Genomic DNA, 144,179 nt, shown 5'->3' with positions numbered 1-144,179 from the left:
AAAATCCTTTATTTGAAATAAAATACAATGACCACCCACTGAGACTGCTGTCAGAAACTGACTGAGCCTCAGCTGTGAGAGGTGACATCGCTCAGTTTATCTGTGGTCACAGCTGGAGGCTTCCACGGTACCCCACCTGTGACCATAGGTAAACTGACCTCAGGTGACATAATTGAACTCAGTAACCTCACCTTAGGTGAACTGAGTTCACTAAAACCTGCATTTCCTAGCAGAAAACCATGTTTTTTGGCCAAGAGATGCAGATTTTGTGGTGAAATTTATACACCTAATTTCTGCACCAAATCTGCATTTTCTGGCAAAAAAATGCACCTCAACACAACTTGGTTTTCATGCAAAATTTATGTGATGTTTTGCCAAAAAATGCAAATTTGGTGCATGAAGTTGGTGTATAAATGTCAGCACCAAAATTACATCTCCTGGCAAAAAAAATCGCATCAAGACCGTACCACATTTTGAAACCTTTTTTTTGCCAGGAGATGCTGATTTGGTGCAGGAATTTGGTGTATAAATTTTAGCACCAAATCTGCATCTCTTGGCAAAAAAACCCGCACAAAAACGGCTTTGACACTGTTTCAGTGCGTTTTTCTGCCAAGATATGTCAATTTGGTACAGAAATCTGATGCAGATATTTCAGCACCAAAATTGCATCTCCATATATACATCCTAGGTTGGTAAGGGGTTAAAGGTAACCTGACAACTGAAAGATGCTCCCAGTCCATGGGTAGCATATATCAAACTGTGGCTGCATGATTTCAGGAACATATGTATATCTCCGAAACGCTGTGACGCTTGAGACCAAGTTGCATAAGAGACTAATCAGGCAGGCGGATTCACAGCAGCTTCTCCCTGCCCACTGCCAGTGGCTGACAGGTCTTTCCATGTGTACCCTTGTAGTGACAGACCTGTCAATCCTAGGCAGTGGGTGCGGAGAAATCACAAGGGATCTTCCTGGTTGACTAGTCTATTGTGTGGCTTGATCCCTGGCTGCTTTTCAACTATGGTTTTTGCTGAAATGTGGAAGAGTTTGAGAGTTCAGTATATGTGACTGAAATCAGGCAGCCATGGTCTGATAGATGTTGTCTGTGGATTGGGCAGCATGTATCAGCTGTCAAGTTCTCTTTTGGACTGAGCCCAGGACGCACAGCCTTGATGTGGAATCATTGCTAAAACTATAAAACTAGTCATCTCTCTTGATGTGGACATCTCATCAATGTTGTAGCAGATTAGAGATTGCTGTCAGTCACATGATATTCCTTGTTGGTGAAAAAAATGAGGAGACCAGACAATGTTGCCTACAACATGCCATAACCCTCAGTCTGATATAGCACCGCACAATTAGCTCTACCCTCACCTACTGTATCCTCACCCATCCCTTGTAGACTGTGAGCCCTCCCGGGCAGGGACCTCTCTCCTCCTGTACCAGTCTGTGCCTGGCATTGTTTATCATTGTACTTTTCCCTATTATGTACACCCCTTTCACATGTAAAGCGCCATGGAATTGATGGCGCTATAATAATAAATAATAACAATAATAATAAAAAAAAAGTATCTGTTCATTTTGGTTTTACGATTTTTCTGAGCACATTTTTAATGCAATAGAATGTAGTGGACAACCCCTTTTAGTATATGTTCTTTAACCCTTACTATTAATATACAGTATATAGGTTTATACTCCATGCATTGCGGCTTTACTTGTCTTAGAGGATCTGATAAATTAAGCTTGACATTTTACTACCAGTCCATCCATAAATTACCTGACATGTTTTAAACAGGTGGACGCCAAAATTAGAAATAGTTTGTCCTGTTGTTCTGTACCGGTCACAGTGAAAGACATTTGTGGACATTCAGGACACTGTTTGACAGGAATATTTTGATTTCAAAATGTTATAATTTAGGATTCTGTATTAAAAACTACTAAATGTAGCTGTTTTCACAATACACTTTGATTTGCTGCCAACATACTTCTCAATCTTAAAGGAAAACTGAAGAAGTGGGACGGCATGCCTGTTGTTATAAGTGCAAATTCACACTGTCACCATTACCAGACAAAGCCTAGAATAACAACAAATGAGCAAATACCCTGTCGTAAGTAAAAAATAAATATTAATAGTACATGTAAATAACATAGGGTATTTAGTTGACAATGAGTGCAGCACTGGCATTCTGCTTCTATCTCCGCTACATCTTCTAATTGTGAAACAAGATGTCGTCAGGGGGCAGAAATAGTAGCAGTGAGTGAAACCCCCGCCGTCCTCACAGGTTCTAGCATTGCCCACAGATGAACTGTCATCAGGGGGCGGGTCTGGTGTTACTCACTGCTTCTGTCTGACAAGGTCTTATTTAACAGTTTTAAAGCTGAGGCAGTGTGGACAGAAGCAGAGTGCTGGCGCTGCACTCACCGCTCCCAGAGCTGCTATTAGAGCTGTGGAACCAGGACATCTTCAGAGGGGGGTGATAAAAGAAACTGTAGTAATGATCTGCAGCACCACTTCTGATGACATCCTGTTCCTGGAGAGGCAATAGACAATGAGGGGAAGTGAGTGCAGCTTCTGGGTCCGATCATTAAACCTTATGAATATTCACTGCTTCCCCTGCCCATGGGCCAACAGGTGCACTTTCAAAATGAGACACAATGTAGCACAATGCAAATAGCGTCGGATCAATCATGTAAAATGTACAAACTCTTTTTTTTATTCCATAAAAAACACAAGACATTCTATATAAAAAATGTTTTCAGAAAGTAGAACCATAAATCTCACCGGAGATGCTATTGATTCATGCGTTTCGAAACGCTCTGCTTCTTACTCCCCATTCAGCACAATACAACACAATATATGCATAAAGTACATAACATATCAACAACACATCAAATAAGCTGAGCAGCAGTACTCAATGTCAAGCAGCAGCTGCTAAAGCAAACAAGATTTTAGGGTGTATAAAAAGAGAGATTAGATCCTGTGATCCCAACGTATTGTTACCCCTCTATAAATCCACATTTTATAAAGGACATTCAGAAGTCAGTTCAAAGACGGTTAACTAGACTACTACAAGGAATGGAAGGCCTCCCATATGATGAGAGGTTGAAAAAGTTGCATTTTTTTTGCTTAGAAAAAAGATGTCTCAGAGGAGATTTCATTTATGTGTAAAAATACATGTGTGGTTAATATAAAGGACTGGTACATGACTTATTCCTTCGAAAGATAAGAAAAGCGATTCCAGCAGCTAAATAGGGAAAAGGGTTCTTTACAGTTAGAGCAGACAGACTGTGGACTGCCCTACCACAAGAGGTAGTAATGGCAGATACTATAACAGCTTTTATAAAAGGGGCTGGATGATTTCCTCAGTACACACAACATTGTTGGTTATAAGTGACATGGTGACAAAATGTATAATTGGTGGAGGAAGGTTGAACTAGATCAACCTATGTCTTTTTTCAACCTATGTAACTATAAACATTTTCTTAAACTGAGAAAGATAGCATTTACATTTTTAAATGCTAATTACATTAGATGTGCAGCTGCTTACCCTACTTTATTAATATGCTTTAGGCTGAAACTTCAATTGTCTTTGTTCTAACTTTGATAGCTTATAATCATATTAAAAATACCAGAATGCCTTGTGGTCTGTCAGCTTAAAGAATTCATGAGGTCCCTTGTATTTTACTATACAGCCAAGATAAAGCACACAGCTGGGGACTGCAGCCTGTAGCTGTCTGCTTTATCCACACTGGGTATCGAAATATGGGGGATCCTGCAACCTTTGTTCCAATTATTTATTTATTTTTACACTCTGCTCCAGTGATCCAGGCAGCTATTGTGAGGGCAACCAATCACAGACGCTGGCACAGAGGGTGCATGGGGGAAGCAGGGCTGCAACAAATTACAGACACTGTTACAGAGGGTGGGCTGGGGAAGCAGTGCATATTCATGAACTTTAATGATTGAACCAGGAAGCAGTGTGACAGCCGCAGGGAAACCCTGTAGGCAGGGGTGGGATTCAAATTTTTAACAAAAGGTTCTCTGTAAACCCCGCCCATTTGAAAACCACACCCATTCTGTAACCACACCCATTTTGTTAGCCACACCCATTTTCACGCACTTTCCTCAACCAAAAAATCCAAGTAAGTATAATCTCTTTCCCCTTCTTCCCTTCCTCTACCTTCACTCTCCTGTCCAGTATCAGTTGTTCCAGTCACTGTCAGTCATATTGTATTAAACGGTTTTTCTACAATTTTTCAAAATTATCTAAAGGAGCCCTGCTAAAATTGGAACGGATGACCTTCCCTATACAGATCTCATCCCATGTGGCTGCTTTCCCCATACAGATCTCATCCCATGTGGCTGCTTTCCCCTACAGATCCCATCCCATGTGGTCTCTCCCCCCCTGCAGATCTCATCCCATTATGGCCTCTCTCCCCCTACAGATCCCATCCCATGTGGTCTCTTTCCCCTGCAGATCCCATCCCATTATGGCCTCTTTCCATCTGCAGATCCCATCCCATTATGGCCTCTTTCCCCCTGCAGATCCCATCCCATTATGGCCTCTTTCCCGCTGCAGATCCCATCCCATTATGGCCTCTTTCCCCCTGCAGATCCCATCCCATTATGGCCTCTTTCCCCCCTGCAGATCCCATCCCATTATGGCCTCTTTCCCCCTGCAGATCCCATCTCATTATGGCCTCTTTCCCCCTGCAGATCCCATCCCATTATGGCCTATTTCCCCCTGCAGATCCCATCCCATTATGGCCTCTTTCCCCCTGCAGATCCCATCTCATTATGGCCTATTTCCCCCTGCAGATCCCATCCCATTATGGCCTCTTTCCCCCTGCAGATCCCATCTCATTATGGCCTCTTTCCCCTGCAGATGCCATCCCATTATGGCCTCTTTCCCCAGCAGATCTCATCCCATGTGCTCCTTTTCCACTGCAGATCCTGTCCCATATGACTTCTTTCCCCATATAGCTCCCATCTTATGTGGTCTCCTTTCCCCATATAGCTCCCATCTTATGTGGTCTCCTTTCCCCATATAGCTCCCATCTTTATGTGGCCTCCCCTCCCCATTGAGCAGCCATCTTATGCGGCCCCTCTCACTGCATCTTCGACTCACTGAGTGCTTACCTGCTCCAAGCACCGGCGGCCTCTCCTCTGTCTTCCGTCATCCGCGGCACTCTCCATGCACACTGACGCTTATAGACGGCAGTAGGAGGAGCTACCTCCCCACACTGCCGTGACCTCTCTGCAGCGTCAGCACGTCGCTGCACGCCGGGTCAGGGAGCAGACAGGCTCCACTGAACGCGAAGTGCAGCGCGGAGGTACGGGGATTCATTTGTGTTAGAGTCTTAAAGACACTAACACAAATGAATACAGGGAATCGGAATGCCAGACCTGTTTTTTGCCGGTTCGGGGAACCGGCTACCATTTTAACAACCGGTTGTCCCGAACGGGACAGAACTGGCTGAATCCCACCCCTGTCTGTAAGTATACTTCTTTTGCTTTAATCCCCATAATACTCTGACAACATTATTCCCAGAAACCAGCTGGGAGTCAGAAATGCATCCAGGCATCTTCATCCATGCTGTTCCCTTTCAGTTTCAGCACTTTTCCATCCATTGCAGCATTTTTACAGTCCTCCCGGATCGACTTCCAAGGTCCTGCGTAAAATTATTTGATTTTCCCATTGCCTTATATTAGCTTGGTTATTCGGTATGAAACGCCCACGCCGGGGCTAGCAGGGCTCGCACGGTCACCGGGCCAGTGGTGTTCGGGGTCGAGCTGTGAGTGGCCGGACCTGGCTTCCGTGACCCTGGCGGGTTTCAGTAAAGAGTTTGACAGTCCACAAGAGGGGGTAATGGGAAGAGGGTAACGGGTTCCTGGGAGCACGTCAACAGTTGCAGCGGTGACTGGGGTCTCGGTCTCCTCTGCCGTGGACCCCCTCTCCCTGAAACCCTTCTCTACCCCAGGAACGGTATGGGACGGGAACGGGGGTTGCATGCAGCGCCACCCATGGTATGCGGCCAAATGTTTAGCCGCCGCTGCACAGTCTCTCTCTGGGGCAGGTGTTACGGGCAGCTAAGGTGGAATCGCCCCCCACAGGTGGAGCGGGGAAGCCCCGGGAGGTTGGTGAGAACCAAGGGTGGCAGTCCTCGGGAGCACCGGGGCACAGGGCATCGGCATTTACTCACAAGAGACACCGGGTGCGGGTTCCAGTTCCTCTTTATTCCCTAGTCTTTTCAACATCGCACCCGGGTGCTGGTCCTTGCCGTTGTAGCCTCTGGTCGTTCCCGGGCAGGTTGGAGGCAGGGTCCGGGAAGGTTATCTGAGGGTCCCTCTGTCGTGTGCGTTTGTTGCCGTCCCCATGGCATTAAGCGTCTTGGGGACTCACCGCCTCTCTGTTTTTCTTTCTCCCTACTCTGGTAGCGCCCCCTGATGGAATCAGGTGCCCTCCGGGTACCGCCAGGCACATTCTTCGCGATCCTCAGTACCTGACTCGTTCCCTTCTTACAGGTGTTACTAGCACTGGTCTGGTTGGTCCCTCTCCAGAGGAGCAGCTCCAGTATAGGTCTGTCTCCACTCACATTCCAGACGGTTCTGATTAAACTTCCTGTCTTCTCTGCAGCTCACCCCTAGCTCAGGCCCCCACCCTACCAGAACGTCATCATGGTGACCTTTCTGTGTGAAGCCACCTGCTTCCTGCTCATTAGGAGACAGGGAGGGTGAGTCATGCAACCTGAGCTACGTGCTGAAAACCTATTAACCCTTTCCTGGTGATGTGACGTATGTGTGTGTAAACTTACCTCCTCCTGCCCGGGAAAAGGATATTATACAATACCCTGTAACGACCATGCTACAAGGGCGTTACACTCCCCCAGAGGGAAACGCAACACTCCGGGGCTGCAACAACAAAGTACACCGTAAAAATTTTCATATATATCAACAAGGTAACGTCCACTTTTACAGGGACTCAATTTTCAAAAGGGGAAAGGAAGAAAAAGGGAGAAAAAAGAAGATGAGGCTGAAGAAGAAAAGAGAGGAAAATGAAACATTTGCATTGCAATAAACACTTTCAACCAGTAGCCTCCGACAGTCCATCCACGCTGGCTCTAGCTACTCCAAACAGCAGTCCTGGTCACACACTTCCAGTGGCCCAGAAATCTGTTCGGTTGAACAAAGAAAACAAAACAGGTCTGGAACAAGCCTCCCGTGATGCTCCAGGGCCCTCCAGACATCCAGGGTTCCGGACCATCACATCATCAGGTTCTTCCTGCTTTCTGGGGAGGCGGGGCTCCTGACTCCTAGCGGTTAATGTCATTTTAGGGGCGGGCACGGGTTTTCGCACCCGCTGTAGCTCCTCCCACGAAGGGCGGGCAAGTCCAGTCCATATTGGTACACATGGCTCCCATCCCATTCTCAATGGATGCCATTGGTACAGTCCCAGTCCAGTTTTACTGATGTTATTCACAAGGCACGCGTCACCCGGTGGTACCAGGTCTAGTCTGGACCCTGTTTGCAGCACCAAGTTGAAACGCCCACGCCAGGGTTTGCAGGGTTCGCACGGTCACCGGGCTGGTGGTGTTTGGGGTTGAGCTGTGAGTGGCCCGACCCGGCTTCCGTGACTCTGGCAGGTTTCATTAAAGAGTTCGACAGTCCACAAGAGGGGGGTAACGGGAAGAGGGTATCAGGGTTCCTGGGAGCACATCACCGGTTGCAGTGGTGACTGGGGTCTCGGTCTCCTCTGCCATGGACCCCCGCTCCCTGCAACCCTTCTCTCCCCCAGGAATGATATGGGACGGGAACGGGGGTTGCACGCAGCGCCACCCATGGTATGTGGCCAAGTGTTTAGCCGCTGCTGCACAGTCTCTCTACGGGGCAGGTGTGACAGGCAGCTAAGGTGGAATCACCCCCCACGGGTGGAGTGGGGAAGCCCCGGGAGGTTGGTGAGAACCAAGGGCGGCAGTCCACGGGAGCACCGGGGCACAGGGCGGCGGCATTTACTCAAAAGAGACACCGGGTGCGGGTTCCAGTTCCTCTTTATTCACCGGTCTTTTCCAACATTGCACCTGGATGCTGGTCCTCGCCGTTGTAGCCTCTGGACGGTCCCGGGCAGGTTGGAGGCAGGGTCCGGGAAGGTTATCTGAGGGTCCCTCTGTCGTGTGCGTTTGTTGCCGTTCCCGTGGCATGAAGCTTCTTGGGGACTCGCTGCCTCTCTGTCTTTCTTTCTCCCTACTCTGGTAGCGCCCCCTGATGGAATCAGGTGCCCTCCGGGCACCACCAAGCACATTCTCCGCGATCCTCAGTACCTGACCCGTTCCCTTCCTCTAGGTGTTACTAGCCCTGTTCTGGCTGGTCCCTCTCCACAGGAGCAGCTCCTGTGGAGGTCTGTCTCCACTCACATTCCAGATGGTTCTGATTAAACTTCCTGTCTTCTCTGCAGCTCACCCCTAGCTCAGGCCCCCACCCTACCAGAATGTCGTCATGGTGACCTATCTGTGTGAAGCCACCTGCTTCCTGCTCATTAGGAGACAGGGGGAGTCAAGCAAACCTGAGCTACTGCTGAAAATCTATTAACCCTTTCCTGGTGATGGGATGTGTGTGTGTAAACTTACCTCCTCCTGCCCGGGAAAAGGATATTATACAATACCCTGTAACGACCATGCTACAGGGGCGTTACAAACAGGTACAAAATACACGAATAATAGAAATTATTTAGCACAAAGAATCCAAACCCGAATATTTGACCAATCGCCCATCTCTACTAATGACAGGTCCTCTTTAATAGACTTCCTAATTATTACACATCAAACAAAAACATACCAGAGATATAATGCAGAAATTAAATTATCGACAAATTGATGAGGATTCAATTCCTGGGGCGTGGGTGAAAACAAATGATCGGTTTGTCAACCATTTAGACTACATTTAATTGCAGACTGATTTATATTAGAATAGACATGGATGCAGGGAATGTCTTTAGCTCTGGAGGATGTAGAGGAATTCTGCAATCAGGACGGCATATACTGTATGTCAGTGAGGATTGTGCAATGCTTTTCTTTCCCAGGAGAAAGGAAATTTAACACCTGCTACAAGGTATCTTATCGCGGATTAAAACTGATTTCTGGAAACGTTTGTAATCAGTTTAATATGAACTTCCCTTTTAAGTTACTCCTCTCGATTTTACAGTAACGTTACACAGCCGTAGTAGAAATTCAATAAAACGTAAAGAAATGGATTTTCAAAAACAGCGCAATACTTTGAGCTGAGACTTTTTTTTTTTCATTTAACAAAATACAAGTGGGTTTTCATGAAAAGTCATCCAAAAGTGGGAACAAAAATCCTTAGGAATGGAAACGATGAGCAAACTTTCAGGAAAAGGAGGCAGTGTGCATTTTATTTCTCTCAATGACTTTGCAAGGATTCATTGCTTAAAAGTTTCCAGTATCCCACATTGTCTATTATTTTCCAAGTGTAAGTGCCTGGATGGGGCGTTGTTGAGGCTCTCTAAGGCAAACAAAGGATTGCATTGATTCAGCCTGGTGTAGCGTTGGCAGTGTTAACAAAGTCTTGGTGGATATGGAAGCTATGGCCATTTTTTTCCCACCTAGATCAAATGAACTGGAAAAAGCCCAGACTCATAGAGGAAAATATGAACTCTGTAAGCTCACAGCCCACAAGGCATTCTGGTATTTATAATATGATTATAAGCTATCAAAATTAAAACTAAGACAATTGAAGTTACAGCCTAAAGCATATTAATAAAGCAGGGAAAGAACACCTAAAATTATCACTTTAAGAAAATGTTTATTGTTGATATTATTTAATGTAGTTTATACATATATTGTGTTGCATTGTGCTTCATTGTGAGTAAGAAGTAGTGCGCTTCGAAACGCGTCAACCAGTATCATCTATGGGACTTATGGTTCTCTTTTTTGGACATTTTTGATATGGAATGTCTTATGCTTTTTATGGAAGAAAAATAAAGTTTGTTCATTTTAAATGAGGGATCCAACGTTGTTTGCATTGTTCTACATTGCAACCCATTTTGAAAGTACAACTGTTGGCCCATGGCGTGGAGGGCAGCTCTACAAAATAGTATTTAAAAGATAGCGTTCAGAATTGCACACGAAATAGATAAGGTGTGACCAAATGAGGTGTGTGAGATCAGTATACGCCTGATCATTCAGAGAGAGAGGACTGTCACACTACGTATGAGGAAGTACCAAGCGACCGTCAAAAGAGAAGGGAAACCCTGTGTCTAGACAAGGGAAAAAAATCTACTGCTGGACCCTGGGATCTCTCCCCATCCTAGAAAGGTTCCGCACCTATGTGCCAAGCAGGATATCTGACTCTAGCTATCCCTAGTTCTGTGCTATAAATAGGGAACGGATGGGATAAGCTCTGGGTCAACCCCACTAAACATGATAGAAGACACAAGAAGGACACAGAAGGGGAAAACGCATGAACTACTTATCCACAGATGACTCAGGTAGAAGTTCAGCAGAGCTTTCAGTAATGACACCACCACAGAGTACAAACCACCTGCTTGCAACCAAGGCTTGAATGAACTACAAAAATATCACCAGTCCAAGAAAGGAAGGGACATTAAAGCACCAAAAGAATATTGATGATCAGCAGCTGGGAGGAAGGCGAGCTCCTGCTGGGTCCAAGAGGGGGAGAGATTAATCCAGCAGGAAAGCTACCTATACCAATGAATACTGACAGCAGGAACAATGGAAAGTCAGGGAGCTTTCTGTGCAGCCAGACCTTCCATGGCCAGAAACCACATGACTGTCTGTCACCCGTAACACACCCGTGACAAGGACATTGTACCACAGTTCTCATGATCAGTGGGGATTCTAATGGTAGGACTCCTAGGATCAGACCCTTATTACTTATCTTGTGTGTAGGTGATACATTATGATTCTGATAACCACTTTTTTGAGTTAAAGTCTGAAACCTTCAAGTGTCTAGTGCCCCCAAGTATGACTTTTACTAACCATCAACAGTAGTGCCACTATTGTGTATGGTTAATATACTGCATATGACAAAAATATTAAAAATGTGGCACTCACCAGACATATAATGTTGTTCATGCTTTATTCATATCTAAGCTTGATACTTATATGACATTAAGGCAGGAGGATATCTACGGGGTGAGTCTAGGGATCTCCAAGTAAGGTGGGCTTCACATCAGCGGAATTCTACCGCAATGCTGGATGCGGCACAAATGCGTTTCACTTCAATGCATTTCCTATGGACTCGTGGCAAGTTTTGGTCACATGTGGTTGCGTGCGTCATACACAAGCTGCAAATAGTAATTTGTAATACATTTGTAATGTGCGGGTCTGCTCCTGTAGCCATGCAGGCTGATTTCCTTTCTATTGGGTATATTATTTTATGCTAAAAAAGTGTTCTATATGCAGTATCAAATACTTCATATTCATTTGGGCTTTTATGACAATTTTTTTTAGTGTTACAGTGGGTAAGGAAAATATTCAGACCCCTTTAAATTTTTCACTCTTTGTTTCTTTGCAGCCATTTGGTAAATTGAAAAAAAGTTCATTTTTTTCTCATTAATGTACACTCCGCACCCCATCTTGACAGAAAACAACAGAAATGTAGAATTTTTTGCAAATTTATTAAACAAGAAAAACTGAAATATCACATGGTCATAAGTATTCAGACCCTTTGCTCAGATACTCATATTTAAGTCACAAGCTATCCATTTCCTTGTGATCCTCCTTGAGATTGTTCTACTCCTTCATTGGAGTCCAGCTGTGTTTAATTAAAGTAATAGGACTTGATTTGGAAAGGCACATACCTGTCTATATAAGACCTCACAGCTCACAGTGGATATCAGACCAAATGAGAATCATGAGGTCAAAGGAACTGCCCAAGGAGCTCAGAGACAGAATTGTGGCAAGGCACAGACCTGGCCAAGGTTACAAAAGAATTTCTGCAGTACTCAAGGTTTCTAAGAGCACAGTGACCTCCATAATCCTTAAATGGAAGAAGTTTGGAACCACCAGAACTTTTCCTAGACCTGACCATCCAGCCAAACTAAGCAATTGTGGGAAAAGAGCCTTGGTAAGAGAGGTAAAGAAGAACCCCAAAATCACTGTGGATGAGCTCCAGAGATGCAGTAGGGAGATGGGAGAATGTTACACAAAGTCAACTATCACTGCAGCCCTCTACCAGTTGGGCCTTTATGGCAGAGTGGCCCGACGGAAGCCTCTCAGTGCAAGACATTTGAAAGCCGCATAAAGTTTGCAAAAAAACACATGAAGGACTCCCAGACTATGAGAAATAAGTTTCTCTGGTCTGATGAGATAAAGATAGAACTTTTTGGTGATAATTCTAAGTGGTATGTGTGGAGAAAACCAGGCATTGCTCATTACCTGTCCAATACAATCCCAACAGTGAAACATGGTGGTGGCAGCATCAAGCTATGGGGGTGTTTTTCAGCTGCAGGGACAGGCCAACTGGTTGCAATTGAAGGAAAGATGAATGTGGCCAAGTACAGAGATATCCTGGAAGGAAACCTCTTCCAGAGTGCTCTGGACCTCAGACTTGGCCGAAGGTTCACCTTCCAACAAGACAATGACCCTAAGCACACAGCTAAAATAACAAAGGAGTGGCTTCAGAACAACTCTGTGACCATTCTTGACTGGCCCAGCCAGAACCCTGACCTAAACCCAATTGAACATTTCTAGAGAGACCTGAAAATGGCTGTCCACCAATGTTCACCATCCAACCTGACGGAACTGTAGAGGATCTGCAAGGAAGAATGGCAGAGGATCCCCAAATCCAGGTGTGAAAAACTTGTTGCATCATTCCCAAGAAGACTCATGGCTTTACTAGCTGAAAACGTGTTTCTACTCAATACTGAGCAAAGGGTCTGAATACTTATGACCATGTGATATTTCAGTTTTTATTGTTTGGAAAACTTGCAAAAATTTCTACATTTCTGTTTTTATTTCTGTCAAGATGGGGTGCAGAGAATTAATGAGAAAAAAATGAACTTTTCTGAATTTACCAAATGGCTGCAATGAAGCAAAGAGTAAAAAATGTAAAGGGGTCTGAATACCTTGCGTACCCACTGTAAAAAAAAATAAATAATAAATAAATATATATATATATATATATATATATATATATACACACACAGTATATATATATGTGTGTACTTGAAGGATGTTTGACTCTATATACTCATATTTGGTAATTACACAGTCTGTGTAATAGGACCGACACGATGTGAAGTGCATATTCTTTTTAGATGTTCTAACTGTATTTGTCCTTTTTCATGATCTTAGATGTATTAATAAACTTTGCTATGATTGTGATGATGATAGATGTTATCCCTCTTCTTTTTTGTTATATTAGCATCTTTTTTATCTTTGCATTGTCATTATTATTTATTATTATAGCGCCATTTATTCCATGTGAAAAGGAGTACACATAATAGGAACAAGTACAATAGTCATGAACATTACAGTTTAAAGGAGGAGAGAGGAAACTACCCGCGAGGGCTCACAGTCTACAGGGGATGGGTGAGGGTACAGTAGTGGAGGGGAGAGCTGGTCATGCATTGGATTGACTGTTTATGCTGAGCACACCTGAAAAAAAATGGAAATAGAAATATTGGAATATCGCTGTTGTTCCTTATTGATCACCTGAGGAGTTTTGGCGAATTTCATCTTTATATGTATTACACAAGAAGTAGTCATTTGATCTAGGATCTCTAAAATCATTCTTTCAATTGGGGAAACGCTCCTTTTTTACCCTTGATCTTTTCACATTATTAGTCTCCCTTCACAATATGTTTTAAATTTCTGGTAAGAATTTAAAAAAATCTCAGTATAGATATGCCAAGCTGCAGTACCCTTGCAATCTGTCCTCACTCTACAGGAAGCATGTTTTTGTGACTCTACCAAATGCTGTATGAGCCCAAGATTCTTCTGAATTCAGTTCAGTTAGGAATATTATAGACCTGTATTATATGTACACGTGATTTGAATTTTGTACAATTTAAAGCTTTAGAGAAATTTGAGGACACACAATGAGAATTGAGGGGGTGGATGGGTGCAGACTGAGTATGGAGAGTGAGACAGGGTGGTTACATAGTTACATAGTTACATAGTTACATAGTTACTTAGGTTGAAAAAAGACCTAGGTCCATCTAGTTCAACCTTCCTCCACCAGTTCTACATTTAGTCACTAAGTCATTTATAACCAACAATGTTTTGTGTACTGAGGAAATCATCCAGCCCTTTTTTAAAAGCTGTTATAGTATCTGCCATTACTACCTCTTGTGGTAGGGCATTCCACAGTCTGACTGCTCTAACTGTAAAGAACCCTTTCCTATTTAGCTGTTGGAATCGCTTTTCTTCCACTCGCAGTGAGTGCCCCCTGGTCCTTAGTACTGTCTTTGGAAGAAATAAGTCATGTGCCAGTCCTTTATATTGACCACACATGTATTTATACATATAAATGAGATCTCCTCTGAGACGTCTTTTTTCTAAGCTAAACATATCTAACTTTTTCAACCTGTCATCATATGGGAGGCCTTCCATTCCTTGTAGTAGTCTAGTTGCCCGCCTTTGAACTGACTCTAACTTCTGAATGTCCTTTTTAAAATGTGGAGCCCAAAACTGGATCCCGTATTCCAGATGTGGCCTTACAAGTGATTTATAGAGGGGTAACAATACGTTGGGATCACGGGATCTAATCTCTCTTTTTATACACCCTAAAATCTTGTTTGCTTTAGCAGCTGCTGCTTGACATTGAGTGCTGCTGTTCAGCTTATTTGTAATGAGAATACCCAAGTCCTTCTCCTGTTCTGTAGTCCCGAGTTTACTTCCATTTAATGTATACGCAGCTATAGGATTACTCCGTCCTAGGTGCATTACTTTACATTTATCAACATTAAATCTCATTTGCCAAGTATCTGCCCATTCTGACATCTTATCCAGATCTTTTTGTAATATTGTACTATCCAGGTCAGTTTTTAATATCCTACATAGTTTGGTGTCATCGGCAAAGACTGACACTGTACTATCAATCCCATCCACAAGGTCATTAATAAAGAGATTAAAAAAGAATCGGTCCAAGCACAGATCCCTGCGGCACCCCACTGCTGACTATAGCCCATTTAGAGAATGTACCATTTATGACTACTCTTTGTTTCCTATCTTTTAGCCAATTCCTTACCCAGTTGCATATTGTGTCCCCTAGTCCTTGCTTCTGGAGCTTTAGTATAAGGCTATTATGTGGTACAGTATCAAATGCCTTTGCAAAGTCCAAATAAATCACATCAGCTGCATTACCAATATCCAGGTTTGAACTTACCCCCTCATAGAACCCCAACAGGTTGGTTAGACACGACTTATCTTTCATGAATCCATGCTGTTTGTCAGTTATCATATTATTTTCTGCAATATATTTTTGCATGTCATTCCTTAAAAGGCCCTCAAAAACTTTGCATACTACTGATGTCAGGCTTACTGGACGGTAGTTGCCTGGATCTACCCTCTTACCTTTCTTAAATATCGGTACCACATCAGCAATCCTCCAATCCTGAGGCACCAACCCTGTTACAAGTGAGTCTAAAAAGATGAGATACAGCGGTCTGTCGATTACGGAGCTCAATTCCCTCAATATTCGTGGATGGTTGTATGAAAAAAGCAGAATGAGGAGTGAGGGGGGAATGTATGTGGGCACAGTATAGGGAGCGAAGAAGAAGATGGGTGCAGACCAATATGGGGAGCGAGGGGGGATTGGTGAGGACACAATATGGTGAGTGAGGGGTGATCTATGAGGAAACAGTATGAAGCGCTAGGACGGAAGGTAATGTATGCAACTACAGTATGGGGAACGAGGGGGTGGATGGGTGCAGACACAGTATGGAGAGCGAGGCTGGGTGGTTGTATGAGAAAGCAGAATGTGGACACAGTATAGGGAGCAAGGGAGAAGATAGGTGCAGACCAATATGGGGAGTGAGGAGGTATTGGTGCGGACACAGTATGGTTTGCGGGGGAGATGTATGAGGAGCGAGGGGGGAAGGGAATGTATGCACACACAGTTTGGGGAGCGAGGGGGATAGTATGGATGTGGACACAGAATGGTGAGCAAGGGGGGAGAAATTTGATGACACCGTTTGAGGAGCGAGGGGGTGTGTATAATGAAACAGTATGGGGATGCATGTGGACACAGTATGGGAAGCGAGGGAGGGGCATGTATGAAAAACCAGTATGTAGGAAGGGTATGAACGCTGTATGGGGAGAGAATTGGGAGGGAGAATTTTGAGTACAAAGTATGGAAAGCAAGGAAGGGGATGGGTGCAGAAACTGTATGGGGAGCTTGGGGAGGGGATGGGTGCAGAAACAGTATGGGGAGTTAAGATCGTGATGTGTGAGGAAACAGTATAAGGAGTGAGGGGAATGTATGCGTACGTTGTAGGCAGAGCGAGCAGAATGGGTGTTGACACAGTTAGAGGAATGGGACGATGTGAGAGGAGACAGTATGAGGGAGGGGGAATAGTGTGAGGAGACAGTATGGGTGGAGAAAAGTATGAAGGGGCACAGAATAGAGACTGGGTAGTGGGGACGGTATAGAGAGGGAGTAGCATCAGGGGACAGTGTGAGGGCACACCAAGAATAGTATAGTATACTGAGTAGGGGAAGTATGATGAGGGGGCACAGTATAGGGGGGGCACAATGAGAGAGAAGAGTGTGAAAACTAGGCCCAATATGGAAAGAAGAGGGCAGTGTGGAGGGCATTTACCATAAGAGGGACAGTGTGTTGGTCATATTTTGTAAAGGGAACACAGTAAGGGCAATTATTTATTTAGGAGCACAGCGTAGGGTATTTATATTTATTCAGTAGCATTATAACCATAATGCTATTTTTAAGGTCATCATGTCGGGATGTGCTGCAGAAAACTGGAGAAGATGGAAGTCTGCATAGCTGACCTGTGGATATGAAAAGTCATCATTGCATCTGGACAGGATGAAGTACAGAAAAAGAACAACTCCGATCAGAGACAACTTCACCTATAAGGTACGTGGATGTAAATGTATTTATAATACTGACTAATAGTGACGGGCAACCCAAACTGTAAAGTTCTGGACCTGTATCGAACACAGTGTTCGTGCACAAGGTCCCGGGAAACCCGTGTTACAGTTGGGGACCAGGGGCTGTAAAAAAACACATTATTAAACAACATGATTATACTTACCATTCCAGCGATGCATCCTGCAGACACGCTATCTCCCGACCACTTCTGCTTCTGATCATTAACTTCTGGCGGTATTCACTGCACTGCTCGTCACTCAGTAGTCTTCGGCTTTTTTTTCGTCTGTGTTTGCGGTATCGTCAGGGTTCATGTGAGTCCATGGCTTAGCCATAGACTCGATTGAACTTGACTATCACTGTCAGCCTGCTTCTCGCTCTGTATAGACGCTTGTTTGTACAGCGCGATGAAGCAGAGCTGGCATTGCTCTCCCTGTGGACTACGTCGGACTAAGGATTTTTTATAATAAAGATGAAGTCTCCAAATGTTTTTTTTTGTTTTATTTCTAATAAAAAAATGTTTTATGTGTTGTGGTTTTTTTTACTGTTTGCTAGAAACTTATGGTTGCCATGTCTAATTTGGCATGACACCAATGAATTTCGGGCTTAGTACCAGCTGATAATACAAAGCTGGCCATAAGCCCATTATTACCCAGAGTGCCACCACCATCAGGGCCGCTGACGAGCCGGGTAAAGCGCCAGAAAGTAGTTCTTCTATGAATGTGTCATTTTCTGAGGCGGCTAGGAGCTGCAATTTGCAGTGGGGGAGGCCCAAACAGCTTGGGCCACCCTGCTCTGAGGATTCAAGCCCCCCACTGCCTGGTTTTGCCTGGCTGGCCATCAAAATATGGCGGGAGCCCGCGCAATTTTTTTAAAATATATATTTCAATAATTAAAAAAAAAATATTGGGCTTCTCTGAATTTTGACTGTCAGCCAAGGTAAAACCAGGCAGCGGGGGTTGGCAGCCCATAGCCGTCCGCTTTATCTGTGCTAAGAATAAAAAATACTGCAGAGCACTATGTCATTTAATTTAGCGATTTATTTTATTTATTTTTACAGTACAGTGATGTCAGGCAATCACAGACAATGGCACAGAAAATGGGCGTTTTGATCGCCAGTCAAGTAAATCCAGGCAGCTGGGGGCTGGGATTCTCAGCGTGTTAAGGCCCAAGAGTTCTGGGCCCCCCAAACTAAAATCCGCAGCCTTCCCTGGAAATTGCGCAATGTTTCTTAGCGCCATTTCCAGGTGCTTTACCCGGCTCGTCAGCAGCCCTGATGGTGGTGGCACGCTGGGTAATAAAGGGGTTAATTCCAGCTTTGTATTCTCAGCTGGTACTAAGCCCGTAATTCATGGTGTCACGCCAAATTAGACATGGCCACCATGAATTTCTAATAAACAGTAAAAAGAAAAAAAAAGGAAAACATTTTTTCATTAGAAAGAAAACAAAAAAACATTTAAAGACTCCATCTTTATTATAAAAAAAAATCCTTAGTCCGACATAGTCCACAGGGAGAGAAATGTCAGCTCTGCTTCATTGCTCTGTACACACAAGCATCGCTGCAGAGCGAGAAGCAGGCTGACACTGACAGTGATAGTCACAGTTCTATCGAGTCCATGGCTAAGCCATGTGCTTGGGTGAACCCTGATGTCACCGCAAACACAGCCGAAAAAAGCCGAAGACTACCGAGTGACGAGCAGTGCAGTGAATACCGCCGGAAGTTAATGATCGTAAGTGGCCCAGGAGACATCGGGTCTGCAGGACGCATCGCGGGACTGATAAGTAAAATGACAATGTTTATTATTAACTATATTCTTTATTTTACAGCCCCCCCACGCCCCATCCTGTAAAGTCTAAGCTTGGGGTTCGGACGCAAGCAAAAAGCTCGGGTGAGTCTCCCGATCCCAAGCATCGGGGGGTTCGCCCATCACTACTGACTAAGTATCAAAAATAGTTGGCTGTCACTTTAACATGTACCACATATGGTACCTAAAGATTGTTACAGATCAATTATCTTCCTTCATGGCAGTGATACACCTAATATTAGTGACTTATTTCAGCAGGATAATGTGTTCTGTTACACTGCAAAAATGTTTGAAGAACATGAGAAGTTTAAGGCATTAGCTTCCAAATTTCCCCGGTCTTAAGTCAAGTAAGCATTCGTAGAATATGATAGAAACAACATGTAGGTACTGTGATGTTGCAGCCCCTGCAATGTGGGGGAGGGGGTACTCACTCAGCATGCGGGTTCAAGTAGACACGGGAGGCACTTTGTAAACCTCAGGCTGCTTTATTTGGATTGCATAAAGCATACCGCCAGTACCGACAACAAATGGCATTTACATGCAGGTAACAGGCACATTCCAAAACACCAGATCTCCAGGGTCAGTCCAGCACATAAGTCTCAGCAGAAACTCCTCAAAAGAGGTTTCCTCACCTCCACCGACAGACAAACCCGGAACTACTTCCTCCAGCACAGGATTATACAGAGCAGAACAACGAGTGTGTCCAGAGGCCTGGCTTTTACCTCTGGGACCACACCCAGAGGTGGAGATATGGTGGACAACCATCCCACCCATCTCTTTAGCTGTTCACAACAAACCCTGCCCAGGTAATACACATTAACCCTCTCAGCACCTAATATGCTGGAGTATTCCACCCAGGTTCACATCATTGATTTCAATAATCTCAGCGACACATATCTCCCCTCTTGCACCGTACCAGTGATCATATCACAGTACCAACTTTCAACCTATAGACGTTAAAGCATCTTCTGATAACATCTTGATGCCAGATACCAATAGACACCTTAGAAGCCTTGTAAAGCCCATTCCTCTATTAATGAAGGTGTATTTGTGGCACAATGTGTCTGTTACAACTAAACTCTTCCACTCACACGGGGACAAACAAACCAGAGGAGATGTTAACTACAGCTCCTTATGCAGATGAGGAGTACCCTAAATCTGACTTTGTTTTGTCCCTGCCTGACCGCGGAGGTTGACACCTTAAAGCTATGCAATGGTGCCCCCGCTCAACATCGGCTGACTGAGTGTCTTTAACTGCACTCTAAACTATCTAAACTATAAACCAAATGTAACACAAAACACCAATAAACAAAAGAAGTGTACACAGGTACACAGGCAAAGGGTGAGACACAGCGATAAAGAAATTTTCAAACAGTTGTACAGGGAAGATGGAGGAAACTGAAATAAACCCCAAAAGACTTACGGGATAAGTGACACAACTCCAAATCCTAAATGAAACCTAATGAGAGAATGCTGAAAAGGGAACCATGCAAACAAACCACAGTGAAAAGCGAAAGAAATAACTCAGCAAGCTTATCCTAAACTGAGAATCCATCAACCTTGGCATGTAGCCAGCACTGAAGGCATGTGCACGGCGAGTATAAATAGACCCTCCCAACATGTGATAGGGCAAACAAAACAAGGAAGTGCACACACTTGACTAGAAATAAAACAAAGAGGCTAGGTAAAGGAAAGGACAAGAGAACTAACAGCAATTTTACTGAGACAGAACAGGCTGTGGTCCCACAGAGAGGGAAACTGACCACACAACCAGAGGTCATTGGATCAAGCCCCAGAGTGGAGCCATGACAATATCGTTAATGAGATTAGATATGGACTCTTGTTATTCGGTTTAAATTACCATTAGTACAAAACCTATTTAAAGTTCCAGTTATATCTCCTTTGGGATTCAAGTTTATTTAATCCAAAAAATAAACATGAACATGACAACAAAAGGAAAGTCAGCTGACAGATCATTGATTATCCCCAGAGAGTTGTAAACCACTGTAATGTAAAGGCCCCGTCACACTAAGCAACATCGCTAGCAACATCGCTGCTAACGAACAACTTTTGTGACGTTGCTAGCGATGTTGCTGTGTGTGACATCCAGCAACAACCTGGCCCCTGCTATGAGGTCGTTGGTTGTTGCTGAATGTCCTGGGCCATTTTTTAGTTGTTGCTGTCCCGCTGTGAAGCACAGATCGCTGTGTGTGACAGCGAGACAGCAACAACTAAATGTGCAGGCAGCAGGAGCCGGCTTCTGTGGAGGCTGGTAACCAATGTAAACATCGGGTAACCAAGAAGCCCTGTCCTTGGTTACCCGATATTTACCTTCGTTACCAGCCTCCGCCGCTCTCACTGTCAGTGCCGGCTCCTGCTCTGTGCACATGTAGCTGCAGCACACATCGGGTTAATTAACCCGATGTGTGCTGTAACTAGGAGAGCAAGGAGCCAGCGCTAAGCATTGTGCGCTGCTCCCTGCTCTGTGCACATTTAGCTGCAGCACACATCGGGTAATTAACCCGATGTGTGCTGTAACTAGGAGAGCAAGGAGCCAGCGCTCAGTGTGCGCTGCTCCCTGCTCTCTGCACGTGTAGCTCCGTGCGGTGGTAACCAAGGTAAATATCGGGTTGGTTACCCGATATTTACCTTAGTTACCAAGCGCAGCATCTTCCACGCAGCGCTGGGGGCTGGTCACTGGTTGCTGGTGAGCTCACCAGCAACTTGTGTAGCGACGCTCCAGCGATCCCTGCCAGGTCAGGTTGCTGGTGGGATCGCTGGAGCGTCGCAGTGTGACATCTCACCAGCAACCTCCTAGCAACTTACCAGCGATCCCTATCGTTGTTGGGATCGCTGGTAAGTTGCTTAGTGTGACTGGACCTTAACTCAGACCATGAATACCAATTTGTAAAGAATCAGTGCATACATATAAATGTCTGCACGAATGGACTCTCATAATATGGCAATACGACCCCTTCTGCTGTTGTGTGTTTAGCCCTGTAGCTACCAGAAGGGAGATTCAAGTCAAAAATATAAAAAATAATAATATAATTGTAAAGAAAACATATTTTTTCTTCTGTTTTAGTGGGAAAAAAACTAAAAAAGGGATCAGCTGGAAGAGAATGGAAAACACTGTCTTTAGGACAGTACAAGATTTGGGCTGTCTGATGAAGCTCATTAAAGAGGACCAACCACCAGGATTTTGCTGTATGAGGTTATGGCAGTGCCATAAAAGCAGTAAGATTCTGATTGCAGGCATACCAGCTATAGAAAGATCTGATGATTGGTTGATTAATTATCTTTAATCAAAGTTGTAGAAAAGCACTGCACTTTGATTGATGTGTGCAACATGGGCGGCTCTTTGTGCATTGGGTCCTCGTGTTTATTCCTCCTCCGGCGTACTCCTGTCTTGCTCCCTTCTCTATATTTGAATATCACACTGTGCCGCTATTGCTGTTGTTGGCGCAGTGTGCGCATTGTCACAGTACTCAGGTCTTCATTAAAATGGTCTCGAAGTCCTCGCATGCATGTACCGGGATCTCCAGCGCCATTTTATCGAACACACAGCGGTGAAGACTATGAGAGGCATCGGCACAAGCACAGATTTTTTATTCGTTTTACATCTGCGTACGTGCCAATGCTTCTCATAGTCTTCACCGCAGAGTATTCAATAGCATCAGTGGTATGTGCATGCGCGGACTCCAGTGCCATTTTAATGAAGACCTGAGTAATGTGGCAATGCGCATGTGGCGCCAACAACAGCAATGACAGTGCGGCATAATATTCAAACAAAAAAAGAGGGCATGCCAGAAGACGCTGGAGGAGGCAGAATAAACGCAAGGACCCGACACACAAAGACCCTCCCATGTTGCACACATCAATCAAAGTGCAGTGCTTTTCTGCAACTTTGATTAAAGATATTTAAACAACCAAGTATCGAATCTTTCTACAACAGGTATGCCTGGATTCAGCATCTTAGTGCCTGTATGGCACTGCCTTTACCTCATATAGCAAATTTCTGATGGGTGGTTCTATTTATGTAAGGTGTGAACTACTCTTGAAAGTCTGATGAAAAGCAAGTGAAGAAATCCCATCTAGGAGCCATAAATGGTAAAATATGTATATAGTGTAGATAGCTAGGGAATAATTACTGTGCTTAGTGGCCATAGGATTTTTTTTCCATACTATGATGTAAATTGCTGTGCCATGTATGAATACAATAAAGCTTTCAGCAGCCAGTCTGAATATTATTAACTGTGTGAACTTTTTGAGTGTCCAATCTAGAAGATGGCAGTCTTGAGAGTAAAGTACCCCAGAATATCACATTATTTCTTTGTATCAGTATGTACTATGGGTTATAGATAAAGGATGGCATTATTTATCCCACACTAGTTCCGAATAACAGGTAGGCTCTATAAATCCCAATTTATCTTTTAATCATTAATCTCAACAGTTTAATGCCATTAGTTTGGCAATTGACAGGGTTAAGTACCAGGAAAGTAGAGTTACCTCCCCTCTATCAAAGCGTTTCTCAGTGTTACATCTAAGGCTCGAAGCATAGCAGAAGACATCAATGCAGCCATGAGAACCATGTTTGGTAGTTCTTACTTTCTCCTGATGCAGACTTTGGGCCCATTCCAAGATTTCCTTCACACTAAACACAAACGCACACAAACATACCCCCTCCGTTGAGTCTGTTCTGGAAGAACATCACAGTCACTGTGTGTCTAATAAGAGATATGCTCTAAAAGAATATGTCTAAATAAAATATATAGCTTCATTACTACAAGGATCCACAATGACTTTTCTTATACTTACACCATCAAGCCATGTACGACCAGGCATGTGTACACATCAGGACAGTTAAAAAATGGGCAATAATGCTTGGCAATGACTGATAACATATAGTGTTTGCATATTTTGAGGCCATTTTATCATTTTTGGTTTATGTCGTGGGGTATAATGTTTTTTGTGCCAAATTCTTCAAGATGTTGTATGTGGTTCATGAATTTTGAGCAAAATCAAACATTTTCTTTGGATCCGATTTATATTGCATTTGCACCTATTTTTGTTTATATTGTTGTGTGTTTTACGCCTGTATTTTTATTTGCTCCAATTTCTATATTTAATTTGAGCTTTTTTATGTCTATTTTATATCTTAGGTTTTTTGCTCACCATTTTGAACGTGTTTTTTGTTTTCTAGATGTTTGTGGACAATTCATCAATTGAGAAGCTTCAAAAAGTTGCAAAATGATGTACTACACTCAAAAAGGGAAGCCATCAAATGTCCCTTACAGAAACTGCTCTCAAAATGCTTCATAGAACATGCCATGTCCCGGCTTCACTCAAGCTTCTGTATCCACATGTCTCAGATCAGTGCTTCAGGGGTTGTATCGCGATTGGAGACATAAAACATATATGGTGGGACTGTCCGAGAGCATGCGACTTCTGGAACAATATTAAGTAGCTCATTCACAATATCTTAGGAAGTTGTATCTCCCCTGGCCCCTCCACCCTTTTGCTAGGGGATAAACAAGTGGGACTACCCAACAAGTCATTTCGTCACTTATGCTACATTACTATGGCAGCAAAAATTCACTTCACCTCAAAATGGAAAACCCCCTACCTATCGAGCCAGGTGGTAAAAGATAGATTTGATAAGATAATGCTCTATGAGCATATTGATGCTATGCCATGGAATAGTTTGGAAAACCTTTACGATATTTGGACCCCCTGGGTAGACTTTCATAATGCCCAGAGCAACGACCTATCTCGAGTATTGCGCTTATCACCATGAGCAATTCCTATATCAAGAAACAGAGAAACAGACTATCACCTGGAAGCAACCTCGGTGCAACGGAATAGGCACTTGCCAACCCCCCCTTTTTCCTATAGCCTTTATCCCTTTCTCTTCTTCTTCTATATCTCTAATTAATAAGTGTTCTAATTTATGATAATCCCCAAGTAGGGGAATGTATTTTTGTTTTCTTTGCATTACTTGTATGGTTGAAAATTAATAAAACTGTTTGAAACTAAGAAAGTTGCAACAGTTTTGTACAAATATACTCCAGTCCCTCCCTTGAGTGATTTTATAAATGCTTGATTTTTTTACATTTATTGTGACATTTCAAAAGAACATGCAACTTTCTGCTCTAAAGTCTCAAAAAAGGGAAAGGACTAATGAAAAGCATTATTAATTTTTAACAAATTTCATGAGCCACATTTATCTTTTTGAAGAATTTGATATAAATAATGTCAACAAATACCAAAAAACAATAAAATATAAATAATTAAATTGGGGCCTTTATTTTTTTCTTTAACCTTTTTTGAGGAATTTTAGAGCAAGTCAAATTTCACTAAAATGCCACAATAGTTGTGCAAAACATTTCAGAACTGCATAAAAATCACTCCAAAGGGTACTGCACTACATTTGTGGAAAGATTGGGCAACTTTATAAATAGTCCCAATTTATTAATAGACAAAAACATCTGTAAACCCCCAACCCCGTCCATAATGACAAACATCAGAAAAAAAACAGGTGAACAAATCTAAAATAGACTTTAAAAAAGGTGCAAATTAAAAGTAGCATAAGGGTGAAATGGAAAACATGCGAAAACAGCAAAAAATGGATAAAAAAAGCAGAAACTGCAGTAGAATTTTGCAAAGAATAGCAAATCTTAGAGAAGAGAAAAAGACAAAGCTTTCAAAAGAAAAGCTACAAATCCCTTATATGGTTCTAAAAAGAAAAGAAAAAAGAACAAACGGATCAGGAATGCTACCAGATGCGTACGGTCACGGTGAGTTTGGGATAGCGGGGAACTAGGGCTCCTAAGCTGTCCCTGAAGCTAGGGGAACCTATGCTATCCTTAATCTCAGGGATACTCCTGACGGTGGAGAGGCCCGAGTCTCCTTCATGGCCCTGCTCCTAACCAGTCCTGATCTGATTCCATCCCCCCTCCCACCATGGAGGGACGGGACATGAGTGTGTTGAAAACCACAGATAAAAACAGACATGGAACAACCAAAACTCTGTCACACAGCATGTATACATAAAGGTAAAGACAATAAGAGGGACAGGAGGAAAAACAAGAGCAGGAATGAAGTACAAAACAACAGGGGTCAACTCCACAACCGCTCCAAGCAATAGGCACAACTTAATCACAACTTTCACCACAGTCTGGGACTCCACACCTCACAGACCAAAATATAATAAACTATAGCTGGCATGGGTAGAAGAATTCCACCAGCATAAATAGGAAGGGAGCAAATGTAATAGTTCTTCACACAACATGTGATTTAAGGAGCAAGCAGACTAGCAAAGAATAACTGTTGCTAGCCTGCCTATGAATCAGCACACAGCAGGTCAACACCTGAGTGCCAGAATGGGCAATCTGAACAGATTCTAATGCCGCCATGACAGTTGGTGAAGTTTCTGCAAAACTTCATGTGAGACTTACTATAAAAAATTACTATAAGTCACCAAGTGGGCACAGTGGGACACTTGGAGGCAAAAGTCCCTACCCTGGATGCTCTACTATAGTATTAAGTAGGTAAGGTGTTCTAGCCTGGGTAGATGCCCCCCCCCAGACACTCTACCAAAAGCACCGGTGTCCCCCCAAAAAATAGGAAAAAAATAAATAAAATTATTTGTTTGTTTTTTCTTCCCCCCCACGCTTCCCCTTTTCAGTTAAATGTGCACACTGTACATCTATATACAGTATATTTTTGTGATATTATTTCTGGCAGAGTGAAGAGAAAATAAGTAAAGCAACACATTCTGATGATCCATGCATACATATAAATCTGTCAGTAGGTGTTTCCCATGTCATTGAAGGCAGCATGATAGCATGATGCAGGGTAAGAGACCCTGATTCTAGAAATATGTCACTTACTGGGCTGCTTGTTGTAGTTCCAATATAATCAATGTTTTTACGAGCAGGAGATTATCATTAGAGGACTAGTTGTCTCATGTCATGTTTTCCTCCTGCTTTGTGTAACACCCCCCCCCCACAGCTTTTTGTAAGTACACAGTGTACGGAGAAAGCTATTAATAATAGGTCTGGCTGGGATATGCAGAGCGCAGAATTCAAACTGCTAGATCTACAGCAAAGAAAACAGTGATTTAATCAAAACGGCATCAACCGACTCAGAAAGTGACACATCGCTTGAATCAGGGTCTCTGTCCCTACACTATGTTGCTCTCAGGCTACATAGCAAAAACCTGGTGACAGATTCCCTTTAATGTGTTGTTGTTAACATTTTCTTGCTATTTCCACTTTATGTAGTGCCATCATATATTGCTATGCTGTAGAAAATAGTATTGAAAATATAGATTTATTTGTTAATATGTTTTTTTTGTCTCCGATCATTTTCTTGTCTACTATCTTTCTAAGTTTCATGTACTACACTTTTTATAGCAATTTACAATTACATTTTTCTTAGTATTATAAATCTTAACAACCCTACATTAGAGTCTGTGTCAGTCAGTGCCAGTGATGCAGTTATAGCCACCGTTCACTATACACAGAGCAGTGATTGAACCCACACCATCATCACCCCTATGACTGGAAGCTGAATATTGCCGGGAGGAATAAAGTATATTTCTTCCTGGCAGCAGGGCTTTAAATGCTGGTGCTGGGCAGATTCAGTACAGCATCTGTAATATGGGATTTTCTTCCTCTATACTTACTATATCGATATTTATTGCCCTCTTGTTCTTTTTTACAAGGTCTTTTGGTCTTGTTGTTTGCTGTAATTATTTGATACCCCATTACTTTGTATTATATTGTATATCATACATTATTTGGAAACCTTTTTTCCTACAATTGGGCTATTAGTCCCCCCCTTTCCACTCTCCTGTGGTTGGTCGTAGATTTTTCTTTCCTGTGTCTGTGAATTTCCAATAAAATTATCTATTTTTTTGCACAAATTACTCTCTTCCTCCTGTTTCTAAAATGTAAGTGTGAGTAGTGCATACACCGGTCTAGCTATACCAAGGCTAGCCAGGTGATATTATGGTTAGCCCATTTACGAGAATTTTGTTTTTACTATATTACGTTTTGTCTATGCCGTGTTCCCACCACTTCTTAAATCCCCATCGGGTGTATCAGTGTCTATTTTTATCTGTGCCGATATTTTAATGTAGAATTAGATGTTAGTGTTATGCTTGGTGGAAAAACGTCTGGACTGCCTTACTCCCGGTGATTTAAATGCCCGGGTGCTACAATTTAAACAAGATCCGAAGCTGCTGCCTTTTAAAATAATCCTGACCTTTCGAGTTGTCAGAGGGAGCATTCCTCGCTGAAGAGCTATTCTCATGTGGTGTCCTGTGCTGCTGGGAAGATGTCATTTGTTACCATTTTTGAACTAGTTCACAACTTGAAGGGAATGCAGATGTAAAGTTTACAAGCAACAGTAAGCACATCATCTTGTCCCCACCAGACAAACTATAGGAGATGTTTATTAATCGCCAAATCATTATTTTGTTAAGAATGCGGCTCAGAGATTTGCACTGAAAACTATTATTAAAGGAGTTGTCCGACATAAACTCAAAAATTTTTGTTAAGCTAATCTGTGCTGTATTGTTATATAAAACACCCCTACATTGTTATTTTTTGTTTTCTAACTTTTGTTCCTCTTGAATTCACCCTTTATTCTCTGCAGCTCTTTGTTTACATTCAGCTCTAGCAAACTGACCACTTTCTGTGCAAAACCTCCCAGTCAGAGCTGGCACCACCCGACCTCAGTGTCCATCCCCACCCTCTGCCCGCCCCCTGCACACATTCCCTGTCAGTATTCAGCCTCAGCACTGACCTGTTATCACTACAGCATTGCAAATAGCAGCCCCACATCGGGCTCTGCACCGCACATGCACACATATGGCTCTGCACCGCACACATATGGCTCTGCACCGCACGCGCACACATATGGCTCTGCACCGCACACATATGGCTCTGCACCGCACGCGCATACATATAGCTCTGCACCGCACGCGCACACATATGGCTCTGCACCGCACGCGCACACATATGGCTCTGCACCGCACACATATGGCTCTGCACCGCTCGCGCACACATATGGCTCTGCACCGCACACGCATAGGGCTCTGCACCGCACACAGACAGGGCTCTGCACCGCACACAGACAGGGCTCTGCACCGCACACAGACAGGGCTCTGCACCGACCCCCCCATCCCCAATCCCCATAGGGAACACATGTAGGGACTGCATACTCACCCGTCCTCGGTCCCCGCCGCTCCTGCACGTTCGCACGCTGTCTGTGCTCTGGCCATATCAGCACACTAGTGACGTCACCGCTGTGCTGAGGAGAGCACAGACAGCCGGGCAGTGATGAGAAGCTGCACTCCTTCTCATCAGCACTTTCAAATGTACCGGCATCTGTGATCTGTGATCTGTGATGCCGGTACATTTGAATGTGCGATCCAGAGCAGGGGCCCGGTGCTGGCGCTGACACCACAACAGCCGCCGCCAGGCCCCTCCCCCAGGTCACAGACCCCACAGCAGTGCAGGGGGAGGTTGCGGGGAGAGTAAGGGGTGCGGGGGAATGTGTGGGAGGGTGCAGGGAAGAGGGCGGGGACTCCACACACTGTACAGCCCAGCAGGGAGGCGACATGCTGTTCCAGATTTGCATGTCAACATGGCCCTGCCCATGTTGACATGAAATGACCGGAAGCAGCAAAATCGCGGCAGGAGCGGTCACATGACCACTCTGAGCCGGGGGAGCGGGACTGACAGCAGGGCAGGTAAGTGGTCTCTATCTACTTACCTGCCCCAATGTAGCCCAATAGGGTAATAAAAAAAAAAGTCAAAAGAAGCCGGATAACCCCTTTAAGAGTACTTCTGGTGAAATGGGTTGTCTGATTGGATAATACAGTCCCCTGTTAAAGGGACCTGTCATTCAATTCATGCAGCCCAAAGTATGAATCCAGAGCCTAGTTGCATGATTACAGCCAAGTATGCTTTTCTCTGAAACATGTCGGAGAAAACATAATTTAAAAACCAGCCGGGAACTATAGGGTGCGGCTAGACTAGTCTGGTAAAATAGGACAATGTCAACTGAATAGGACTTCCCCATTGTGGAGCAAGGACAACACCCTGCTGGGTGTAGAACAATAGGATAAAAGGAAATCCAGCTCCAATGTGGCAAAAAATTGGACTTTATTACAGGTTATATGGCTAAAATCCGAATAGCAAAATGAGAAATAATTAAAAGGAATCCTAGGGGAAATAAAGTGGACCAACAAACCAAAGCTACGCATTTCAGACTTGGTGTCCTTTGTCAGCGCTTCTTACAAAGGACACTAAGTCCGAAACGCGTAGCTTTGGTTTGTTGGTCCACTTTGTTTCCCCTGGGACTCCTTTTAATCATTTCATATTGTATTTGGATTCTAGCCATATAACCTGTAACAAAGCCCAATTTTTTACCGCATTGGAGCTGGATTGCCTTTTTTCAGACCAGTCTGGTGCCACCACTGGCTGGCTTCCCCTCCCATAGCTTTAGTTGATTGAGAAGTCTCTAGCATGTGAGTGCATAGGGACCTGTGAATCAACCAGAGAAGTAAGAGAAGTATGGAAAACAAGCCAGCAGGAGCATTGCAGATTGTGGTACAACTGATGGGACGGATCCATTAAAAAATGGATCCAGTTCATGGCAAAGGGGAGAGAGAGACCACCCCCATCATCACCGCACACACACTGGCACTACCGCCCCCATCATCACCGCACACACACAGGCACTACCGCCTCCATCATCACCGCACACACACCGACATTACCGCCCCCATCATCACCACACACACACACCAGCACTACCGCCCCGCATCATCACCGCACACACAGGCACTACCGCCGCATCATCATTGCACACACACTGGCATTACCACCTCCAATCATCACCGCAAACACCGGCACTACCGCCCCCATCATGACAGCAAACACACCGGCACTACCTGAGTAACGTCACCACTGACAGCGCGACTCACTTCAGTTGCTCTGTGGAGCTCACAGCAAGCGGCGGTGTTCTATGGCCGCTCCTGTCAGCTTCCGATGTAGCAGAGCTGAAAGTGTCGTGGGACCTCGTGTGGATTACGCCGGACCTGGAGGGGTATTTGGGGATTAATAAAGTGGTGAAAGAGGGTGTTTTTTTGTCTTTTATTTCAAATTAAGGATTTTTCGGGTGTTTGTGTTTATTTAAGGCCACTTTACATACAGAGATAAATCTTTGGCAGATCTGTGGTTGCAGTGAAATCATGGACATATTGTTCCATTTGTACACAGCCACAAACCTGGCACTGATTGTCCACAATTTCACTGCAACCACAGATCTACCGTAGATTTATCTCTGTGTGTAAACTACCACTACAGTTTAGTAATGGAGGATGTCTCATAGACACCTGCCATCACTAAGCTAGGACTTAGTGGCAGCTATGGGCTGCCATTAATTCCTTATTACCCCGATTGCCACCGCATCAGGGCAATCGGGATGAGCCGGGTAGAGTCCCGCGACTGTCGTATCTAATGGATGCGGCATTTCCGGGCGGTTGCTGGTTGATATTTTTAGGCCGGGGGGCTCCCCATAACGTGGAGCTCCTCATCCTGAGAATACCAGCCCTCAGCCGTGTGGCTTTACCTTGGCTGGTATCAAAATTGGGGGGACCGCACGCTGTTTTTTTTTAATTATTTATTTATTTATTTTACTGCACAATATAGACCCACCCACCGGCGGCTGTGATTGGTTGCAGTGAGACAGCTGTCAGTGTGGGGGCTCGTCTAACTGCAACCAATCATAGGCACCGGTGGGGGGGAAGCAGTGAATTTGAGATGGAATTATGAGCGGTCGGCATTTTCAAAACCAGGACAAGCCACCGGAGCAATGTGACAGCTGTGCAGTGCCCCGCCGCGCTGGTGATCGGTGAGTATGAAGGAGGGAGAGAGAGGGAGAGACCGACCGACTGAGCGAGAGAGAGACTGACATCAACAGAGAGAGAGACCGACCGACCGACAGAGAGAGAGAGACCACATTGATAGAGAGAGAGAAAGACCGATCGACAGAGAGAGGGAGAATTTTGTACTAACCCAAAAGGAATTTCCACTTCTGAGCATGCTCTGTTGCTAAAAACGGATCTGTCGCCGGAATCAGTCATTTAACAGATTCCGACGGATTCCAAAGCCCATAGGCTTCCATTATAACCATGGCGGCTGCTGACGGAATCCTGCGCGGTGCGTTTTTGTTTTGACGCTACAAAAAACATTATATTCTACGTTGCTTCCACACGACTGTCAGTCATTTCACGACTGATCAGTCGCATAGCAGATGCAACGCAGGGCCATCAGTCGCAATCTGTCGTTAATACAAGTCTATGGGGGAAAAACTGAAGCTCTGCAGGATTTAGTTGTTTCTCAAAACGACGGATTGTGACTGATGCAAAACAACGAAAGTGTGAACTTAGCCTAATGCTGCCTCTGGTTTGGGCAGCATACATTCAGTGATAGCATCCCTTGTCTCAAGTTCTTAAATGGTTAAATTTGCTAAATTCTTGTAATAAAAGTAAATTGCAAAGGTGCCTGCTTTTACAAGTCCTCTCTATACACAAAGAACAATTGGAATTTTTTAATTCTATAGTTTACAGCTCATTTACTAGGTTAGCGGGCACCCTGCAGTCTCAGAGCGCCCAGTTACCTAGGCATGGAGCAAGTGTTCCTTGTAGGCTCTATGCTTTAGGCCTAAAACACACTTCCGCAAAAAAAACGTACGTGTCTTACGGTCCGTTTTTCGGGTCCGTGTTCCATTTTTTAGGGGCGTTTCTCCGGTACGTATGGCATCCGTGTGATGGCGTATGCGAGCCGTGTGTGCGTGTTGAATGTCCGTATTGACATAAAATACGTATGTGTGCTGTCCGTGTGCAGTCCGTTTTTAAAGGCCCGCATTCTTACCCAATTAACGGTTTTAATCATTCATCATGAGATCCTGGTTTGTTGTTTGCTTTCAATTGTCCTGATAGATTGGAAACAAGTGTTGCAGATTTTGTGATGAAAAACGGACACGGACGATACGTGCTGAACACGGACATACTCCGTGTGCGGTCCGTGCAGGCACGGACCCATAGACTAAAGCGGGTCCGTGCCTGCGTGTTGCCGGCCAAAAACGGACATGTCGTCCGTGTAGAAAAGACCACACACATACTTACCACACGGACACACGTTCCGTGTGATTTTACGTGTGTGTGCCATCTACCATTGAATAACATGGGTCTCCGTGTCTACGTGTCTCCGGTATGTGCAAATACGTACCGCACACGTACAAAAAAAACGGATGTGTGTTGCGGGTCTTAGATCCAGATAGCTTCAGTCCCCTCGTGCATCTCCCATGCTGCCGATGCATAGGTGCCTATGCAATCACGATCATGGGAGAGCTCTCAGTTTAAACCAGCAATGCAGCCATGCCACTGGACTGAACTGCCAATTTACAGGAGCGCAACTCATCCTACGGGAAGGTGGAATGAAGGAGAATGGTGTGCTACTGAAGACAGCACATTCCTTTATTAAACCATTGAAATATTGTCAAGCTTTTAAGCAGCACATATGCTGTTTTTGGGTAAAACAGCAAAAACATTCTTTTTCATACTCTCCCATCATCAACTTATCCTTAATATACTCAACTTTCTATCCAACCACCATACAAATTACTTAAAGGGAAACTGTCAGATGCAATATGCTCCCCGAGCCACAAGCAGTTCTGTGCACATGTCTATAATCCCTGCCTAACTGTCCCTGTATCTAATAGCTTAGATAAAGAGATCTTTAGAAAAAATATTTCTAAAGATCCTTTATAATATGCTAATGAGTCCAGCGACTAGTCGCAAGGGTGTTAGTTCTTGCGCTCATTCCGCCCTCTTAGCATGGCAGCACACCCACAGGGGTGTGCTAACATGCTAGTCAATGCAGCGTCATCAGTTGTGACGCGCGTACCTGTGTCTGCTGATCTAATTGTCCAGCACTTCCCGTCATGCGCAGTATGGAGCCGAGTGTACGAGACGCTGCTTCAGAGAGCTCTAGTGCACATGACCAGAAGTGGCGGGACTTCTGATCAGCAGACAGAGGTACACATGGCCCTGCTGGTGATGCTGCATTGAATAGCATGTTAAAAAAATCAAGTTTTTTTTATGACCGGAGTTAACGTGCCCTAATTTTACCGACTTTCCTGGAATTTCTGGACGTCATTACCCCACACCACTAAGAATGTGAAAAACCTTCATGAACTTAGACCACTAGGGACTTAGAATTCCTTTTTAATAAAATTGTTTCAGGGGTGTGAATACATGAACCTGCAGCAATAGGGGTTTATTTATTTCTGGCCCCCTCTGCTATATGTACCCAGATATCAGGACCTCACAATAGTATATAGCTTTTTAGGCCCATTAACTTTATTATTATGAGTGTACTGTATAAATAATGGTCATCAAATTAAAGGAAAGGACTCCAAAAATGATTTTAACATCTTTAATAGTCAAACAGAACAAAAAAGGTGCAAACAAAAGTAATTGATTCACATATGAAAATACCAGATAAAATCCAAACCTGTCAAATAGCAAGTGACACAGAAAAAAAAGCCATAGGAGTTGTATATGTTCAGGATATAAACTCTATATTACTTAACACTAAGAATGCTGACACTGCATCGAATATACAGTACAAGCTGTGAAAATTAGGTTTTTGATTATAACGATAACAATACATGGGACTGCATTATTATTACTACAGACACATATTCATATAGCAGATTCTAAAGACTTGCTGCATACAATCTGAGTGTCAGCACTTCTAGTTCTCAGGAAAACATACATCTCTTCCTGAATCCAGAGAACTCCTTAAAGGGCGGTGTCCACTACTAGGACAACTCTTTCTGATTCCACGTTTCCCCCAGGTAAAATAATAAAGTCTATACTCACCTCCCCTACCGGAGCCATTCCAGCGATGCCACAGTTCACATTCCAAGGGTTCACATGACTTTGTGACATCACTTGAGCCCCACGTCCAATCAGCACCAGATTCCTTCTCCCTGCCTTCGGACCAAACGAGTAATCAACAGGAAGTGAGCACTCTGCACTCACTTCCTGTTGATTGCTTGTTTGGACCAAAGGTGTGGAGAGAGAAGCCGGAGCTGATCGGACGCGAGGCTTGCATGACATCACAACATCACGTATGTAAGTCCTTGGAACGCGAACTGTGGCACCGCTGGAATGGCCTCGGTAGAGGAGGAGAGTATAGACTTTATTATTTTACCTGGGGGAAACATTAAATCAGAAAAAGTTGTGCTACTAGTGGACAACCCCTTGATTACTATTCATCATTATATAGCTTACCGATTCTCTGTCCATGTGATTATATGTTGGGGTACACGTTGCTTAAAAGTGTTGTACATCTTTGGGAACATTTTTTTTGTTACTTAAATTCATACATTTGGGGCTAAACATAATTTTGTAAGTTGGGTTTTTATTAACATTTTTGCACCAGTCAGCAGGTTGTACATTTAAGTTTCATGTGTTTGGTGGTCATAAATCAGCTCAGAAAAAAAGGAGCTCAGAAAAAAATGAATAAAATCTTTTTTTTACTAACTCTCCTGTCAACCCATCATAGTGGGCTGAGTGACGGATTCTTAGTTAACTCATTCTGCAGCCAGCAATTGACAGTATAAGGCTATGTTCGCACAGTGCGTTTTTCGCGGCGTTTTTGCGCGTTTTTCGGGTGCGTTTTTGGCCTCAAAACTGCAGGACTTTGCTTCCCCAGCAAAGTCTATGAGTTTTCAATTTTGCTGTCCGCACACATCTGTTTTTTTTACCTGCGTTTTTGAGTTAAAAAAACAAAATGGACATGTCAGTTCTTTCCTGCGTTTTTCTGCGTTTTCCCCCCATGCAATGCATTGGAAAAATGCAGCAAAACGCAGAGATCAAAAACGCAGCAAAACGCAGCCAAAAACGCACCAAATCGCGGCAAAAACGCATGCGTTTTTTGATGCGTTTTTTCGATGCAGGTGCGTTTTTGTGCGTTTTTAGCGGCCAAAAACGCACAAAAACGCAGCGTCAAAAAGACGCAGTGTGCGAACCTAGCCTTAGGCCAGGGTCACAAGAGTGTATACTATCTCATGAGAGAGAATCGGCCTGATTAACCTAACGACACTTGGCTCAAACGCTGATCCGAGTTTGAGCCAAGTGTCATTCACTGTGCTCTGATTCTCTCGCATGCAAGAATCAGAGCACAAGTGAGGAGAACATGGAGAACTTAATTTCTCCATCTTCTCCCTTGTCTGAGTTGGCGTGCATTGGACTGCACTCAGATGCCATCAGTGCTGTTGGATTTATACGCACCCATAGATAGCGCTGTCCGATATACAATGCTAATCGCAGCATGAAGTGATTTTTTCCTCATGTCAAATCAGCACGAGAAAAAAGCGCTGCCCCATAGTATGACATTGGAGCGAGTGCTATCCGATAAAACATCAGATTGCCCTCGTCCGATATATACCTATGTGAGCGAGCCCTTACCAAGAAACTGTAGAGTGCAAACAATGCAAAATTATTCATGAAAACCAATTACAATAATTAACTTTAGCCTCAATTACATTCAAGTAAAAAATAAATTAAAAAAAAAGTCCCAACAGGTGGAATGGACATACCCACCGAAGGACAGACTTTATATAGTCAGTTTCTGCTATATGTAAGCGTTGCATAAACATTAGGTGAATATATTCAATTGGTTATGTATGCGGCTTAGATAATATCATTGTGTGCTGCAAATTGATTCACATTACAAAAATAAAACTTTTTTTTCTTTACCAATGTATAACATTGGATTTTTTAGATAAAAATATTCAATATTATGGGCTACATTTATCAAAACTGTCCAAGAGTAAAATGCCCATAGCGACAAATCACAGCTCAGCTTTTATTTCAATAACTGCTCTGGAAAAATGAAAGCTGCGCTGCTATTGGTTGCTGTTGGCAACAAGGACAGCTTTACTCTGAAACAGTTTTGATAAGAGGTCCTACGCCACTGATGTGAAATTGTGGCATGCTCCATATGTACGAATGTGTTCTCCCCCAAAAGTATGGTTTCCATGGGACAGTATCTCCATAAATACTGAGCCAAATGAGACTGTACAGCAGGGCTCAATAGGCATATACAGCCTCCATGCACAAGGTTTTGAATTGAGCAGAGGACCTGTCACTTGCCATATATACAGTGTGTCCACCCATATCCTGTACACCGCCATTAACTTGAGAATGGCGGCAGCAAGGTGCAAGGTATGCAAGGTGTTGATTCGTATTGAATTGATGATGCCCAACAAATTTTTAATTCACTTTTTTTCTCTATCTCGTTCCGTTTTCAAGATAAAAATGTTAACTCCGTTGTTTTCCACCAGGTGGTGCTATAGGTGGTTTCATTGCGTAGCGCATGGCTACTTTACTATACCTAGACACCACTTCTATGCCTATAGCTGTCACTGTTCTCAAGTTAATGGTGGTGGACAGGATATGGGTGGACACACTGTATTTCATTTTTGTACCTGGTGTAAATGCCGCTGTTCTCAGGAATATAACATTGTTTGTTTTTTTATTCCTTACATATGGCCCCCTCTTCCCTGTATGTAAATCTCATCTTTTTAGCCAAGTCCTAAACTCTTCTCTATGTGAGTCTTCTAAGTGAGTTGGTTAAAAAAGACTAGATTTATATATAGGGAAGAGGCAGCTGCATTTATACCAGGTAAAAAAATCTATAACTTTATAGAAAGTTGCTGGTCTTTTGTAAAAACAATCTAGGTGAAAGGCGTCACTTTCCCTTACTTTCTGTAAGGGTAGGATTCCACTTGCGTATCTCGCATCGCATCACCCGGGACAGCCTGCCTCTTTCCCAACAGGAGCGTCTCAGCTGCATAGAAATACATGCAGCTGACCCGCTCCTGTTGGGAGAGAGGTAAGCTGTCCCGGGTGATGCAAAGCGAGATACGCGTGAGTCTCTTACAAGTGTTATCCTACCCTAATGAATAGTGTGCAAAAGACACATGTTCACACTGAGCTTTTTCAAGAGTTTTTGGAGGAGAAACTCTCCAAACAACAGGTGTTCAAAAACCACAACACTTCATTGGAGAGTTTCTGCTACAAAATCTCCTGAAAAAAAACTTTAGTTTGATTGTATCTTAAAGGGAATCTGTCACTAGGTTTTTGCCACCTAATCTGAGAGCAGCATAATGTAGGAAAAGAGACCCTGATTCCAGCGGTGTGTCACTTGCTGGGCTGCTTAGTGTAGATTTTATAAAATCACAGGTTAATCAACAGTAGATTAGCATTAGAGGACTAATTGATGTCCAACATATTCATGAGCTCTGTATGACTGCTAGATCCGCAGCAGAAAAAACATTGATTTTATCAAAATGACAGCAAACAGCTCAGTAAGTGACACATCGCTGGAATCAGGGTCTCTGTCTCTACATTATGCTGCTCTCAGATGGGGGAGCAAAAACCTGGTGACAGATTCTCTTTAAGGCTATGTGTACTATGGGTTTTTTTACAGGGCGGTCAAAAATTATGACTTTTCTAGTGGGAACAGCTCCAGCAAACTATCTTTCTTTGTTGAAGTTTGTTTCTGGAAGTGTTTCCTAAAGTGTTTTTTGCAGTTTTTCTCTTGAAGTGTTTTTTTTTACCGCTGTAGAAATTAATCAACGTTCAGGATGTATTTTCCAACCATTGTGCATGGGTTTACTCATCAGGGCCCCTCTTCCTATGAGGTCTAAGGTATTTTGTGAATGGTGAATGTGTGTGCAGGAAAATACGAGTCCCTATGGGGATAGGTGTTTTGTGCATTATTTTGAGCATTAAAAAATTATAAGCTTTCTCAAACATTACATAATGTGCAAAGCTCACCCGCCTGAAACAAGAGTCATACGTAGACATGTGGCCCAGAAGACTAAGAACTAAGGCAAAGCCACACTTCAAAATAACTGGAAAAAAAAAATCTGGATTATATAGTTATTAGCGAAGTGTCTTCATTGTTGGCTGTCAGCATGTTTTAGTTCTGCAAAGCAATGCATTGTTTAACAGCAAAATAAATGGTATCTGGAGGTGCTAAAGCCTGATCAGTCCTTTGTATTTGCATATTTAAGCGTACAGTTTGAAAACAGCAAGACCAAATATTAAGTATCTCATATTATATATTATATTATCTGTTGAAATATTTATGAGGCCCCTTCAGACGTCCATCTTTCCAGTACTAGTGGGTCCGTTTTCACACGTACTGGAGACACGTTCACACACATACTCTAGGTCAGTTTTTTACCATCAGGACTGATGAAAAGGGTCAATAGAAGTCTATAAGTCCATGAAAAACATGTACAGTTCATGAAAGGCATCTGTGTGACATCCGTTTGCTGTCCGTGTAACACAGACAATATCCAAATGTAATAAAGAAGTTAATATTTTCTATGTGTTAAAGATGTGCAAAGACAATAGATAGATAGATATATAGATATATAGATAGATAGATAGATAGATAGATAGATAGATATATGATAGCTAATAGATAGCTATATAGATTTTACAGCTATTAACCAAATACATAAATAATTACAAGAAAAAAATGACTTGGGGTCCCCCCTCATTTTTGATAACCGGCAATCGTAAGGTTTTGTTCACACAGGGCATCTTGTGTTATGTGCGTTTTGAGTGCATCTTGCTGTAGTAGGGGAGAGAAGAAGGCGCAATAGGGTCTTACCCGTCTTACCCGGTTTACAGGGCAAAAAGTAAAAGAGCAATGCACTCACCTGGCTGGGTTGTGCCAATCACAACCCCTTTGCAGACGTGGATGAGCGCTTAGGCGGTTCAGCAGCGGCCCCGTCACAAAGTGAAATATCAGAGTAAAAATAAACTGGAGAAAACGGATTTTATGCCGCGCTAGGAAACCACGAGCATGAGTGTAATAAACTGTTCTTTTATTTAAATCATTCCAACACATTTCGGAGACTCATCTGCCTCCTTCCTCAGGGAAAAAGAATCTCTTTTTCCCTGAGGAAGGAGGCAGATGAGTCTCCGAAACGCGTTGGAATGATCTAAATAAAAGAACAGTTCATTACATTCATGCTCGTGGTTTCCTAGCGCGGCATAAAACCCGTTTTCTCCAGTTTTTTTTACTCTGATATTGAGTGCATCTTGAAAGTGCATCTCATTTTCTGAAAACGCACCCGCGACAAAAACGCATGCGTTTTTGACACGTTTTTACCGTGTTCTTCCCAATGCATTTTGTAAGTGAAATCTATTGACTGGAGGGCTCAAAAACACGGTAAAAACGCAAAAAGAATTGACATGCTGCATCTTGAAAAATGCAGACAAGATGCAGCCAACAAAAGATGCCCAGTGTGGACAGCAAAATAGACATTTCATAGTCTTTGCTGGGAGAAGGAAATGCATGCATTTTGGTGCATCTTTGTGACCACAAAAATGTACCAAAAATGCAGTAAAAGATGCCCTGTGTGAACTTAGCCTAAAGCAGACAGCTGCGGGCTAAAATTACCGGGCTGAGAAGATCCATTGTTCCCTTCCCAGCCCAAAAATACCAGCCATCAGCTGCACCAGAAGTAGCACATCACAATCTATGTGTCAATTCTGGCGCTTTGGCTCTGCTCTTCCTAATTGCCCTGGTATAATAGTAATCGGGGTTATGGTTTTTGGGGTTGATGTCAGCAATAACCATAGACATTCCCATCCTGATAATATCAGCCCACAGTTGTCTGCTTCACCTTTGTTGGTTATCAAAATGGGGGGACCCCACGTCATTTTTTTTTCTTTTAATTATTTATTTATTTGGTAATAGCTGTAAAATCTATATAGCTATCTATCTATTGAGCTGTCTATCATCATCTCTCTCTATCTCGATCTATTATCTCTCTAGTCATCTATCTTTGCACATCTTTAACACATAAATAACATTAATTTCAGTGTCATGCTTTGTTCCTGGTACATGTCACAAGGATGTCTCACAGACACGTACACACGACTGGACAAACGGAATGTGGCACACGTGCGTTTTTTATGCGCATGTGTGAAGAGTACCTAAGATAGCAAGATATAATCTTAGATCCCCATGATGTTCTTTTCCTTTACTAGGAAAGAGAACCAACCACCATGATTTTCCTATATAAACTAAAGCCAATGCTATACTAGCTCTTTCATGCTGATTCTATACATACCTTTAGTTGTGAGATCGGATGTATACTTTCTGAAATATAGGCAAGTAAAGTTTGTGACATACACTGTTGATTGATGGTAATGGTGATGCAGAATATCTAATAGGTGGGTTGTGTTTTGCTAGTTATTCCCACCACTCTCTGCCTGCCTGTCCTTCCTCCCCCCTGTCCTTCCTGCCTCCTTCCTCCCCCTATAATAACAGAGACAGGGGAGGAAGGACAGGCAGGCACACAGGCAGGATTAACTAGCAAAACCCGACCAACCTATTAAATATTCTGCACAAGGCAATCCGACACACCCCCTCCTCTGATTGACACCTCACTGTCAATGTCTAATCTCTATTGAAAGCCTGGTATGGGCGGGGGGCAGCTCTCTGGACTCAGATTGTGTCAGAACGGCTGCAGCCAGTAATCTAAGTGATACAATGTTAGATTCAGGATCTATTTGCCCAAATCATGCTGCTCATAGATGAGATAGCAAAAACCTGCTGGCAGATTCCCTTTATCAAACCCAATGTGCAAAGCCAAATGTTCTAATCTAAGATTGACGGGATTTTGAAATCTACATATCGATCTCGGTCCTGCTACTTTGTTCTATTCATATCCACCATGATAAACAGTCTTAATGACATCTGACCTTAGCTTAAATATTACAGACATGTTATCTGCATGATCTGCATTACCAGACTGCTGTATCACCTTACAGCAGCAATACATTTACTGCTCTCTGACCTATATATAGAGTATTGCCTGTCAGTTTAAGTCAATGAGGATCCCAGTAGGACATACTGTATGTTAAAATATAGCAAATGTATTTGTGTACTTTTTTTTTAAATAATGCAGTACAACTATGAATGGATTTGCATAAAGCAATCATCGCGTCATTTGTGAGTGCATATCCATATTTTGGGCACAAAGTGAATCTGCTGAATGGGTGATAGTCCTGTTCTCAGGTTCCAATCTTATTTTCTTAAACATGAACATATTACCAAGCAGAAGACCTCATTTCACTTCTTAGGAAAATCCCTGTAATGATGAGAATAATATACAGGTAAAATATATCTTTGTACCGTGCACTTGCGATCTAGAATTTCACATCGCTAACGAGATCGCTAGCGATGTCGCAGCATGTAAAGTACCCTTTAGCCAGTAGAGATAAAAAATTGTTTAAAAGAACTGAAGTCCTCAGTGGTTGATACCTTTTAATGGCTAACTGAAAAGATGGTAATAGCAAGCTTTCCAGACTACTCAGGTCTCTTCATTAGGCATGCTATAGCACAAAATCTGAAGAGTCACATATTTATACACAACAAGACATAGAATAGTGCAGTTTTTTTTTTTTTAACTGCACTATTCTATGTCCTGTTGTGTATAAATATGTGACTCTTCAGATTTTGTGTTATATTGAGCCTGATGAAGAGACCTTCATCAGGTCTACTACCTGAGTAGTCTCGAAAGCTTGCTATTATCACCATCTTTTCAGTTAGCCATTAAAAGGTATCAACCACTGAGGACTTCAGTTCTTTTAAACAATTTTTTATTGAGAATAATATATAAATTCCACTTGTAGATCCTTTTGATTGTTATTTTATAAATCGCTGGTTTTCTCCTCTACATTCTGATTCATTAGAATACTAAGAAGATTTAAAATAGTGGCAAAACTTGTGACTGATCAAGCTATAGAATAACATAACAAAAGTGACTTATGTCAATGCTTTAAGACTGTCTAAATGTATAAATGGGCTCCAAAATACTCGTCAGTGGGTTTGCGATGCACATTGCATGACATATATATATTATGTTAAGAGTTCTTAGCAGTTATTATTGTTGCATAGAGTAATTTCAAAATGAACGTCGTAAATAATCCTGGTCAGGATCATCTTCTTCTTCTTCTTCCTCGTCATCAAGATAAACAACAGCCACTTTCTTATCATCAGACACCATGTGACCTTGGTGGACTATTCTTTGCAGCTGTACAGTTCTTTCAACCTCTGCCGTATCACCAATGACCTGGTGGGATGTGATACTATAAGGGAGATGAGAGACACCAGCAATTTCTTCCTCACCATATCCACTTTCTGCCACCTCGGAGTCATCTTTTAATTCACTGTGTGGCTGACTAAGTTCTTGTCCTTCAGTAATCATCATACTGGTTTCTTGGGCTCCATCTTGCCCTGTATGTTTTGTGGCAATTTTGGTTATATCCATTTGAAATGTGAACGACTTCTCTGTTGGACCCAGTTTAATGTGTTTGATTGACCTCTCACTCTCAGTGGAGTCTCCAGATGGAGATGAGACAATATACTCTGATGATTCAAAGGTTTGCTTAGTTGGTCCTTCAAAAGTAATACATTCTGATACATGACTATCCGGGGAACCCAGTTGTATATGTCTAATAGGTATGTTTTTATCTTCCGAACGGGAAATATCTTCTCCTCTAATTTGAAAATTTGGTGAGATGCGGCCTTCAAAAACAATTGGCTCTCTGCTTGGACTTAATTTAATATGGTGGATAGATGTGTTGATGCTAGACCGATCATTTGACGGAACAGCTGACTGTGAATCAGAAACATAACCTTGGTACTTAGTTTCTTTTCCTAGATGGACTTTCTGAGTTGCAAAGTTATATTCAATAGGAGCATGGTCATCGTTGGTATCTAAAGTAATACTAAGCTCATTGGGTCTTGGAATAGATCCTTCCAATAATATTCCCTTTCTCATTTCACCAGCATTAATGTTAAAATCTGAGATAGATTGATTCGTACCACCCATATAATCATCAACCTGAATTGTTTTCTCTTGTTCTCCACTCTTGTTTTCCTCATAAAGCGATGTTTCATAAACTTTGCTTACACTATCCACTGAGTCATCTCTAACTGATAAGCCTCCTGTGACATTTTGTCCAATGCCTACTGTTTTGAAAATAGGTCCATGAAATATAATCTGTTCTGCTTGGAAACTTTCTGTTGGACTAATTTTAATATGTCTAATAGATCTATTCTGGTCTGAGCTGTCTTCTGAATTTTTTACTATGTCCAGTTTCAGTTTTTCTGAAATAGGACCCTCAAAGATTATCTGCTTCTTAGAGAGCATTTCACAGGGACCAATTTTGATGTGATGTTCAGACCTGTTGTTTTCTGTTGGTGACAGTTCACCAATCGAGTCATGTTCGTATCTTGTGTCCCCATGTGAGATTTGCTCATGATTGATAAGTTCGATGTGCTTTATAAATTTAGTTACATCGGGGGAAATTTGCCCTATGGATAGTTCTCTCGTAGGACTGAAATGGATACTTGTGGTAGTTGGCCCTTTGACACTAATCTCTTCAGTATATTGCTCTTCATCACTATGTGCTCCCATGGAGTTATACGAGTCTTCGTACATATCGGATTCTTTTCTATATGTAAGATTTTCATTTTGTTTATGAAAGATAGATGTTAAGTCATCAGATGTTTTTAGATCTGATTTACGTATGGTTGTCACCTCACTCTCCTTAGCTAGCTCTAACATATCTAAATCATCAGCATCTACTGTTTGTGACACATTAATTTCTGCTACAATTGTAACCAAACCACCATCGTCCGTTTGTCCAACTTTTTTGATATCCACTGCCAAACTGCTGCTTTGTGTTAATTCTTCTCCAGTTAGTGCTGACAGTTCATCAACAAGGTCTTGTGGAAGTTTTCCTTGTAGACAATCCAAAGCCCCTTTCAGTTTTTCCTGTGGATCTTTAACATCTTTTGATAAAAGTTTGATTATTGATGTCTTCATTTCTTGTGGAACTTCAATTTTTTTCTCAATTACAATACTTTTGATGTGTGACTGTTCTTGGTCTTCATTGCTCAGTCTTTCTTCCTCTCCACCAGAAGTATCTTTACTAGCTGAGCTATGCTCAGTGACCATGGCATTTTTGAGAAGCTCGCTCAAGCTTTTGCGACCTTGGGATCCTTGTAGGAACTCATCTTGCCAAGAATACTTAAGTTGAGACTCTTCTTCAGTGTGAATCTGACCTTTTAAAGTATCTTCTTCCTCCTCCATTTCTTCTAGGTATGGATTATCATCAGGAACATAAACAAAGTAATCTGTTTCCTCGTCAACATGCTCGCCCCCTGTTATTTCTTCAACTTGAGATGGGCCTTCTCTGAGCTGAGTAACATCTTGCTGCCTTTCTGTTGATGTTGGGATATGTTGTTCAGTAGTGACTAATTCTTCCATGTTGTAGTTGTCCTCTGCTTCTTCTACATGAAATGGGGTAGGGAATTCTCCCTTATCATATTCAATTGTTCCAAATGATTCCTCAACTATCTCAACGTTAATTGACTTTCCTGTCCCTGTTTTTAATCCAGAGTGAATTACATTTCCTATCCATTCTTCTGCTTGTGCTCCAGATACATCCTTTAAGATTGTTTTCTTTGTTGTTCTGCTTTCTATTTCCCCAGGCAAGTTACCAATTGATCCAGGCATGGTTTTTGGTAGCGACTGAGCAGTTGATGTGTTCCATAAATCGGTCAAGTCAGGTTCATCAAACAAGTCAATTTCTTCTGTTGTTTTAGACTCCACAAAAATTTGGGTTTTTACAAAACCATCACCACATTGCTCTTCCTTTTCCATGTAGGTTACATTAGAGTCATCCAAAGCAGTGGGTTGCCCTAATTGTCTTAGAATATCTGTGACTATAGCTTTCTTCCCACCATGTTCTGATGAATTATCTGCCACTTCATAACTTTCATACGTTTTAGTGCCTTCACTTACAATAGTTTGTGTAGAGTTCCCAAAAGGCGTGCTGTGTTCTGACTGTTCCACGTTCTCTGTTTCTGATCTATCTTCTCTTTTTCTCTCATCAGAGTGAATTGGGATACTCAGGACAACTTGCTCTCCTTGCATACTTTTTCCAAATATGGTTGTTCTAGATCCAATGTCCTCCTGTTTCTTCTCAATAGAAGAAAGGCTATCTACTTTTCCAATAAAAGTGTTTTTATCAGTCACATTTCCTTGTACTTTATCCCCCATAGAACTTTTTTGTGAACTATTTTCAATTCTTTTTGCTTCCAGTTGTATCGGTATTTCTAATATAATTGTCTGATCTGAACCTGTTAATTCTTTTTCTCCACGTACAACTGTTTTTATCACACGAGTGTTCTCGCGGATGTCAAACCTTGATCCTCCTGCAACATCCACATCACCTACTTCAACGTTTTCTAATTCCTCCTTTCGTTTCTTAGCTTGCTCTCTTTTTTTCCTTTCTTTTTTGATGGGAAGCTCTTGTTGTTTAGGTTCTTGAGTCACCTCTTTTTTCACTGATTCTGCTACACTTGCTGCTTCATCTCTGATTGTATTCTGTTTTTTGCTATACTGAAGATTATTTTCCATGGTTTGTTGTGTTTGTTCCAAAGGCTTTGATGTTACTTTAAGTTCTTCTTTTGTTTGTAAAGTCCTTTGGGAGATAGAATCCTGTTTTTTATCTTGTGTCCCATGTACATCTACTTTTCTGGCTTCTTTGGAATGAGTTCTTGGACGAGCTACTGGTTTAAGATCTTTAACTTTCTCTTCTTTCTTTGTTTCACTTATAAGTGTTGACTGGGTTGATGAAAATGGTGTGATAATTGGCTGGCTTGTAAGGCGCACTGGCTGATAGAAACTGTGTGGGAATGCTGCCTTGTTTAATGTGTCATATCTTGAAGGAAAACCTATTTCCCATCTTCCACCTTTGTCTTGAGTTGTATTTTCATATGCATGTGATACATAGGAACTGCTTGCATTACCCAGGTTTGAATATTTTGATCTAATTTGTTGTTGTGGTACAGTACGAGTTAGGAATCTGTCTACATTTGTGGTGTCTATATTTCTTCTGATCTCCTCTTTGCGTCTTGGAATTGGGTATTCAGTTCCTCTTTGAGAGTATTTTGTTGATTCTTCAAAAGATGATGTTACATATCCTAAATAAAATATACCACATATATGTTATGTAGAAAATGAGAATATACTTTAGATTGCTTGTATCATGTTTGAGAAATATAGTTATATGGGCGAAATTTTAAGAATAATATTTATATTTATTTATTTGGGATTTTCTATACTAAACAGGAAATTATTAAAACAGTATGCTTGTATACAACATTATATTCAAGACAAGTATTGCTTTGTTCCTAATTCTAAAAATATCAAATATCATGAACATAATGCCAAAAGTATGTGGGCACTACTTAAAAATAGTGAGTTTAGCAATTAATTTAGCATTGTTTGTACTTTTTGATAAAACCATATACAGTGTGTCCACCCATATCCTGTCCACCGCCATTAACTTGAGAACGGCGGCAGCTATAGGCATAGAAGTGGTATCTAGGTATAGTAAAGTAGCCATGCGCTATGCAATGAAATCACCTATTGCGCCACCTGGTGGAAAACAACAGAGTTAGCATTTTTATCTCGAAATCGAAACGAGATAGAGAAAAAAAGTGAAGTAAAAAATTGTGGGGCATCATCAATTCAATACGAATTGACACCTTGCATACAGAAATGCTATGATATGAAACCCATGGCCCCCCAAAAACATTGAATGCTGGACACGCATCTGGCGCTCAGTTAACTTTGATGCTCAAAGTGGCCACTATCAGCTGCAATGCACATCTGGACTCTGGACAGCATACTGTATCCTGCTGCACGTTGTGCAATATGGTAGGTGACACGTTTGCACAAGCATCTGTAATACGTCGTCATAGGTCCTGCAATGTTGGTGGAGGGGTCGCATACACCTGCTGTTTGATGTGACCTCACAGAAAGAAGTCTAATGGGGTCAGGTCAGGTGAGCGTGGAGGCCACTCCACGCAGCCACCATACCCAATGACTTGTAGGAAGGTCCCCATGATGTATCGCTTCACATCCGCAGCCTTGTGAGTTTTACACGTTCTAATCATAGCATTTCTGTATACAAGGTGTCGATTCGTATTGAATTGATGATGCCCTACAACTTTGTAATTCACTTTTTTTCTCTATCTCGTTTCATTTTTTAGATAAAAATGCTAACTCCATTGTTTTCCACCTTTACTATACCTAGACACCACTTCTATGCCTATAGCTGCCGCCGTTCTCAAGTTAATGGCTGTGGACAGGATATGGGTGGACACACTGTATACAGCTCAATGGTTTTCACCAAATTCATATAATACCAGCTTTCTAATAATTCAGTTAATGAAATTTAATCAAATTAGACTCTAGATTATCTCCATCTGCCAATTTAGCATAAGAGAAATCATTGCTTGAAGTTATTTTCATGGTTTGCTATCAAGGAAAGTAACTTGAAATGCTACATGATGACTAGACATTCTACAGAATTGTCTGTTTTTCTCGGTCAGTATAACACAAGTTTCAGAAAAAAAGAATGAAGAATAAAAAATTATTTGCTAACTATAGTGAAGACTTATTTGACTAACTTGCAAAAATTACAAACTGGCACCTTATCAAACCTTTTTGGGGTGAACTGAAACATTAGATCTGTGGCACAATCTATATAATCATTTTAATAGCAACGGGGTGAAAACCTCCATAATAATTTCCATGGTTTTGTAATTCAGAAATCCTAAAAGTGTTTGCCCACATACTTATGGCCATGTTGTATGGTATAAACACACATTTTATATATATATATATATATATATATATATATATATATATATATATATATATATATAAAAATATATATATATATATATATATATATAAATACATAAATATATATATACAGTATATATATATATATATATGTACACACACAGTGTATATATATATTTATATATATATATATATATATATATATATACACAGTGAGTGAAATGTATTAAACATGTCCCCAATTTTCTATGTAAATATATTTCTAAAGGTGCTGATGACAACCCATCCAATCCACATAGGCAAAGAGATCAAGCCTTAGATGTCCATAAATTTAGTGATTTGTAATAATGAGAAGTGACCCAGTGAAGAAGTATTGAACACACGTACTGATATCTATTTAATACATTGTACAAAAACTTTTGTTGGTGATGACAGCTTCAAGACGCCTCCTGTATGGAGAAACTAGTTGCATGCATTGCTCAGGTATGATTTAGGTACATTTTTCTACACAAACACTCTTCAAATCCTGAAGCATCTGTTGGCTTCTTCTATGAACTCTGAGCTTTAGTTCCTTTCATAAATTTTAGTTCTTCCCATACATTTTTTATTGGATTCAGGTCAGGTGATTGGATTAGCCATTCTGTTTTATTTTCTTTCTCTGAAACCAATTGAGAAATTACTTGGCTGTTTGTTTGGGATTATTATCTTGTTGAAATTTCCACTCTCATTTCATCTTTGTCATCCTGGTAGATGGCAGCAGTTTTTATCAATTGTCCATGTATCCTTCCTTCAATGATATGAAGCTTGCCAGTGCCGTATGTTGAAAAACAGTCCCACATCATCATGTTCCCACCTCCAAACTTCACTGTCAGTATAGTGTTTGTGGGGTGAGATGTAGTGCCTTTTGGCCTCCAAACATGGTATGTATTATGGCATCCAACGAGTTCAATTTTGATCTCATCTGACCAGACTAAATTCTCCCAGGATTTCACAGGCTTGTCTAAATGTTGTTGAGCAAAAATTAAAGGAGCTTGAGTATGCTTTTTGTTCATCAATAGAGTCTTGTGTCATAAGCATGTATATAGGCCAAGGAGGGTGAGTGCATTACAGGTCTTTACATTACAGGTCACATACTGGTCTTTCTGTAGCTCTCCACAAGTGGTCCTCAGCTCTTGGACAACTCTTCTGATAATTTTAAACTCTTGTGAAGAGCACCTGGTCAAGGCCAGTTTATAATGAAATTATGTTCTTTTCACTTCCAGATTATGACCAAAACAATACTCACTTGAACATTTAGTAGTTTAGAAATTCTTTTGCAACAATAAGGTTGCGAAAGTCTTGAGACAGCTCACTGGTTTTACCCTTCATGAGATGTTTCTTGTGTGGCACCTTGATAATGAGAGATCTTTTTTAGGCCATCAGTTGACCCAGCTGATATTATTATTCACTAAGTGGCAGGGTTGCTTTCTAATTACTGATAGATTTCAGCTGATGTCATGAACTCCATTTCTTTTTGCACCTCTCTTTCTTCATGTGTTCAATAATTTTTCCCTATTTCATTTCTCATTATTATACAACACTAAATTTATGGACCTCTATGGTTTGAATTCTGTGCTGCCTGAGTATGGTTTGGATGGGTTCTTACCAACATTTGTTGAGAAAGTCATGTCAATAGCATGTTTAGAAATATATTTACTTAGAAAATTGGTGACGTGTTCAATACTTATTTCACCCGCTTTATATCTATATACAGTATATCACAAAAGTGAATACAACCCCTCATATTTGTAAATATTTTATTATATCTTTTCATGGGACAACACTGAAGGTATGATACTTTGATACAATGTAAAGTAGTCAGTGTACAGCTTAGTATATAACAGTGTAAATTTGGTGTGTCCTCTAAATAACAACAGTGAGTACACCCCTAAGTGAAAGCGGTCAAATTGTGCCTAAAGTGTCAATATTTTCTGTGGCCACCATTATTTTCATTCACTGCCTTAACTCTTTGGGCATGGCATTCACTAGAATTTCACAGGAGCCGCTGGAATCCTCTTCCACTTCTCCATGATGACATCACAGAGCTGGTGAATGTTGGAGATCTCGCACACTTCCACCTTCCGTTTGAGTATTCCCCACATTTGCTCAATAGGGTTTAGGTCTGGAGACATGCTTGCCTTTTCCAGCACCTTTACTCTCAGTTTCTTTAGCAAGGCAGTGGACAACTTGGAGGTGTGTTTGGGGTCATTATCATGTTGGACTATGAAGGGTGAGAATTATGCTCTGCTTCTTTGGGTCACAGTACTTGTTGGCATTCATGGTTTCCTCAATAAATTCTAGCTCTCAAGAGCCAGCAGCACTCATGCAGCCCCAAACCATGATACTCCCACCACCATGCTTGATTATAGGCAAGGCACACTTGTTTTTGTACTCCTCAACTGGTTTCTATCACACATGCTTAACACTATCTGAACCAAATAAGTTTATCTTGGTTTCATCAAACCACAGGACATGTATCCAGTAATCAATGTTCTTAGTCTGCTTGTCTTCAGCAAACTATTTTCTTGTGCATTATCTTTAGAAGAGGTCTCCTTCTGGGATGACAGCTAAACAGACTAATTTGATGCAGTGTGCAGCGTATGGTCTAAGCACTGACAGGCTGACTCCCCACCCCTGTAACCTTTGCAGACACACAGCAAGCGCTTATATGTCCATTTTGAAAAAGAGAACCTATGGATTTGACGTATGTGTGCTCAACTTCTTTGATCAACCATGGTGAGGCCTGTTCTGAGTGGAACCTGTCTTCTTAAACAGTTGTTAAACAGTCTTGATAAACTGTCTTGTTAAACAGTTGTATGGTCTTGGCCACCATGCTGCACCTCAGTATCAGGGTGTTGGTAATCTTCTAATAGTCTAGGCCATCTTTATGTAGAGCAACAATTCTTTTTTTCAAATCCTCAGAGAATTATTTGCCATGAGGTGCCATGTTGAACTTTCAGTGACCAGTATGAGAGAGTATGCGAGCGATAACAGCAAATTTAACACACCTGCTCCCCATTCACACCTGAGACCTTGTAACATTGAGTCACATGACACCAAGGAAGGAAATGGCTAATTGAGCACAATTTGTCCATTTTCACTTAGGGGTTTACCCACCTTTGTTGCCTGCGGTTTAAATATTAATGGCTGTGTGTTGAGTCATTTAGAGGGCACACAAAATTTACACCATTATACAAGCTGTACACTGACTACCTTACATTGTGTCAGAGTGTCATATCTTCAGTATTGTTCCATGAAAAGATATAATGAAATATTTACAAAAAAAAAATGTGAGGGGTGTACTCATTTTGTGGTATAATACATATATATCTGTAAGATTATTGTTCAGGCTTCGTATGTGTACTCAAGAACAATGTATTAAAAAATGAACAATGAAATGCATGTAAATTATATGCATTTACTATAAATATAGAATAAGTAGTTATAGTATGGGAATTGTGGATTGGTAAAATAGCCTAAAGAACATCATGGTGACTCTTAAGCGGGTTTTACACGCTGCAATCTCGCTAGTGAGAATGCAAGCGATCGTACCCGCCCCCGTCGGTTGTGCGACACGGGCATATCGCTGCCTGTGTCGCACAACCTCGCTTACCCCCGTCACACGGACTTACCTGCCCTGCGACGTCACTCTGGCCGCCGAACTGCCTCCTTCCTAAGGGGGCGGGTCGTGCGGCATCACAGCGACGTCACACGGCAGGTAGCCAATAGAAGCGGAGGGGCGGAGATGAGTGGGACGTAAACATCCCGCCCACCTCCTTCCTTCCGCATTGCCGGTGGAGGCAGGTAAGGAGATGTTCGTCGCTCCTGCGGTGTGACACACAGCTATGTGTGCTGCCGCAGGAACGAGGAACAAGATCGCTAACATCCTGAAAGCGATTTTTTATTTCAGGACGACCTCTCCACGGCAAATGATTTTGCCCTCTTTTGCAATCGTTTAAGATCGCTCTTAAAGGCTGCTTTACACGGTACGACCGATTGTGCAATTTCACAATCGATCGTACCCACCCCTGTCCTTTTTGCGTCACGGGCAAATCGCTGCCCGTGTCGCACAAAGTCGGTAACCCCCCGTCACACGTACTTACCTCTCGTGTGACCACGCTGTGGGCGGCGAACGTCCACTTCCTGGAGTGGGAGGGACGTTCGGCGTCACAGCGACGTCACGCGGCCGCCGGCCAATGGAATCGGAGGGGCGGAGATGAGCGGGACATAAACATCCCGCCCACCTCCTTCCTTCACATAGCCGGTGGCGGCCGCGTGACGCAGGTGAGCTGCTGTTCATCGTTCCCGGGGTGTCACACGGAGCGGCGTGTACTACCACGGAAACGATGAACAACTAAATTAAACGATATTATGGAACCTAGTGACCAGTACACGACTCACGATTTGTGAGCGATACTGCGTCGCTAGGAGGTGTCACACAGGCCGGCATCGCCAGCGATGCCGGATGTGCGTCACAAAAACCGTGACCCCGACGATCTATCGCACGATAGATTGTCTAGTGTAAAGCAGCCTTAAGTGTTACACGCTGCAATCTCGTTAATAACGCCGGATGTGCGTCACAAACACCGTGACCCCGACAATAATTCATTAACGATATCGTAGCGTGTAAAGCCTGCTTTAGAGTGTTCCAAAAACACTAGGACTGTTAGGGAAAATATATACTTTCTATATGTTTCCTCCAAAACATGTTGTTTATGGTAGTCTATTGACTCTTAGGGGTACTTTGCACGTTGCGACATCGCTACTGCGATGTCGTCGAGGTCAAATCGAAAGTGACGCACATCCGGCGCCAGTAACGACGTCTCAACGTGTATAGCCTAGATGCACCGATAAACGATCGCAAAAGCGTCATAAATCGGTGATCTGTGTAGTGTCGGTCATTTTCATAATTTCGCTGAAGCGACAGGTACGATGTTGTTCCTCGTTCCTGTGCCAGCACACATCGCTGTGTATGAAGCCGCAGGAGCAAGGAAGTTCTCCTTACCTGCCTCCACCGGCTATTTGGAAGGAAGGAGGTGGGCGGGATGTTTACGTGCCGCTCATCTCCACCCCTCCGCTTCTATTAGCCGCCTGCCGTGTGACGCCACACGACCCGCCCCCTTAGGAAGGAGGCGGGTCGCCGGCCAGGGCGACATCGCAGGGCAGGTAAGTGCGTGTGCAGCTGCCGTAGCGATAATGTTCGCTACGGCAGCTATCACAAGATATCGCATGTGCGACGGGGGCGGGTACTATCGCGCTCAGCATCGCTATCATCGGCTAGCGATGTCACAGCGTGCAAAGTACCCCTTATTAAGGGGCCTGTAGTCTGCTGATGAAACTGGAGGAATGATGTGAGCAGTTTGAAACTCTGTTGGAAGTGAACACGTCTGCCATATAAGCATTGTTATATTAGCAGTTGTCTGAAGTATTCTGTGTGTACTTTAAAGGGAACCTGTCACTTGATTGATGCTGCCCAAACTGCATGCAGCATCAATAAGAGCCTGGCTGCAGAATTTCAGACAGCTATGGTTTACTTTGAAATGTTCCTGCTTTTCAATAAAGTAATTCAAAGATCTAGCTGGGGACCAAAGCCAGAGAGAAGACTAGTCCAGCTCTGCCCCTGGCCGACGTCTCCCAGTGCTGCTAAAGATGTTTGACAGTTCACTCCCTATGTTCATACAAAGAAGGGACCTGTCAATCACATGAAGCTGCGCTGCACAGGACTGGCTGGGGACGGAGTAGGACTAGTCTCGGCTTTCTTTGGTCATGGTCCCCGTCATTTCAGAGATAAATACACACGGCTGGAATCGTGAAGCCGGGCTCTCCCGCAGTTCAGATGACAGATTCCTTTTAAAAAGGAAATTAGTGACAACTTTATTTTACCTGCCGGCCTGTCCCGAACTGAATGTTCTGTCAGGATCACTGTCCCTTTTTTGCATTCTGCCTCCAGTAGGGCTCTGTGAGAAAAAGACCACATGATTAATGAAAAACATGGTGAAAAACAAAGATGTATAATATGTAAAATAAACAAATGTAAATGATAAGTGCATACAAAGCAGATTTCATTCAATGAGTGATTATCTGTTAAAGGAAGTTTGTTGGGTGGATTACTAAAGACCCCTTTACACACTGCAACATTGCTAGCAATATCGCTGTAACGTCACCGGTTTTGTGACGTAATAGCGACCTCCCCAGCGACATTGCAGTGTCTGACACGCATCAGCGACCTGGCCCCCGCTGTGAGGTCACTTATCGCTACTCATCTCTCAGGAGCATTTTTTGGTCCTTTGTTTCCCGCTGCGCAGCAAGCATCGTTGTGTTTGACACCGTTACAACGACTTCATTAGCGACTTCCCTTTCAAATAGCTGCTTTGACACGTCCCCAACGACCAGCTAGGTTGTTCTGCAGGTCCGTATCGCTGCTGCGTCGTTGACCAGGTTTGCCTGTTTGACAGCACACCAGAGACTTTCCAGCGATCCCGGCCAGGTCGGGATCGCTGGTGGGATCGCTAGAAAGTCTCAGTGTGTAAAGGGGCCTTAAGGCCCTCTAAACTGCAACCAATCTTAGAATAAGCATGTGTCGCGGGCGGAGGAGGGGACGCTGCGCTCTCCCACTGCTCGGGTCCGGCTGCCGCTGCTGCTGCGGCCGCTGCTGCTCGGTGGCTCGAGCGATGGGCCGGATCCCGGGGACTCGAGCGACGCTCCTCGCCCGTGAGTGAAAAGGGGAAGGGTTTTGGTTTTGGGGATATTGTCCGTGACGCCACCCACGGTTGTGGTGATTGTGTGGACACCACCGCTGCTCTGGACGGGGATCCCGGGAGCGGTGACAGGGAGCAGCGTTGTTGTTATTTCTCCCCTCTGTGGGTATTGGGTTGGTTGTCCCGGGGCCCGGTGATGGGGTAGGGGTGGATGGCAGGCCGGGTGCGGGGCCTGGTGAGGTGCAGGGTCGCGGGGGCAGTGCTGTGCCGCACGGCACGGTGGTACTCACTCAGCCTGAGATTATGACACAGTTCTTGGTAAAACACACGGCTGGAAAGACGGTTCCCACGGACGGCTGCTGTTGCTTTTCCCCAGTAGTTAACGGTGACTGTCTCTTTCCCTGCACCTAGTACTTCTGTTGGTTCCAATGGGTTCCCACCGGTAACCCGCTTCCCGACTTGGATATAGGCCGGAGGAGCCCCTTGTTGCCCGCAGGCGCTGGCCCTGAGAAACTGGTGCCTTGGCGGTGGCGGTGTCTCTCTCATACGGTTGGACTGTTGCCTTCAATCGGGACTTAGTTGTTTGGAAACCCGGAGGTCCCCTTCACTGACGGATTTGGCAAATTCACGGCGACTCCAAGCCTTGCCGGGATCCGAAAGGCCCCTGCCAATGGTGCTGGCTTCTCCTAGTGTACCGGTCCGATACCGCCGGGCCACCGCCCGTCCACGGTCCTTACGGCAACTCCGATAGGCCACTCCTGCAGACGGTCCCTGCCGTCTGCTAACCTTGCTGTCTCTGTCCGGGGTACACACCCGGACACTCTCAGATAGTTGCTCTACTACCACTTTACTCCTCACACTCTCCCGTCCAAAACTAATCTGCTCTCTTTTCCCACCTCCAGGACTGTGATCTCCTCGGTGGGTGGGGCCAACCGCCTGGCCCACCCCCTGGTGTGAACATCAGCCCCTGGAGGAAGGCAACAAGGATTTTTGGGTCTAGCTTTGATGTGCCTAACCGGGGTGTAGGGTGTGGTGATGTCATTACCTGTGACCCCTGGCTTGTCCAGGGCGTCACACATGGAGTACAGAAAGTAATCTGACCAATGCAGCATAATATAAACAGTATATACTATAGGATGCGCTGTTTTCACACCACTTAGTGGTGCGAAGTGCAGAGGTAGCTGTTGGATCTGTTCCTCGAAGCCTGAGATGGCTCAAGGGCCCTCTGCCACACAACAAGAAACCTATAGTACAATTGCAACCAGATGTTTACAAACCCTATCTAAAAAAACACATATGTATGTTTTTCTCATTATCTAACATGAAATCAGAATAATAGGTTCCCGTTTTAGGTCAATTAGAATTCCCAAAATTATTTAGATTTGCCAAATGCCAGAATAATGAGAGAGAGAGAGAGAATGTTTTACGGCATTTTTATTACTTTCTGTAAAGTCAAAGGTTTACATACAGTAAAGCGGGCTTTACATGCTCGTAAAGCGATCGTACCCACCCCCGTCGGTTCTGCGACACGGGCATATCGCTGCCCATGTCGCACAACCTCGCTTACCCCCATCACACGGACTTACCTGCCCTGCGACGTCACTCTGGCCGTCGACATGGGGGAAAGTGGGGACGTCACACGGCAGGCGGCCAATAGAAGCGGAGGGGCGGAGATGAGCGGGACGTAAACATCCCGCCCACCTCCTTCCTTCTGCATTGCCGATGGAGGCAGGTAAGGAGATGTTCCTCTCTCCTGCGGTGTCACATATAGTGATGTGTGGTGCCGCAGGAACGAGGAACAACATCGCTAATGAGAAGAAAATGTTTTTTTGTTTCAGGATGACCTCTCCGCGGCAAACGATTTTGGCTGCTTTTGCGATCGTTTAAGGTCACCTATGAGTGTTACACGCTGCGATATCGTTAATGACGCCGGATGTGCGTCACAAACAACGTGACCCCGACGATAGTTCATTACCGATATTGTAGCGTGTAAAGCCCGCTTTAGAGTACTATGCCTTTAAACAATATGGGACAGCCCATATGAAGATGTCTTGTCTTTGGAAGCTTCTGATAGGTTTATTGGTAACATCTGAGTTAATTAGAGACACACCTGTGGATGTATTTTATTGCACACTTGAAGCACCCTGCTTCTTTGTGTAGCATCATGGGAAAGTCAAAAGAAATAAGCAAAGATCTCAAGAAGAGAATTGCAGACTTGCACAAGTCTGGTTCATCCTTCGGTGCAATTTCCAGATATCTGAACGTATCTTGTTCATCTGTGCAAACAATTATACGCAAGTACAAACAAGATGGGAATGTCCAGCCATCATACCGCTCAGGAAGGAGACGGGTTCTGTGTACCAAAGATGAACGTGCTTTGGTCACACATATGCATATCAACCCAAGAACAAAAGCAAAAGACCTTGTGAAGATGCTGGTGGAAGCTGGTAAGATTGTGTCATTATCCACAGTGAAATGAGTATTGTATCAACATGGGCTGAAAGGCCACTCTTCCAGGAAGAAGCCATTACTCCAAAAGAAATATAAAAAAGATCGATTAATGTTTACAAGTGCACATGGGAACATAGACCTTGATTTTTGGAGACATGTTCTGTGGTTTGAAAAAACTCAAATTGAACTGTTTCACCATAATGACTATTGTTATGTTTGGAGGAAAAAGGAGAAGCTTTGAAGTCTAAGAACACCATCCCAACTGTGAAACACAGGGGTGGCAGCCAGGGCTGTGGAGTCGGAGTCGTGGAGTCGGAGTCGGAGCTCATTTTGGTGGAGTCGGAGTCGGTATAAAATGCACCGACTCAGACTCCTAAAATATATAATAAATTGGGGACAGTAGTGCAATGCAGAATGTGCTGAATATTTTACTAAATAATAACATTTAGTATAATGCTTATATTTAAGTGAAAAATGTATTGTAGTACAATGTGAACATTAGACATTTAATTATTTTTATGATACAATAATCAAGATAGTTAGAAAGAACATAAAATATATTTATTGGAATACAACTTTAGAACACAAAAAACTAATAAATTGTATACACACACACAAGATATATATGTAATCTACTGTATATTACATAGTGTATTACATATTTACAATTTATTACAGTTTGTGCTCTAAAGTTGTATTCCAATAAATATATTTTATGTTTTATCCAAATATCTTGATTATTGTATCATAAAAATTATTAAATGTCTGATGTTCACATACACATGTTCATGTATTACAATACATTTTTCACCTAACTATAGGCAATATATGTAGGAGTCGGAGTCGGAGTCGGTGCAAGAGAAATTGAGGAGTCGGAGTCGGAGTCGAAGGTTTGGTTTACCGACTCCACAGCCCTGATGGCAGCATCATGTTTTGGGGTTGTTTTGCTGCAGTAGGGACTGGAGCATGTCACAAAATAGGTGGCATCATGAGGAAAGAAGATTCTGTGGCAATACTGAAGCAAAATCTCAAGACATCAGCCAGGAACTTAAAGCTTGGGAGGAAATGGGTCTTCCAAATGGACAATGACCTATAGCATACTGGCAAACTAGTTACAAAGTGGCTTAAGGATAACAGAGTCACTGTTTTGGAGTGGCCATCACAAAGCCTTGATCTCAATTCTATTGAAATGTACCTCCCCCGTGCCAGCAGCCAGTGCTGCTCTGATCCGGATCTACGGTATGGCTTGAGGGGTTCTCCGGACCCGGGGGTCGCGTGGACACTCTGAATAAAGGGGGACGTATTTATACGGGGTTGTTTGAAAAATGTCTGTGACGCCACCCATGGTGTGTGGTGATATGTAACACCACCGCTGCAGTTGTGGAACTCCCAGGGTGATGGTCTGGCAGCTGGATGTACTGTAATGCTGCTGATCTGTTTGTTTGGCGCCATGGACCTGCATGCCCCATATCTTTTGATCTGACAAGTGAGTTATCTAATTTGTTCTGTCTATCTATTTGGTGGAATTTTGTGCACATGTTGTATTTCCATGCTTGTTTGTCTATCTATGTCTGATTGAATGCTGATAGACTATACTTACTTTCCCAGCCTCCTGATGAACCGCATGCTTATGTGGGGAAACGCGTCGAGGTGGAGACGTCTATAATTAATATGAAATGGTCGGCGGTTCACCACATTGATTAAGGGACTAACTACCCAACGCCTTGTGACCTTGATGTGGATGCTCCTGGATGACTATATCTGACTGTGATCCTATAATCAGCACTAACATGCCAGCAGAGTCACATTGGGAGCTTATAAGTTAAGTCTGGCTTGATGTATTTTGTGTCCTCTACGTGAACCAGCACTGGTTTTAATTGTAAATTGTATCAATTTGTCATTTATCTATTGTAAACCCTGTTCTTGATGTTCAAGACCAGGGGTAGCCATTAATTTGGCCCAAGACAATTGATCATTGTATTGTTATTATGCACAAAATGGTGTGGTGTAAAAATTGTTTTATACTTGAATAAAAATAAAATTAATTATATAAATTGGGGATTATACTATATGTTCAAACAGCTGGATGTTAACCCCTCCGTGGGTAGGGATGGATATCCCGGGGCCCAGTGTCTCTATGCTGAGGAGGGTGGTTGCAGGGGCCGGCGCACCCGGCCAGGCCGGGGATATTACTCACGGTCAAATAAAGCACACAAGTCTTGTGGTAAACCAAGGTGATGGTGGCCGGCTGCCGCACACGAGTGTATCTGATCCCACACCCGGGCTGGTAGTCAAAGTCTCTCTCCTCTACACTCAGTGTTTTGTAGGTAGGACTTCCCAGTTTGAAACACAGGAGTCCGCTCCCGGTCCTTTTGTTGGGAGCCGTGCCTGTCTGATGCTGACCCTTGGGATGTACGGGTCCTGGTGGTAGCCCTATCCCTCTTGGTGGGTGGTTGTCTACTTTTCGGGACTTAGGTTGGGACAAGACCTAAAATCCTGCCCTCAATTGGTTAATTAGCTAGGCCGTCGGTGCCGGTCCTGGCTTCAGGGTCCAAGTACCCCCTCTGTGCACACGGTTTCTGGGTCGGTTCTCCGGTGTCGGTACCGGCGGACTCCAACCCTGTCCACCTCAGATTCACCTATCCGTCTTCCCGTCACCCCGCAGACTCTAGCTACCGTCTGCCACCTAGCCAAGGTGTCAGGGCTCCGACCCTGCACCTGTCAGCCTGGGACCTCCACTCGAACTTAAAACAAAACCTTATCTGACTGTTTTCCCGCCTGGGGGCTCTCCAGACCCATAGGTGGGCATTCCCAACCACCTGGTCCCGCCCACTTGTGTGTCTGTCCTTCCCTGAGGGGGGTGACAAGGGTTTCAGTTCGGCTGTTTTAACCCTGTGTGGGATTGGTGTTCTGTGGGGGCCTAGATGCTCAACTACCTGGTTTTCCAGGGCGCTACAGAAACTTTATGGGCAAAGTTGAAAAGGCAGGTGCAAGCAAGGCGACCTACAAACATGGCTCCATTACACCAGTTCTGTCAGGAGAAATGGGCCCAAATTCCTACCAACTATTGTGAGAAGCTTGTGGAAGGATATCCAAAACATTAGACCCAAGTCATACTGTTTAAGGGCAATGGTACCAAATACTAATTAAATGTATGTAAACTTTTGACTTTGCAGAAAGTAATAAAAGTGCCTTAACACATTCTCTCTTTCGTTATTCTGGTATTTGACAAATATAAATAATTTTGGTTCCTAATTGACCTAAAATGGGAAAGGTTTATTCTGATTGCATGTCAGATAGTGAGAAAAACATGCAGATGTGTCTTTTAAGATAATGTATGTAAACTTATGGTTTCAACTGTAGGTTGGTGGCCAAAGTATACGTTTTTCACTTAGGCCCAGTAGCTTCAAAGTATGCCTATAATGTATTATTGTATATTGGAGCGTCAACTAATCCCTTGTTGGTGAACACAGCCGTATTCTGCACTTGGACGCTTCATAAATGTTCTTACGTGAATTGTCTGTCCTTTGATCATGTGATTCTTGCTGCCCAATGTGTGGCATCTTTTCAGTTAGCCATTAAAATATATCAATTACTGAGGACTCTCCGTTCTTTTTAACAATTTTTTTACAATAGGATCATCCTTTTTTTCTACAATTGGAGAAAGATATAAATGCTAAATAAATATGCACTGTTTACAAACACACGGTATATACTTGTAGCCATGCATAATGTACAATTTGTAAATGATATCTTTATTATCCATCCACCGTGCAAAGTATGATTCCTTCACAGTGATTTCAACACAGTATGACGGTCCCAATGTGAAGCCCACCTGCAGTAGTCGCCCCAGGGACATCACTCCACCTTCAGGGACACCACACGGTCTTCTTTTGGGTATATATATGGCAACAGATATGTCGGTTTTGTATATATATGAGTCGTGACGCCACTCACGGTTTGCGGTCAGGGTATGGGTGACCGCCACTGCAGGTTTAATGAGCGTCTGGGGCTGATGGAGTCTGCAGTCGGATGGTGTGGCCTCCCGTGAGTGAGGCTGGCCCCAGGGGCTAGGGTGTGTAGAACAACAGGTTCCAGAATAACTCAGGCTCAGTCCGGAAAGTCTTTCAACTTGTTTTACTCACTTTTGCTGTTTTCGTGAGGTAACCCGGGCGATGCTGAAACAAACCAGGTGGAACCAGGAACTCCTTCAGGCCGATCTGAGGGTAACCATTAACTCGCCTTCCTAGCACTTCTTTGTTCGGATAACCCCTGACTTGAAGTACCGTGGGGTCTATCCAGGGAGTCGCTACTGCCTTTTCTCCCTTTTTGGCCCGTTTGCCGGCAGCATGGACCAGGTGAGATTGCTCCAAGCTCTGTCTCCTTATGGGCCCCTTCGTTGCTGCTGAGGGTCAGACTCTAGATGGTTGGTGAGGTACCTCTAGTCCCCTCACCGGCAGGTTTAGTAGATCAATAAATGGATGTCTACTCTAGGGACCTGTTCCCCGTGCGTGCCTAGTCACCAGCAGTCCCCGTACATGACCGCCTCTCTTCAGGTGTCTTTCTGACTGACTCACTGGTAACCGTTCTCCCCCGCTAACGGCTACTTCACGTGCAGGGTCTGACTAGCGTGTGCGCGCGTCTGCGTTTCCTAGCAACCGCGATCACTGCTGCCAGACTGGCTCGCTCCACCTCTTTCCTGACAGCCTCTGCAGCTTAGCTTCCAGCCCCTCCACTACACCCCTTGACAAGAATTGAAGGCTAGCCTCCTCCAGAGGCTACCCAAGGGTCCCATCTAATGGTGTGGGAGGCCTGGTTGCTATACGGATACCTCACATCATATTGTGTCCCCCTTATTTTTGGTACTTATCTGTCTACCCGGGCGATTTTAGTTGAATTAATAAAGAAATGTTTTATAGAGATATGTAATGTACTATTATTAATTAACTCCTTTATGAGCAATAAAGTACTGGTACATCCTTGGTCGCCTCCCTCCGGTTACCGTGGGCTCCAGCGGCGAGCCCACGGTATTCCCTGCACATGTCTGCTGATCTTATTAGCAGACATGTGTGACTTAAGGCCCCGTCACACGCAGCGATATCGCTAGCGAGCGTACCCGCCCCCGTCGTTTGTGTGCGTCACGAGCAAATCATTGCCCGTGGCGCACAAAATTGTTAGGAGCCGTCACACGGACTTACCTGCCTAGCGACGTCGCTGTTGCCGGCGAACCGCCTCCTTTCTAAGGGGGCGGATCGTGCGGCGTCACAGCGGCGTCACTAAGCGGCTGCCCAATCGAAGCGGAGGGGCAGAGATGAGCGGCCGTAACATCCCGCACACCTCATTCTGGCCTTTGGAATCACCTGGAAGCACTGTCCCAACATGGGTGCAGTACTCAGTGGTGCCTGACCAGGTCAGGGGTGCCACACCAACATAGCCCTCCATACAGTGCAATGGCCCTCCCTTATCCAATCCTCCACACAGTATGATGGCCTCTCCACAATGTATAATAGCCCATACACATTAATAATTTTTATTTCTATAGCGCCAACATGTTATGCAGCAGTTTGCAATTCAGAGGGAACATGTACAGACAAAAAAGACATTACAGAGTAACACGATTCAATAGATACCAAGAGGAGTGAGGGCCCAGCTCACAAGCTTACAATCTATGAGGAAATAGGGGAGACACGAAAGGTAAATGGTAAAAAAGCTTGTATTGTCTGGTCCAGTCATCAATATATTAATTAGGGAATTCAAATAACGCTGCATGAACTGGTCACCAACAAGTACAGGTACAGAGGGCTTTTAAGTGCATGGAGGATGTGTGCACAGATGCTACAAGGGACCAGATTTGGAAGGAAATTTTGTAATGCGCAAAACTTGAATAGTTACCGTACAGTACATAAGTGAGGTGAGGCGATAGGCTGGTCTAAAGATATGAGTTTTAAGGGCATACTATAAACTGTGGTTATTAATGTCCTGATTGTCCTGGGTAGTAAATTCTAGAGCAGGGGTGCGGAACCTCCGGCCCGCGGGCCGTATACGGCCCGCCATGCTCTTTTATGCAGCCCCCGGGCAGATTCCCGGGGGCGGCAGTGCTCGAGCTGCCACCGCCATCTTGTGGGCCGCCGGCCCTTTAAATCCGCACGTGCTGCTGTGCTTACCAATGCGTTCTCCCGCTGGCCAGTGCCAGTGAGAGAGGACTTACTTTGTGGGCGGGTTTAGTGCTCTGCATTGCCCGCCCTCTGAGCTGCGTGCCCGCCCCCCGGCCCTCTGAGCTGCGTGCCCGCCCCCCGGTCCTTTGAGCTGCGTGCACGCCCTCTGGACCTCTGACTGAGCTGCGTACCCGCCCCCCGGCCCTCTGAGCTGCGTGCACGTCTTCCGGTCCTCTGAGCTGCGTGCCCGCACCCGGCCCTTGGAGCTGTGTGTCCGGTGCCTGCCTACTCTCCGGTGCTGTGAGTCCGGCGCTGCTGTGTGTCAAGCGCCAGCCCTCTGCTGCTGTGTGCCCTGTCCAGTGCTTTGTGGCCCCCCTCCCCTCAGTGCTGTGTGCCCCCCAATGCTGTGTATCACCCCAGGTTTGTGTGTCCCTCTCCCCCCCCACTGATGTCAGGGCTCCGCAAGTGATATCTGTGCCCCCCAGTGGTGCCTGCACCCCAGCCCCTCTTGTGTGGTGCCTGCGCCCCAGCCCCTCTTGTGTGGTGCCTGCGCCCCAGCCCCTCTTGTGTGGTGCCTGCGCCCCAGCCCCTCTTGTGTGGTGCCTGCGCCCCAGCCTCTTTTGTGTGGTGCCTGCGCCCCAGCCCCTCTTGTGTGGTGCCTGCGCCCCAGCTCCTCTTGTGTGGTGCCTGCGCCCCAGCCCCTCTTGTGGTGCCTGCAACCCAGCCCCTCTTGTGATGTGCATGCCCCAGCCCCTCTTGTGATGTGCATGTCCCCAGCCCCTTTTGTGATGGGCATATCCCCAGCCCCTCTTGTGATGTGCATGTCCCCAGCCCCTCTTGTGATGTGCATGTCCTCAGCGTCTCCTGTGACTTATATATCACAAGGGGGGCTGGGGGCATATACATCACAAGAGGGGCTGGGGGCACATACATCACAAGAGGGGCTGGGGGCACATACATCACAAGAGGGGCTGGGGGCACATACATCACAAGAGGGGCTGGGGGCATATACATCACAAGAGGAGCTGGGGGCCCATACATCACAGGGGGGCTGGGGGCACATACATCACAGGAGGGACTGGGGGCACATGCATCACAGGAGGGACTGGGGGCATATACATCACAGGAGGGGCTGGGGGCATATACATCACAGGAGGGGCTGGGGGCATATACATGTCCCCAGCCCCTTGTGTGATGTATGTGCCCCCAGTGTCTCCTGTGATGTATATACAGCAGTCCCAGTGTCTCCTATGTGTTATATGTGCCTCCAGTGTCTCCTGTGATGTATATACAGCAGTCCCTGTGTCTCTTATGTGTTATATGTGCCTTCAGTGTCTCCTGTGATGTATATACAGCGTCTGTTATGTGATGTATATGATTTACCAATCTTATCACAAAGAGTTGACTGCGCTCCAGACCCAGACAAAAATGAAAAAGCAGTTGTGAGAAGAAACATGATTAGTATCACCAAACATCAAAGCTGCACCAAAGAGAAGCCGCTCTGGCCGCCACAATAGGGGTAAAGTTAATTAATTGTTTGACCAAATATAGCAGGGTCATTTTCACATTAATAATTTTGTGCGGCTCCCAAAGGTTGGTAGAAATTTCCAAATGGCCCCCGGTTGAAAAAAGGTTCCCCACCCCTGTTCTGGAGCATTGGCGTGGAGCTGGGAGTGGGAGGTTCGGATTATTGAGAATGTTAGTCTTACGCCCTTATCGCAATAGAGGGCATGGGTAGGATGACAGAGATGTAGGGAGGTGTAGAACTGTGGTGAGCTTTCAATGTGAGAGTGATAAGTGTACATTGGACTCTGTAGTGGAAGGGCAACCAGTGAAATGACTGGAACAGTGTAGAAGCATCAGTGTAGTGGATGGAGAGGAATATGATCTTGGCTGCTGCATTCAGGATAGATTAGAGAGGAGAGAGTTTAGTAAGAGGGAGACCGATTATTAGAGAGTTGCAATAGTCCAGACAAGAATAAATAAGAGCAGCAATTAATATTTTTGCAGAGTCAAAAGTAAGAAAAAGTCAAATTCTTGAGATCTTTTTAAGGTGTAGGTGACATGAGCAAGCGAGTGATTGGATGTAGGGAGAGAAGGAAAAATCTGAGTCAAATATAACTCCAAGACAGTGGGCATGCAGCTGGGGAGTAATGTCTCCCACTAGCCCTCCAAATAGTATAATGACACACAAATAACCATTTAAGCAGTATAATAACCCACTCATTCCCCTGCAAACAGTATAATGGCTTTTAATTAGCCCTCCAAACAGTACAATTGGCACCCACATAACCCTGCATACTGTATAACGGCCCTCATTGCTTTAAAAAAATAAAGTAAAATGCTCATCTCTCCCCGTTCCTCTGCACTGTGTGGTCTGCAGGTCTGTACTGCTCGGCAGAGTGGGCGCGATGTAGTGACATCATCTCGCATGCTGCACTAAAATATCAGAGCTCAGACGCGCAGAGAGAATGATGAAGCAGGGAGCCCTTTTCCATCATTGCTTTTAATTGTATTGCCAGTGGATGAAAGATAATGTCATCCAAACCTTTACCTATCCAATCTGTTGCATCCTGCCTTAAAAAAATATTACTTGTTTAAAGTCATAAGAAAATGAGGTTTAAATGCTGTGGGCCTTTCAAATGCCCCCTTGACTGCACAGTCAGTAAGATGTGTGTCAAGCAGTGGAAGGCTTGGGATTTGCTTTGACACTCCGAGAGCATTTAAGCGTTTGCATATAAATTAAGTTTAAGTGTCATTTTTTATTCAGTGAACAACACATTACATCTTTCAGAGAGCAACGGACAATATAAACTTTTCATTGGAGGTCAATGGAGCTTTCCTTTATTCTTATCAATATAATGAATTGCTCAAACATTCCAAAAAAAACATTGCCACTCAATTAATGTGGCAGGCTCATTCAAACCAACAGATGTCTGATGCACAACAAGAAACACCCACAACTACACCACAAGCAAGGGGAAACACCAGGAACACAATAACAATGGTGGGCCCTGGCACTAGTGAGAGCGTAGATGGACACTTCCTTCTTTTAATCTGGCGCTGTACCCTGCACTCCTAGTCAGACCCTATACAGGCTCCACACCTGTCACCAAGCAGGAATACGTGAAGCCCTAAAAAAACCTTACTATAGTCCTAGTTAAGTAGTGAGGCAGTAGGGATCACTAGGCCCAGCACTACACTAATACAGCAAGAGAGTAGGTGAGACAAACAGGGGAATACAACCAAAAATGGAGAAGATCCAACTTCAGGACGAATCCTCAGTAGCTCCTTTGCCAAAGGCGGCTAGCATACAAATCACTTTGTAGAATCAGCAAGTCTTGGCTGGGAAACCTAGCTATTTAAACACAAGGGTGTGTGGCTACAGAGCAGGTGCAGCTGACCTTAATTGCAGGACAGCTCCTAACATAAAAACTGGCATTAACTACTTCAGGCCCAAAGGAAACAAATATTTAAATGCAGAGTCCCATGAGATGAGGGGTTGCAGTCAAAAGCTGTCATAGTCACCAAAAACATGGAGAGATCCGTGACAAACATCATCTAAAGCCTTAAGGTGGCCATACAAACTCAGTTCAGCTAAGTCTACATGTCCTTTCAATTGGGAAAGGGAAGTCAACGACATATATCCTATGAAAAAAAATGGATCCAGTCTTGAAATCCAAGATATCCAATCATAGTTTCCTGGCATTGTGTGTCCTATAGACATAAGGTAGTCAGATGGTCCTAACTTGGTTGGTTCAGCTCTCTTTGTACTAAGGTATAGGGGAATTTTTGGAATAACAAGACAACTGTTTATAGTTAATTAAGATTTAAGAAATTTGTGATTGAATCACACCCCCAGATTGTATATCACTTTGTGTAATGGAGGTCCAGTATACAATTTTAGCTTCAGGCAGCAGAACTTTGCCTAAATACAAAGTGATTGGACAGATGGTTCGGAGGATCTGGCCGCTGTTGTGAGCGGTTTGTGCAGCCACAGAGAACTCTAAATAAGCAGTGGGGCAGCATACATGTGGCAACAGGGGCTCAGAATAAATCTGAAGCTTTAAGTCCTGAGAATGTAGACCCAAAATAAAAGCAGACTCATATGTGACACCATCCTACCAGGATTCGGAAACTGACTCACTGCTCGATGACTAGAGATAATGTTTTTCCAGCATGTGAGGTGTGAAGAAAAAATGATAGCCAACATACCAACCACACCCAGAGGGAAAACGAAAGCCATTGGCACTGTAACATGAACCTGAGGACAAATGGTTGTCGAAGAGGGAAGGCTCGATTTACATCTGGTTCATGCATCTCTACCACCAGTGAATAAATAACAAAGATCATTCAAGCAGTAGCAAAAAGTATTACCAATAAAGACAACCATAAACAATATATATAGCAGGGTCCTAGACCTCACGTCATTGCTTATATTTACTACTGTGCATCCAAGGTTAGGATCATGAAAATAGTATAGAGGGCTGAGATTGCATTGCAGGGCTGATACACACCATACTTTATGTACCACAGAGGCCAGAGGTGGATGGTACTTATAGCTCATGGGTCCCAATTCCAAATGTATATCAGGATACCCCAGCCAACATCGTTATTTATAATACTGCTATTTTCTTATGTAGGAGAAGGGACTTTGGGCTTCCCCAGACACTATGGCCATGATGAAAGACATATTCTACTTGGGAAATATTTTTGAGTTGTGTAATATTTGATAAGTGAATAAAGAATTTTTAATCTGGAGCTCTGGAAACTTCTGTTCTTACTTAAAAAGGTTATGCGTGACATTTTTTTTTACTATAGACCTAAAAACTAACAGACAAGTAGTTGCTAATAGAGGCAACTACCTGTCTGTTGTATCCACAGCCAGCAGAGAGTGGTTGGTGACCGCTTCTGTCATCGTTTCAGCTGCTCCACGTCAACAGAGCAACTCTCTTTCTTCTAGACTGCTCTGTTGATGTCGATAGGGTGTACCTGTCAGTGTCATGTTGATTGACAGCCGGATATCACAATTAGGCAGAGGTGAGCCAGCTGTCAATCAACAGTTCCACCCCTTCAACAGAGCAGTGTGGAATAGAAGTCACCACTTTAGACATGACGTCAGCTGCTGAATCGCCCACAGGAATGGTATGTGATGGCCCTACGACAGCACAGATCTGCGCTGGGCACAACAGGCAGGTAGTTATCAACTATATGCCTATCAGTGCTCAGGCACATTGTAAAAAAAGGGCCTAGATAATTTCGTTACGTACTTATCAGGACATGACTGGGACACTTTTTCTATGCAACTAGAGAAACCTAATTCATATTCAGGGAGCTAACATTATTATTATTGTTTAAATCTGCCATATGATGCAGAGATAGCAGTCATATTTGGGTGTTGGTGGCCACATTTCAACATATATATTATGGTTGTAACAATCGTAGTCCATAGAGGTCAATGTCATTCTGAGCTTACTTAAGTTTATGTAAATTATATTTTATTAGGAGATAATGTGACGCCCTGGGCAAGCCAGGGGTCACAGGTCACAACACCACCACACCCTACACCCCAGTTAGGAACACCAAAGCTACCAAAATCCTTGTTGCCTTCCTCCAGGGGCTGATGTTCACACCAGGGGGTGGGCCAGGCGGTTGGCTCCGCCCACCGAGGAGTTCACAGCCCTGGAGGCGGGAAGAACCAGGCAGATAGTGTTAGGAGGTGAAAGTAGAAGGAGTAAACAGTGAAGTGGTAGAGGAGCTTAGAGAAAAGCTGAAGTAAAGTGGCAAGAAACAGTAGTAAAGCCTGAAGTTAGTCCGGGTGTGTGCCCCGGACTGTGACAGCAAGGTCAGCAGACGGCGGTGATAGTCTGCAGGGGGACGGCTCGGAGGTTGCTGGAAGGACCGCGGACGGGTAGTGGCCCGGCGGTCTGGAGCAGTATACGAAGAACAGTCAGCACCAGGGCAGGGGCCTTTCGGATCCCGGCAAGGCTAGGAGTCGCCATAATTTGCCAAATCCGTCAGTGAAGGGGACGTCTGTCTCCTAACAACCAAGACCCGATTGAAGGCAACAGTCCAACCGTAACGGAGAGACACCGCCACCGCCAGGGCACCAGTTTCTCAGGGCCAGTGCCTACGGGCAAAGTAGGGCTCCTCCGGCCCATATCCAAGCCGGGGAGCGGGTTACCGGTGGGAACCCATCGCAACCATCATCACTTTAGGTGCAGGAAAAAGGGACCGACACCGTCACCTACTGGGGAAAGCAAGTGCAGCCGTCCGTGGGAACCGTCTTTCCAGCCGTGTGTTTTACCGAGAACTGTGTCATCGTCTCAGGCTGAGTGAGTACCACAGTGCCGCAAGGCACAGCGCTGCCCCCGCGTCCCTGCGCCCACCAAGCCCTGAATCACCCACCTCATCACTGGGCCCCGGGATCACCAACCCCTACCCACGGAGGGGCAACACAACAACTGGCTGCTCCATACCATCCTTCCCGGGATCCCCATACAGAGCAGCGGTGGTGTCAACAAATCACCACAACCGTGGGTGGCGTCACGGACAATAAACAATTCCCACACCCAAACAACCCCTTTCACTCACGGGCGAGGAGCGCCGCTCGAGTCCCCGGGATCCGGCCCATCGCTCGAGCCACCGAGCAGCGGCAGCAGCAGGCCGCAGTGCCAGCCGGACCCGAGCAGTGGGAGAGCGCGGCATCCCCTCCTCCGCCCGCGACAACTTGGCGTCACGAACAGGATCTTACCGCTCTGCCGTTGGGTAGAGGTGCGCCTTGTGACCGCCGGAGGTATCCGGTCAGAAAATTTCAGTAGTCGCCATCTTTGGCGCGAAAAGTTCCCGCTCGAGCGTCTTCTCGAGTAGCAGAGGCGCGAAGGCCAAAACCCCGCCCCAATAGAGGAGGGGCCGGAAAAGAAGCTAAGGGGGACGCGATGGCGGCTGGCTGCATGTGAACGCAGCTATAAAAGCAGGGACGCCAGGACTCTGCAGTCACCCTGTTCCTGGAAGGAGTTGCCAGCAGAATGTGGATGCCGTCCCGCGACACCGTAGCCCCCGCGCCTGGAACCGCGGCGTGGGTGGAGATCCGGACCGCGCAGCTCTACCAACGGCTGCAGGTCAGGATGCAGCTCCTCATGGAGGAGTGGGAGACCGACATGGCGGACGTTATAGCAACCGTGCGGAGACGCGAGGAGGAAGCGGAGGAAGGGAGGGTGAGTGACCCATGCCCCGATGCCCTTGAAGGGCCGGTCATCGCGGCTGCGGGACCCGGTCAAAGCCCTCTCCCCCCGCTGCCTCCCTCGCCACCTGTCTCGGAGGCCGTGACCCCGCCACTAGGCCCGCTACCACCGCAACCGGTAGCGATACCCAGCATCCCCGCCCAGACGGGCCGACCTGTAGCCGGAGCCCGTAGTCGACCGGAGGTGTTGCCTTGGAAGGCTCCGAAAACCGCACCGGAGACGTTTTCCGAGAAAGTCCCTGAGCCGGAGCCGATGACCCGCTCCAAGCCGGAGGCCCAGCTGCGGAAAGCCCCTGTGCCCATCCCCCACACCTCGGCTGAGGTAGCGCCGGGTTGTCGCTGCAAGGTGGCGCCCAAGGCCAAGACACCGCGGGACTTGTCGCCCAGATCCCTGACAGTGGGCAACGTCCAGAATGTCCAGCGGGGCCCGACCCGTGCGCCGGAGCTCGTAGCAGCGCCATATTGGGACAGGGAGCTGGTACCGCTGGGCCTGGAGATTGGTGAGAGAGAGAGGAAAAAGGCGGAGCTGGTGGCCCGAGCAATTAGAGAGAAAGAGAACCTCCGGCAAGCAACGTTCCGGGTCCGGGGACCACTGTATGAAGGACAGGTGAGGCGGTTTGATGTCCGCCGGGGCTATAGGTTTATATATGAACCGGGCCTGGAGGCCGAAGTGTTTATAGCCCGGCGGGATGTGAATGCCCACCTGCCCGAGGAGCACCCCGGCCGTAACCTGATGCCAGGTGACATAGTGCAGTATACCCGGCACTGTGGAGAGAGGGGGTGGTTCGCCCTAGATGCCAAACTGCGGGGCAGCCAGGAGAGCCGAGTGAGTCCTGCACCCCCTCCCTCGGATGAAGCTGAAAGCCCGGAGTAGGGCAGCGGAGCACCGTTGTCCAGTCCCCGTTGGGACCCCTTGTTTAAAAGTTTGAAAAGTTTGCAATGAAAGTGATCAACTGATGGAGTCACCTGAGTCACCGTAACTGTGATTGAAACCGGCCGTAGCCGGCACCGTTGTCCCTGTGGGGACCGTTTAAAAAGTTGCATGGAGAACTTTCCATGGACAAGCCCGTGAACTTGCAGGGCAACCACAAACGTTAGTGGCATGTAAATAAGTTGTTTTACCGTTACCGTTTCCGCAGTTGCCTTGCCGCCTCCGGAGAGGCAGGTTGGAGGGAGGGCCCTCAGCAGAGCAGGCTGGGGCCCAGCCACCACAGGAACCGGTGGCTACCCTCTGGAGGGGAAGGACAGATCCCGCTCGGGTGACTTGGTGCAGGACTTGGGTAAAGGGGTGCTGCCTGGGTTTTAGGGGCAGCATCAGGGCCAGGTTGCTTGGGTGGGAGAGAGCGGAAACCGTAACCGTAAACCGTTTGCAACGTTTAAGCAATGAACCTCCCGCTGTGGGATGATGCCATAATTTGTAAATATGTTTACCATTTACCTTTTTATATATTTTGCAGAAAATAAAACCGGTGTTGGACGGGCAGCCCGCGGACGGTCTGCATTTTGCTAAGGGGGAATGTGACGCCCTGGGCAAGCCAGGGGTCACAGGTCACAACACCACCACACCCTACACCCCAGTTAGGAACACCAAAGCTACCAAAATCCTTGTTGCCTTCCTCCAGGGGCTGATGTTCACACCAGGGGGTGGGCCAGGCGGTTGGCTCCGCCCACCGAGGAGTTCACAGCCCTGGAGGCGGGAAGAACCAGGCAGATAGTGTTAGGAGGTGAAAGTAGAAGGAGTAAACAGTGAAGTGGTAGAGGAGCTTAGAGAAAAGCTGAAGTAAAGTGGCAAGAAACAGTAGTAAAGCCTGAAGTTAGTCCGGGTGTGTGCCCCGGACTGTGACAGCAAGGTCAGCAGACGGCGGTGATAGTCTGCAGGGGGACTGCTCGGAGGTTGCTGGAAGGACCGCGGACGGGTAGTGGCCCGGCGGTCTGGAGCAGTATACGAAGAACAGTCAGCACCAGGGCAGGGGCCTTTCGGATCCCGGCAAGGCTAGGAGTCGCCATAATTTGCCAAATCCGTCAGTGAAGGGGACGTCTGTCTCCTAACAACCAAGACCCGATTGAAGGCAACAGTCCAACCGTAACGGAGAGACACCGCCACCGCCAGGGCACCAGTTTCTCAGGGCCAGCGCCTGCGGGCAAAGTAGGGCTCCTCCGGCCCATATCCAAGCCGGGGAGCGGGTTACCGGTGGGAACCCATCGCAACCATCATCACTTTAGGTGCAGGAAAAAGGGACCGACACCGTCACCTACTGGGGAAAGCAAGTGCAGCCGTCCGTGGGAACCGTCTTTCCAGCCGTGTGTTTTACCGAGAACTGTGTCATCGTCTCAGGCTGAGTGAGTACCACAGTGCCGCAAGGCACAGCGTTGCCCCCGCGTCCCTGCGCCCACCAAGCCCTGAATCACCCACCTCATCACTGGGCCCCGGGATCACCAACTCCTACCCACGGAGGGGCAACACAACAACTGGCTGCTCCATACCATCCTTCCCGGGATCCCCATACAGAGCAGCGGTGGTGTCAACAAATCACCACAACCGTGTGTGGCGTCACGGACAATAAACAATCCCCACACCCAAACAACCCCTTTCACTCACGGGCGAGGAGCGCCGCTCGAGTCCCCGGGATCCGGCCCATCGCTCGAGCCACCGAGCAGCGGCAGCAGCAGGCCACAGTGCCAGCCGGACCCGAGCAGTGGGAGAGCGCGGCGTCCCCTCCTCCGCCCGCGACAATACCAAGTTTACACATCTTAGCTATCATGTTCTATACCCTTTTTGAACAGGTTCCACAATAACAAGGAAACTCTAATCACTTTCATTACAGTTAGGTCCAGAAATATTTGGACAGTGACACAAGTTTTGTTATTTTAGCTGTTTACAAAAACACGTTCAGAAATACAATTATATATATATTATATGGGCTGAAAGTGCACACTCCCAGCTGCAATATGAGAGTTTTCACATCCAAATCGGAGAAAGGGTTTAGGAATCATAGCTCTGTAATGCATAGCCTCCTCTTTTTAAAGGGACCAAAAGTAATTGGACAAGGGACTCTAAGGGCTGCAATTAACTCTGAAGGCGTCTCCCTCGTTAACCTGTAATCAATGAAGTAGTTAAAAGGTCTGGGGTTGATTACAGGTGTGTGGTTTTGCATTTGGAAGCTGTTGCTGTGACCAGACAACATGCGGTCTATGGAACTCTCAATTGAGGTGAAGCAGAACATCCTGAGGCTGAAAAAAAAGAAAAAATCCATCAGAGAGATAGCAGACATGCTTGGAGTAGCAAAATCAACAGTCGGGTACATTCTGAGAAAAAAGGAATTGACTGGTGAGCTTGGGAACTCAAAAAGGCCTGGGCGTCCACGGATGACAACAGTGGTGGATGATTGCCGCATACTTTCTTTGGTGAAGAAGAACCCATTCACAACATCAACTGAAGTCCAGAACACTCTCAGTGAAGTAGGTGTATCTGTCTCTAAGTCAACAGTAAAGAGAAGACTCCATGAAAGTAAATACAAAGGGTTCACATCTAGATGCAAACCATTCATCAATTCCAAAAATAGACAGGCCAGAGTTAAATTTGCTGAAAAACACCTCATGAAACCAGGTCAGATCTGAAAAAGTATTCTATGGACAGATGAGACAAAGATCAACCTGTACCAGAATGATGGGAAGAAAAAAGTTTGGAGAAGAAAGGGAACGGCACATGATCCAAGGCACACCACATCCTCTGTAAAACATGGTGGAGGCAACGTGATGGCATGGGCATGCATGGCTTTCAATGGCACTGGGTCACTTGTGTTTATTGATGACATAACAGCAGACAAGAGTAGCCGGATGAATTCTGAAGTGTACTGGGATATACTTTCAGCCCAGATTCAGCCAAATGCCGCAAAGTTGATCGGACGGCGCTTCATAGTACAGATGGACAATGACCCCAAGCATACAGCCAAAGCTACCCAGTAGTTCATGAGTGCAAAAAAGTGGAACATTCTGCAATGGCCAAGTCAATCACCAGATCTTAACCCAATTGAGCATGCATTTCACTTGCTCAAATCAAGACTTAAGACGGAAAGACCCACAAACAAGCAAGACCTGAAGGCTGCGGCTGTAAAGGCCTGGCAAAGCATTAAGAAGGAGGAAACCCAGCGTTTGGTGATGTCCATGGGTTCCAGACTTAAGGCAGTGATTGCCTCCAAAGGATTCGCAACAAAATATTGAAAATAAAAATATTTTGTTTGGGTTTGGTTTATTTGTCCAATTACTTTTGACCTCCTAAAATGTGGAGTGTTTGTGAAGAAATGTGTACAATTCCTACAATTTCTATCAGATATTTTTGTTCAAACATTCAAATTAAACGTTACAATCTGCACTTGAATTCTGTTGTAGAGGTTTCATTTCAAATCCAATGTGGTGGCATGCAGAGTCCAACTCGCGAAAATTGTGTCACTGTCCAAATATTTCTGGACCTAACTGTATAAGGGGCTAAGCCCCTATCAATACCACAGTATCATAATATGTAAACTACATACAGATTCGGATAGGCCCACTGGGGTGCCAGTAATATGTTGGTGAGCCACTACACTGGGGTCTTCGTAGCACCTTCAGACAACCTCTAAGCTTCTACTAGGTATCTTGATGCCCCCTCATAAACACAGCTCTCTTACATACTTCTTGAACCTTTTCCCCTCCCTTCCCTTTCAGAGCTGCTGCAGACAATGTCCTCCTTCACCTCTAACCTTACAACACCGCTCCAATATCGTGTCGCATTTGCTATGGATCACATTCCTACTTTCATGTCCATCACCCACAACTTCCGACCATGTGTAACGGGGTGCCAGGGGTGCCTCCGGCCTTGTAGTCGTGGCCCTTGCTGTCAGGCTTACCCCTGGTTCCGCCGTCACTTTGGGGACAGGAGATGTTATGGTGGGGCAGAGTGTGGTGGTGGTGCAGGTGTTGTCCGGCGCACAAACACTCTTCAGGCACGGTTCAATGCAAATAACAAACATTCTTTATTCTTCACAAAGCTCCACACGAGACAGTAAAGGTGATGTTACGCTTTCTTTAGCTGGGGAAAGCCTGTCCTTGCGTCCTCTCCAGTGGGGATGTGCCTGGCTACTCCGCTTCACCCGGCTCCCACTTCTGGCTACCCACAGCCCGGACCCACACCGGACTGCTTCACTCTATGAGGTTCCGCCCCCGCTCCTGTTCTCTCCGGCTTCCCTGTTCTTCAGCTCCCACACTCTGCCCCGGCTCTGCTGCTCCGCTCCCGTCCCCGAGACAACTGCCCTCCTGATCTTTTTCTTTCCTTCACAACCCTTGCTCTCTCCTCCCCTTGCTTCTGCCGGCTCCTCCTCCCCACGGTGGTGACAGCCGTCCCACCCAGCCACTAGGGGGTACCCTAACACAATACACATACAAATAAAACATTTTTATTAATAACATTTCCGGGTTAACTATGCTCCCTTTGTAGGGGGTCTGCCCACCCTCTACATACCTCCCCTCTTAAAGCCCGAGACTCCCGGCAAGGCTCCCATCTAAAAATCACATTTTTAAAACTAGGCACAAACATGTTCAATGAAACTGCGAACCTGTCCACAGGAGGGTACCCGAAAGAGGGTGCACCAGTCCAGCGCCCGGAGTTCCTCCTGGAAGCTCCCGGTCTTGGTCGTGCCCGGAGGCTTGGCAGCACTCCCGGTCTTAGTTGTTAACCGACAGGAACACAAATAAAAACTCCTTCTTCTCAGCGACGCGGAGGAGCCCCTGGCTCAGTCCAGCAGCAGGCTCTCTCCGGACTCAACAACTTTAACGGTGTCAACCAACACACCTTCTTCCGGCTCGGAACAACGCCGGCGTCTAACACAAAAAACAGGCCCGCCATCTTCCGGTCTTGGTGCTTATTCCGGATGGTAGGCCCGTTGCCATTCGGCTCTCTGGGCTTGCACATACTCGGACAAAGACTGCCCGGGCAACCGGCGCAGCCTCCGGAAAGGCTCGTAGCTGATGGGTTGCTCCGCTGTTTCAGCCTCCTGCTTTGGCTCCTCAGTCCCCGACGGGGGTGATGGGGTCGCTGCGCGGGACGGCAGCGGGCTGCCCATAACAATGACCGGACGGATGGGTGGTGATGTTTTGGTTGATCGCCAGCACCGGCGGGGTTCCCTTCTCCGGGTCAGTACTCTGCCCGGGCATGACTGCCGGAGCTACAGCCAAGGTACGTTGCGGGTGGGAGGTTTCGGCCAATACCGGTCTTCGCTGTGCTCGTCGCCAGTTCTGACATTCCTCCCATTCCACTTCTTGCTGCCATTGAGCAGCCTCCTGTGCGGTGGGCATTCGGGTCACCCCAACCGCAAAAAGACCCCTGCAGCCCACTTCCCTCAGGAACCGTACCTTCTCTCCTTGGTACAAAGTATGTAGTCGCTGTGGGAGGCCTTCCGTGTCTAGGTTGACTCTATTGTAGAAATAGTCGTCACCGGTCTCTCCATCCCAGATGAAGCCGTACCCCTCCCTCTGGTTGAATTTCACCACCACTCCGGTGGTGTACTGGTGCTCAAACTCCTCGCTCCGGGGACCCGCCATCATCTCCCGGGCGACGGTCTCGGCGAGCAGCCGCTCCTGTACTGGGTCTGGCTCAGGTGACGGGGACCTTCGTGTCGGTAGTGGTGACGGCTGAACTGGGTCCCAGTAGAAGCCCCACTCGTCTCTCTCCAGTTTCCGGGCGTGTATTTCCTCCGGAGCCAGAACTTGACCAAGTGTTGCAGATCCCACCGCGGCTGGCGAGGGTATCTCCGGGCAGGGGTATGGGGCTCCCAGCATCCAGCTCCCCGACGGTAGTTGGGCGGTGTAGGTCGCCCGGACCTCTGTGGTGGTCGCTCCGGTCAGGGCGTCCCACATGGTCACCCAAGTCACTTTTGTGGCTCTTCCCGGTCCTCCGGGTACAGCCGGCAGATGAGCGGGGAATCCCTCCGCAGACGCAGCCGCAATCTGCTTCGGGTAGCTCTTCTCCAAGCCAGGCGCAGGGTGTAGTCCCTTGGCATTTTCCATCTTGCTTGGGGAATGAGTCTCAGGTAAAGGCGTCAGGGTCGGTGGAGAAGCTGGAGGAAATGGAGGCGGGCTTACTTTTCCCGCTCTTGAGCATACTCCACCCCCAGTCTCACACTTCACGTCGACCCCTCCGCCGTGGTACTTCTTTCTTCTTACAACACCGCCCACTTCACATATCTTCGTACGTGCCCTTGGACCGGCACCTCCCCTCTTTGGGCGGAGTACTCCGAACTTCTTTTTCGGCACCGGCCAGCCCCAGGCTCTTCTTTTGGCGCCAACTTTTCGCGCGCTTTCTGTATCTTCACAGACGACGGCCATCTTGCCGCCATCTTGTGCCCGGTCCAACGCTGCAGGCACTGCTTCTGTTTCCCACCATGGGATCGGAAATCTTCTCCAATAGTCCGGATCTTGGGCCCTAGGCACCACTTGGTCTCCTTCTTCTTGGAGCGGGACCCCTTGCATAAGATCCGGATCCTGCCGACTACGCCACATGTAACGGGGTGCCAGGGGTGCCTCCGGCCTTGTAGTCGTGGCCCTTGCTGTCAGGCTTACCCCTGATTCCGCCGTCACTTTGGGGACAGGAGATGTTATGGTGGGGCAGAGTGTGGTGGTGGTGCAGGTGTTGTCCGGCGCACAAACACTCTTCAGGCACGGTTCAATGCAAATAACAAACATTCTTTATTCTTCACAAAGCTCCACACGAGACAGTAAAGGTGATGTTACGCTTTCTTTAGCTGGGGAAAGCCTGTCCTTGCATCCCCTCCAGTGGGGATGTGCCTGGCTACTCCGCTTCACCCGGCTCCCACTTCTGGCTACCCACAGCCCGGACCCACACCGGACTGCGTCACTCTATGAGGTTCCGCCCCCGCTCCTGTTCTCTCCGGCTTCCCTGTTCTTCAGCTCCCACACTCTGCCCCGGCTCTGCTGCTCCGCTCCCGTCCCCGAGACAACTGCCCTCCTGATCTTTTTCTTTCCTTCACAACCCTTGCTCTCTCCTCCCCTTGCTTCTGCCGGCTCCTCCTCCCCACGGTGGTGACAGCCGTCCCACCCGGCCACTAGGGGGTACCCTAACACAATACACATACAAATAAAACATTTTTATTAATAACATTTCCGGGTTAACTATGCTCCCTTTGTAGGGGGTCTGCCCACCCCCTACATATGCAGTAAATTTCTCCGCTGCCATCCACCAATTCCATCATATTCTCTATATTTCTCACTGGACATGTGGTCACAAAAATACACAGTCACTTTTTCATTAACATGTATGGGGAATGTGATGGCCAAAAATCGGTAAAATCAGGTAATATTAGTATTTACAGTAGCTTGTAGAGTGGGCTTCTGTAATCAAATTTACTGGACGGCCATACACAACTTAGTTGAACACTTACCTTATAGGATATCAGCAGGGACATAACAATCAGGGTAGCAGAGGATGCAACTGGGCTTTGGGGTAGAGGGGGTCTGCCAAACCCTGTGCCTACTTCAGCTGGATGTGCGTCCTCGGACGTACAGCCAGATGAAATGCATTGTGGCACAGAGACCTATTAGGTCTGCAAAATAGAAGCTGGCAGATGATGTCGTTAGGCCCTTGTTTGGAGGCACATGACAGTAACATCATGTGTTGCTATAGCAGGCACACCGATATCAGCTGCCGGCCACTGTTCCGGCTAAAGAGGAGGACGCAGCGCAACCTGGGAGCCGGGGTAGGTGAGTAGAATGTCTTTTTTTATTAATGAGTTGGAAACAGAACGAAGACTGAATACACCAAGAAGGGGCCCAGGATAAGAACATCTATACCAGGATAGAGACATATCTACCAGGATGGGGACATATATAGCAGGATAGGGCACATATACACCAGGATGGGGGGGTGTATATACCAGGATAAGGGGACATACTGTATGTACCAAGATGGTGGACATATATTCCAGGACAGGCCCAGGAGGAAAACATAAATACTTGGATGGGAGACATATAAGCCAGGATGTGTCCAGGATGAGGACATATATACCAGGATGGGCCCAGGATTGGGGACATATATACCAGGATGGGAAAATATATACCAGGATGGGGGTGTCATGCCTTGGATTTGATCCGTTTGGTCCGTTTCTCTCTCTACTAGGCCACTGTCTGGTTTGATCCTTTCCTGGTTCTGAACAGTTTGCCTGTGTGTTCATTGCCTTTCTGTTTCCAATGCTATAACTTAGTCTGCCCTATCAACTGGCGGGTATAACTATTTAAAACTTCCTTGGGCTTTTATTTCCCACTGGAGATATTTGTGAAGTGGACGCTGCTTGGAACTATAGCCTGTTTGCCTAGTGTTTCTCCTGGCAGATTATTACTTTTTATTTTATTCTTCACTTTCCCCTGAATTCTTAAGGCGGTACGTGGAACCCTCGATGGCCACTTAGGAAGCAAATGTCCGAGTGGTCATCTGAGTCAAATTAGGGTTGTTTCAGTCTGCACACCAGCCTTTAGGGATTGTATAGCTGGGACCTCTATTTTGTACAATAACCGGGCAGGTCAGGTGTAGTAGTTAGACCTTATTTTTACATTTTTTCATGCGTGCACATATGTTTGCATAACAGGGGCACATACATACCAGGATGCGGGACATATATACCAGGATGGGGGATATGTATACCAGGATGGGGACATATATACCAGGATAGTGGACATAAATACCAGGATGAGCCCAGGATCAAGACATATATACCAGGATGGGGGGCATATTTTGCAGAATGGGGCTTAGGATGGGAGACAAATGTGAGTACACCCCTATGTGAAAATGGCCAAATTGTGCCCAATTAGCCTCCCCAGTGCCATGTGACTCATTAGTTTTACAAGGTCTAAGGTGTGAATGGGGGAGCAGGTGTGTTACAGTTGGTGTTATCACTCACACATTCTCTCATACCGATCACTGGAAGTTCAACATGGCTCCTCATGGCAAAGAATGCTCTGAGGATCTGAAAAAAGAATTGTTACTCTACATAAAGATGGCCTAGGCTATAAGAAGATTGGCAACACTCTGAAATTGAGCTGCAGCACGGTGGCCAAGACCATACAGTGGTTTAACAAGACAGGTTCCACTCAGGACAGTCATCACCCTATCCGACCAAAGACGTTGAGTGCACTCGCTCAGCATCATATCCAGAGGTTATCGTTAAAAAATAGACATATGAGTGTTGCCAGCATTGCTGTAATGGTTAAAGGGATGGAGGGAGTGCCTGTCAGTGCTCAGACCATACGCCGCACATTGCATCACATTCATCTGTATGGCTGTTGTCCCAGATGGAAGCCTTTTTTAAAGATTATGCACAAGAACAAATGTAAACAGTTTGTTAAATACAAAAAGACTAAGGACCTGGATTACTGGAAACATGTTCTGTGGTCTGATGAGACCAAGATAAACTTATTTGGTTCAGATGGTGTCAAGCATGTGTGGCAGCAACCAGGTGAGGAGTCCAAAGACAAGTGTGTCTTTGGACTCCTGTGTCTTGCCTACAGTCAAGGATGGTGGTGGGAGTGTCATGATTAAGTGCTGCATGAATGCTGCCAGCTGTGGTGGGCTACAGTTCATTGAGGGAACCATGAATGACAACATGTAGTGAGACCTACTGAAGCAGAGCATGATCCCCTATCTTTGGAAACTGGGCTATAGGGAAGTATTCCAACATGATAATGACCCCAAACCCATCTCCAAAATGACTATCGCCTTGCTAAAAAAACTGAGGGTAAAGACTTACCAAGCATTTCTCCAGATCTAAACACTATTGAGCATCTGTGGGCATTCTTAAAGGGAAGGTGGAGGAGCGCAAGGTTTCTAACATCCACCAGCTCTGTGATGTTGTCATGGAGGATGGAAGAGGATTCCTGTGGCAACTTGTGAAGCTCTAGTGAACTCCATACCTTAGAGAGTTAAAGTACTGTTTAAAAATAATGGTGGCCACACAAAATATTGACTGTTTTGGCACAATTTGGCCATATTCACTTAGCGGTGTATTTACTTTTGTTGCCAGTGGTTTAGAAATTCGACTGTGTACTGTGTGCTGAGTTATTTAGCGGGAACAACAAATCTACACTGTTATACAAGCTGTACACTGACTACTTTACATATACTACCCACATACACACTAATATACACCATATACTACCCACATACACACTGATATACACTATATTCTACCCACATACACACTATATACTACCCACATACACACTGATATACACTATATACTACCCACATACACATTGATATACACATATACTGCCCACATACACACTCATATACACTATAAACTACCTACATACACACTGATATACACCATATACTGCATAGACACAGCACAGAGTGGGACTGGAAGCAGAGGTTCCCCGTCACAGGTCTGCAGCTACAGCTGCTATGTCCTCCTTCCTCTCCCTCTGCTCTCAGTCCCGACTGCTTCTAGTGACAAGAGGGAGGGAGAGGAAAGGGCTGCACTGATTGTTAGGTTCCCTGCAGCTCCCGATGGCAGCAGTACTACACTCCGAACACCGTAGAAGACGGTGACGCGGCAGGGCCAGTGAGCCCGAGGTCACAGGCAGGAAGAAGTTGGGGGGAGCGGAGTCAAGCACTGCCTGGCTACTTGTATTAAAACTATTACAGGAACAGCACAGCTCCTCTCTCACTGAGCAGAATCGGCTACTTCCCTGCAGGGCGGGCGCCGGGCCCCTAACCTGCTGGGCCCGGTAACAGTCGCGACCTGTGCGACTGTGGTTGTTACACCCCTGATGGGGATATATATACCAGGATGAGGTACATATTTACCAGTATGGGGGACTTATTTACCAGGATGAGGCCTAGGATAGGAGACATATATTCCAGGATGGGGGACATATTTAGCAGGATGGGGGATATATTTACCAGGATGGGGGATTATTCATTAGGATAAGGGATATACAGTCATATTAAAAAGTTTGGGCACCCTTATTAATGTTAACCTTTTTTCTTTATAACAATTTGGGTTCTTGCAACAGCTATTTCAGTTTCATATATCTAATAACTGATGGACTGAGTAATATTTCTGGATTGAAATGAGGTTTATTGTACTAACAGAAAATGTGCAATCCGCATTTAAACAAAATTTGACCGGTGCAAATGTATGGGCACCCTTATCAATTTCTTGATTTGAACACTCCTAACTACTTTTTACTGACTTACTAAAGCACTAAATTGGTTCTGTAACCTCATTGAGCTTTGAACTTCATAGGCAGGTGTATCCAATCATGAGAAAAGGTATTTAAGGTGGCCACTTGCAAGTTGTTCTCCTATTTGAATCTCCTATGAAGAGTGGCATCATGGGCGCCTCAAAACAACTCTCAAATGATCTGAAAACAAAGAATATTCAACATAGTTGTTCAGGGGAAGGATACAAAAAATTGTCTCAGAGATTTAAACTGTCAGTTTCCACTATGAGGAACATAGTAAGGAAATGGAAGAACACAGGTATAGTTCTTGTTTAGCCCAGAAGTGGCAGGCCAAGAAAAATATCAGAAAAGCAGAGAAGAAGAATGGTGAGAACAGTCAAGGAAAATCCACAGACCACCTCCAAGGACCTGCAACATCATCTTGCTGCAGATGGTGTCAATGTGCATCGGTCAACAATATAGCGCACGTTGCACAAGGAGAAGCTGTATGGGAGAGTGATGCGAAAGAAGCCGTTTCTGCAAGCACGCCACAAACAGAGTCGCCTGAGGTATGCAAAAGCACATTTGGACAAGCCAGTTACATTTTGGAAGAAGGTCCTGTGGACTGATGAAACAAAGATTGAGTTGTTTGGCCATACAAAAAGGCGTTATGCATGGAGGCAAAAAAACATGGCATTCCAAGAAAAGCACTTGCTAGTTGCTACCCACAGTAAAATTTGGTGGAGGTTCCATCATGCTTTGGGGCTGTGTGGCCTATGCCGGCAACGGGAATCTTGTTAAAGTTGAGGGTCGCATGGATTCAACTCTGTATCAGCAGATTCTTGACAATAATGTGCAAGAATCAGTGACGAAGTTGAAGTTACGCAGGGGATGGATATTTCAGCAAGACAATGATCCAAAACACCGCTCCAAATCTACTCAGGCATTCATGGAGAGGAACAATTACAATGTTCTGGAATGGCCATCCCAGTCCCCAGACCTGAATATCATTGAAAATCTGTGGGATGATTTGAAGCGTGCTGTCCATGCTCGGCGACCATCAAACTTAACTGAACTGGAATTGTTTTGTTAACAGGAATGGTCAAATATACCTTCATCCAGGATCCAGGAACTCATTAAAAGCTACAGGAAGCGACTAGAGGCTGTTATTTTTGCAAAAGGAGGATCTACAAAATATTAATGTCACTTTTATGTTGAGGTGCCCATACTTCTGCACCGGTCAAATTTTGTTTAAATGCGGATTGCACATTTTCTGTTTGTACAATAAACCTCATTTCAATCCAGAAATATTACTGAGTCCATCAGTTATTAGATATATGAAACTGAAATAGCTGTTGCAAAAACCCAAATTGTTATAAAGAAAAAAGGTTAACATTAATAGGGGTGCCCAAACTTTTTCATGTGACTGTATTTACTAGGATGAGGGGCATATTTAAGAGGAAAGGGGTACATTAGTTCAGGATGGGGAAGATTACTAAATAATGAAGGGGGGCAAATTGTATGTCTTTATAGGATTTAGAATTATAAAAGGCCCCATACATTTTACCAACATGGGGGGGGTACAGGTCCAAATTTTGCATTGGGGCCCATTGGACATTGGAGTTATGCTACTGGACATCAGATTTGATTTTGTTTTGCGGGCATAAAGATGAGATTGGTAAATGTGAACTTTTCTCTGCAAAGATTGTTAGTACATCATTAAATGAATCGTTATTGTGTGTGACTGGTAATTGGTGTTACAGGGGCATCTTCAGTGACATAGCAGCTAAAAACCTCTGTCTATTGTAGATGAAGCTTTTTGGCTGAATTAATTCTCATATATAAACTAAAAATATATCATGTATATATACTATTAATGGAATAGAGTAACCATTGCATTCCATGCCACAATATCATGGATCTTCCTGTATAAGTAAAGGCACGTGTTTTCATTGCCAACATGCCATAATGTGTATAACATATTTTCCTATACTTAAATGGTTTGCAAGGTTCATTGACAGTTTTAAGTACATGAATCGCTTATCCCATGCTTTTTTCTTTGTTGTTTTGAGTCACACCTACCAAGAGTCATTGTATTTTATCCTACTGATGCCTTCTAACAAGTAGGAACCACCTATATAAAGATGCTGAATTCACTAGGTTGCATATACTTCTCACAAGATATCAGGACGTCTCTAAGGGCTGCTTCTCACTTGCGAGTTTCTCGCAGTAGAGCAATGCGAGAAAATCTCGCATTGGAATCGGACACATGTTAGTGAATGATTCAGCTCTCATCTGCAATTTTTTTCTCAGTCCAAATCGGACTGAGAAAAAAATCGCAGCATGCTGCTTTTTTGCGAGTTTCTCGCACCATTTGTCCCAATGATTTCCTATGGAAGGGGATTAAAAGTAGCATCACACACGCGCACCAGCGTTCACATTTGCGAGTGTGGCAGTAACTTCGCTCATTAGATGAATGTGACAGCACATTCCCATAGGTTAATTAAATGACACATGTGTAATAGCTTTTATCTAATTAAGATGTTGCATGAAACTAGCATCGCAATCGCAACACACACGCGAGCAAAAAGCATCGCACTTGCGTTGCACTCGCACCTAACGTGAACTAAAATCAGCCGAGTATTTTTCAGCCCAGTCGGACCGATTTTACTCGCATAGATGTGTTTCCACCCTTAGGCCTGCGACACACATCCGTGCTGCCGGCACGTGTTTGTCATTTTTTACACGTACCGGCGGCACGGAGACACGTTAACCAATGCTACCCTATTGTAGCAGGCACACACATGTAAAACCACACGGAACGTGTGTCCGTGTGCGTTTGTACGTGTGTGTGTTTTTCAAAGCGCTGACATGTCAGTGATTTCTCCCGCAGCACGGGTGTCACACGGCCCACACCCGTACCACACGGGTGTAGTGTGGATGCGGTCCCGTGTGACACGCGCCGGAGAAAACACACATGTCAGTGAAAAAAAAACAAAACATTAACTCACCTTCTCCAGCCCTCCTGTCTCTGCCGCTGCTGCCTCTTGCTGCCGACCGCCGCTCATTATTCTCATTGAATATTCACTTCAATGCCTGGCAGCAGCAGCAGCGGGGAGACAGCAGGGCTGGAGACTGAGGATCAGCACCATGGACAGCACCGCGGACATCAGGAAGGACCAGGTGAGTATGTTAATTACCGGTTCTACGTGTGCTATCGCGGATAGCACACGTAGAACACACGTGTCACGCACGTACCAGAGACACGTACTTACCTGCACGCAACACGCAGGGAAAATACGTGTCTCTCGGCACGTGCGTGAATTTCACGTGAGTGTGGCAGAGGCCTTAAAGGGAACCTGTCACCTGTTTTTTCCCATATAAACTGCGGCCACCACCAGTAAGCTCTTATATACTGAATTCTAGGCCGCTCTGTAGAACATAAAAAGACCTTTATTATACTCACCTAGGGGGCGGTTGGGTCTGTTGGGCATCACTGCTCTCAGTCTGGTGCCTCCTCCATCTTATGTAATTGCCGTCCTCCTTCCCAGCCCTGTGTGGATGACACATCCTATGTCATCCACATAGAGGAGGCCATTGCGCAGGAGCACTTTGATCTGCTCTGCTGTGGACGGATCAAAGTATTGTAGTGCGTATGTGTCGCGGGCGGGGAGGGGACGCTGCGCTCACCATGCTCGGGTCCAGCACTGCTGCTGCTTCGCTTGCTGCTCGGTGGCTCGAGCGATGGGCCGGATCCGGGGACTCGAGCGGCGCTCCTCGCCCGTGAGTGAAAAGGGGAATGGTTTTGGGGATTTATTGTCCGTGACGCCACCCACGGTTGTGGTGAGGTTGTGACACCACCGCTGCTCTGGACGGGGATCCCGGGAGCGATGACAGGGAGCAGCTTAGATGTTGTTTTTTCCCCTCTGTGGGTAGGGGGGTTGGTTGTCCCGGGGCCCAGTGAGGGAGGAATGGCAGGTGGGTTACGGGGCCTGGTGAGGTGCAGGGTCACGGGGGCAGCGCGGTGCCGCACGGCACGGTGGTACTCACTCAGCCAATGATGAATGCAAAGTCTCCGGTAAAACAAACGGCTGGATGGACGGGTCCCACAGACGGCTGCGGTGGTTCTTCTCCCGGTAGGTTGGCGGTGACTGCCTTTCCCTGCACCTGTGCTATGTTCTCGGTTCCGATGGCTTCCCACCGGTAACCCGCTCCCCAGCTTGGATGGATGCTGAGGGAGCCCCTTTTGCCTGCAGGCTCTGGCCCTGGGAACTGTAGCCTTGGCGGTGACTGTATTTCCCTTCACGGTTTGAGCGGTTGCCTTCAATCGGGTCTTGACTGCTGAGAAACCCCAGAGGTTCCCTTCGCTAACGGATTTGACCGGTTTTACGGCGACTCCAAGCCTGGTCGGGGTCCGTAGGCCCTGCCGAATGGTGCTGGCTTCTCTTCGCTCCCCGATCCGGTACCGGCGGGCCACCGCCCGTCCCCGGCCCTTACGGTTCTCATCAATCAGCCCCTCCTGCAGACGGTCACCACCGTCTGCCAACCTTGCTGTATGTGCCCAGGCCACGCACCCGGACACGGTCAGTCTGCTCCACTACCACTTCACTCCTCAACTCTCCAACTACTCTGCACTACTCTGCCTTCCTTTTCCCGCCTCCAGGACTATGAACTCCTCGGTGGGTGGGGCCAACCACCTGGCTCCACCCCCTGGTGTGGACATCAGCCCCTGGAGGGAGGCAACAAGGATTTTTGTCTGACTTTGATGTGCCTAGCCGGGGTGTGGGGTGTGTTGTTGCAGTACTTGTGACGTCCTGGCTTGTCCAGGGCGCCACACATGCATTATATCAATATGTTTTATTTTTCTCACTCTTGGTTTTTGTATATTTGTGCACACCTCTCTCTCCCCTTATTAGAAGTGTGTTGCTTCTTCCCTTCTGGTCCTTCAAGAAGTACAAGAAACCCCTCGACGGCCTTTCAGGAAGTCAGGTCTGAGGTGGTGTTTTGAGTTGTGTGGCTAGGGTCTTTCTAGTCTGTACAGGGACCAGTTGGCTGCGGCATCTCCTTGTAGTAAGTCTTTCATATTTCCGTTTCTCATATGTGAGAGTGTTTATATTCATAACAGTACACTGCCACTGGACTCACAAGAAACAGGAACGTGGTTGGTGGAGTGAGAAATCAAGCTTCTCTGTCTGGCAGTCTGATGTATCAGTCTGGTTTTGGTGAGTGTCAGTAAAACATCTACCTGACTGCATAGTGCCAGCTGTAAAGTTTGAACATGACTGGCCACACAGAGCTCTGACCTAAACCTTATTGAATACCTTACGGATGAACTAGAAGAGAAACCTCAAGCCATTCCCTCACACCCAACACAGGGATGGACATATCATTGGCGCAACCTGTGCAGCTGCATAGAGGCCCAAGGGAAATGGGAGCCCACTTATACCTCCAAAGCAGGTGAAATTGTGCATTATGATCAGCTATTGGACTGGAGCAGGCCCATGTACTGCTCTTGTACAGGGGCCTTCTTCTGCCTGTGTCCGCCACAGATCCAACATCAGGGCCTGACATCACAAATGATTTTAAAAGACAAAAATCCAATGCTAGTTACGGCAACCGTATCTCTTGTGGTACCCCTTGTGAACAACCTGCTCCAGCTACAATATGAATGGTCCTCTTTGACCACTCTTTAATTTACTACACCCACAAAAATGTCAGTGCATGATATCCCCACTTCTCTGCGTTCCTCGATTCAGTCATAGGGTTGGCTCTCACAAGTGATAGTTCTATACTAACCTTCCCATGAACATGGCACACATCGTTAGGCTACGTTCACATGCAGCGTTTTTGTTGCATTTTTCCTGCAGCCAAAATCTGCTCTCTTGGCAGTAAGGGGTACTTTGCACGTTGCGACATCACTACTGCGATATTGTCGGGTCAAATCGAAAGTGACGCACATCCGGCGCCGGTAACAACATCGCAACGTGTAAAGCCTACATGCGCCGATAAACGATCGCAAAAGCGTCGAAAATCGGTGATCTGTGTAGCGTCGGTCATTTCCATAATGTCACACCAATAGGAGATATGATGTTGTTCCTTGTTCCTGTGGCAGCACACATCGCTGTGTGTGAAGCTGCAGGAGCGAGGAACATCTCCGTACCTGCCTCCACCGGTTATGCGGAAGGAAGGAGGTGGGCGGGATTGTTAATCTGTTATATGCCGTTGTGAATCTCTTACAGCGGCATTTAACATGCGTAGGCATGGATGCTGGAATGAAAAGGTTCGGCCGACTATAATGTCACGGGTTGACAAGGGATAACAGGGGACCGGGGCTCGTAGATTGGTCCTCAGGCTAGGGGGCCTTAGCTGTCCCTAATCCTGGAGATATGTATAAGGCTGGACTCAGATGAGCGTATGGCATACGATGCGAGAGCATCAGATGCGATATGCTAAAGACCCCCGGCTCAGGCTCTGCTGCGAGTCTGAGCTGAGTGTCATGCAACTGTGGCCCGATCCTGCAATCAGGTCACAGCTGTGAAGCTGAGGGCGAACGCTGCGAAGGAGAGTGAGGGGTTAATCCCCCCATCAACTCCATTGTCAGCCTGTGCGTATATCGCACTGCACTGGGATAACATTCAAGTGCAGTACGATTTATCTCTCGCACCCATTCACTTGAATGGGTGCGAGAGATACGGCTCTCTCAAAAAATCGCAGCATGCTGCTACTTTTCTCGCATCCAGATTCTGGATGTGAGAAAAGCTGACTAACTGCTCTCCCTCATTGACTAACATAGGTCCGAGTGCAATGCGAGATTTTCTCGCATTGCACTCGTCCGATTTCAACGCTCATGTGAGCGTACCCTAATGGTGACAATGTCTGTGCCACCTTCATTATTACCCTGCTACTGGTCAGCCCTGATCTAATATCCCCTCTCCCACACCACAGGGGAGGACCAGGACAAGAGTAGTTTAGCCGCAGAGATGAACAAATGGGGAAACCAAAATTCGATCAAACAGCTAGCACACATAGAGATGTAAGACAATACATGACCAGGAGGAAATAAAGAGCATGGAGAAAATAACCAGACGACGAGAGATTTTCCACAACACACCAAGTAGCGCACAGTAAATTACCAGCAACAGGAACAGGAACATAACAGCACAGGGACCAGGTTAGCGAAAGCTATAGGCGGCATAGGAAGTCAGATTCCTACAACTTAAAAAAGACGGGAAATACCTGTGATGGGTCTCCCATAACATGTGTTTCAAAAGGTAACAAGCAGGGTTGCAGAAAAATAACTTCTGTTAGTCCGGTCACTAATGAGCACACAGCTGGTTGATGCCAGAGCCTGACTGTGCAGCCCAGAAGCACAAGAGAAAACATAGTGTGGAGTGTCAGAGTCTATACAGTGTCTGATGACACTCGGCAAGTTTAGAGCCAAAAACTGTATGACACTGTATAAGTAATCTGATTTCCTGTAAAAGTTTTCATAGATATCAGAATGGAATTTAGGATATCAGAAGAGGAGATATATTCCAAGTTCACCTTACCTATAAGCAGCCACTTCCAGACTGAGTCCTGTCTTCACTTGCATGAGGTCATGGTAATCCTTCAGACGCTCCGTGATGGTCATTGTGATACCCTGTTTTTCTTTCTCCAACTCTTCTATTATGATCTGCAGGAACAAATGAATGATAATTGGTAATATACATGTTGTGTAATAACGGTGCAATATCTCAAGCATAGCTGATATATTGTCTTCTTTTCCTGAAGTTGTCAGATCAGTTTGGAGTCACAATAAATTCTATCAAATGGCAGCTAGTCATCGATATGACGTATAGTAGTATGTATGGATTGGATTATGCACATGAGCGTTAGTATGGAGCTGTACAGCCTCCAGGCCCATTAAAGACCAGTATTTTTTTTTTGCTCTTATATAGCCCCATTAATTCCATAGCCATTTACAGATGTGATCATAAGCACTGTAACCAATGGGGCTCACAATTAAAATTCTTTATCAGTATGTCTTTGGGGGAACCTAAGCAAACACACGGAGGACATAATACAGGGTCCTTGGTGGGATTTGCTGTCCTTAAGCCCGCTTTACACGCTTCAATGTATCTTACAATGTGTCGGCGGCGGGGTCACGTCGTAAGTGACGCACATCCGGCATCGTAAGTTACATTGCAGTGTGTGACAGGTACGTGTGATTGCAATTGAACAGTAAAACGTTCATCGCACGCACGTTGTTCATTTCTCATGAATTGAACGTCAGATTGCTCATCGTACCCGGGGTAGCACACATTGCAGTGTGTGACACCCCGGGAACGATGAACAGATCTTACCTGCGTCCTGCGGCTCCCGGCCGGTAATGCGGAAGGAAGGAGGTGGGCGGGATGTTTACGTCCCGCTCAGCTCCGCCCCTCCGCTTCTACTGGCCGGCTGCCGCGTGACGTTGCTGTGACGCCGAACGTCCCTCCCACTCCAGGAAGTGGACGTTCGCCGCCCACATCGAGGTCGTATGGACGGGTAAGTACGTGTGCCGGGGGTTACTCGTATGTGCGGCACATTCAATAAATTGAACATGCCACACATACGATGGGGGCGGGTACGATCGCATACGATATCGTATGCTGGATCGTAAGGTGTAAAGCAGGCTTTACTCTAACACTGAACGTCTACAGCTGTAACCAATGACCCACTGTGCTACACAAGTATCAATTTTATAGAATTTTACAACAAACCCATAGTTTTTAGGGGGCCAAGACAATGCACCATACTGTATCAAAGAAAGGTCCTAATTCTTCATTTACAGTATTTTTAACGTTTCTTGTAGTAAAAATGAATATAATCATGACTTTTCCATTATTTATTTTGCACCTTTCATTAAGTTAAAGAAGCACTCCCATGACGATTTTCTTTTACTAAATGTGTGTATATGTGTATGTAATGTAGTGTGTATCTTTCCGCCACCTTCACCAGTACCGAGCGCAATTTTGCTTCTCAGTGACGTCACAGCTCTACAGACTATTCAGTTCAATCTGTGCTCTATACATGACCCAGAAGTGACTTTTAGGGCTCATGCGCACGTTGCGTAATAGCATGCATTTACGCTGCGTATTGCACTGCAGCGTAAATGCATGCGTCCTGCATCCCCTGCACAATCTATGTAGATTGTGCATGAGACGTGCGCACGTTGCTTTTATGAACGCAGCGATTTGGGTGCTAAAATTTTGACCCAAATCCGTGCGTTCATAAAAGCAGCATGTCAGTTATTTCTGCGCTCTGGATGCAGCTCCCACTCTGTCTATGGTGGGGGCAGCATCCAGAGCACATGAAATTTTTTTTAACAAAAATACTGCATTCATTCTGCAGCGATTTGAAGCGCACATGTGCTGTCAAATTGCTGCAGAAGAATCAGCAGTTACGTGCGCATGAACCCTTAGGCTAGATTTAAACTCTTGTACGGCATCCAATGAGAGTGCATCAGATGTGATATGCTAATGACTCTTGGCTCCTGCTGTGCTGCCAGCGTGAGCCGAGTGTCATGCAACTGTGATCCGATCCTGCGATCAGATCACAGCTGCAGAGGAGGGGGCAGGCGCTGCAAAGGAGAGGGAGGAGCTAATCTCCCCATCTCCTCCACTGTCAGCTGATGTGATTATCGCACTGCACTCAGATGTCATCCGAGTGAAGTCCTATGTTTCTCTCGTGCCCATAGACTTTTATGGGTGTGAGCGACACTTCTCTCGTAGACAATCGCAGCATGCTGCGACTTTTCACTCATCCAGAATCTGGATGAGAAAAAAGCTGATCATCTGCTCTCCCTCACTGATTAACATTGGTCCAAATGCAACTCGTGATTTTCTTGCATTACAGTCGTCCGTGTTGTACGCCCATGTGAGCATACCCTTACAATGTAAGTCTATGGAGCATCAGTTCAAGACTCCATAGATTCACACTGCAAAGAGACTTCCAGCTCACACATAGGTTATGTCCGCACTTTGCGTCGTCCTAGTTGCAGTTCAAAATGCATGTTTTGGCAGAAATTGCTTTTGCCAAAGTTGCTTTTGAGCACAGAAACATGGTAAATACGCGTGCTTTTTTTTACCGCGTTTAGCCGCGTTTTTAGCGCTTTTTACATGCTTTTCCATTGCTTAAAGACAGATGCATTTTGAACATAAAGATACTGCTAAATAAAGTTAAAACAGTCAAACACTATGAAAAAAGGGGAAAAAATGAAAACAAATATAAATAATTAAATCATAACGAAATTAGTTATATTTAATAAAATTATAGCGGTTTTATACTATTTATCGCTAAAATTCTAATTACTTATTATTTTTCATTATTTTAATTGTTGGACTATGTGTGTGTGTAAAGGGACATATTATTCCATTATTTTGATGTCAGAAACGCATGCGTTTATGTAGTCCAAAACGCATGTTTTCTGCAGCTAAAAAGCATGTAAAACGCTGGAATTTTGATGTTGCTTGCTTTTTTCAACTTCTCATTGACTTCAATGTTAGCAAAACGCAGCCGAAACGGCAAAAACAATTGACATGCTGCTTCTTTGAACGCTGAGTTTTTGCCCAAAATTATACAAATTGAACGCAGCGTTTTGAACTGCAAAGTGCGCACAATAAATCCACTTTTCCCATAGACTTTGCTGGGAAATCAAAACGCATGCATTTTGGCATGAAACGCTGCAGTTCCAAACGCAGCAGAAAAGCAGCTGAAATGCAGGTGAAAACGCAAAGTGCGGACACAGCCATAGAGCATAGAGAGACGGATAGTCTAAAAAGTGGTGACGTCACTGAGAAAAGGCGGTGATAGATGAATATATCACTATATACACATATACACAAATTTATTCAAGTAAAATATGAGGGCTTCTTTAACTTGCTTAATTACAGTACTTATTTTTGTTTCTTTGTTTTTTGCTTGATTGATAATGTGGTTGTGGTTTTCCTTATCCCAATGTTTTCAACTACTTCATTGTTTGGGACTTTTCAAAATGTTGCACAAATGCTGAAGACTTAGGGGTACTTTGCACGCTGCGACATCGCTACTGCGATACCGTCGGGGTCAAATCGAAAGTGACACACATCCGGCGCCGGTAACAAAGTCGCAACGTTTAAAGCCCAGATGCGCCGATAAACGATCGCAAAAGTGTCGAAAATCGGTGATCTGTGTAGTGTCGGTCATTTTCATAATGTCGCACCAATAGGAGATACGATGTTGTTCCTCGTTCCTGCGGCAGCACACATCGCTGTGTGTGAAGCCGCAGGAGCGAGGAACATCTCCTTACCTGCGTCCACCGGCTATGCGGAAGGAAGGAGGTGGGCGGGATGTTTACGTCCCGCTCATCTCTGCCCCTCCGCTTCTATTGGCCGCCTGCCGCGTGACGTCGCTGTGATGCCGCACGACCCGCCCCCTTAGGAAGGAGGCGGGTCGCCGGCCAGAGCTACGTCGCAGGGCAGGTAAGTGCCTGTGAAGCTGCCGTAGCGATAATGCTCGCTACGGCAGCTATCACAAGATATCGCATGTGCGACGGGGGCGGGTACTATCGCGCTCGGCGTCGCTAGCCGATGCTAGCGATGTCGCAACGTGCAAAGTACCCCTAAGGGCCGCTTTACATGCTGCGACATCGCTAGCATTTGCTGGCGATGTCAAGTGCGATACTTCCCGCCCCCGTCGTACGGCCGATAATTGGTGATCGCTGCCGTAGCAAACATTATCGCTACGGCAGCGTCACACGCACATACCTGTTTAGCGACGTTGCTGTGACTGCCAAACAATCCCTCCCTTAAGGGGGAGGTGCGCTTGGCATCGCCGCGACGTCACTAAGTGGCCGGCCAATAGAAGCGGAGGGGCGGAGATGAGCGGGACATAACATCCCGCCCACCTCCTTCCTTCCACATTGCCGGCAGACGCAGGTAAGGTGAGGTTCCTCGTTCCTGCGGTGTCACACAATAGCGATGTGTGCTGCCGCAGGAACGACGAACATCATCGTACCTGCAGCTGCAACGATAATTGGGAATGGACCCCCATGTCACCAATTAGCGATTTTGAAAGTTTTTGCAACGATTCAAAATCGCTGATAGGTGTCACATGCAACGACATCGCTAACGAGGCCGGATGTGCGTCACAAATTCCGTGACCCCAACGACATCACTTTAGCGATGTCGTAGCATGTAAAGCGTCCCTAACATGCAGCATTTTAAAATATGCAACTTTTTGCTCTCAAAAGATGCAAAATAGGTAAAATGAAAAAAAGAGCATCTTTGATTTTGTGCAAAATTCAATCCACATGCGCCATTTTGATGAATTTAACATAACAAAAATAACAGCTCACCACACCTATATTCACTTCATTCAGGGTGCTTGACAGCTTGAGCAGAGGTTGTCAATATAATCAAGTAAGAGAAAAGTCAGCACCTAGTCCTTCTCTAGAAAACTCTGTGTTTATTGTAATTTTATTCCATACTTGCTAAAACCACTGAACACAGGATCCTCAAACATCTGACACTTCCGTGACGTCCTGGAGTGACAGTGCCGACACCACTGGAATCGCTCTGGCATCAGAGTTGAGTATAAGGCTAAACGCTCACATTGCTTTTTTACTGCTTTTTTTCATGCGTTTTTCCATGCAGATTTTAATCAATACTGCAAGGAAAAACACTTCCCAGCAAAGACTATGAGAATCCTAACTTGCTGTGCACACGCTGCTTCTTTTCTCCTTGCAGATTTTGTTGTAGAAAAACGAAGCCGCATGTCAGTTGTTTCTGCTTTTTTTTGAGTTTCTATAATCCACTGCAGTGCTTTATCGCTACAGTGGATTATTTCTGTACAGTTCGCCTCACACACCATGCATACAGCATGGTGTGTGAGGCGATCTATAGCTCAGTAACCCAGGGCCATGGCAGCAATCCGGTCCCTGTGATTGCATTACAGGGAGCTGATCGCCAGGGAGAGGTAAGCGATACTTCTTCCTGTCTCCTGAATGCTGCAATCGCATTGATAGCAGCATTCAGGGTTTTAAACTGCCGGGAGCGGCGCGGGCACTGCTCCAAGCAGTGAGAGCCGGGACCCAACTGTAACATCAGCCGGACACCTGGCAGCAATCGTGGGGGTACAGCGCCTGAACCCCCACAATCGTCATGGCTAAACAAAAAAAACCCCATGAAAAACGCATGTGAAAAAATGCGCACATGCGATAAAAAACATGTGCACATAGCTTTAGTGTTATTATTTTAAAAAGGGGAAACATACGGATTGAGAAAGAGTTATCCAAGTTGCGGACAACATCTTTAACAGAATCCAGAGTGTCTTCAGACCTATTAGGAATCTGTGATGAGGAGCCCTATGAAGGAATTTAAGGTGATGAATATTTCCTGACAGCTTCCCATGTTACGTTAATATGTCATTTTCACCATCACATCTGCTGAGCTCTGCACTTTTGAATGTATCCACATATATCAGTTTTGGCTTCACGGTGTACCTCGCCCACTCTTGCCCTTTGCTAATGTTATTTAACTGTTATTTACTTTGATGAAATCTCCGTAGACACTGTTGCTTGTTGAATATCAATGAACTATTTACTGAAACCACTCTTCTAATTTTGAACAACCAGATCTACATAAAGAGCAACTCCAGTGACCCCCAGTAAGCTCATATGTATGACAGAGATACTTGATAGTGTTTTTTATTTTTTTCCACAAATTATTTAGTGACTCATAGTTTATAATCAGTCTATATGGAAATGGAAACAAGTAACAAAAGATCAACAAGGAATCCTGAGACTATTTGACAAAATCTAAAATTGTGTTGCTCTTTGCAGTAACAGAAGACCATGTACACAGGAGTCAGCACATACATATTAACATAGACCACCAGATGCACTTGTGCACATACAGTAGATGCAAACACAAACCGATAGAGTGCCTTGAAAAAGTATTCATACCTCAACGACTTTTCTACATTTTTTCATGTTACACCCACAAAAGTAAATGTATTTTATTCGGATTTTATAATATATACCAACAATAAGTATCAAGTAATTGTGAAGGGTAAAGGAAATAATTTATTTATTTTACTCACTTATATAGTGTTGTTAATTCCACAGCACTTTACAGATGTGAAATTATACGTTTTTATAGATATTTTAAAAAATTAAAATTTGAAAATTGTGGTGTGCAAATGTATTTAGCCTCCTACATTCTGATACCCCTAAATAAAATCCTGAGACACCAATTGTCTCCAGAAGTCACCTAATGAGTGTATTGACTTCACAGTGTGTAATTTATGGCACGGTGGCTCAGTGGTTAGCACTGCAGTCTTGCAGCGCTAAGATCTAGGGTTCAAATTGTTGCACAGCTTCTAGTTTCCCAGGTGCAGAACAAAGTTCACAGAGCAGATTTCATGGGATAACAAGCTCTTTACTCCTGAGAGAACATGAGGTAATAATATGCACAGTCATACAGCATTGCATCAGGAAGAGAAAGTTAAACCAGAAAAAAAAACAAAAGACTTTTTACAATTCAGTTAGTAAGGAAACTTTACACAACATTGCCATCTACTGTTAGATCAGTATAAAGTCCTCCTTCACACAGTCAAAGAAGTCCTCATCTGTTGCATATACCATCACAAATGCCACCAAGGACAACATCTGCAAGGAGTTTGTATGTTCTCCCCATGTTTGTGTGGGTTTCCTCAGGGTTCTGTAGGTTCCTCCCACACTCCAAAGACATACTGAGAATTTAGATTGTGAGCCTCAATGGAGATAGTGTTGCTGATGTATGCAAAGAGCTGTGGAATTAATGGCACTACAGCTGTTCAGTGACAACCTCAGAGGTTTGTTTGAGAACATTTGTTGTGCACGCGTCAACTCCGCGCACCATTATTTGAAGTCCTCACCACCCGCCCCACAGTACCAGCCGCCATATCTCCAGCTGCAACACCAGCCCGGCCGCCACAGCACCTGCACAGCTGCTGCAGCACCAGTCCAGCCACCGCAGCCCCTGCACAGCCACCGCAGCATTCCCCCCGGCCTTCTGTGATCCCTCAGCACCACCCCCCGGTAATCTGGTAAGCTACATTCAGATTATAAAACGCACCCCTCACTTTCCTCCCAAAGTTTTGGGAGGAAAAGTGTGTCTAATAATCTGCAAAATACTGTATTTTTATATGATGGTAAGCAAAAACAGTAGAGGGAATGTTAACATGATGTTATTTAAGTATACCCCTTATTTTTATAATGATACCATCAGATGAGCATTGAAATGGCTGCATTTTAGCACCTCCAACTTGGTGATGCAGTCGTAAGACATACATACATCACATACCAATGAAAGGTTTGGGGAGGTGTGGTTCAGAATTACCCCAGTGCTCCCTCTGCCTCCGCTATAGCCATTTTCGACTTGAAGAGAACGTGGCACAGCTTTCAGATATGGGAGCTGTGACTGCAGAGTGGAGACCATAGCTAAAGTTAGTGACTATACATTAGAGTAGGTATAGTTACATATATTATGAGCGGTGGAGGGTTGTCTACTTTATTATGTTTAAGAATTGTGGCAATGGGCAGCACTAGCAAGCAGGCGTCAGCCACCGAAAGAACCCTGTGTGCCTATTCATATTGTCTATATGTCTATATATTGTCAATAAAGAGATATTCTAATCATGTTGGCGACTCCCTTCCATTACTGACTACTGATTTAATGACTGCTTTTGCGTAAGGCTACGGCTAGGAAGACATTCAAGAAATGATGTCAGCTGACATTATGTACAACTGACAAAGCGTAATATATAAAAATAATACACTAATACCTAGGAAAAAATAAGACTTAACTCTATGTCATTATTGTCTACTAGAAGGTGGCCCGATTCTAACGTATCGGGTAGTCTAGAATGTGTATGTAGGTTAGCAGATTGAATAATAAGGTAATGAATGGACTGGATGGGTTAGGTTTAATTTAGTATTCTTATAATTGTTTATTGGTTTTAAAATGACAAACAACAGAAGGAACAGTTTTAATAGATGAGTCTAATGTTTAATGATGTCCATGGCTTGTAATGAAAGAAGGCCATGAACAGTGTAAAGTTAGGTAAAAATATTTTTGTACACGACATTTTGTGTGAAGAAGACCTTTTCATCTGTAAGTAACTTTCCTTGTAAAGGGGTGTCAACAACTTGCACTTTGACGTTGGATCTCCTTGTCACTCTTGAAAATGCAACGTACAGTTGTCCATGTCCAAAAACTGGTTCCCTTCCTGGTATAGTCTCCATCCTTGTATGGCACCCATCCTGGTATGTGGGCTGATGCTGTGATGTGGCCCAATGCTGGTATGTGCCCCCATCGTGGTGCAGCCACCATCCTTACATGTGGCCCCATCCTGCGGGGTAATGTGTGCAGGGGGCGGAGTGCGGGTGGGGTGGAGCCGAGCGGGGCCATGGCGCTGACGTCGTCAGTGCTGGGGACTGCATGGCTGGGAACAGGTGACTATTCGTGTGTGTGTGTGTGTTCAGTGTATATGTGACGCCCTGGAATATCCAGGTCGTCCCAGGTAGTCACACACACAACATCACACCCCTTCCAGTTAGGTAACACCAGTCAAACATAGAAAACCTTGTCACCACCCTCCATGCTTGATGTCCACACCAGGGGGAATGGAGCCAGGCGGTTGGCTCCACCCACTGAGGAGTTCATAGGCCTGGAGGCGGGAACCTAAGAAGTCAAGTTCAAGGGAGTAGAGAGAGGAGTTCTGACAGTGAAGGAGGGAGGTTGTGTCCAGGAGCAGACCTGTGCTCAGGCCTGCCACAGACTACTCCGGTGGCTGGGTTGGAGCCCAGTCACCATTGGCAAGGAGGCAGACGGTAGTGGCCGCCTGCAGGAGACCGGAAAGATGACCGGTGGAACTGTAAGAGACCGGGGCAGGGTAGTGGCCCGCCGGAACCGAACCGGGGAGCCAACTGGATACTGGAGCACCAGGCAGGGTACTCAGACCCCGAACTAGGCTATAAGCCACCACTATAGTCAAATCAACTGATTGCGGTCTGGACCTCAGGAGTTCATTCCCACCTAAGTCCCGATTGAAGGCAACAGCCCAACCATTCCAGATAAGTGCCACCGCCAAAGGCAAGAGATCCAAACGGCCAGCATCTGCGGGCAAACGGGCTCCTCCGACACCTATACGCCAGGGAGCGGACTACCGTTGCCTAGGCACAGGAGTCAAGATTCACACACAGGTGCAGGAGAAAGGCGGACATTGCCAACCTAATTTGTAAAGGAATCCAGCTCACCCACGTCTGACCTCACCGCGCCTCAGACTCGGATCCGGCCCTGCCCTGGCCGCACAGCAATGAAAATGAAGAAAAACGATCCAGCTGAGTGACCAGGTGATTTATTCAGTGCAGTTCAGACAAGGCATATGGTTGTGGTTAACGCATTTCTGGCTTAACGCCCTTAATCATAACAATGTTATGATTAAGGGCGTTAAGCCAGAAACGCGTTAACCACGACCATATGCCTTGTCTGAACTGCACTGAATAAATCACCTGGTCACTCAGCTGGATCGTTTTTCTTCATTTTCATTGCCAACCTAACTGGAATAGCTGCAGCCGGCTGCGGGCCCCGTTCATCACTCCGTTTGGTTTACCAGCGACTCCAGTGTCTTGTGTCAGAGTGAGTACACTAGTGCCATCCAGCACCGCGCCGCACCGCAACCCTGCACCCCGGCCATCACCAACCGGGCCTGGGACCAACACCCCCTACCCATGGAGGGCTCAACACCTAGCTGCGCCACTACACTGCTCCCGGGAGCCCCGTACCTCCACCGCAGCGGTGTTGTCCACAATCACCACAAACCCGTGGGTGGCGTCACGAAATATCATTCCCAAACCGAACACCCGCATCCCCCCCGCATGTAGCGCCAACCCCCTTGCAGAGCGACCTGACCCCCGGGTCCGTGAGAGGCTCGAGCCACCACCCGCAGTACACGAGCACGGATCCGAGCGGCTTGGCGGCCGCAGCCGAGGCCACAGGGCGGTACATATACAAGCGGAGGGCGGAATGCAGTGGGGGTGGAGCCGAGTGGGGTAATGTGTGCGGGGGGCGGAGGCGATTGGTGGGTATGTGTCGGCTGGGTTGCCGGTGTGGGCTCCTGGGGGTGCAGCACTCACCGGGGAGTCGGGGATCCGTGTGGGTGCAGGGAAAAGTGTCGGGCGTCGTCCTGTCGGGCCGTAGTTTGGGATGTTCAGTTAGCTGAGCCGTTGGTCGCAGGCTCTTTAGCGCGCGCGGTGTGGCGACGGTTGTCACTGTAATGATGTCATTTTGGAGCAAGACAGACAGACAGACAGAATAAGGCAATTATATATTTAGATAAGGACAGGGATACATTTACTTGTCAGCACATTTGGCAATCGGAAGCCCTCAGAGAAGAGTGTCATCAGCTAAGTAGTGTTAATGGTTTTATAGGCTGGCCCTGCAGTTCTTTCTGGTACTGCGTCAAATTTTAGATGAACGTACAGTATATGGAGAGTGTATTGCACGGTCTATAAAACGACTAATTGCAAAATGCATATTCTAAAATAAATGGACAAGAAACATATTATGAGATAGTGGGAAATATATTTGGCATAAAATGTTTGCTAGTGACACAGCTATATGGCAAGCTGGGGCGGACTGATAAGTAATGATGCAGCACATAAGTGACATATGACGTCAGATATGTTTACAAGGAAAACAGGCCTTAGCTCATATATTTTTGTAATATTAGAATTCATATGTGATGGGTCAAGTCTACAATACCTGACCTAATAATCTATCCTAATGTTTGAAATAACCCTTTAACTACTCATTTTTCATCATACATATCTGTTGGCTAAAGATAAAACTAGATATTTGGATTTATGTGTCTAATGTCAGCAACTGGGTTACAGTATAACACAAAAGTGAGTACACCCGTCAAATTTTTGTAAATATTTTATAAGATATTTTCATGGAACACAGAAGATATGACACTGATAGTAAAGTAGTCAGTGTTCAGCTTGTATAACAGGGTAAATTTGGTGTGTCCTCTAAATAGCTCAACACACAGCCATTAAAAACTGCTGGCAACAAAAGTGAGTACACCTCTAAGTGAAAATTGCCGAATTGTGCTCAAGTCGCTAGTTTCCTTCCCCAGTGTCATGTGACTCAGTGTTACAAGGTGTTAGGTGTGAATGGCGAGGAAGTGTGTTACATTTGGTGTTATCTCTCACACACTCTCCCATACTGGTCACTGGAAGTTCAACATGGCTCCTCATAGCAAATAATTCTCTGAGGTTTTGAAAAAACGAATTATTGCTCAACATGAAGATGGTCTAGGCTATAAGAAGATTGCCAACAGCCCATAACTGAGCTGGAGCACGGTGGCCAACACCATACAGCGGTTCCACTCAGAAGAGGTCTCGCCATGCTTGAACAAAGAGTTGAGTGCATGTGCTCAGGGTCATTTCCAGAGGTTGTCTTTTCAAAATATATGTATGAGTGCTGCCAACATTGTTTCAAAGGTTAAAGGGTGGGGGGGGGGGTCAGCCTGTCCATGCTCTAACTATATGCCATTTACTGCATTAAATTGCTCTCCGTGCCTGTTGTCCTAGAAGGAGGCCTCTTCTATAGATGATGCACAAGAAAGCCCGCAAACAGTTTAGTGAAAACAAGCAGACTAAGGACATGGATTACTGGAACCATGTCCTGTCATCTGATGAGAATAATAAACTTATTTGGTTCAGATGGTGTCAAGTGTGTGGAGCAACCAGGTGAAGAGTACAAAAACAAGTGTTTCTTGCCTACAGTTAAGTATGGTGGTGGGAGTGTCTTGGTTTGGGGCTGCATGAGTGCTGCTGGCTGTAGGAAGCTACAGTTCATTGAGGGAACCTTGAATACCAACATGTACCGTGACATACTGAAGCAGAGCGTGACCCCCTCCCTTTGCAAACTGGGCCGTAGGGCAGTATGCTAACATGATAACGACCACTGCCTTGCTAAAGAAACTGAGGGTAAAGGTACTGGATTGGCCAGCGGTCTCCAGACCTAAACCCTATTGAGCATCTGTGGGGCATCCTCAAATGGGAGGTAGCAGAGTGCTAGATCTCTAACATCCACCAGCTCTGTGATGTCGTCTTGGAGAAGTGGAAGAAGATCCAATAGCTCTTGTGAAGCTCTTGTGAACTCCATGTCCAAGAGAGTTAAGGCAGTGCATGAAAATGATAATTTATTGACACGTTAGGCAAAATTTGGCCATTTTTACTCATGGGTGTACTCACTTTTGTTGCCAACCATTTTAACACTAATGGCTGTGTGTTGAGTTATTTAGAGGACACCAAATTTACCCTGTTATACATGCTGTACACTAACTACTGTACATTGTATCAAAGTGTCAGATCTTCAGTGTTGTCTCATGATAAGATATTTTTAGTAAGAAGTAAATTACAAAATTGCTCGTTTTTAGAAGCATTTTGCAATTTTACTCCTTAAAGAAAACTAGACAACCCCTTTAAATCTCATACTCTATTTTTAAGCAAAAAATAATTGTATAATCAAATTTAACAGCACAAGCTCAGTTCATAAGGTTAAATATTTTCATGAAAACTCAAATATTTATCAGGAGAAAAAAAAAATATTTATATCTGGAGCAGATACATGATGAGCTGGAACCGGATGATAAGAAACTCGGTAGATGTCTTGCAGAATGTTCTCAAAATCATTTGATTTTATGTAAATAAACCATCTGTACAAAACTGATACACTATTCTGCGTAGAGAGGGACTCTGAGAGGCAACGTAGACTGGGCATCTGTAGAGGACACAGAGAGAAGAGGGCCCCTGTGCAAGAACAGTATATGGGCCCATTAAAGTCCAAGAGCTCATCGTAATGCACATTTCTGCCTGATTTGGAAGTAGAAATGGGCCCCCAACCTCTTGGGCCCCTGTACAGCCACACAGGTTGCACCAATAACATGTCCACCCCTGCTGGGCATTGCTCACTTAGGCCCTGCTCGAGGCATAACACAATGTATAGCTATGAGGAAGGTTCCTTCATCCAGTTTGCACAAAAATATACATTAGAGGAGTTGTTTCATGACAGATAATAATGGCATTTTGCTAAAACATACCATCAACGTCAGACGATATTCAATCAACGTGACTGTCACTGATCTCAGCAGCAAAGTGCTAACAGCACTAGATGACACTAAGTGCCATGCCACTCTATTTTCTGTCTCCCAGCATTACCAACAGGCGACAGGGTCACCTATTGACGAGAATGTGCCAACCATGCAGATTCCAGAAAAGGGGCTGACCTCCCTGACTGCTGTTAAAAAGTGGCAGCTGTATTCGGTGTCAATCAAAAATCAATAACATATTCTACCAATATGTCATTATTGTCTGACAACCCCTGTAAGCTTTACTGGCATGCCTGTATTAGCACATATGTGCCGCCCCTGCAGCAGTCGGACTGCTCGGATCCGGGGGTTTTGCTGTGGCTCGAGCGTCCCCGGACCTGGGGCTCAGCAGCCACTCAAATAAAAGGGGGAAATATGTACAAGGGGACAGTTTGTGATGCCACCTGTGGTGTGCGGTAAGGGAGTACCGCCGCTGCCGATTGGAGTACCCGGGGTGGATGGAGTGGGGTAGCAAGATGGTGGTCCCTCCACGGGTAGGGAAGGCCCCGGGGCTCCATAGAAATGGTGGATGAGATGGTGGAGGTGATTTGGGCAGGTCAGGACCAGGGGAGGGAAGTGTACTCACTCAGGCAATGCAGTTGTTAGTGCGACAAACAAGCAGACTCTGACATGGACGTAAACCAAGTCTCTGGGTGCCGCTGCCACTCTGGGAAGCCCACTGGTATTGTCGCAGGCGGAGGAGGGGACGCTGCGCTCTCCCACTGCTCGGGTCCGGCTGCTGCTGCGGCTGCTGCTCGGTGGTGGCTCGAGCGGTGAGCCGGATCCCGGGGACTCGAGTGGCGTTCCTCGCCCGTGAGTGAAAAGGGGGATTTGATTGTGGGGATTTGATATTGTCCGTGACGCCACCCACGGTTGTGGTGAGATTGGTGTCACCACCGCTGCTCTGGACGGGGATCCCGGGAGCGATGACAGGGAGCAGCCTGGATGTTAGTTCTCCCCTCCGTGGGTAGGGGGTTGGTTGTCCCGGGGCCCGGTGATGGGGTAGGGACGGATGGCAGTCAGGTTACGGGGCCTGGGGAGGTGCAGGGTCGCGGGGGCAGCGCTGTGCCGCACGGCACGGTGATACTCACTCAGCCAATGATGAACACAGAGTCTCCGGTCAAACAAACGGCTGGATGGACAGGTCCCACAGACGGCTGCGGTGTTTCTCCTCCCGGCAGGTTGATGGTGACTGCCTTTCCCTGCACCTGTGTAGTGTGTACGGTTCCAATGGGTTCCCACCGGTAACCCGCTCCCCAGCTTGGATGTGTGCTGAAGGAGCCCCTTTTGCCCGCAGGCTCTGGCCCTGGGAACTTTAGCCTTGGCGGTGAGTGTGTTTCCCTCTCTCGGTTGGACTGTTGCCTTCTGTCGGGACTTGGCTGCTGGGAAACCCAGGAGGTTCCCTTCGCTAACGGATTTGACAAATTGCACGGCGACTCCTAGCCTTGTTGGGGTCCGTAAGCCCCTGCCGGATGGTGCTGGCTTCTTTTTGCGTACCGGTCCGGTGCCGCCGGGCCACCGCCTGTCCACGGTCCTTACGAATAGCTCCAATAGGCCTCTCCTGCAGACGGTCACCACCGTCTGCCAACCTTGCTGTTCTGTCCGGGCCACACACCCGGACCAACTTCAGTCTGCTCTACCACCACTTCCCTTCCTTCCACTTTCAACTCTCAAACTGATCTGTTCCTTTTCCCGCCTCCAGGACCGTGAACTCCTCGGTGGGCGGGACCAACCGCCTGGCCCACCCCCTGGTGTGGACATCAGCCCCTGGAGGAAGGCAACAAGGGTTTTTGTCTGACTTTGGTGTGCCTGACCGGGAGTGTGGGGTGTGTTGGTGTAGTTACCTGTGGCCCCTGGCTTGTCCAGGGCGCCACAGTATTGCTTAGTGGTCCGGAGCCTGCCTCCATGCACAATTGTGTAGATGTTCCTGAGTGATGCAGGGAGGGGGGCAATGTACTCACTCAGGTTGTTGTGAAGTTAGATGCAACCAATAAAGCAGACTCACACACTGTAGTAAACCAAAGTCTCTGGGTACCACTGCAACTGCAGGGAGCCCGTCCGGGTATCCGCCACCACCGGTATCACTTTAATGGTCTGGAGCCTGCCTCCGTGCACAATTTTGGTTGTTCTTGTGACCCTTTGGCCCGAAGCTGTCAGGGTCCCGCTCCCTATAATGATATAGTGGAGCTGTGCTCTCGATGGCTGACACTTGGGATTTCAGTGGGCTGCATAAGCTGGAAAGCCCTATCCCCCTCATTGTGTTGATGCCTTCGATCTCTGAGCCCTTGGGGAAAGTTCATAAAGAGACTACCCTCCACAGATGAATTATCAGGTTGCGTGAAGCTACTCCCTGATCTAGGGTTCTATACCCCACCGTGCTCGGTACCGGTCCGGTTACTGGACTTCTGGTGCCGACCGCTCTCCAAAACTAAGTTTTCTACACCTCTTCCAATATCCTTCGCCCAGGTCTCCGACTCCTGTGGTCCCAGACCACCATCTGCGACCCAACCAAGGTCACACAGGGAGCTACAACTCCCTCAGCTCCTCACTCTCTGAGGGGTACTGCTCGACTCCAGGAAGCTGCTACTCCCAGATCCTCACTCTTTGGGAGATACTACTGATCTGACTATCTCCCTCCCACCAGTCTACCTGACCCTTAGGCGGGTGGCCCTTTTCCAGAAAGACCACCCACTGGTGTGCCTGGCAGGGTGTGGTGTGAGGTGTGGTTAGGATTTGAGTGCTGATAGAAGCAATACCAGTAGTTAGGATCCCAGAACCATGGAGGATGAGTTCTGCACCAAGAGAAAGGAGAGTGCAGTTCCCTGTGACACCCTAATAGAGTCAGGGGTGTCACATACCTTTATTCCTAGCAAAATAAAATTTCTGGATCATGTTTTTTAATCTCTGCATTATGTTCTTCCTCTGTTTATTACACCTATAGATTCATAAATAAATTGATAACTGGGCGTTACCATTCACATAGTCAGAGGGTTGTGTCCATACAAAGTTTGATACTGTCAGTATTGATTGTATAAGGCCAGTGTCTAGCGACACGCCCCGAGCTGGTATCACCCAGTTGTCAAAATATTAAAGGGAACCTGTCAGGTGCAATATTCACTAAGGACCACGAGCTGTTCATACTGCTAATCACTCTCTGACTGACCCTGTATCTAGTAGCATAGATAAAGAGATCATTAGAAAAAGTATTTCAAAGATCCTTTATGATATGCTAATGAGTGAAGTGACTAGTCGCAAGGGCGTTATATCCCCTGACTTGTCCATGCACTCAGCATGTTAGCACGCCCACAGGGGTGTACAAACATGCTATTCAATTCAGCATCACCAGTGGTGCCGTATGTACCTGTGTTCGCTGTGACCGCTCTTCTGAATGCTGGGCACTTCCGGTCATGCACACTAGACCTCTCTGAAGCCGGAATGCGTACACCCGGCTCATATTGTGCATGACTGGAAGTGCCGGGCATTCAGAAGCGCGATCACAACGGACGCAGGTACGGCGGCACCACTGGTGATGCTGAATTGAATAGCATGTTAGTACGCCCCTGTGTGTGCTTACATGCTAAGAAGGCAGACTAGACGGGGGATATAATGGCCTTGGGACTAGTCACTGGTCTCATTAGCATATGATATAAGATCTTTAGAAATACTTTTTCTAAAGATCTCTTTATCTATAATAGTGTATACAGGGATGGTTAAGCTGGGTTCACACATAGTGACAGCGACGTCGCTGTTACATCACCACTTTCTGTGACGCAACAGCGACCTTGTAAGTCGCTGTTATGATCGCTGCTTAGCTGTCAAACACAGCAGACGCAGCATCGATCATAACGACACGCGTCGCTGTGCTACATGTGCAGAGAGCAGGGAGCCGCGCACACTGCTTAGTGCTGTCTCCCTGCACTCCTACCTATAGTACACATCGGGTTAATTACCCGATGTGTACTGCAGCTACATGTGCAAAGAGCAGAAGCCGGCACTGGCAGCGAGAGCGGCGGACGCTGGTAACAAAGGTAAATATCGGGTAACCAGGAAAAAGGTCTTCCCTTGGTTACCCGATGTTTACCCTGGTTACAGCTTACCGCAGCTGCCAGATGCCGACTCCTGCTCCCTGCTTGCTTCATTTCGCCGCTCTCTCGCTGTCACACACAGCGATGTGTGCGTCACAGCGGGAGAGCGACGACCAAAAAATGAAGCTGGACATTCAGCAACGACCGGCGACCTCACAGCAGGAGCCAGGTCGTGGCTGGATGTCACACACAGCAACAGCGACAGGGAAAATGGTGACGTAGCAGCGACGTCGTTGTCGTCGTCGCTGTGTGTGACACCACCCTTAGGCAGGGATTATAGATATGTACCCAGAACTGCTCGTGGGTCTCGCTGCATATTGCACCTGACAGGTTCCCAAGACATTTCTATGAGAAATAAGGTAGGAGTTGTACAACACAGAGTTCTAAGACCTTCTGCGTACACTGCGTTTTTTTATGTATTTTTTAGTGCAGTTTGTTGCCCAAATCTGCATGTCTATCCTTATGCCAGCAAAGTCAATGGGGATTCTGAAGTGCTGTACATGTTGCGGGCGGAGGAGGGGACACCGCGCTCTCCCTCTGCTCGGGTCAGCCGGGCACTGCAGCCTGCTGCTGCCGCTGGTCGGTGGCTCGAGCGACGGGCCGGATCCCGGGGACTCGAGCGGCGCTCCTCGCCCGTGAGTGAAAGGGGTTTTTTGGGTGTGGGGATTGTTTATTGTCCGTGACGCCACCCACAGTTGTGGTGATTTGTTGGCACCACCGCTGCTCTGTATGGGGATCCCGGGAAGGATGGTATGGAGCAGCCAGTTGTTGTGTTGCCCCTCCGTGGGTAGGGGTTGGTGATCCCGGGGCCCAGTGATGAGTTGGGAGATGCAGGGCTTGGTGGGCGCAGGGACGCGGGGGCAGCGCTGTGCCTTGCGGCACTGTGGTACTCACTCAGCCTGAGACGATGACACAGTTCTCGGTAAAACACACGGCTGGAAAGACGGTTCCCACGGACGGCTGCACTTGCTTTCCCCAGTAGGTGACGGTGATGGTCACTCTGTCCTGCACCTATGTTGACAATGGTTGCGATGGGTTCCCACCGGTAACCCGCTCCCCGGCTTGGATATGGGCCGGAGGAGCCCTACTTTGCCCGCAGACGCTGGCCCTGAGAAACTGGTGCCCTGGCGGTGGCGGTGTCTCTCCTCAATGGTTGGACTGTTGCCTTCAATCGGGACTTGGTTGTTTGGAGACAGACGTCCCCTTCACTGACGGATTTGGCAAATTTACGGCGACTCCTAGCCTTGCTGGGGTCCGAGAGGCCCCTGCCCTGGTGCTGACTGTTCTTCATATACTGCTCCAGACCGCCGGGCCACTACCCGTCCGCGGTCCTTCCAGCAACCTCCGAGCAGTCCCCCTCCAGACTGTCACCGCCGTTTGCTGATCTTGCCGACACTGTCCAGGCACACAGCCGGACCAACTTCAGGCTTTCTTACTGACACTTTTACTCTTTTCTTCTGCTCCTCTACTACTTCACTTCCACTTCACTTAGCTCCTCTACCACTTCCTTCTACTTTCCTCCCCTCAACTGCACTTCTCCCTGTTTACTCCTTCTTGTCCAAACCCTATCTCTGATCTCCTGGTTTCCCCCGCCTCCAGGGCTGTGTACTCCTCGGTGGGCGGAGCCAACCGCCTGGCCCACCCCCTGGTGTGAACATCAGCCCCTGGAGGAAGGCAACAAGGATTTTGGTAGCCTTGGTGTTCCTAACTGGGGTGTAGGGTGTGGTGGTGGTGTGATGACCTGTGACCCCTGGCTTGCCCAGGGCGTCACATTCCCCCTTAGCAAAATGCAGACCGTCCGCGGGCTGCCCGTCCAACACCGGTTTTATTTTCTGAAAAAGGTAAACGATAAGCATACAATTTATGACAACATCCCACAACGGGAGGCACATTGCTTAAACGTTACTAACGGTTTACGGTTACGGTTTCCGCTCTCTCCCACCCAAGCAACCTGGCCCTGATGCTGCCCCTAAAACCCAGGCAGCACCCCTTGACCCAAGTTCTGCACCAGTCACCCAAGCGGGAGCTGTCCTTCCCCTCCAGAGGGTAGCCACCGGTTCCTGTGGTGGCTGGGCCCCAGCCTGCTCTGCTGAGGGCCCTCCCTCCAGCCGGCCTCTCCGGAGGCGGCAACTGTGGAAACGGTAACGGTAAAACAACTTATTTACAAGCCACTAACGTTTGTGGTTGCCCTGCAAGTTCACGGGCTTGTCCATGGAAAGTCCTCCATGCAAACTTTTTAAACGGTCCCCACGGGGACAACGGTGTCGGCAACGGCCGGTTTTCTCAATCTCGGTAAATCAGGTAAAGCTCTGGTAATCATTTTTGCTAATCATTCTTTTATCATTTGCAACTTTTTCAAACAAAAACTCAGTGGTGGTCCCAACGGGGACTCCTGCAGTGGGCATCCGCTGCCCTACTCCGGACTTTCAGCTTCATCCGAGGGAGAGGGTGCAGGACTCACTCGGCTCTCCTGGCTGCCCCGCAATTTGGCATCTTGGGCGAACCACCCCCTCTCTCCACAGTGCCGGGTATACTGCACTATGTCACCCGGCATCAGGTTACGGCCGGGGTGCTCCTCGGGCAGGTGGGCATTCACATCCCGCCGGGCTATAAACACTTCGGCCCCCAGGCCCGGTTCGTATATAAACCCATAGCCCCGACGGACATCAAACCGCCTCACCTGTCCTTCATACAGCGGTTCCCGGACGCGGAATATTGTTTGCCGGAGGCTCTCCTTTTCTCTAATTGCTCGGGCCACCAGCTCCGCCTTCTTCCTCTCTCTCTCTCTGATCTCCAGGCCCAGCGGTACCGGCTCCCTGTCCCAATACAGCGCTGCTGCGAGCTCCGGCGCACGGGTCGGGCCCCGCGGGACATTCTGGATGTTGCCCACTGTCAGGGATCTGGGCGACAAGTCCCGCGGTGTCTTGGCCTTGGGCGCCACCTTGCAGCGACAACCCGGCGCTACCTCAGCCGAGGTGTGGGGGATGGGCACAGGGGCTTTCCGCAGCTGGGCCTCCGGCTTGGAGCGGGTCATCGGCTCCGGCTCGGGGACTTTCTCTGGAGACACCTCCGGTGCAGTTTTCGGAGCCTTCCAAGGCATCATCTCCGGTCGACTATGGGCTCCGGCTGCAGGTCGGCCCGCCTGGGCGGGCATGCTGGGTAGTGCTACCGGTTGCGGTGGTAGCAGGCCTAGTGGCGGGGTCACGACCTTCGAGACGGGTGGCGAGGGAGGCAGCGGGGGGAGAGGGCTTGGACCGGGTCCCGCAGCCGCGATGACCGGCCCTTCCAGGGCATCGGGGCGTGGGTCACTCACCCTTCCTTCCTCCGCCTACTCCTCGCGTCTCCGCACGGCTGCTATAACGTCCGCCATGTCGGTCTCCCACTCCTCCATGAGGAGCTGCATCTTAACCTGCAGCCGTTGGTAGAGCTGCGCGGTCCGGATCTCCACCCACGCCGCGGTTCCAGGCGCGGGGGCTACGGTGTTGCGGGATGGCATCCACATGCTGCTGGCGGCTTCTCCCAGGAACAAGATGTCTGCAGAGTCCTGGTGTCCCTGCTTTTATAGCTGCTCTCACATGCAGCCAGCCGCCATCGCGTCCCCCTTAGCTTCTTTCCGGCCCCTCCTCTATTGGGGCGGAGTTTTGGCCTTTGCGCTTCTGCTACTCGAGAAGACGCTCGAGCGGGAACTTTTCGCGCCAAAGAGAACTGTTATTATTATTTTGTGAAGCATAGTTATCCAATAACACAGACGTCAGGAGAGGTGACAGGTCCTCTCTGTAAGGAGCTGCACAGTACTCACCTACTCATGACACCATTCATCAGTAATAATGAATGTTATCCCAGTCTGTGCTGCCGATCTGTCAGTAACTTCTCCGATTCCTATCGGCATTCTTGGCATGAATATCAGATATGAGATGTAAACATTTTTATTGTTTCCATGGCTAACGTTGTGGTGTATTCTATGTGCTACATATACATGGATTACTATTATATACTCATATGTCCATCAAGGACAGCTGAAGCCTGCAGAAAAAGCCTGGTTTGTACATTTTCCAAGCTTCTGTTTAAAAAATAAGGAAAAAATCCAAAATCCTATGTCACAGGAAATTACAGCATGAATGACTTATCCAGATGATGTAATCCCCTGTGGAAATTATGTCAGGTTACTACTTTAGACGCTTGTGAGCGTTTACAATCTCTTAGTTAGAAACCAGAAAGACTATAAGCCAGAGCTAATGTTTTCTATGTTAGACCCCATAGTTTGAAACCAATCCGGACATTTACTGGCGATTTAAGGAAGACTTGTTTTAGGTGAATTCAGCTGTAAAGCTAGACAGCCACATGTAACAGCAACAACATGGTATATATGTTATACAGATGTAGTGAAAAGTGTCATTCACTAGACTTCTCAATTGAGTTGAGGCAAAGGTATATATTGCGATAACACTTGCGGCTTATATGAATAGTTATGAGTGAGCACTACCATGCTCGGGTGCTCTATACTCGTGACGAGCAGTCGGACGCTCAGATGGGCGCAACTCCTGTATTGAGTATAAGGCTATGTCCATACGCTGCATGTGTTTACTGTGCTTTTTTTATATTCAATGGGTGAAAATAGTGATGAGCGGACCTGTACTGTAACTGTAACGGAACTGTAAAGTCCGACCCCTGCGGGTTCAAAGGTACCCGAGTGCTGAGCCTGGCACTTGTGTAATAAAAAAAAAGGAAAAATAAAGAAAAAATTATAAAAACGAATGCGCTATGCTTACCGAGTCACTGGCGAGGCTGTAACTGCTCCCGCGGCTGCTCATTCACTTCCGGGGTCGCTCATTACCTTCATTGCATATGCACTGCTTCCCCCACCCACCGGCGTCTGTGATTGATTGCAGTCAGACACGCCCCCATGCTTAGTGACAGCATGACTGATACTTCCAATCACAGACCCAGTCTCCGGGTCTATATTGTATAGTAAAAATAAATAAATAAAAAAAATTGATGTGGGGTCCCCCCATATTATGCTCCCCAGGACAGATAAAGCATACGGCTATAGGCTGCAGCCCCCAGCCTTGTGCTTAGTTTGGCTGTGTGTCAAAATAAGAGAATCCACATGCGGCAAAAAAAGCAATTTTTATACCCAGCCAAGCTAAAGCCCGACAGCTGGAGGCTGGTATATCTCAGGCTGGGGAAACCCGTGCATATTAGGCCCCCAGACTAAAAATAGCAGCCTGGAGTCGCCCATGATTGCTGCATTCATTAGATGCAACAATCCAGGCACTTTACCCAGCTCTTCCCAATTGCACAGGGTAATAAAGGGTTAATGTCAGCCCACAGCTGCCACTAAGCCCTTGATTAATAATGAGAGGTGTCTATGAGACACCTCCTATTACTAATCTGTAAGAGAAAGTAAATAAACACCTTTATTTGAAAGAAAAGACAAAAAAGCACCCTATTTCACCACTTTATTAACCCCAAAAACACCCTGCAGGTCTGATATAATCCCCACGAGGTACCATGACGATTCAAGCTCTGTTACATCTGAAGTCACAGCGCGTGATCATGGTACATGGCTGCCTGCCGTGGACGTCAGGCAGAGACTGAGCAGTGACCAGTCAGGTTAGCTGCAGCCACAGCTGGAGGTTCCCACCTCACCTGAGGTGAGGTCACTGAGTTCATTAAGTTCCCCTGAGGTCAGGCTACCTGCAATCACAGGTGGAGGGCCAGGGGAACCTCCAGCTGTGGCCGTGGCTAACCTGATTGATGTCACCGCAGATCGTGTGGCTCACTAAGGTGGGCTTTGCACACTACGACATCGCAGGTGCGATGTCGGTGGGGTCAAATCGAAAGTGACGCACATCCGGCATCGCAGTTGATATTGTAGTGTGCAAATCCTTTTTGATACAATTAATGAGCGCAAAAGCGTCGTTATCGTATCATCGGTGTAGGGTCCGACATTTCCATAATGCCGGTGCAGCGACAGGTACGATGTAGTTCCTCGTTCCTGCGGCAGCACACATCGCTGTGTGTGAAGTCGCAGGAGCGAGGAACATCTCCTACCTGTGTCCCGGCTGCAATGTGGAAGGAAGGAGCTGGGCGGGATGTTTTCATCCTGCTCATCTCCGCCCCTCCGCTGCTATTGGCTGCCTGCCATGTGACGTCGCTGTGACGCTGCACGACCCGCCCCCTTAGGAAGGAGGCGGGTCGCCGGCCAGAGCGACGTCGCAGGACAGGTAAGTGCATGTGACGCTGGCATAGCGAACGCCAGCAATCACAAGATATCGCTGCTGCGACGGGGGCGGGAACTATCGCGCTCGACATCGCAGCATCGGCTTGCGATATCACAGCATGCAAAGTACCTCTTAGTCTCTGCCTGAAGTACACAGCAGGTTAATAAAGTAGTAAAAGGTGCTTTTTTGTATTTTATTTCAAATAATGGATTTTTTCGGTGTTTGTGTTCATTTCTTCTCCGTTACAGAATAGTAATGAGGGGATTACTAATCTAGGGGCTTAGTGGCAGCTGTGAGCTGACATTAACCCCTTATCACCCCAATTGCCACTGCAACAGGTCAATCGGGAGGTGCTGGAATTGTCACATCTAATGGATGTGGCAATTCTGGGGGGTTGCAGGCTGCGATTTTTAGGCTGGGGGGGGCCAATAAGCATGGGTCTCCCCAGCCTGAGAATACCAGCCCCTAGCTATCGGATTTACTTTGGCTGGATATCAAAATTGGGGGCAACTGAACACCGGTTTAATTCTTTATTTAAATAAAAAAATAAGCTGCGTGCGGTTCCTCTTATTTTGATTCTGCTTTATCTGCGCTTAGTAGCATAATATAGGGGAACCCTATTTCAATTTTTTTTATTATTTTACTGTACGATATAGACCTGCCCACTGGCATCTGTGATTGGAAGAGTCAGGCATGCTGTCACTCAGAGCATAATTAGCATAATCGGACAGTTTTACTCAGATGCAAAAAATGTAATGTTGTATGCACCCAGCCTATTAGTAAAAAGACAACTAAAATTACCACCACCACAGCTTCAACATTTATTATTAGGCCTAAGGCACACGGCATGAAAATCAGAGTGAGTGGAATGCGATAAAACATTGCATTCCACTCAGGCCAATATTACCCTATGTGCCAGCACCCATGAGCGATTATTTTCTCAGCCCTAATCGGACCGAGAAAACAATCGCAGCATGCTGCGACTGTAATGCGATCCTAGATTATCTCGCACCCATTCAAGTCTATGGGGCGAGAGAAAAATCGCACTGCACTCGTGGTACACCGGTGTACTGCGAGTGCAGGGCGAGAATGGCAATAGCCAGCAACGGAGGAGAGAGGGAGATAAAACCCTCCCTCCCCTCCACAGCGCCGGCCCGACCCTCTGCAGCACTGGCCCGCCCCTCCTCAGCACTGGCCCGTCCCACCTCAGCACTAGCCCGCCCCACCTCAGAGGCGGCCCGACTCCCGCAACTGTGGTCCGATCGCATGATTGGACCTTGTCACGAACCACCGGGGGGGTCACTCAGAAATCCCCCGCGCTGGCTACCAGTACGTCACGATCGGGGGGTAACAAGCAGGAGTCAACCCTCCTTTATACCTCCCGACCGACAGGCAGAGCACGTGACGCGCTCTCTAGCGCCCCTCTTATAGTCAGGCCAATTATGGAATTGCCCGACAATAAGCAAGGAGGCCGCTATACTACTTATGCCGATTATTGAAGGGTCCCCGGTGAGAGCAGGGTATATATTCCCCCGACCTCCGCGGGCGGAATATATAAAAACCTCCTCGCCTCTCACTGGCCTCCCCACAATAATCCTTGGCACAACTCGCTGCCACCAACCGCTTCACGGTAACTATTAGCCGAACACACGGACGTGGGATTCAAGATCGAGATAACAGAACAGCCCAAGATTAATTATATAATTTAATCAGCCTAAAGCACACTAGAACTACAATATATACAATAGGGAATCTACAGAATATACATATGTCAGAGTACAGTTACAGATAAAGCATGGTTTACAAACAGGCATACACAGTTCCAGCAGTTACCTTGTGCATCTGGCCACAGGGGGGCGCTGTAGACCAGGTTTCCAGGATCTTTCCCACAGATGTTTCCTACACGTGACCCCCGGCGAAAGAACACTGGAAAATGGCCGAAGTAGGGTTATCAACCTGGGCAAATCCAGGTCCCCTCCTACCTTAGTGACCTCAGAGGGAGCACTGCTCCACCCCTGGCTGGAGTTATGGACAATATCCACAACATGGAATATGGGCCATAACTTTGCCTGGGAGCGTCGTAGGCGGACGCCAACGCTCTCATTGTGACAGTTATGAATTTAGCTACAGAACGAGAGGACTCATGACTTGTCTACTAGTTCCCCATTGGCTGATATCACGCCTGGGGTACTTCCCAAGCTCCCACTTCCATAAAAAAGGTGTGCCAGCATTGTCCGCATGCGGAGACACCATTCTTATGGTTGCCATTTTTATCGGAAATATGGCTTGCGAGATATGAACCATATTTTACTGGAGTCGTTCTGTCTGGATACTTCCATAGCCTTGCTAATTAGATAGCAGCCCCTACCACAGGGTCACGGCAGGGAGTCATCCTGTGTCCATTGTTCCCACATCATCTAATCTCCATATCACAGGAGATGGCCATGGGATGTGTTGCTGGGATGTGACACCTTCCCAGATGGTGGACATTGAGAACAAGAAGGGAGGGGGCACTGCCAGGGAGTGATGAGAGCGATTATGACTGGAAATCATAATTCCTCTTCATATCCCAAGATTTGCCTCACACCTCCCCCCTTTTGAGGGCGCTAGGGGGCAGCACACTCCGGTGTTCCCCCGTGCGCCCGTCCGCGACCTCTCCTTGTCATGACAGCCCGTCTGCGTTACCGTGGTCCCGGCCCCTTTTGTGGCGAATGGTGAAGTTGTATTGCTGGAGCGCAAGGCTCCATCGCAACAATCGCCCATTCGTCCCAGAGACGGTGTGCAACCAGCTGAGGGGATTGTGGTCCGTCTCCACGATGAAGTGGCGCCCGTATAGATAGGGTTGCAGACGCTGCAGGGCCCACACTATGGCCAGGCACTCCTTTTCCATCGTGGAATAGGCCACTTCCCTTGGTAACAGCTTCCTGCTCAGGTACAAGACTGGGTGCTCTTGGCTCGCAGAGTCCACCTGGCTGAGCACCGCACCGAGACCGAAGTCACTGGCGTCGGTCTGTACTACAAACGGCCGCGTGAAGTCGGCTGCCTGTAGCACGGGCGGGCTGGACAGGGCGTCCTTTAGGGCCCGGAAGGCTGTCTCGCAGTCCATTGTCCAATCGACTGCAGAGGGCAGCTTCTTCTTGGTGAGGTCCGTCAAGGGCTTTGCCAGGCTACTATAGCGTGGAACAAACCTTCTATAGTACCCGGCGGTCCCCAAGAAGGACATCACCTGCTTTTTGGTCCTGGGGGTGGGCCAGGATGCGATGGCCTCCACTTTCTCAGGCTCGGGCTTCAGTGTTCTCCCGCCTACCCGGTGACCGAGGTACTGGACCTCGCTCATGGCCAGCTGACACTTTCCCGGCTTGATGGTCAAACCTGCCTGGTGGATCCGCCTGAGCACCTGTGCTAGATGCTCTAGGTGATCTTCCCAGGTGGGACTGAAGACGGCAATGTCATCCAGGTACGCAGCCGCGTACCCTTCAAGTCCCTTGAGCAGGGTGTTGACCATCCGCTGGAAAGTGGCAGGGGCATTCCTCATCCCGAATGGCATCACCGTGGACTCGTACAGTCCAAATGGGGTAATAAAGGCAGAGCGTTCCCTGGCCTTGCGAGTCAGGGGGATCTGCCAATATCCCCGGCTCAGGTCCATGATGGTCAGGTACTGAGCCCCGGCCAACTGATCGAGCAGGTCATCGATGCGTGGCATTGGGTACGCATCGGCGACCGTGACAGCATTGAGCCCCCTGTAGTCCACGCAGAACCGAGTGGTTCGGTCCTTCTTAGGGACGAGGACTACAGGCGAGGCCCAAGCGCTGTTGGATGCCTGGATCACCCCCAGCTTCAGCATCTCGTCAATCTCCTGGCGCATGTGTTGCTGCACCTCCAGGGAGACCCGATATGCTGAACGCCGGATCGGGGGATGATCCCCAGTGTCCACGTGATGGACAGCCAAGTTAGTCCTTCCGGGCTGGTTGGTAAACAACCCCCGGAAGGGGTGTAGGGTGGCCCACAGCTGGGACCGTTGGTCCTCCAAGAGCTGGTGGCCAACCTCCACATCCTCAATGGATCCGCCTGCCCTAACCTGGGCTAGCATATCCAAGAGGGTTTCCGCTTCTCCCTCCTCGGGCAGGTTGCACACGGGGAGCGCACATGCCTCCCGCTCATGATGTGCCTTCATCATGTTCACATGGAAGGGCTTCCGCCTTCCACGAGCAGGGTCCAGGGTGACCAGGTACGTTACAGGGTTGAGCTGCTGGTACACGAGGTATGGGCCTTCCCAGGCTGCCTGAAGCTTGTCCTGTGGTACGGGGACCAGTACCCACACCTTTTGACCCACTTGGTAGGTCCTCTCACAAGCGTTCTGGTCGTACCAATGCTTCTGATCGGCCTGGGCTTGAGCCATATTGTCGTGTACCAGTTGCGTCAAGGCCTGCATTTTGTCCCGGAAGCGCATGACATACTCGATAACCGACACTCCAGGGGTGGCTAAATCCCCTTCCCAAGCCTCTTTCACCAGAGCCAGGGGGCCCCGCACACGTCGCCCGGACAGGAGCTCAAACGGTGAGAATCCCGTTGAGGCCTGTGGAACCTCCCGGTAAGCAAATAACAGGTGTGGGAGATACCGCTCCCAGTCACGCCCGTGGGAGTCGACCAACATCTTAAGCATCTGCTTTAGGGTGCCATTGAACCGCTCGCACAGGCCATTAGTCTGTGGATGGTACGGGCTGGCCACCAGATGTCGCACCTGGACTTGCTTACAGAGGGCCTCCATCAGCTGGGACATGAATTGGGTCCCCCGGTCAGTGAGCATTTCCTGGGGAAAACCCACTCGGGAGAAAATCTCCAGCAAGGCGGTGGCCACCTTGTCAGCCCGAATGGACGACAAGGCCACTGCTTCTGGGTACCGGGTGGCATAGTCCACTACCGTTAGTATGAAGCGTTTCCCGGAGCTGCTGGGGATGGCCAGCGGGCCGACCAGATCCACAGCCACCCTCCTGAAAGGCTCATCGATGATTGGCAGAGATACCAGTGGGGCTTTGGGGTGTGGCCCCGCCTTCCCCACTCTCTGACAGGTTTCACACGAACGGCAGTAGGCAACCACATCGGCCCCCATTTTTGGCCAGTAGAAATGCTGGTTTAACCTGGCCTTGGTCTTAGCGATCCCTAGGTGTCCGGCCATCGGAATCTCATGTGCGATCCGCAACAACTCCGTCCGGAACGGATAGGGTACCACCAACTGTCGGTCCCTGGGCCACGCCTCCGGTGAACCCTGCTGGACCGTGACCCGGTACAGCCGTCCTTGGTCCCAGACCACTCGCTCCGGGTCCGAGTCCGAGGGAGGCTGTGCCGCCTGCTCCTTTAGAGCTTTCAGGCTGTCGTCAGCTTCTAACGCTGCCTGAAACCCCTGACTAGATGTGGCCAGAATCGACGAGACTGTCACATCTTCGGTCAGTACCCCAGGACCTGTGTCCTGGCCTCCACCTGACTCGGCTGCCACTTGGTCAGAAGGGGAAGAGCTATCGGACCTCCGGGAGGCCCCTTGGCTTCCAGCACTCCCACTGCGGGTGACAGCGGCCACAGCCGCTGCGACCGTGGGTCGTGCCTGCTCCTCCTCCGTTCCTGACCAAGTCGCCGGTTCAGGCAGACCTACCTGGCTTCCTGACACCCCGGTTGTGGGGGAACCATGTACCGAGATTTTACCTGGGAGCACTTCCGCTCCGGGACCGGCCCCAATCTCACCTGCCTGTTCCCCCCTGCAGCAACAGAACCCCGCTGTGAAATCTCTGGGGACCCCACATTTGCTGTGGTAGCCCCCACCCCACACACTGGTCCTCCCCCTGCAGCACCCTGCTCTCTGCTTATCCCTGCAGAGGGCAACAGATCCCAGCTCACAGGCTGATTACTTGTAGAGGCATGGTCACACCTTTCTCTGACCCCCTCCCCTGTCACAGCTGCAGCTGTGTTTGTGTCTATGGTGTCTATGCAAGCAGAAGTATCAGAGTTCACTCCCTCCTCCCTTGCATCATTCATGGAGAACACATTAACATTGTCCGGAGGCATGTCAGTACTGGCTGAAGGGTCAGCCCTTGGGGGGGGCCCAAACTGGGAGGTTATCTGCCCCAAATCTGTCCCAAGTAGCACGTTTGCAGGGATCCGATCAGTTACCCCTACCTCCCTCACCCCTCGCCCTGCGCCCCAGTCCACATAAATGCCAGCAACAGGCAGCGCCGGGTCAATGCCTCCAATCCCGGAGACAGCGAGGGTTTTTCCAGGTACCAAGTCTTGGGGGGACACCATCTCAGGCCGCACCAGAGTCACCTCCGAGGCGCTGTCTCGCAGTCCTATGGTCACAGACCGGCCGACGGTGACAGGTTGGAAGCTGTCCAGGGACCTACCACCACCCCCACCCACACAATACACCTTGGGCGGCCCTTGGGACGGGGACGGAGCCGGGGCCTTGGGACGCTGAGGGCACATGGCCTTGAAGTGTCCAGGTAGGTTGCACTGGTGGCACCGTCTTGGTTCTGCCACGGGCCTGGAGAGGGGAGTTGAGGGGGACACCCCCTGCAGTCTAGGGGCAGGTGGGGCAGTCGCAGAGTTCATCTTACCCCCTCTCCAGGTGCTGCTGGTGGCTGCTCTCCTGGCCTCAGGAGCCCGATTGTTGGTGTAGTCATCGGCCAGGGCAGCTGTAGCCGTGGACCCCTTTGGCTTCTGGTCTCGGATGAACTGGCGGAGATCCTCAGGGCAGTTCCACAAGAGTTGCTCCGTGATGAACAAGTCCAGGATCTCCGGTCCGGTGGAAAGCTGCAGGCCTTGGGTCCAGTGGTCGGCAGCTCGGGCAAGTGCCCGCCGGTGGTCAGCCCAGGAGTCCTTTGGTCCCTTCTGCAGGGTCCGGAACTTCTTGCGGTAGGACTCCGGAGTGAGGTTGTACTGTTGGATCAGGGCCCGCTTGATTGTGTCGTAGCCCTGATCTGCCTCAGCAGGCAAGTCCCCAAGGATATCCAGGGCCTTACCCCTTAAACGGGGGGTCAGGTATTTGGCCCACTGGTCCTTGTCCAGATGGTGCTGCAGGCAAGTCCGTTCAAAAGCAGTCAGGAAAGAGTCCAAGTCTCCATCCTTCTCCAGCACGGGAAAGTCCTCAACACGGACCTTTGGAAGTTTGGTGTCTTGAAGGTCACGGGTGACTGATGAGGGCCGGAGCTGAGCTAGCTGCAGCTGGTGGTCACGGTCTGCCTGTTGCTGTCGCTCTTCACGCGCTGCCTGCCGCTCCGCAGCCTCAGCCTCACGCGCTGCTTGCCGCTCCGCAGCCTCACGCGCTGCTTGCCGCTCCGCAGCCTCAGCATCACGCGCTGCCTGTCGCTCACGCTCGGCCATGAGAATCTCGTAGGTATCCCGGTCTCCAGCCATAAGCCTGGCCAAGGCAGCTTGAAGGAGGGCCTCTGCACCTCTCAGGCCGGAGGGATTGGCAAGTGGTGATCTGCGGCACGCTGCAGAGCCAGGTGATTCACTGTCCATTTCAGAGCGGAGGACTGGCATCTGGCTCGTTGAGGACCCTTGGGCGAGCTCCTCCTCATTTTGTCCAGCAGTGCCAGGTTGTGCGATGTCCTCTGCAGAGCTGTTCTCTGGCGTCGGGCTCTTGGAGGGCTCGTGGACAACCTCCTCATCGTCTCTGGCCTGAGCATCGGCCATTCCTTTGGCTTTGCTCCTGGTGCTCTCAGCCATTGTTGCAGACTTTGGTCACTGACACAGAACTGACACCTGATGCGCCCACACACCTTACAGTATCTGCACTCTGACACTCTAGTGTTGAGCTAGTCTGAAGACCCCAGCAGCCACAGCTGCTGCAGGCAGTCTTTAGTGTCTGGGAGTATGGGTCTCACACTCACACACACTATTATCTCGATCCCACCGCTTGCCACCAATATGTCACGAACCACCGGGGGGGTCACTCAGAAATCCCCCGCGCTGGCTACCAGTACGTCACGATCGGGGGGTAACAAGCAGGAGTCAACCCTCCTTTATACCTCCCGACCGACAGGCAGAGCACGTGACGCGCTCTCTAGCGCCCCTCTTATAGTCAGGCCAATTATGGAATTGCCCGACAATAAGCAAGGAGGCCGCTATACTACTTATGCCGATTATTGAAGGGTCCCCGGTGAGAGCAGGGTATATATTCCCCCGACCTCCGCGGGCGGAATATATAAAAACCTCCTCGCCTCTCACTGGCCTCCCCACAATAATCCTTGGCACAACTCGCTGCCACCAACCGCTTCACGGTAACTATTAGCCGAACACACGGACGTGGGATTCAAGATCGAGATAACAGAACAGCCCAAGATTAATTATATAATTTAATCAGCCTAAAGCACACTAGAACTACAATATATACAATAGGGAATCTACAGAATATACATATGACAGAGTACAGTTACAGATAAAGCATGGTTTACAAACAGGCATACACAGTTCCAGCAGTTACCTTGTGCGTCTGGCCACAGGGGGGCGCTGTAGACCAGGTTTCCAGGATCTTTCCCACAGATGTTTCCTACACGTGACCCCCGGCGAAAGAACACTGGAAAATGGCCGAAGTAGGGTTATCAACCTGGGCAAATCCAGGTCCCCTCCTACCTTAGTGACCTCAGAGGGAGCACTGCTCCACCCCTGGCTGGAGTTATGGACAATATCCACAACATGGAATATGGGCCATAACTTTGCCTGGGAGCGTCGTAGGCGGACGCCAACGCTCTCATTGTGACAGTTATGAATTTAGCTACAGAACGAGAGGACTCATGACTTGTCTACTAGTTCCCCATTGGCTGATATCACGCCTGGGGTACTTCCCAAGCTCCCACTTCCATAAAAAAGGTGTGCCAGCATCGTCCGCATGCGGAGACACCATTCTTATGGTTGCCATTTTTATCGGAAATATGGCTTGCGAGATATGAACCATATTTTACTGGAGTCGTTCTGTCTGGATACTTCCATAGCCTTGCTAATTAGATAGCAGCCCCTACCACAGGGTCACGGCAGGGAGTCATCCTGTGTCCATTGTTCCCACATCATCTAATCTCCATATCACAGGAGATGGCCATGGGATGTGTTGCTGGGATGTGACACCTTCCCAGATGGTGGACATTGAGAACAAGAAGGGAGGGGGCACTGCCAGGGAGTGATGAGAGCGATTATGACTGGAAATCATAATTCCTCTTCATATCCCAAGATTTGCCTCACAGACCTCATTCGCAGTGACACTTGCATGACACTCGGCTCCCGCTGTCCTGCCAGCGTGAGCCGAGTGTCATGCGAGGATCGCAGTAGAGCCCCGTGTGGCCCTGGCCTTACCCTGTGTTTTCACACTTCTGAATGGCAAATAGTAAATTAAAAATGTCATGCATATAAATTCTTGACACATCGTTTTCTGTCAAACTAATTAAAGGATTATTCCCATCTTCACAGATAGATGAGTGTTGTACGACAATGCTTGGAAAAAATAATACATTTTGCAATGTACTGTTTATTAAATTTGTAGCAGTTCTTGAGATATTGTCACTTTCTATTCTTTTGTTTACAGTTTGTTGCCTAGGAGACAGACCACCACTGCTATCTAAAAATCGCACTGGAACTGGCTAGGATTAGGAAATAACAGTGCGCGCCAGTGATTCAAAGCAAAGCATGCAAGCACATAGAATAGTGCTGTGAATGTTAGGTCACTGCTGCAAGACTGCAGCAGTGGATGGTCACCTAGGTAACGAGCTGTAGACAAAAGAAAGGTGTTAACATCTCAAGAATGGGTAAAAACAAGCCCAAACAACAATATTCATCTATCAAGATGGTAAAAAACCCTATTAAATTTAATGGGTGAATGTGTTTTTGGGCAATATTATGACAGCCAAAATGGGTGCTAGCTCCCACTGGAGACTGTCACTCAGCTCACTCTATGAAGCAACATATCTTCATCCAATTTAGTATATTTTGCATTCAGGACTAAACTATATAGTCAGGGCCATATTTTTCTTAAATGGGATCCGTAATTAGGTTATTGCTATATTGCTACCTCATCTGAGAGCAGCATAATGTAGGAAAAGAGACCCTGATTCCAGTGATGTATCACTAAAGCCTGCTTTACACACTTCAATAAATCCTTCAATCCGTCGTCAGGGTCAAGTTGTAAGTGACGCACATCCGGCATCGTTCGTGATGTATTTGCGTGTGAAACCTACATGCGATCGATATTGAACGAAAATACGGTGATCGCATACACGTCGTTTATTCCTCATACATTGGACGTTTGGTAGTACGAAACTAGTCAATTGTAACGTGTGACATCCCTCATACGATTTTGGTGTCTGATGCTATGTGCGCAGGTGTGCGCTCTGCACCGCAGCTTAAAAAAGGTCCGCTTCAGAGCGCAGCTGAAAAGCTGCGTTCTGAAGCGCCTCACAATGTCTGTCATTCACTAATCTCTGTCAGTCCGTCACTATCTCTGTCCCTCTCTCTCTGTCCATGTCAGTCTATCCCTCTTACCCCCTCTCTCATATACTCACCGATCCCCGATCTCCAGCGCAGCGCTGCACGGCATTCACACTGCTCCGGCGGCTTTTACTGTTTTGAAAAAGCCGGCCGCCCATTAAACAATCTCGTATTCCCTGCTTACCCCGCCCACCGGCGCCTGTGATTGGTTACAGTGAGACACGCCCCCACGCTGAGTGACAGGTGTCACACTGCACCCAATCACAGCAGCCGGTGGGCGTGTCTATACTGTGTATTGAAATAAATAATTAAATAATTAAAAAAAACGGCGTGCGGTCCCCCCCAATTTTAAAACCAGCCAGATAAAGCCATACGGCTGAAGGCTGGTATTCTCAGGATGGGGAGCTCCACGTTATGGGGAGCCCCCCAGCCTAACAATATCAGCCAACAGCCGCCCAGAATTGCCGCATACATTAGATGCGACAGTTCTGGGACTGTACCCGGCTCTTCCCGATTTGCCCTGGTGCGTTGGCAAATCGGGGTAATAAGGAGTTATTGGCAGCCCATAGCTGCCAATAAGTCCTAGATTAATCATGTCAGGCGTCTATGAGACACCTTCCATGATTAATCTGTAAGTGACAGTAAAAAAACACACACACATGAAAAAATCCTTTATTAGAAATAAAAAACACAAACACATTCCCTCATTACCAATTTATTAACCCCCGACAAACCCTCCATGTCCGGCGTACTCCACAGTCCTCCAGCGTCGCGTCCAGCTCTGCTGCATGGAGGTGACAGGAGCAGCAGAAGACACCGCCGCTCCGGTCACCTCCACGCAGGTAATGAAGACAGCCGCGCAATCAGCTGATCTTTCACTGAGGTTACCCGCGGCCACCGCTGGATCCAGTGACAGCGGGTAACCTCAGTGACAGATCAGCTGATCGCGCGGCTGTCTTCATTACCTGCGTGGAGGTGACCGGAGCGGCGGTGTCTTCTGCTGCTCCTGTCACCTCCATGCAGCAGAGCTGGACGCGACGCTGGAGGACTGTGGAGTACGCCGGACATGGAGGGTTTGTCGGGGGTTAATAAATTGGTAATGAGGGAATGTGTTTGTGTTTTTTATTTCTAATAAAGGATTTTTTCATGTGTGTGTGTTTTTTTACTGTAACTTACAGATTAATCATGGAAGGTGTCTCATAGACGCCTGACATGATTAATCTAGGACTTATTGGCAGCTATGGGCTGCCAATAACTCCTTATTACCCCGATTTGCCAACGCACCAGGGCAAATCGGGAAGAGCCGGGTACAGTCCCAGAACTGTCGCATCTAATGTATGTGGCAATTCTGGGCGGCTGTTGGCTCATATTGTTAGGCTGGGGGGCTCCCCATAACGTGGAGCTCCCCATCCTGAGAATACCAGCCTTCAGCCGTATGGCTTTATCTGGCTGGTTTTAAAATTGGGGGGGACCGCACGCCGTTTTTTTTAATTATTTAATTATTTATTTCAATACACAGTATAGACACGCCCACCGGCTGCTGTGATTGGGTGCAGTGTGACACCTGTCACTCAGCGTGGGGGGCGTGTCTCACTGTAACCAATCATAGGCGCCGGTGGGCGGGGTAAGCAGGGAATACCAGATTGTTTAATGGGCGGCCGGCTTTTTCAAAACAGTAAAAGCCGCCGGAGCAGTGTGAATGCCGTGCAGCGCCGGGGAACGGGGATCGGTGAGTATGAGAGAGGGCTGCTCAATTCAGTCACTCGGGAGTTTAGCGGTCACCGGTGAACCCTGAGTTTACTGGGTAAAGCAGATGTGACACAATTAGCATTCTTAGATCTCTGAAAGCTAACCCCGCCCACACCACAACTCTCTGTACATTGTCTATTGACAGTGAGCTGCTTATCAGAGGAGGGTGTGGTCGGTCTAGCAGGCATTTTAGACTTACGGTAGTGAGGACAGCAATAATCTTCTGGTTATAAAACCTTTATTGTAAGTAAACAACAGCACACAGACTGATACGTTAATTAATCCCAACATCATGCTGTCCTCAGATTACATAGCAAAAACCTGCTGACAGATTCCCTTTAACGCTGACCAAACTGAAGCCTGTGGCTATCGTATCCATGAATTAATATAGTCCTGCCTGTGGGAGCTGTAATGGCAGTCAACAGTGCTGTCACCATGCCAAATAGACATATTGTATTATTTTTTTTACTAATTTGACGTAAAAAATTGATGCGACCGCTAACACTGAATGCTGTACAATTCATCCATAATATTGCATATGGCTATTCTAAGGTTCTCCCGAGCACCTGCCAATGCAGAGGGCTGGCGTCACACAACAGGCTTCATGTAATGACTTTTTCTGATGGAAAGTAATTTACGCACATGCTTAACCTTCATGTCAGCAGCTCTGCTAATTGTATTGTATATATTTAACCCACATGCTTTCATCGGCCACCAGCTTTTATGTATGGGGTATATATAGCAGAGGACGTGTTTTATTAGTTACACTTCTGCAAGGGTTACGTCTGCTGCCATTCTTCACCTGTTTGGCTGCTGACAAAACACTTAAGGAATCTGTCATTAGGAACAAGTCATTGTATAAAGTAGCTAATGAGGAAAGGGATATTCTGAAAAACTACAATATATAATCTATAGAGTTTATCTTCATAGGGTTAAAATTGTAAAACCAAGGGACATGATAATAGCTTATCTAACAGTCAGATCGCTTGGTTTCCAGAGCTACCAGCCTCACCAAACCCCAAAAAAATCTTTTATATGATGGACAAATCATAAATCTAATTTCAGGACTTCTTTAAAAGGTTCTGTTCTTATATCACGAGTACATGTGATACTAGAACAAATTTTAAGACACATTTTTCACTAAGAGAACCTCTGTTAAAAAGGAATCCAGTATGGCGATCAGCAGCTGATCTAAGGGGCTCCAGCCTCTCTAACCCATGGGGCCCCAGCTATTATCATTGGTTAAAGCTATCTCCAAGACACTTATTTCTCAGTTATTTGCCATAGAGAGAGATGGCTTAATGTGGGAATCTCCCTTATGACATTTTTAATTATAGCTACACATAATGCAGCCAAAAAATATCTTTAGAGCTTCATAGACACAAGTCTGAACAACCCGTTGATGTTGACTGAGAGTTCATTGATCCAGGATCTTAGGGTGGCAGTGATCTATACAGTTTTTAGACAGTGACACAACACTCTAAGTAAAGTTCAATGACTTGAAGGGAACTTTGTGGAAAGTGATGTATCAGAGCTCTCCTAAAATAAAAAAGAAAACTTAAGGGAGTCTGCCAACCCCTATTACGGGGTGTAATGGGATAACCGGGACTCCTAGACTGACCCTCAGAGATACGTCTAATGGTGATGATGTTTAGGCCGCCTTACTTGCCCTGCTCCTGAACAGCCCTGATCTAATACACCCCCTCCCTCACCTCAGAGAAGGGCCAGGACAGGAGTGGTTGAACCCACAGATAAAAGCAAACAGGGGAAAACAAAACTCGATCACACAGCACGCTCACACAGAGGTACTCGACAAATAATGATACGAAGGAAAATAAGAACAGGGAGGAAAGGAGATGTTGGGAAAACTCCAGAACAACTGCACACACAAAGCAATACAATCACCAGCAGGACTAGGACACAACAGCACATGGACCGCTGTAGCTAAAGCTATAGTCGGCATAGAAAGACAGGCTCCTCCATCTTAAAAAGGAGGGGAGTGACTCTGATATGTCTCCCACAACATGTGATCCAAGAAGTAACCAGCAGGCTAGCAGAAATTAACTCCTGCAAGCCCGATCACTAAGGAGAACACAGCTGGTCGACGCCAGAGCCTTTTTTGTGTAACTCAAAAGTACCAAAGGAGGTATAGTGTGGAGTGCTTATTTTGCTTTATGTAAAAACAGTTTTATTCCATAGGTAAATAAGTGGGCTTCAGTGCACTTTTGGCATGGTCAGCTGCTCACGCCGCCCTCTTTGTTGATGTTGTCTACTTTTCTCCTTTTGATGATTGACATCTGCCTGTATTGAATCCTCAGCCCTGCACAAACTGACACGGCAGGGGCCGAGAGCTCATACAATGTTGGTGCCTGCGGGTGCCCTCTGATTTCCCTGTGTGGTCTCCCTATGAACTTTCAGTAAGGCGGATGAACAGTATTTTAATGCTATTGATCTTTTATCTGCAGGTTAAAAACATTTGGGAACATTACTGGTACAACAGAATTGTTTCTTCAAAAGTTGTTTGGGTAATCAAACATGGTAACATTCACCTGCACACTATGTTCTCCATTGTTCTTGTTTTGTATGTTGTTCAAAATGATACTTTTTTATCTATCAATTTATGCAGAAATATCCTACAAAACTTCAGCACATTTGCCAAAACTTTGTCAGAAACCACATGTCAATGCAAGTGTGTGCCTGGCTTAGCAGTTGTTTTTATATGGGTTTTGGGATAACATTTTGCATACATGCATACAGTGAGATACTTGTCACTTAAGAGGGCGGGCAAGAAGAAGCTACTTTGGACCCATCTTTACAACTAGTTTCCTGTGCAGCTTGGTCTCCGTTGGCTGTTAAAAGGCGTCCACCACCCCCAAAATGCATTTTAAATGGACTGTACAGTGATATAGGGAACTTAGCCCATATAACAACCATGCTAGCACTATACCTGTTACTGAAACAGGGTCTGAGAAAATAACTTTAAATTATAATCCAAAAGAGGAGGCTTCGGCACACCATTGTCATGATGGCCAAGAGTTTGATGCACCGGTATGCCTCCTCATTTGAATATTGGAGACTTTCCTCCGCTTCTGACTGACAATGCTTGCTGCCGTCTTGTGTGCTGATAAAAGCACACGCAGTGGCTGGATGCATTCTGTTTTCTGCCTCGTTTCTTCTGAAGCCGCTGTCTACTCTATTACACACAGGAGTGCAGTGAGCAAATGTCAAAAAGAAAACTCCTGAGTGCACTTGGAGAGAAGCTCACTAGAGGTCGCTAACTCAAGAGCAGGGATAGTCGATCAGTCAGGGTCTATGCTGAGATGCTATGTCCGTACCGAGGAGAAAACAAGCCAAAGCCAAAGAACAGAGCCGAGGTCGAACACCAGGAGAGCAAGTAAGCACGGGTGGAGGGGGAGTCGAGGACACGGAACAGTACCGGAGTCTGAAGGACAAGGAGGATGGAGATAAGGTTGGGAAGGAGGGACGGAGGTCAGGACAGGCCGGTGATACGGAGGTCAGGTCAGGTCGGGGATACGGAGATCAGGTCGGGCAGGAGGGATGGAAATTAGGTCGGGCAAGAGGAATGGAGGTCAGGAGGAACATTATTGGGTAGCAGGACAAGAAACAGAGAACTTGTCCCAGGAACAGTGCATGCAGCAGAACCGGAAATATTACTGGTGGCGTCCTGGAGGTAGCAGTACAAAGATATGGCGGCGCGACCCCCAGAATGAGGCCAGAATGAACAGGCCTCTCCCAAGGGACCTAAACCCCGGGGGCATGATACATGCACCGGCTCACTAACGGCAGAGCCAAGCATGAATCATGACAGCAACGTCAGTAGAAAAGAAATAGGGAGAAGCGAGCACTGCTAATCAGAAGTGAAGGAAGGCCACCAATATGCAAGTGATGAGGTGTGTCGGTGCACCAAACTCATGTTCACACCAAGTACCCAACGAAGCCTCCTCATTTACATTTGAATTAAAATGTATTTTCTCAGGCATTTAGCTCACCGGTGCGAGCGAGGGTAGCTAAGTTTTATGCTCTGCTCGCGATATGGCAGAGGAAACTGCGCCTGCGTGAGCGGAGATGACTGCACAGTTGCGAGATTTGAAAGAGCAAGGAGGATGATTACTGAGGCGTCATCACGTCAATCATGAAAGGAGGACGGTGAACAGCGGCATTAGGGGGGACAGGAGCAGAAAAAGAGGACACCCACCCGACTAGATGAGGTAATTTGCATACGTGGCGGTCATCTTTTATTGTTATTTTTGGGGTCTGCAAGGGGAGTCAGGGCACATGGTGCACCTTCATAGAATGCAGCCCAGGCGCTGCAGAAGGTGACACTTTTGTTTAATAGTGAAAAAACTGGTGACAGGTTCCCTTTAATACACAGTCAGACTTTTCCATGTAAACAGCTGTAGGAACAGAGCCACTGTTTTGAAAGGAGAGATCAGCAATCTAATCCCCTCAGATCACAGTCACTTTTGCCAACCAGTGCCAGCTCCGGCAGAAGAATCAGCCGCACACATATGGACGGCGATGACTCTTGCAGCACCACAGCCCGTTTATTCTGTTGATCGGACAGCTCACATAGATCACACAATAAAGGCTTATACTTATTACAGACAATCAATGTAATTTACTTTTAAGCCCCTTTAAAAAATACAAAAGAAGATAAATATGGAACAAGTGGAGTTATTTCTGTCCGCCCATTACTTCTACTGTTACACAGGCCCAGCCTGACTGTCTGTGTCTATGGCAGGTGCATGGGGAACATGCAGATTTTTAATAACGTCACTACAGATTGAGAAGGGATTAAGGTTTACAGAAATCTTTTAATAGGTCACATAACTGTATACCAAGTCTGGAAATACAATACAGCATGTATTAGTGTGATGGCATAGATGAGATCCTGGGATATTTCATTCTGCAAGCAGAAATAGAAATTGGGAGGACTGGGGGTGCTGACAATTAAAGTACGGTAGTTCCTCTTAATTCCTTCAACGGAGTTTTCAAAATAATAGTCAGCTAGCAGGGATGAGCGGCAGCACCAACGCTTGCCACCCAAATTTCACCAAACTACAGAATGGCATGCGTGTTACCTCTACTATGACTTGGATGCATTATTAGGCAGACTACCATTGATGAAGGCCCAGGAGGAAGGTCAAAGGGGCCATTACAGAGACTCTGAGTCAGGGTGACACAATTTATGATATTAAAAAAGCAAGTTCTGAATTTCAATTTCTTTAGACCAGGGGTCCCCAACCAACCTGCAGGTCAGGTGCCACATGTGGCTCGTGGGCCGATGATATGTGGCTTGTGGCTGTCTGCCTGCTTGGTGCCTTAACACCACGTCTAGTAAATAACTAATGCGGGCTTTACACGAGTCGACCAATCGTGCGATTTCATGATCGATCGTACCCGTCCCCGTCGTTTGTGCGTCACGGGCAAATCGTTGCCCGTATCGCACAATATCGTGAAACCCCCGTCACACGTACTTACCTGCTGAGCGACCTCACTGTGGGCGGCAAACATCCTCTTCCTAAAGGGGGAGGGACGTTTGGCGTCACAGCGACGTCAAACAGCCGCCGGCCAATATAACCGGAGGGGCGGAGATGAGCGGGACGTAAACATCCCGCCCACCTCCTTCCTTCCGCATAGCCGCCGGGAGCCGCGGGACGCAGGTAAGCTGTGTTCACCATTCCCGGGGTGTCACACGGAGCGATGTGTGCTGCCCCGGGTATGATGAACAACCGGCGCCATTTTAATTAAACAATTTTTTAAAACTGATCGACGAGTACACGACTCACGATTTGTGAGCGATACTGCGTCGCTTGGAGGTGTCACACGAGACGACGTCGTGAACGAGGCCGGATGTGCATCACAAAAACCGTGACCCCGACGATGCATCGCACAATAGCTCGTCTCGTGTAAAGCCCGCATAAGAACAGCAGATCTTCAGATGGTGACTTTTGTGATTAGCCCTGCACAAAAGCAGGTCTGAATTGGGGTAAGATAGGAAACCCTGGGTCTTGGTAAACCACCTCATTGTGATTTCTGTGGAAAAGCTTTGGCCGTCTATATTCCGGTAATCTGGACTCTGGGTGTCACAACTGTGAAGGTGGCGGTAGCTGGATGTGGCTCGCGAACCTCGCTCAGAGCTGAATGTGGCTCGTTGAGGTCAGAAAGTTTGGGGACCTCTCCTTTAGACACTAAGTGGCTGATAATACTGTATGTTCTGTGATCTGTCACTGACTTTTTTTTATGGAAAATTAAATAAGTGATTATTAATCAGACTGATATGATAACTGAACTTCAGGAAGAGAACTTGTCCTGCCCCAGCATACAGAACCCCAAAAAACTTAAAGGGAATCTGTCACCAGGTTTTTGCTCCTCCATCTGAGAGCAGCATAATGTAGAGACAGAGATCCTGATTCCAGCACTGTGTCACTTACTGGGCTGCTTAGTGTAGCTTTAATACAATTACTGTGTAATCAGCAGTAGATTATAATTACAGCACTACTTGGTGTGCTGCCAGGTAGTCCAGCATATTCATGACATCTGTATAACTGCTAGATCTGCAGCAGAGAAAACATTGATTTTATCAAAATGACAGCAAACAGCTCAGTAAGTGACACATCGCTGGAATCAGGGTCTCTCTCTTTACATTAATGCTGCTCTCAGATGGGGGAGCAAAAACCTGGTGACAGATTCCCTTTAATAACAACCTCAGTGGGAATCATAATTGCAGAAATCTTGTATGTCATTCAGGTTTTCAGAAATACAAGAACAGGTTACTAAATGATAACTTTTTTTTTTTTGTAAAGCTCTGATATGGCAGTCATGAGAAATCTTGTATTAGAGCCATATGCAAATCAGGTGAGAAACAATTGTGGGCGTGTTCTTGCACCTGGACTGCTTCTACTAAGTGCATTGACACGCCCCAGTGCACTTCTAACCTGATTTGCTTACGGTTTCTACACTAGATTTCTCATGACTGGCATATCGGATCTTTAAATAAAAGGTATAATTTTTTATTAGGGCCTATACAGCCTAACCACTAATTCCATATCTAACAACATGCAGTCAAATTCTCTTTCAATTACTCTAAATAAAAGACATATTTACAACTGAGCTTTTAGTTGTTAGTTTAGACGTTATTGATGAAGTTGATAATATTTTTTGTGTTTTTTAATACTACGGGTTTCCTACCTGGTACTCTTCCTCCTCCAGGTGGTACTTCTCCTTCATCCTCAACAGCTCTTTTTGCAATATTTTTTCGATTCCTATTAGCTCCTCATATTCTTTGCGCAATTCTTCAATTTGTAGTTTCTGACCTCTGACCTCCTCCTCCACCCCAAGACGTCCTTGTTCCTCCAACATCAGTGTGTTCTCCAATTCCTCAATCTTTTTTTGGTAAACCAGGAAAGCTTCTTTCCAGGATTCTGAAAGCTCCAGTGATAAACTCTGTACATCCCTTAGGCTGATTCCGTGTCGCGCATCCTGCATGGTAATTTGCAATGGCATCTGAATAGCCTGGTCTCTCAGGGCCAAAATCTCTTCTTGCTGAGAATTTTGAAGGATCTCACGTTCTTGTTGGAGGCGAAAATACAATTCTTCCAATGTTGCCTGATTAGTCTTTGCTTGCTGCAAATCTTTCTTGTGCATTTCTAGCTGTTGGTCAATTTTGAGTCTCATGGACCTCACTTGGTTCCATAATTCCTGCAAATCCTGGAGTTCTTGCCAAAGGTTGTCCTTCTGTAGTTCTGCTTCACATTTTTGGACACTGAGCTCTTCAACATTTCTCCTCAGCAGGCATAATTCATTAAAGTAAACCTGGGTCCATTCTGCGCCTCTTTCCTGTCGAAGTCTGTGGATCTCTTCCACCAGTACCTGGTTCTCTGATTCTAGCTGCCTCACTCTAGATAGGTACTGGTCCAAACGTTTATTCAATTCATTTAGTTGGGTTTTCTCATCCACAAACCCTCTCCTCACGTGCAACATGATTAAAAGTGAATTTGATCCCTTTTCACTATCTATTACCCTTTAGGCTCCTTTCATCAAGCTGACGAAAGAGATCTGAGGTTCTAACTGAGATGTCACAGCCTTCAGAGCTATAGGGAGTGACAATTTAAGAAGGAGGAGTTCAGAGATGGGCAGAAAACTTCTAAAAAGCACTTCAAAAAGAATGATAGTTATGCAGAGTATAAAGTGAGACAGTGCCATCTGCTGGGACAATGCTGTAAAAAAAAAAAAGTAAACCTATCGCAAATATTAAGAAACCTTAAATGTAATGTGTCATAAAAAAGTATTAATAATGTTTTAAACCATTATTTTTTTTCAAATACATACATACATTTTTTCACATTTTAGAAAATATAAAAAATTAATTAATATTTACTGACACAACTGATTGTCCCCTTCCCATACTGATAGTTCTGCTTCACGTCACTTGTCTTATTTACTGCACTATACTTTGTCCTGTCAGGTATAAACATGTGACTTCAGATTTTGTGTTATACTGAGCCTGATGAAGAGACCCGAGTAGTCTCGAAAGCTTGCTATTGTGCCGCCCCCGCGACATGCTCGGATCCGGATCCGCAGTGGCTCGAGGGGTCTCCAGACCTGAGGCGGGGTTGCACGGCCACTCGAAATGATAAAGGGGTTATTTGCAAGGGGTGAACAATAAAGTTTGTGACGCCACCCACGGGTCATGGTAATGTGGGATACCACCGCTGCTGCGTTTGCGGGAGCGCCCGGGAGCGATGGGATGGCAGCTTGTGATGTTAACCCCTCCGTGGGCAAGGGGAAGGTATCCCGGGGCTCAGTAGTGGAAGGATGGGGACCCGTCCAGAGGAGAGGGGTACCACGTACTCACACAGTCCAGGAATTCTGACACCGACAACGGGTAAACCAAAGTCCTGAATGTCCTGAAGATGTTATTGGAGCACGCTGGGTCCGTGCCCTTTTGACATTGCTGGTTGGTCTGAAGCCTTGTCTCTTGGCACTGTGTTTACTCTTTGTGGATCCCTAATGCCTGAAACTACTCGGGTCCCGCTCACCTGTGTGGCTAACGGAGTGAGCTTGCTCTCAGGGTTCACGCTTCGGATTTTCTGGACGGTTTTGGGAATTCCTATCCCCCTCATTGCGATAGTACCCCGATTTTGGAGCAGGTGGAGAATGGCTCGTGAAGACTCCATCCTTGTCGGGTAAATTACTGGGCTGCGTGAAGCTACTTCCCAGCCTAGGGTCCACGTACCCGTCGTGCCCTGGCCCCTGCCCGGTTGTAGCACTGTAACGGGGGCAGGGGGCGCCTCGGGGGTTGTAGTCGCGGTCTCTCGCCCAGGGGGCGGCAGGCTGACCCCCGGCCCGGCCGTCACTTGTAAGACAGGGGTGTTGTTTGTGGGGCAGAGTGTGGGTGGCAGGGACACTTTCATGTGGGCAATTTGCTTCTCCAGTCACATCTCACTGTACACTGGACTCTGCATTCAGAGCCCTTCCTTCCCCACCTAGGCTGCCCTGCCCCTTCATTCCCTGCCACTGTTACCAGGGGAACCACTGCTCTACACTGGCACCTAGTGGGGAAACAGTTTATGACAGGTAACATTTTACCATTAACATTTACAATTTGCCACCATACTACTGTGGCGTCTTCAGGGGGGGAAAAACAGCTCCTTCACTAACAGGGGTCCGACTACCCCTTACACTCCTCCCCTCTTAAACCTCAGCCTCCTGGCGAGGTTCGTACCTGCAAAACAACACATGTAGGAAAACACACAGACTGGCACACAAGTTTGGTGCCCGGAGTCCCTCCAGGGAAGCTCCCGGTCTTAGTCGCACATCTGCCCGGAGGCCCTCCTCAGGCGCTCCCAGTCTTAGCTGACCTTCTGCCCGGAGGCTATTTCCAAGCGCTCCCGGTCTCTGGGTGGGCAGAAAACAACAAGACAACAAGATTCCTTCTTAACAGTCACAGAAGGAGTCCACGCACAGTTCTGCATTAAGCTCCTCCCGGGTTCAGTACTTTTAACGTTACTGTAACTGGAAACATTCACCGGCTTTCAACAGTACCGGTTTTCAACGGCAAACAAATCACTCTCTTCCGGACGATTACCTCTGGTTCTGGGATATCTTGCCAGTACGGGGCCTTAACTCCTGAGGGGGGCAGAGGGCCTACCTTAACAGACGCGGGCGCCTCCGGAATCTGTACGGATGCTCCTGGTGGCCCGCTCCCCAGAGTCAGCCGGGATTTGTAGGTGGCCCGGACTTCCGTCGTCATTTCCACGGTAATGGCATCCCATGAGGTAAAAAACGTGACCGCTGGTTTCTCCGAGACTCCAGTCACGGCTGGTATCATGCTTGCCGGCAACGTGATGGTGGGTAACTCTCCCACCGAGCTCTCCATCGGACGTCCTCTTCCGCGTCCTACGGGCACCAGCGCGCCCGCTACGGCTTGCTTGTCTGTCCTGGCCTCCATTTTGTGTAGCACAGGTAACTGGAACTGTTGCTTCTGCTGCTAGGATTGCAATGGCGCCGGGGAAGGTGGAGGCAGTTCTTCTTTTCCCGCTTTAGCGCACACTCCGCCCCCGGCTTCACCCACCAGGTCTGCATAGTGTTGGCGACGCCTTTTCTTTCTTGCGGCGCCGCCCACGTCTCTAGACCTCTGCAGCTTCTTGGGGCAAGTACCTCCCCTCTTTGGGCGGCGCACTCCGGGCTTCTTCCTCCCAGGCCAGCCCAGCGCTTTTCGTTTGGCGCTAACTTTTCGCGCCTCCACTGAGTCCATGAGGACGGCCGCCATCTTGCCGCCATCTTGTGGCCTGTTCAGCACGTCAGGCACCACTTGATCTTCCTCACAGTCTCTGGTCAGGGTTTCTTGCATGCAGGCTTGATCCTGCCGACTACGCCAGTTTGTAACGGGGGCAGGGGGCGCCTCGGGGGTTGTAGTCGCGGTCTCTCGCCCAGGGGGCGGCAGGCTGACCCCCGGCCCGGCCGTCACTTGTAAGACAGGGGTGTTGTTTGTGGGGCAGAGTGTGGGTGGCAGGGACACTTCCATGTGGGCAATTTGCTTCTCCAGTCACATCTCACTGCACACTGGACTCTGCATTCAGAGCCCTTCCTTCCCCACCTAGGCTGCCCTGCCCCTCCTTCCCTGCCACTGTAACCAGGGGAACCACTGCTCTACACTGGCACCTAGTGGGGAAATAGTTTATGACAGGTAACATTTTACCATTAACATTTACAATTTGCCACCATACTACTGTGGCGTCTTCAGGGGGGGAAAAACAGCTCCTTCACTACCAGGGGTCCGACTACCCCTTACAGCACAAGGCTGCCGAACTGCCCTCCATGGCAGTACCGTGCCCCTTGCCACTACCCCCTGCGACCGGGGTTCCAGCTCCTTCCAGGCCCAGACCAACATCCGGCACCTGGGATGGGTACAGGAGCCCAGTGTAATACTACTGTATGTACTGAGGATTTCGATTGCGTTAGGGCAATGACAACCAGAGATGAGTTCTTGGTGCAAAAGACGTTTTACAATATGTAACCGCAAAATGTGCACAGAACAGAAAATACACAATAATAAGTAACCGCAATATGTAAACAGAACAAAGATATACACAGTAATATGTAACTGCAAAATGTAAACAGAACAAAGATATACACAGTAATATGTAACTGCAAAATGTAAACAGAACAAAGATATACACAGTGGAACATAAACACAGTAAATACCTGCTGGGTTCAGAGCAAAAGGGAATTCCCGGGGCTGCACACTGGACTCCCCCAGGGAGACCACCAAGAGCGAACCCCTATACAGGGGCTGTCCGGCAATCACCCCAGAAGGCCTAAATGCACAGCAGCCGGGACACAAAGGGCAGCAGATAAAGTCCAGAAAATGTCCGTACGTGATGAGAGTCCTAGGGTGGATATGAATGGAAGGGACCAGGCAGAAATGCCGTCCAGAGACAGCAGACAGAGTCCGAGCACAGTTGGATGAGAGGTGAAGTCCAGAGCTGGTGTCAGGTGTTTCCACTGAATCCAAACAGCAATCAGGAGATGAGAGCAGCAGGGCAGGAGTACACAGGAAGCAATATACTCAGGCACTTGACTAAGCTTTAGGGGCGGCTTTTAAACAGATGGACAGGAAGTAGGGCAACAGAACAGAAAACTCCATGTTAACAAAGGGCAAGCTCTTTCAAAAGAAAACTGGAAAACCCGGAACTCTGACAGTACTCCCCCCCCCAAGAAACGGCCTCAGGACGGATCAGGGCCCGGCTTGTCTGGGTACCGCCGATGAAACTGAGCAACCTTCTGGGGCACTCGAATGTTACCCACAGGTTCCCAGGAATCGTCCTCGGGGGAGTACCCCTGCCAACGTACCAGATACTGGAGCCGATGCCGATGGAGCCGGGAGTCAATAATGTCCTCAACCACGAACTGCTCCTCGCCGTCAACCATCACAGGCGGAGGAGGAGGCACGATACGACCATGAAACGTATTAGGGGAAACGGGTTTGAGTAGAGAAACATGAAAGACCGGGTGTACCTTTAAATGGTGCGGCAACCGCAGCCGACAGACCACAGGGCTCACGATTCCGGTGATCTTAAACGGACCGATGAATTTCTGCCCCAGCTTCTGCGAAGGAACACCCAATCTCAGGTTTTTGGTGGATAACCACACCGAGTCCCCTACCTTATACATGGGTGCCTGTTTCCGGTGAGTGTCTGCCGACTTCTTGTAACGCTCCTGAGCCGAAGCCATAGTGTCCTTTAAAACTTCCAAATTCTGTCGTAGCTCCGTCAATCTGTCCTCCACCGCTGGCACCGAAACTGCCACCGGTGACCTAGGCAAAACATTCGGATGGTATGCAGAAGACAAACAGACATTAATCTGGAGTGCCGAACAAAACCCCTTCCAGAACTTAGACGTGAACTGCACGCCCCGGTCAGAGATGATCTCATCTGGTACCCCATGTAATCGGAATATATTCTGGATAACCAAATCCACTGTCTCTGCGGCTGAGGGAAGACCGATACACGGAATAAAGTGAGCAGCTTTTGTCAACCGATCCACCACCACTAAAATGGTATTGTGACCGCCTGAGACTGGCAACTCTACAATAAAATCCATTGAGATGGATCCCCAAGGGCGAGATGGAACGGGTAACGGTTGAAGGAGTCCCGTAGGGGCCACACGAGGGACCTTGCACCGGGCACAAACCACACATGAGTGGACATAGTCTTTCACATCCTTTAACCCTTTAGTGACGGAGCTAATTTTCACCTTAATGACCAGACCAAATTTTGCAATTCTGACCAGTGTCACTTCATGAGGTTATAACTCTGGAACGCTTCAACGGATCCCGGTGATTCTGAGATTGTTTTTTCGTCACATATTGGACTTCATGTTAGTACCAAATTTAGGACAATATTTTTTGCGTTTTATTTATGAAAAAAATTGAATATTGGCAAAAATTTTTAAAATTTAGCAATTTTCAACTTTTGAATTTTTATATTGTTAAACCAGAGATTTCTGTGACACAAAATAGTTAATAAATAACATTTCCCACATGTCTACTTTACATCAGCACAATTTTGGAAACAAAATTTTTTTTTGTTAGGAAGTTAGAGGGGTTCAAAGTTTATCAGCGATTTCTCATTTTTACATCAAGATTTACAAAACCATTTTTTTAGGGACCACATCACATTTGAAGTGACTTCAATAGGCCTAGATGACAGAAAATACCCAAAAGTGACACCATTCTAAAAACTGCACCCCCCAAAGTACTCAAAACCACATTCAAGAAGTTTATTAACCCTTCAGGTGCTTCACATGAACAAAAGCAATGTGGAATGAAAAAAAGCAAAAACTAAAGTTTACCTAAAAATGTTGCTCTAACCCAAATTTATTCACTTTTAGAAGAAATAGCACAACAAAATGGACCCCAAAACTTGTTCCCCACTTTCTTATGAGTGCGCTGATACCCCACATGTGGTCAGAAACCTCTGTTTGGACAAATGGGAGGGCTCGGAACAGAAGGAGCAATATTTGAATTTTGGAAAGCAAATTTGGCTGAAATAGATTGCGGGCACCATGTTGCATTTACAGGTCCGCTAAGGTACCTAAACAGAAGAAACCCCTCACAAGTGACACCATTTTAGAAACTAGACCCCTCAAGGCTTCTATCTAGGGGTATAGTGAGCATTTTAGATCCACAGGTACTTCACAGATTTTGTTAACGTTACGTTGTCATATTGAAAATTTTAATAATTTTCTCAAAAATGTTGCTTTAGCATCAATTTTCTCACTTTTTCAAGAGGTAATTCCAAAAATTTGACCTCAAAGTTTGTTAACCACTTTTTTATGAGTGCGGTGATACCTCACATGTGGTCTGAAACCTTTGTTTGGACAAATGGGAGGGCTTGGAACGAAAGGAGCAATATTTGAATTTTGGAAAGGAAATTTGGCTGAAAAAGATTGCGGGCACCATGTCACATTTGGAGGACCCCTAAGGTACCTAAACAGCAGAAACCCCGCACAAGTGACCCCATTTTGGAAACTAGGCCCCTCAAGGAATTTATCTAGATGTTTGGTGAGTACTCTGAACCCCCAGGTGCTTCACAGAATTTTATAACGTTGAGCCATGAAAAAAAAAAAATAAAATTTTACCACAAAATTGTTATTTCAACCAGGTAGCTTTTTTTTTTACAAGAGTAAAAGGAAAAAATTCAGCATAACATTTATTGTGCAATTTCTCCTGAGTTTGGTGATACCTTATATGTGGTGGAAATCAACTGTTTGGGCGCATGGCAGGGCTCGGAAGGGAAGGATTGCCATTTGACTGCAAAATTGGCTGGAATCAATAGCGGGCGCCAGGTTGCATTTGGAGAGCCCCTGAGGTGCCTAAACAGTGGCGGTCCCCCACAAGTGACTCCATTCTGGAAACAAGACACCTCAAGGCTTTTATCTAGGTGTATAGTGAGCAGTTTGAATCCACGAATACTTCACAGAATTTGATAAGCTTAGGTTGCCATATTGAAAATTTTCATTTTTTTCACAAAAATGTTGCTTCAGCATCAAATTTCTCACTTTTTCAAGAGGCAACAACAAAACGTGGACCCCACAGGTTGTTATCCATTGTCTTATGAGCACAGGGATACCCCACATGTGGCCAAAACCCTCTGTTTGGATAAATGGGAGGGCTTGGAATGGAAGGAGCACCATTTGAATTCTGGAAAAGTTGAAATAAATTGCGGGCACCATGTCACATTTGCAGGGCCCCTTGGGTACCTATACATTAGAAACCCCCCACAAGTGACCCCATTTTGGAAACTGGATTTTATTCAGGAGTATAGTAAGCATTTTGAATCCACAGGTACTTCACAAAAATGTTGCTGTAGCAACAAATGTCTCACTTTTAGGCTATGTGGCCATGATCCAGCGACACGGCGTCTAGTACACAGTGTCAGCCTCCTGCAGAGATGTGAGTGTTGTCCACGGGAGAACGCAGCTGCCCATGCCCACGATTTGGGTTCAGGCCGCTGTGGAGCTCTATGCTACCTGCAGAGAACACTCATCTCCGCAGCATAAATTGACATGCTGAGGCTCGGGAAGCTGCGCCACAGGTCGGTTTATGCTGCGGAGAAAAGAAGCACATTGGGCAAGCACATTGGGCATGGGATTTCTAAAAATCCTTCCACTGTGCTTCTACTGCACAATGCAGCGCTATGGACACAGGGACACACTATGGACACAATCTGCGCCCAAAACTCTGCAAATCCCGATTATGGGCACACAGCCTAAAATGCTACAATGGATGAATGGATACATGTCAAACATATAACGTCCCACCCCCTGCATATTCTAAGCTGGCGCCCTTTAGTGCCTTTCATGTGGCACTAAAGGGTGCCTAGCCTTGTATTTAGCCCCCCAAAAAATTAATAATTAAAATAAACGACGTGGGGTCCCCCCTATTTTTGATAGCCAGCTAGGGTAAAGCAGACAGCTGTAGCCTGCAAACCACAGCTGACAGCTTCACCTTGTCTGGTGATCAATTTGGAGGGCTCCCCAGGCGTTTTTTAAAAAAAAAAACAAAAAACGTGGGGTCCCCCCCAAATTAGATCACCAGCCAAGGTGAAGCGGACAGCTGGGGTCTGGTATTCTCAGGGTGGGAAGAGCCATGGTTATTGGACTCTTCCCAGCCTAAAAATAGCAGGCCGCAGCCGCCCCAGAAGTGGCGCATCCATTAGATGCGCTAATCCTGGCGCTTCGCCCCAGCTCATCCCGCGCCCTGGTGCGGTGGCAGACGGGGTAATATATGGGGTTGATACCAGCTGTAATGTCACCTGGCATCAAGCCCTGGGGTTAGTGATGTCACGGCATCTGAACAGATACCCGACATCACTAACCCAGTAAGTAATAGAAAAAAATAAAGACAAAAAAAAAATTTATTTGAAAAAACACTCCCCGAAACATTCCTCTTTCCCCAATTTATTGAAAATAAAGAAATTCCGGTCGCTGTAATCCATTTTGGAGGTCCCACGCCGACTCTGGATCTTCTAGAATATGGAGGGCACGTTCAGGGAACGTATCCCCCATTTTCTGGAAGAGCAAGCTCTCCATGAGCAGTGTGGGTGCAGTAATCTGAGAATTACTGCACTCACACTGCCCCGGTCCAACTTAGGGCAGAGTGACCTGCAGTAACCTCATTCCAGAATATGAGGGGCACGCTCACAGAACGTACCCCCCATTTTCTGGAACAGCAGTCTCTCCATGTGAGGACCACACTCCTCACATGGAGAGACTGCTGATTACTGCACTCACTCTCCCCCGGTCCACAGTGGAGAGCCTGTGCAGCAGCGACGTCAGCGTCCCAGGGATCCAGCTGACAGCCGCTGTCTGCGCA

General features: G+C 46.7%; 1 protein-coding gene across 1 annotated transcript; it reads right to left on the bottom strand.

Annotated features, from left to right (window-relative positions):
- Window positions 1-42,642: 42,642 nt before the first annotated feature.
- Window positions 42,643-135,368, bottom strand: SYNM (synemin). The gene is made up of 4 exons (XM_075345989.1): window positions 134,489-135,368; window positions 91,098-91,222; window positions 54,674-54,747; window positions 42,643-47,079 (listed from the first exon to the last, which is right to left on the bottom strand). The coding sequence occupies exons 1-4, from the start codon at window positions 135,278-135,280 to the stop codon at window positions 42,986-42,988; spliced, it is 5,085 nt and encodes a 1,694-aa protein (XP_075202104.1). The 5' UTR covers window positions 135,281-135,368; the 3' UTR covers window positions 42,643-42,985.
- Window positions 135,369-144,179: the final 8,811 nt, after the last annotated feature.

This window comes from Anomaloglossus baeobatrachus, chromosome 4, assembly GCF_048569485.1.
Source record: "Anomaloglossus baeobatrachus isolate aAnoBae1 chromosome 4, aAnoBae1.hap1, whole genome shotgun sequence".
Taxonomy (NCBI): Eukaryota; Metazoa; Chordata; class Amphibia; order Anura; family Aromobatidae; genus Anomaloglossus; species Anomaloglossus baeobatrachus.
Note: the sequence above shows the minus strand (reverse complement) of the source record. Positions and strands in the feature narration are given on the sequence as shown.

Bases quoted from the DNA above. Each gene is read 5' to 3' on its own strand.
- SYNM (XM_075345989.1), bottom strand. From the start codon at position 135,280: ATGTTGCACGTGAGGAGAGGGTTTGTGGATGAGAAAACCCAACTAAAT. The intron at 54,748-91,097 runs GTAAGGTGAACT...TTTTTCTCACAG, and splicing joins CTGGAAGTGGCTGCTTATAG to AGCCCTACTGGAGGCAGAAT. The intron at 47,080-54,673 runs GTAAAATAAAGT...TATTTTATTTAG, and splicing joins AGTTCGGGACAGGCCGGCAG to GATATGTAACATCATCTTTT.